The sequence below is a fragment of the Canis aureus genome, chromosome 4 (genome assembly GCF_053574225.1).
Source record: "Canis aureus isolate CA01 chromosome 4, VMU_Caureus_v.1.0, whole genome shotgun sequence".
Taxonomy (NCBI): Eukaryota; Metazoa; Chordata; class Mammalia; order Carnivora; family Canidae; genus Canis; species Canis aureus.
In genome coordinates this window covers 38,601,524-38,729,894 of record NC_135614.1, presented here as the reverse complement: position 1 = coordinate 38,729,894, position 128,371 = coordinate 38,601,524, and the positions used below count along the sequence as shown (strand labels likewise).

The window sequence follows — 128,371 nt, the reverse complement described above, 5'->3', positions numbered from 1 at the left end:
CGTAGGTCCTAGGGCCCCCTGTGGCCCAGAAGCAGCAGCCAACAGCCCTCTTCTTCCCACCTGTGGCAGGGTTCAGTTGAGCGTGACACAGAGATAGAAGGTGGGCACCTAGCCCTCACCTCCCTGTTTCTGCCTGACCCAGGTCCAGCAGTCACCTTTGTCCTCTTCCATGAGACTGAGATCTTCACCCTCAGCCATGGAGATGGTGCCCTCACTGGATCCTTCAAAGTGGTAGATGGCCACACAGTGACCTATGGGCAATGCCGGTTCCTCCTCAAAATCCTCATCAAATTCCGTGTAGAGCTCTCTTCAGAGCTCTCCATGTTATCCTGTGACCCACTGTTGTTGCTGCTGCTGCTGTCTAGTGGGGCGCTGGCTGGGGGGTCTGGAGGCCTGGTGTGGCGGCCAAGGCTGTTCCCCCAGGTGCTCAGGACCCGGCTCTCAGCTTCTGCCAGCCAAGCCTCATACTTCTGCACTTCCAGTTTCAGCTGTTCAATGTTGTTCAGGGTTTCTGTGATCTGGGGCTCCAAGCTGGCAGGGTCTCCCATCTGGGGTGTCTTCTCATAGACATCCTTCATTTTCTTCAGGGCTTCTCTCTGGTCGACCTTCTTCTGCAGTTCACAATTCTGTTCTTCCAGCTGCTGCACAGATGTGATACTGAGGTCTCAGTGTGTCATATCAGGAAGCACATCATGGCAATTTGTCCAGTTACTGGTGATGTTAACATTGATCATTTGGTTAAGGTGGTATCTGTCAGGTGTCTCCACCACAAAATTACTATTTTCCCTTTTATAATTAACATCCTGTGGAGAGGTGCATTAAGACAGTGTACATTTTATGTCACTCCTAGAACTGTCACCAATTCATTCATTAGGGCACCTGTTGATTTTTGTGTGATTTGGGTGTTGTAATGATAGTTGCCAAATGGTATTTTTCTACTGTCATCATTCCTTATACATTTCTTGGTTGGCTTTCTACTATAAGGAAAACATTTTGTTTGTTCCAGTTTCCATAGTTTCACAAACTCTTCTTTTATCCCATGGGCTGTGATACTTTGCTATCATTATTTCTTTTAGTGTTCAAATTGTCCAAGATCGAGTCAGTGGGAGCCCCTTCAAGCTGGCTCCTGTGTTTTTATGTCCTTGTCATCTCTGAGCACTTTCTTACTTTCTGGCACAACAAAATGTTCCAGGCTTAAGGATAAGCCATTTCTACAAGGACACTTGGTACCTCTGAGTGAAAAATGAAGAAACCAAGATCTGCGTGCCAGGTGGGATCATTGCTATGGCTGCAGTTTCTCCTTCTCCTCCTCTGTCTTAATCTTTATCTGTGGTTCTTTCAACCACAGAACAATAACATCAAAACGCTTTCTCCCCGAAATTCCTCAGTGTCAGCTTTTGCTAGCCAGTATGCAAATTTCCCCAATTGTCCCTTAAATATCATTTTACTGTGAGTTTGCTCGCTTAGGATCCAAGCAAGGTCAACACAGTACAGATAGGTACAGTACTATACACAAATGTGGAGATGATAACAAAGTTAGTACAGTAATGAAATTTTAATTGCAATGACGTAATGTAATGAATGCCAGTGTGCCTGTCCTCCAGCCTCTATTGATAGTCATCGATATTTGGCCAAACTTGTTTCGTCCACACCCATTCTACTGCCCAGTGCTTTAATTCTTTAAAGCAAATCTCACATGGTCTATCAATTCCTGCGTAAGTACTTCTCTGAAAGAGAAGGACGTCTTTTTCTCTCCTGGAATCTAACTACAACATAATTATCACCAATCAAAAAATGTTAATGTTAACAATACCAGTACCAAATTGGATACAAATATCCAATCAGCATTCAAGTTTTCACAATTGTCATAAATTTTTTTGCAGTTGGCTTGTTAGACTCAGGATCTAAACAACGTTCCACAATGCATTTATTATGCTTCTTAGTTCTGTTGGAAAACTCAATTTTATGAAGTAAAATTTATAATCGATAAAGTGCACCCATGTTAATTGTACAATTCTCCGAGTTTTGACAGTGTTCCTATGTAACTACCAGCACACTCCAGATATGAAATATATCCATTACCCTAAAAAGTTCTGTTGTGCTTATTCTCGGTCCCCTCCTCCTGCTAAACACAACTCCTAGCCCCAGGCAACTACTACTTTCTGCTCCCACAGATTACTTTTGTTAGTTCATCCATGTTATTGTGTGTATCAACGTTTCACTGCTGTGTGGAATTCTGTAGTATGAATATAACATAAATTGTGTATCTTTTCACCTGTTGATGGACATTAGAATTGTTTCAAGAATTTGCTGTGGTGCCTAAAGCAATTATGAAAGTTCATGCACAATCTTTGTGTGGACATATTTTCAATTCTCTTGCATAGAAATTTAGGAATGGAATTGTTGGATTGTGTGAAAATGCATGTTTAACTTTATGAGGACCAGCCAAACTGTTTTCCAAAGTGGTTATACCGTTTTACGTTCTCGGATTGTTTTCTTATTGGTGAGTTATGAAGCTTGAACAGGTGGACATCATATAGAAAAAAAATGAACCTCAATCTTTATCTCACACCACACGCATAAATTACCTTGAAATGGATCATAGACCCAGACATAAAAGCTAAAACTGTTAGACTGTAGCTATATCTCACAAACTTTGATATATTGTATTTTAATTTTAATTTAGGAAAAATAAGTTTTAATTTCCATCATGAATTTTTCATTGATTTAGTCATTTATTTTTTTAAGAGAGAGAGACAGTGATAGCAACAGGGAGAGTGAGGTAGAGCACAAGCAGGGAGGAGAGTGAGAAGCAGGCTCCCCGCTGAGCAGGGGATGCTCAGGGGATGCACTGAAGGCAGACAGTTAACGAACTGAGCCACCCAGGTGCCCCAACTTAGTCCTTTAGAAGTGTGTTGTTTAATTTACAAAGATTTGGGAGTTTTACAGTGAATATTTTTTACATGATTTCAATAATTTGAAATTTTATGGGGCTTGTTTTATGACCCAGCACAGTCTATCATATGGTCATGAAAAAAATAGGTATTCTGCAGTTCTGGAGTACAGTAGTTTATATTACATAAGTTGAGGTAGTGGGTCATGTTGTTTGTCTTCTATGTACCTACTGGTTTGCCTTGTAGATGTTTTATCATTCACCGAGACAGAAGTATTCATGTTCTTTTGAAGTTTATTTATTTAAGTAATCTCTACATCCAACATGGGGCTCAAACTCATGACCCTGAGATAGAGTCGCATGTTCCTCTGACTGCTCAGTCAGGCACCCCTGAGAGAGAAGTATTCAAATCTCCAACTGTAATTGTGGATTTGTCCTTTCCTCCTTTCAGTTCTATCAGTTTTTGCCTCTTAGTATTTTGAGACTCTGCTATTAGGTACATGTACATTTTGGATTGTAAGATCTCTTGATGAATTTAATCTTTTACCATGATGGTAAGATTTTTTTATCCTCGGCAATACTCCTTATTCCAATATCTATTTGATCTGATATTAATATAGCCATTTCAGCCTTTTTATGATTAGTGTTTGCATGGTATCTTTCCCCATCCATTAAGTGTGTCATTATTTTTAAAGTGATTTTCCTTCTCGGGCATGGTGAAGCCTCTCCCAAGTGTGTTTTGGCACTCTGCTCTAGATCTGGTTCAGTTTTTCCAACTTTATCTTCATCTCTCCTGGAAAGCAGTGGCCACTGGCAATTGTCTGGGCAACCCAAAGAAGAAAGGAGGCAGGTCAAGAACTGTGAGTTGGTGCAAACTCTGAGTGTCTGCCAAGATGAGGCAGAGGTGGAAGGATTAGGTGAATGGAGATTTACTGGTTTAAATGGCTTAGCTACCTGGCAAAGGCACGCCTCGGAATCCACAATCTCACACGCATACAGTCGTGCCTAACAATAGGAAAGTAAGCTTGATCCTAAATCTGAAAACAAAGGCTGTGTCCAGTACTTGGACAGTCAGACAAATTGGATGGTGAGCTACAAAAGAGTAGTTTGCCTCTTGGAGTTAAACCCTTAGCAGAAAGATGGATTGATTCATCTGACTTGGATCTTGGAATTAAGTTCTTTTTTTTTTTTATTGTTTTTTTTTTTTTTTTTTTTTTGGAATTAAGTTCTGAGGGACACCTGGGTGGCTCAGCAGTTGAGCATCTGCCTTTGGCTCAGGGCGTGATCCCTGGGTCCCAGGATTGAGTCCCACATTGGGCTCCCCGCAGGGAGCCTGCTTCTCCCTCTGCCTGTGTCTCTGCCTCTTACTCTGTGTCTCTCATGAATAAATAAATAAATTTTTTTAAAAAAAATTTGAAATAGGGATCCCTGGGTGGTGCAGCGGTTTGGCGCCTGCCTTTGGCCCAGGGCGCGATCCTGGAGACCCGGGATCGAATCCCACGTCAGGCTCCCGGTGCATGGAGCCTGCTTCTCCCTCTGCCTGTGTCTCTGCCTCTCTCTCTCTGTAACTATCATAAATAAATAAATAAAAAATTTTTTAAAATTTTGAAATAGAGCACCATCATTCTTTTCTTTTCCAATTATATACTTAGTGCCCCCTGAATTAAGCCCAAGCTGACAGGCATCAAATCAGTGTGATGAAAAAACGTAAAGCTCTCAAACTATGGCAGGAACATGGGCAAATGTGAGTAATGTGTTGATGTGGGGGAGGGGGGTTCCCATTATTATTCTGTAAATTTAGACTTCCATATAGTACAAAGGAAACATTTATATAAAATGTCACTCAAGGGGCAGGTGGCTGGCTCTGTTGGTGGAGCATGGGACTCTTGATCTTGGGATTGTGAATTCAAGCCCAGGATCACTGAAAAATAAGATCTTTTTTTTTTTAAAGATTTTATTTATTTATTCATAGACACAGAGAGAGAGAGGCAGAGAGAGACACAGGCAGAGGGAGAAGCAGGCTCCACACAGGGAGCCCGATGCGGGACTCGATCCTGGGTCTCCAGGATCACACCCCAGGCTGCAGGTGGCGCCAAACCGCTGCGCCACCAGGGCTGCCCGAAAAATAAGATCTTTAAAAAAAAAAAAAAAAAAAAAATGTTAGTCAGGGCGCCTGGGTGGCTCAGTCAGTTGAGTCTCTGCCTTCAGCTTAGGTTGAGATCCTGGGGTCTTGGGATTGAGTCCCACATCGGGCTCCCTGCTCCATGTGGAGCCTGCTTCTCCCTCTCCCTCTGCCTCCCTTTGTCTCTCTCTGTCTCTCATGAATAAATAGATAAAATCTTTTTTTTTTTTTAATGTCAGTCAACATTAATAAGGCTCAAAAAAAATCCTTCCCCCCCCAAATAGAACCAAAATCATAAACTGGAAAATTTTTTTTAAATAAAATAAAGTGACTTTCTTCTTGAAAGCATGTAGTTGAGTCTGGCTTTATTTATCAAGTCTGATATTCTTTGCCTTTTAATTGAAATGTTTAAACATTTACATTTAATATGTTATCTATCTGACTAGGTTAAATCTACTCCTTAGCTATTGATTTTTCTCTCCTCCCTCCTGCTTTTTGTTCTTTGTTTCTTTCTTATTGCCTGAATATATTTTAGGATTCAATTTTACCTCCATTATTGGCTTATTAACTATGCTTCGTTGTGTATTCTTTTTAAAGATTTTATTTATTTATTTATTCATGAGAGACACACAGAGAGGCAGAGACATAGGCAGAGGGAGAAGTAGGCTCCCTGCAGGGAGCCCAATGTGGGACTCTATCCAGGGACTCTAGGATCACACCCTGTGCCAAAGGCAGATGCTTAACCACTGAGCCACCCAGGCGTCCCTCTTTGTGTATATTTTTATTGCTGTTGTTACTTGCTCATTTGTTTGTGATTGCTCTAGGTTTTATGATACACATCTTTAACCTACTGAATTTATTTTTTTTAAATGTAATATATTTCATTTATAAAAACTTGAAAACAGGGCAGCCCTGGTGACTCAGTGGTTTAGCGTTGCCTTCACCCCAGGGTGGGATCCTGGAGACCCAGGATTGAGTCCTGTGTCGGGCTCTTTGCATGGAGCCTGCTTCTCCCTCTGCCTGTGTCTCTGCCTCTCTCTCTCTCTGTCTCTCATGAATAAATAAATAAAATCTTAAAAAAAAAAAAGTTGACAACAAATGGAAGGATAATTTCATTTCTTCCCTTCCATTTTTTTGTGCAATTTGGTTTTTGTGCATATGGTTTATTTCTATTTTTTTTTAAAGTTTTATTTATTTATTCATGAGAGACAGAGAGAGAGAGAGGCAGAGACACAGGCAGAGGGAGAAGCAGGCTCCATGCAGGAAGCCCGATGTGGAACTCAATCCCGGGGCTCCAGGATCACGCCCTGGGCCGAAGGCAGGCACTAAGCCACTGAGCCACCCAGGGATCCCTCAACATATGGTTTAAACCATACACTGTATTATTGACATTTTTATTTAAATAGCTTATTATCTTTTTTTCTAATGTTTTATTGTGCTAAATACACATAACATGAAATTTACCATTGTAACCATTTTTAAGTGTGCAATTCAGGGCATTAAGCACACTCATATTGTTGTGCAACCATCACCACTGTTCATCTCCAGGATTCTTTTCATCTTATAAAATTGAAACTCTATATTCTTTAAACAATAATTCCCCATTCTCCCCTTCCTGCAAGTCTTGGCAACCCCCATTCTACTGCCTGTCTCTATGATTTTGAATACTGTATTTCGTGTAAGTGGAATCATAAAATATCTTTTTATGACTTCTTATTTCACTTAGCATAGTGCCCTAAAGGTCCATCCATATTGTATATATGTTGGAATTTCCTCCCTTTTTAAAGTTGAATAGTATTTCATTGTATGTATATACCATATTTTTCTTATCCATTTATCTTTTGATAGATACTTGGGTTGTTTCCACCTCTTGGCTATCATGAATAATGCTGCTATAAATATGGATATGCAAAATCTATTCAAGACTGTGCTTTCAAGTCTTTTAACTATACCAAGAAGTGGAATTGCTGTATCATCTATAGTTCCACAGCAGCTATACAATTTTACATTCCCATCGATAGTGTACAAGGGTTTCAATTTCCCCACATCCTTGGTAGTGCTATATTTTGTTTGTATAGCAGCCATCATACTGGATGTGAAGGGATATCTCGTTGTGTCTTGATCTGCATTTCTCTAATGTTAGTGTCATATGTGCTTATTAGCTATTTATATATTCTTTGGAGAAATGTCTATTCAAGTTCTTATCTCATTTTTTAGTTGGGTTTTTTTATTTTTGTTGTTGCATTTTAGGAGTTCTTTATAAATTCTGGATATTAATCCCTTATCAGATATATGATTTGCAAGTATTTTCTCCCATTCTGTGGGTTGCCTTTTTACTTTATTCACAGTGTCTTTTGATGCACAAATTTAAAAAATTTTCATGAAGTCCAATTTGTCTTCCTTTGGTGTTAAACCCAAGAAATCATTGCCAAATCTAATGAGAGGAAGGTTTTATGCTATATTTTCCTCTAAGAGTTTAATTTTTTTAGGTCTTACATTGGATCCTTTTTGAGTTAATTTTTGCATATGGTGTTAGGTAAGGGTCACACTTTATTCTTTTGCATGGGAAGGTCCAGTTTTTCCAGGACCATTTGTTGAAAAGACTGTTTTTCCCTATGGAATAGTCTTGGCACCCTTGTCAAAAATCATTTGAATATATATGTAGAAGGTTTATTTCTAGGTTGTCTATTCTATCCCATTTATCTATTTGTCTATGTTGGCACCAATCTATTTTGATTATTGTAGTTTTGTTGTAAGTTTTGAAATCAAGAGATACGAGTCCTCTAGTGTTTCAGATTGTTTTGGCTATAGGGTCCCTTGAGAATCCATATCAACTTTAGAATTTTTTGTTGTTGTTGCCATGGTTCTCTTCTATTTCTGCCAAAATACTATAGAGATTTTGATAAGGTTTGAATTTACATTGAATTTGTAGATCGCTTTGGGTAGTATTGACATCTTAACATTATTAAGTTTTCCAATCTATGAACATTGGATGTCTTTCCATTTAGGTAGAACTTTTTAAATTTTTTTCCAGCCGTGTTTTGCATTTTTCATTATACACATCTTTCACTTCCTTGGTTAAGTTAATTCCCAAGTATTTTATTCTCTCTCTCTCCCTCTTTCTCTCTCTTTATTTTTTGGGGAGAGTGAGTGGTGAGAGGCAGAGGGAGAGCGAGAATATTAAGCAGGCTCCATGTCCAGTGCAGAGCCCAATTCAAGGCTCATTCTTACAACCCTGAGATCATGACCTGAGCTGAAATCAAGAGTCAGATGCTTACCTGACTGAGCCACCCAGGTGCCCCTTTATTCTCTGTGATGCTATTATATATACATGGAACTGTCTTCTTAATTTCTTTTTCAGATTGTTCGTTATTAGTATAAAGAAATACGAATGAAACTAATGTGTTAACTTTGTATCCCTATGCCTTCTGAATTCATTTATCAGTTGTAATTGTGTGTGTGTGTGTGTGATCTTTAGATTTTCTACATATAAGATCACATCATTACAAGCAGATTATTTACCTAAAGATTCAAGGGCAACTTCTATGCATATTCCTGTGTACTTGATCTTCCTAGCTCCTTCTTTCCAGTACCCTGCCCTGTAAACCCTAGGTACTTCAACTTTTCCAAACTCTTTTCTCTGTCTCCTTGAGTCTTGAGACCACCGGGTTCTGTTTGATTTCCCCTTTCTTACCAGCAATTTAAAAATTCCTTCAGGGGAAACCTGGAAAATCACAGGGCTCATCTTGTTTGTTTCTTTTCTTGCAAAGATCACAGTTCTGTGCTGTCTCTTGTCAATATCTTTTTTTTTTTTTAAGATTTTATTTCTTTACTTAAGAGAGAGGGTGAGGCAGAAAGACATAGAGAAAGACAGAGAGAGAACGAGTTGGAGAAGAAGCAGAGGGAGAAGCAGACTGTTTTTGGGACAGGGAGCCCGAAACAGGACTCAATCCCAGGAACCTGGGATCATGACCTGAGCAGAAGGCAGATGGTAACCTCAGCTGCCCAGGTGCCCCCTCTCTTGTCAATATCTAAAAATTCTAGCACATAGTTTGTTGAGTTTTCTGGTTGTTTACAGTGGGAGGGTAATTTTGAACCCTGTTCTTCCTTCATGGTAAGTGTAGAAAAGTAGGTGATTTGTGTCGGGCAGCCCGGGTGGCTCAGGGGTTTAGCGCCGCCTTCAGCCCAGGGTGTGATCCTGGAGACCCGGAATCAAGTCCCGTGTCGGGCTCCCTGCATGGAGCCTGCTTCTCCCTCTGCCTGTGTCTCTGCCTCTCTCTCTCTGTGTCTCTTCATGAATAAATAAATAAAATCTTAAAAAAAGTTAAGAAAAAAGATTTGTGTCTGTAAAGGATTAAGGGATCATTGCTTATGAAAAGCAGAGTTAATTCTCATTAGAAGATGTGTGAGAGTTAGTGGAATTGCTGAAACTAGATAGAGACCATTTTTAGAACAAAATTTTCTTCTCCAAAGGAGTTGGAGGAGAACTTTCTGCTTGACAATGAAACACACATCCCCAAAGATGGAGACAACATTCTGGGACCCTGGCACTCTTTTTTTTATATTTGATTTATTCATTCATGACAGAGAGAGAGGCAGGGGAGAGAAGCAGACTCCATGCAGGGAACCCGATGTGGGACTCGATCATGGGAGTCTGCCAAAGGCAGACGCTAAACCGCTGAGCCACCCAGGGATCCCCCTGGTCCTGGCACTCTTGTTGCATCCTGGCTGGTGCTAGGTGGGGCACAGGATCCCAGAGGGGCAGAGTAGGAGGATTCCTCCACCGTAGTTGCTGATCTTGGAATTTCACAATTTTCCTGTGACATCCTTTTTTGTTTCTAAACTGCTTATTTCTGCTTTGAAAATTCAGGTCCTCACAGGCCACATGAAAGCTGTAGGGACATCCAACTAAAGGATCTGCCTGTGCTGGGACTCCCTCCTTATGCCTGAGCACTAAGTTGACATTTTCTTCTCTAAGATCTGCAACAGCCTTTCTTGTTCTCCCGACTTTTACTTCTTAACTGCCCCAAAATATAGTCCCACTTAAACCAAAGCACTTTCTCTTCCCGCCTCTCCCCACCTTCCAGAGTCCATATGGCAATATCTAGAGACTTTTCTTATTGTCACAACTTGGAGAGGTGTTACTAACATAGTGAGTAGAGGCCAGAGATGCTGCTAGGCAGCTTATAATGCATGAAACAGCCCCCCCCCCTCTCTCTCACACACACACACACACACACACACACAAAAGAATTATCCAACTTAAAATGTCAGTAATGCCCAAGTTGAAACCCTGATTTAGAAGCTTGATCAGATGCCACATGAATATTTTTTGCAAGAATATTTCATATATACTGTTGGGAAATCCAACTGCATCATGTTACGTCTAGTTGCCCCTCTGTAATACTAAGATTGATCAACAGATTTAGGTGTTGTCAGCCTGATCCATCAATAATAAAGTTCTCTAGATCAGCTTTTCACCTCAGGTTTTAGCAGCCCTTGTGAGCTTCATCTAAATCGATTACTTTATTTGAGGTTTAAAAATTGTGGTGATCCTATTTTTGTCAGTATCTCTGTATTAGCTGGAAATTTTTAAAATTCAGCTTTAAGTCCAGTGTGGTTCACATACAGAGTCATGTTAGTTTCAGGCATACAATATTGCAATTCCACAATGCCTTATATCACTTGGTGCTCATTGCAACAAGTGCCCTCCTTAATTCCTGTCACCTATTTCACCCATCCCCCTACCCACCCTCTTCTGGTAACCACCAATTTGTTCGTTTTAGTTAAGAGTCTATTTCTTGGTTTCTCTCTCTCTCTTCCTCTCTCTCTTTTTCCTTTGCCCATTTGTTTTGTTTCTTAATTTCCACATATGAGTGAGATCATATTGTATTTGTCTTTCTCAGACTTATTTTGCTTAGCATTATACACTTTAGCTCCAACCATGTCATTGCAAATGGCAGGGCTTCATTTTCTTTTTTTATGGCTGAGTAATATTCCATTTGTATATTCCATTGTGTGTGTGTGTGTGTATATACATATATAGATATATAGATTAGATAAGATATAGATATACCACATTTTCTGTATCCATTCATTTATCGATAGAAACTTGGGCTGCTCTCATAATTTGGCTATTGTAAATAGTGCTGCTATAAATATAGGGGTGCATGTATCTCTTTGAATTAGTGTTTTTGTATTTTATAAAGATTTATTTATTTATTTATTTATTTATTTATGAAAGAGAGAGAAAGTGCAGTGGGGAGGGGCAGAGGGAGAGGAAGAGAAACTCCAAGCCCACTCTGCGCTGAGTGCAGAGCCCCACATGGGGGCTCAATCTCAAGACTCTGGGATGACAGCCTGTTCTGAAACCAAGAGTCAATTGCCCAACTGACTGCACCACCTAGGTGCCCAGTATTTTTGTATTTTTTAGGTAGATACCCAGTAGTGTGATTACTAGATTGTAGGGTAGTTCTGTTTTTAACTTTTTATGGAAACTGCATACTGTTTCCGATAGTGGCTGCATCAGTGCATTTCCACCCATAGAGCAAAAGGGTTCTTTTTTCTCCACATCCTTATCTACTCTTGTTGTTTCTTGTGTTTTTCATTTTATTCATTCTGACAGGTGTGAGGTGATATATCATTGTCATTAATTGGAAATTTTTGAAGAACTTTCACTAATTATCAGTTTGGTTACCCAGAAGTAGCAGAGAATGAGTAAATTCTTGATTATTTCTCTTAATTTGCCAGCTTTCAGAAAAAAATGAATTAATATGCTGATAATCTTCAAAAGTGATTATTGAGCTATTTGTCTGTGGGTTGTTGTTTTTGGGTTGGGTTTTTTTTTTTAATGTTTTGATATCATAATGAACTCCTGTACATATCTGATGTGTTTCAATTTGTTGTCAGCCTTATACTTTTTTAAAGATTTTTTTGTATAGAATTTATACATTTAACCACTTACTTGTCTGTGAATAAATTTTCCTGACCTCAAGATAAATTTTAATTTCCCTACTAGTTTTTCTGATAGTCCTACCTTATATGCCTTATTGTTAAAAACTAATAAATGCTTTGTGTCAATAAAAAAAAATTTTATTTATTTATTTATTTATTCATTAGAGAGAGAGAGAGAGAAGCAGAGACACAGGCAGAGGGAGAAGCAGGTTCCATGCAGGGAGCCCGACGCGGGACTCGATTGCAGGTCTCCAGAATCACGCCCTGGGCTGAAGGCAGTGCTAAACTGCCAAGCCACGGGGGCTACCCAGCCTTATACTATTTAAGTACCTTTATTTAGGTATAATTGACATACAACAAACTTTACATATGTAAAGTTTCCAATTTGATAAGTTTTGACATATATGTACACTTAGGAAACCCTCAGCACAATAAAGATAATAAATATACCCAATACCTTGGACTTTTGATGCTTGAATTTTCCCATCTTTGGCCCCTTGTAACAATTTGATAGCTTCTTTGCTTTTCAGTAAAGCAAGGTGCTCCTGGCTCATCTTGTACATTTCCTGTCCCAGACTCAAATTAGTTATTTCTTCCAAGAATTCTACAATCTATTAGTGCGAAGTGATATTTGGAAACTATTGTCAGGGCCCCTCAGTAGGTAAGTACTTTTTTATAGGGCTCTTTAGTCAACAGAACTAGGAAATATATATTTTTTGAACTAGAAAAATGCATTGTATTCTTCTAATATTTCTTTTTTTTTTTAAGATTGTCATTTTAAGTAATTTCTATACTCAATGTGGAGCTGAAACCCACAACCCAGAGATCAATGGTTGCATGCTCTACTGACTGAGCCAGCCAGGTACCCCAACTAATATTTCTAATTCTTTTTTTATAAGATCATATTTATTTATTCATGAGAGACACACAGAGAGAGGCAGAGACACAGGCAGAAGGAGAGGGAGGCTCCCTCATGGAAGCCTGATGCGGGACTTGATCCAGGGAATCCAGGATCACACCCTGAGCCAAGGGCAGACGCTCAACCACTGAGCCACTCAGGGGTCCCTAATATTTCTTTTTTTTTTTTTTTTAAGATTTTATTTATTTACTCATGAGAGACACAGGGAGAGAAGCAGAGACATAGACAGAGAGAGAAGCAGGCTCCATACAGGGAGCCCGATGTGGGACTTGATCCTGAGACTGCGGGATCACACCCTGAGCTAAAGGCAGATGCTCAACCACCCGTCGTCCTGTCCCTAATATTTCTAATTCAAATTTAATATTACAATGTTTTCACTTAATCTCTTTGATTTGATTTTATTTATTTTATTAAAGATTTATTTATTTATTTATGATAGACAGAGAGAGAGGCAGAGACACAGGCAGGGAGAGGCAGGCTCCATGCTGGGAGCCCGACACGGGATTCGATCCCGGGACTCCCGGATGGTGCCCTGGGCCAAAGGCAGGCACCAAACCGCTGAGCCACCCAGGGATCCCCAATCTCTTTGATTTTAGATGTTTTTTTCCCTTTCACTGAAAAATTGGTTCTGATGCATAACATATTCTTTTTACATGTGTATATAGTTTTGAAATAACAATATCAATATTATTACTGACACTGCGATTACAGAGTATCATTTAAGATTTCGTCACTATTCTTTCTGTTCTTAGAATATAACCTATGGAGAATATATAGACAAATCATGTGTTTTAAATTAACCTGAAATTGTTATTTTTCTCTGTAGTTGAGCCACTAACTTCATATACAGTGTCACAGCTTGGGTTCCATAGAAAACATAGCCTGAATCAAACGCTTACTTGTTTGTTTGTTTGTTTTTTAAGATTTTATTTATTTATTCATGAGAGACACACAGAGAGAGGCAGAGACACAGGCAGAAGGAGAAGCAGGCTCTCCGCAGGGAGCCCGATATGGGACTCAATCCCAGATCCCAGGATCACGCCCTGAGCGAAGGCCGCCGCTCAACTGCTGAGCCACCCAGGTGTCCCAAAAGCATACTCGTTTATACTTTACAGGGAGTGCAATCCCAGGGAATCAGGCATGGCAGAACCAGGGAGTGGGGCAGGGAAAGACTGAGGGCAATTACAAGGGTCTGGCTACTGCTTCATAGCAAATGTGTTGCTCCATCCCATAAATCTCTCCTGGGAGAGACCATTTACATGATTGAATCTCAAGATAGCTCACCATAGGGCAGGAAATGGGTCTTTATTTGGCAGATCCCATTTCTTATTTGTCAGGGTTTTGCTCCACCGGGATATTCATTGCCTTGCACTTCTGAGTTATGCATGTGTGGGCACCATGTTGACCTGTGATGTATTGTGCTTCAGTAGCAATAGACAGGCCATAGGGTAGGAGGCAGGAGGCTTGTGGTACATGTATGAGGTGAGGTGCTGTTGGATTGTGTCTGGCTAAGTTGGTCACCAGGGTGGTGACCAGACAAAATTGATGTAGAGTTGGCCACCATAGTAGTGACTGTGGTGAAACAAGTGGCCAAGAGCCTTGGAGACAGATGAGAATGCAAAGATCTGAGGTAAAACCTAAGAGGTGTTTGATACAATAAGCTTTGTTGTACTGCTCAGTGCTGCTCCTTCCTCTCATTATGTCCAGTCCTGTACACAATATGGGTTCTCTGCCATTGTGGGGACAAAATGCCTTCACTTCTTCCGAGAGGGAAAGTGCATGTCCAATCACTTATAAAAATCCCTCTAATGGTTACCAGCCACAACCTCTGTAAAGACTTAAGACAAGTGAGTCAGAGAAATCCAATACAGCTCTCTGAACCTACATCTGGTCCCAAGGCTGTATGTGATAATCAAAGCATCTTTCCTCCATTACTTGTTCTAGATTCCTTCACTCTTGTCTTAATACTTCAGTTGGCCTGATTGCTTTCCAGTGTACTAACCCAGACTTTCATTTCTGAAGGGTCTGAGCCTTTAGTTGTCTTTCCTTTGTCAAGTTGTAGTTGTTACAATTGCTTACTTTCTGTTATTGCTGGGTATGGAAGTACCCAGAGATGTTCCAGTGAATCCCCCAGCCCCCAGACTTATTCCTCCTGACTCTACTGTGTATAACAGGAACACTGGCCCCTCATTGTCATCAGGGGCCTTGGCAGCCAGTATGGTAGCTCCACCATCTCCAGATCTACAACCTTAAAGGACACCCCAAGGTGTCCAGATGGTAATCAAAGCACCCATTTCAGTGGAACCCACAGTCTGTCCCCTGAGAACCATGCTCCTCCTCTCTGAATCAGAGAGAGCCTGAGATTGTGGGGACAATTTAAATGCATCTGGGTTATTTAAACCATCTGTAAATAGGTCTCCTGCTTTTCTTCCCTTCCCCAATTCTGCCAACTGAGGTGTTGTTTGAACTTGTTCTCAGTTCACAAATCATGTAATTTTTTATGGGCACGGGGTTTTAAAAAGAGCAATAAAATAACTGTTTTAAAGGTCATATGTTAGCAGCACTCTTTCCCCCATCACCCAAAAGTGATGTGGTCCTTCTTTTATCTTTTGATTTGAGATGCTCTAATTAAAGACCATCTCTCTATATCCCACAGACAGTCACTTAATTTTCCCATTTAGTTCCCATGGCTTTACTCCCATAATCATGCCTCCCACCCTATCCATAAGGCCCTGCTCTAGTGATCTAGCCTGGGCTATATATTTACAGACCTTGTACTCTGTGCCTGGTGTAGTTCTTAGCACTAAGGACTTAGTGGTGGCCCAAGCCGTCTTGGCCTCTGTTACCTTCATGGAATGCAGATCTGGGAAATAAAAAATAATTAGGTAAACAAGAAAATAGCATCTAGTGGTAAAAGTGCTTTGAAGAAAACATAATATGTTTAGGTCTTCATTAAGCATATAGCACACGTGTGCTGAGATCTGAACGTCAGAAGGGGCCAGCCATGTGAGGACTCAAGGCAGAGGGCACTGCAAATGCAAAATCCCCAAGGTATAAATGAGAACAATGAGGTGAGGTTTGAAAGCAATGAGTTCCCAGTAATGAGGTCAGAGAACCAGTAGGGGCCGGATCACTTAGGGCCTGGTAGGCCACATTAGGGAGCTTGATTCCATTCCAAGGACAATGGGAAGCCAAGAAAGAGTTTTGAGTCGGGGAATGATAGGATCTGATTTCCTTTAGCAAAAAGATTCTTGGGGCACTTGGGTGGCCCAGCTGGTTGAGCATCAACTCTTGATTTCAGCTCAGGTCTTGATCTCATCATCGTGAATTCAAGCCCTTCATTGGGCTTCATGCTCGGCCTGGGGCCTACTTTACAAAAGAAATGAAAAGAAAAAGATTCTCTGGCAGCTGTGACAAGACTGAAGTAGAGAGGGATTAAGAGTAAAATCAAGGAGACCAGTTAATAGGTAACTACAGTGATCCAGGTGAGAGATGATATAGGGAGCTAATAGGGCCTATGTTACTGATACAGTCTACTACCAACTACACACTTTTGGTTCTCTATCATTTCCTGCCTGGTATTCCTGCTATAGACTAGGAGATTCCTGATGCCAGGTCATCCTGAGAACTAAGTAATTATAAGACAGTAACAAATGCATATTGAATCAATCTACATTACTAATTTCTGCAAAGGACTTTAGCATTGACAAAGCCTTTTTTTTTTTTTTAATTGCATTTATCTGAGAGAGGGAGAGAGCATGAGCAGGGGGAGATAGAGTGGGGGGAAGCAGACTCACCGCTGAGTAGGGAGCCTGATGTGGGCCTCTATTCCAGGACCCTGGGAAAATGAGCTGAGCTGAAGGATTTTGATTCAATAGCACTGCTCCAAGAGGCAGAATAAAGGGGGAAAAATTATTCTTAAAGGAGAGGGCAAGCCACTAATTAATTACACTTTCCATACTTTTCACCTTGAATTTATCAAAAAATCATAGGTTTCTTCCAAGGCCAGCTTCTCCCATGACAAACAGAGGACATCAGGATTCTATTTAGGTCAGAGGAGCAGATTAGCAGCTCATAGGCTGGAATATGGCTCGCAATTATGGTTGACAGAGTGATTTTCTTTTTTTTCTTTTTAAATTTTATTTATTTATTCTCCTTTGTTTTTTTTTTAAATTTTTTATTTATTTATGATAGTCACACAGAGAGAGAGAGAGAGAGAGAGAGAGAGAAGCAGAGACATAGGCAGAGGGAGAAGCAGGCTCCATGCACCGGGAGCCTGATGTGGGATTCGATCCCGGGTCTCCAGGATCGTGCCCTGGGCCAAAGGCAGGCGCCAAACCGCTGCACCACCCAGGGATCCCAAATTTTATTTATTTATTCAAGAGAGTCAAACAGGCAGAGGGAGAAGCAGGTTCCCCACAGGGAGCCTGACATGGGATTCGATCTCGGGATCGTGACCTGAGCCAAAGGCAGACAGATGCTCAACCACTAGGCCACCCAGGAGCCCGACAGAGTGATTTTCTTAAGACTGAATTAAGAAAAAAAAAAAAAAGAAAGAAAAAAAAAGACTGAATTAAGTTATCACCATTTTAAAATGTGGAGATTTTATATGAAGCTCCAAACTTATAGATGCTCTTTCTAAATTTATTTTTAAAATTTTTTAGATTTATTTATTTATTATTTATTTATTTATTCATGAGAGACATAGAGAGAGAGGCAGAGACAAGGCAGAGGGAGAAGCAGGCTCCATGCAGGGACCCCGATGTGGGACTCAATCCAGGGATCCTGGGATCATGCCCTGAGCCAAAGGCAGACGTTCAACTGCTGAGCCACCCAGGTGTCCTGGTGCTCTTTTTTTAAATTTAAATTTTAGGTAGTTTACAGTGCAATATTAATTTATGGAGTAGTATTCAGTGATTCATCACTTACATACAACACCCAGTGCTTATAACAAGTGCCCTCCTTAAATACCCATCTAGCCCATCCCCCCATGCACCTCCCTCCACCAACCCTCAGTTGGTTCTCTATCATTAAGAGTCTTTATGGCTTGTTTCCCTCTCTCTTTTTCTTTTACCCCTTCCCATATGTTCCTCTGTTTTCTTTCTTAAATTCCACTTGAGTGAGATCATATGGTATTTGTCTTTCTCCGACATTTCACTTAGCATAATACCCTCTAGCTTCATTCACATTGTTTCAAATGTCAGGATTTCTTTTTTGATTGCTGAGCAATATTCCATTGTATATATATACCACCTCTTCTTTTTCCATTCCTCAGTTGATGGACATTTGTAGGTGCTCTTTTTTTTTTTTTTTTTAGATTTTATTTATTTATTCATGATAGTCACACAGAGAGAGAGACAGAGAGGCAGAGACACAGGCAGAAGGAGAAGCAGGCTCCATGCAGGGAGCCCGACATGGGATTTGATCCCGGGTCTCCAGGATCGCGCCCCGGGCCAAAGGCAGGCGCCAAACCGCTGCGCCACCCAGGGATCCCTGTAGGTGCTCTTTTAAAAATGGGAACTTTTGGGGGCACCTGGGTGGCATTGTCGATTAAATGTGTGATTCTTGGTAATGGCTTAAGTCGTGGTCTCGGGATCATGAGATGGAGTTACGCTCAGGTTGGAGTCTGCTTGGGGTTTCTCTCTCTCCCTCTTCCTCTCCCCCTCCATACCACATGTACTCTCTCTCTCAAATAAATATTTTAAAAAATTAATAAAACTAAAAATGAGAAGTTCTAGGGGCCTGGTTAGCTTTGTCAGTAGAGCATATGAATATTAATCTCAGGATCATGAGCTCAAGCCCCAAGTTGGGTGAAGAGTTTACTTAAAAAAATAAAATAAATGAATTAGCTATAAAAAGAAATGGGAAGTCCTAGCAATACTGATCTTACATGTAAGCCATCAGCTAGGGCTAAAAAGCAGAATCCACCTTTGCACAGAGAATGAACTCTCCAGTTTGCCACATTGTGTTCTCTACACTGAGGCAAATTCTTACTGGTAGATTAAAAAAATAAAATATTTTTGTAACAATGTCTTAATTCAAAGAAAACAGAAAAGTAGACCAAGAAAGGATGTATTTCTTTGAGGAAGTGAAAAACATTCCATGGTTTTTAGTAGAACTACAAAGTTTATCTGTTGAAGGAATATATCTTAAACCAGAATTATGCAATAACTCCAGAGGGTGTATGATTTTACAATCTCTCATCTAGTTTGGCTGCATCCAACATTATCGAAGATATTGAATAGTACTAGGTCTCCTTTGCGGTTTGAGTTGATGTAAAAGGCACATCTGTTTACTTCCAAATTGACCTTAAAGGTCTAAGAAAAATTCAAGGTATTGCTATTAGTTATGCCGCTTGTGCCGACCTGGTTAAGATCTACATGATACAGGCCTGTAAGAAGTGCCCTTCCATCCCTTAATGTAGTCCTCACATAACTAACTTCAGCTTTCAAAGCACCTCTTGTCCTATCTTGCCTCATCAGACCTTTAAAGTGGGTAGGGGTGGGATTCCACGGATGCTGAGCCAGAGTGACTTCCCAGGTACACATACAGGTAGTCTGGGAAAAGCAGACACCAGACCCAGACCCCTCTGCCTTGTCCAGGCCTTCTGGAGGGGGACAGAAGCAGATGGCAGAAGGAAAAAAAAAAAAAAAAAAGTGTAATTGAAAAAGAGATCTAAACAGAGGTGGCAGTTTGAAGGGTCAGGGAAAGTGCAAAGGAAGTCAGACAGTGAAGGGTAGAAATAAGGCAGTGGAAAGGGTGAGGGACTACCTCCAAGGAGATGAGCTGAGGCAGCATGTCTGTCAGTGGCCTTGGGGGAACCCCATTCCACCAATGGCAAAATGGCCCAGAGAGGAGGTGGTTTGTCCAAGGACGTCCAGCACTTTTCCAGGTGGGCACTGGACCCTGAACCCAAGTATCCCGATCCCAGTCCAGGATTTTCCGTCTGTCTATCAAGGGATGTCGGGCCAATGGGCCTGAGGCAGGTAGGGGTACAGTCACCACCTGAGTGGATGGAAAGCTCTGCCCAAGGCTGGTAGCGCCATTAACCGTCAAAGTCTCAGGTGGCCAAGTCCAAACAATCCTAACAAGCGACTCTGAAGCCCCGATTTTCACGTGGCTGAAGCCTTTCACAACTTACAGCTCCAGACGGCATCAGAAATACCTAACCACACTATTCAGGGTCTTTCGGAATCTCCTGAGAGATGGTCAGGCGCTCTTGAAAACGTCATGGAAGGAATCAAACATCAGACGCCCGATATTTTGGAACGGCCACAATCTCCTAAGAAATACTCTGGAATATGGGAGACTGTGGGAAAGTGGTTTAGGAAACAGACGAAAACTGCCAATTGGCATTCGGGAATTTCCGGAGCTTCTCGAGGAGCCCTCGGGACCTCTCGGCAATTTGCGATCTTATTCAGGAGCCTTGGGTCTGAGCAGATCCATTCGTCGCCCACAGCGTTCAGAGCGACAGCCTCTCGGCCATTTACGGAAGTGTTCGGGATTGCTCGAGAGTGGCGCCCTCTGACGGCGGGAACTGTCACCACGAGCACCCCGGTGACAGAACGCGCAAAACGCGCAGACGCAGCTGCGCGCCCGCGGCCGTTCAGACCGGACGTGGTTGCTGCTGAGGTCATTTCCGGCGGGTGACGGTGCGGACGGGTCAGAAGCGTAGAGGCGGCGGCAAAATGGCGGCGCCTGAGGAGCGGGATCTAACCCAGGAGCAGACAGAGAAGCTGCTGCAGTTTCAGGTAGCAGCGAGTACTCGGTGCAGGAAATGCCGTCACGGGCTGGGGAGTGGGCCCCTGGTGGAGCCCAGAACCTCCCTCAGATTGGGCCCGAGATTCTCCTCAGATCAGCGGCGGCCCCCTCCCCCCCAGACGCCAACTGCCCTGCTGCTCCCGGCCCCCGAGCCTCTGTGGGTCCTCAGCCTTCCAGCCAGGACTGCGGCCCTCTCATCACCCCTCCGCGGGTCAGCTTCTCTGGTTTCCCTTAGCAACACCCGTTCTCTACCATTCTTCCCAGCCCAGTTACCCGTCGGACCCTCTCCGCCCTTCGACTCTAGTACTACCCAGATGCTTAATCCCCACCGCGGAGCTGGCCTCGTTTCGGGTCTCTGGAAAACCTACCAGGATCCCATGCTATTTCTGCAGATATATATTGAAGGCCTCTTGGGTGCCTGGTCCTGTGTTGGGCGCTCTGGTGGGGGAGGTGGCAGACCTGGCCCCCGCCCTAAAGGTGTGGGAGGACACCACCTAAGGAAACCAGGCAACAATTTTAAGTATCAGTGGCTTCTGACGGGATTTACTACCCTGGGCTTATTCCTGGACTCACGTTCTTGACAGTGCTTGACGTGGGTGGTAACTTGCAGAAATCTGCCTCCTTTTAGTGGTAGTCGTGTTAAGAACTTTTGGCACTAAGCACTTACTTCTGAGTTGGAGAAAACGATTGGAGGAGACCAATAGGGTGGGTAACCTTGGCCCTTTATCACCCTAATGGATACCAGTTTCCTTATTTCTAAAGTACTTCTCGTAAAAATGTCTACCCCCTAAGGATATCGTGAGCTTAAAATGAGTTTATGGATCTATGAAGGGCTTTGTAAACTGTGAAATGTTCCCAAGCGGTATTGCTACTATTCATCATTATTTAACTTAGGATAGAGTAAGTTAGTGGTACACTTTCTTCCGAATATAAAATGTGCTGAATATTCATTAATTTGGCATTATTTACCAAGAACCTTAGTGCTCAGGCACTGCTAGTTCAAATACCATTTATGGAGTACTTACCATGCTGTAAATACTTTGCTAAACACATAACATACTAGATCGTATTTAATACTACAAACCTTGAGATTCATGCTGTTACAAGGCCTATTTTACAGATGAGGAATATGAGGCTTAAGGAAGTAACATACTTAGGTTTCATAGCCAGTAAGTGGTAGTATCAGATTTAAAGCCAGATCCATCTTTCCAGAACCTTTCCTGAGCTCTTGACTTGAGAAACTGAGGACACAGCAAATTAGGATCAGAATGAATTAAACAATAGACAACCGGCTTCCTCTTCTTGGTGGACCACTTATTTCAAAGTTTTGTTTAATTTGGCAGGACATTTTACCCCTTACAGCTCTTTAAGGATAAGGTTCCAGATTAAGTATTCTGAGGTGATATGAATTATGTCATGATATACTTGGGCTGATGCTCCGAAGACATGAAAACGTAGTATTTCTGAGGTAAAGTACATGGATACCTCTGTTTTGTCTTCATTGGACGCTTATATTGGTAAGAGGTGAGTAGTAGGTTAAAGTTGTATTAAGATTGCTTTGTGAGGAGTACCTTGATTGGCTTAGTCAGTAGAGCATGCAACTCCTGATCTTAGGGTTGTGAGTTCAAGCCTCACATTGGAGGTAGAACTTACTTTAAAAATAAAACCAAAAAAGTAGATTGCTTTGTGAAATTGGATTTACCAAGGCAAATGCATTTTGCATTTTTGTGTTCTTTAAGCAGTTGCTGGATCAGGTTCATCATTCAATTGCCATTGAACGTTCTTTGAAACTTACTAGATGTCAAGCATTATACCAGATATTTAATGTATTTTAACTCTTAAACCTCTTAATAACACTAAGGAATTAAGCCTCATTCGTTTTGTTAATGAAGAAACGGATTCTGAGAGATTAAATAACTCACAAAAGTATTAAGTGGCAGAGATTTAGAGATCCATACCCATAATCCTCTAACGTATAACCTACTGTAGAAGCAAGCTAACATACATACGTGAATAATGAGTATCTTGTGGTATATTCGTGCTTATAGTATGCTATGATATAAACAAAGTGCTATGGGAATTTATGGAAGGATAGGAATATTCCTGGAGGTAGGAGGAGGAGAGAAGAGAGGATGACCTAGTAGTTAACCATTTATTTATTAAGTATCTACTGTGCCTTAGGCATGGTGCTTGATAGTTTATAACTATTACACTTAATTCTCAAAATAGCATTATAAAGTGCCATAGATGATAGAGCTGCTCCTAAGTGAGGAAACCGATCTATTGAAGTATTTGCCTAAGTTCATTGAGCTATTAAATAGGATGGAATTAGAATTAGAACTGTAGTGGGTCTGAATCGGACTTTAAGGCTGGGTTCTTTCCACTGTACTTTGCTAATTTTGAAGGAGGAATAGAATTTCAACAGGTAGTAGGCAGAGGGATGCTCAAAGCTGAGGAAATGGCTCAAGCAATGTATGAAGATGGAATAGTGTGGAATGTTTGTTGTGATGGATTGAGAGAATTGGAAGTGGAAAATATGATTGGAAAGGTAAATTAGAGTCAGATTTTGGAGGCCTTTCAAAGCTTTGCAAAATGATTTAAATTTTACTCTGTATACATAGGGAGCCATCAAAGGTTTTTTTCAGCTAGAGAATAGCATAACACTTAAGTTTCAGGTTTCCTTCACTAACGCTTTGGAGTGTGTGCTTGGAATATCCATAGGAGTCAGGACAGAACCGGGTGGTACTGCTAGGCACGAATTCTCAATAATATTGCTTCATTTGATGTATTGAAATTAGCAAAAGTAAAATATTTTAGAAATCTTAGGTTTCCTCTGTTTCATTTTTTTTTTTTTTTATGACATGTGATTTGACTGGAACTTCCCAGAGTATATTTATCATGTTTCTCAGACCATTTGATTTTTTCTAAGATTTTTTTTTTTTTTTTAAGATTTTATTATCTATTCATGACACACAGAGAGGCAGGGGGAGGAGAAACAGGCTCCATGCCTGGAGCCCGATGTGGGACTCAATCCTGGGACTCCGGGATCACGCCCTGAGCCAAAGGCTCAACCACTGAGCCATCCAGGCGTCCCTCTAAAATTTTTTTCTAATTATCCTTTTCTTCTGTTTATTTTGGAACCAATTGAATATGAATGCACACGTTTGTTTTAAGCTGTTTCAAATGGAAGAGAATAGGTCTTAAGAGTTAATGCAGATATGGGTAGGGTTACTTTATTGAACCCCATTTTCCCAAATATCCAAATATAACAGACTCCTCTAGTGCCTTGGTTTACTGCTTTTAGGTTGCTGTTTGAACACCCGGAGAAAAATGACATGGACAGAGAGAAGGGACTAAAGGAGCTATATGCAAGGCCAGGAGGAAGAAATGATTCCTTTCTGCTTTTGTATGGGAGTAAGAAATTTCCTTCCCTTCCCTTCCCTTCCCTTCCCTTCCCTTCCCTTCCCTTCCCTTCCCTTCCCTTCCCTTCCCTTCCCTTCCCTTCCCTTCCCTTCCCTCTCTTTTCTTTTCTTTTCTTTTCTTTTCTTTTCTTTTCTTTTCTTTTCTTTTCGATTTTATTTGAGAGAGAAGAGAGTGTGAGCAAGGGGGAGAGGCAGAGAGAGAAGCAGACACTGCCTAGCAGGAAGCCCTATTGTGGGGGCTTGATCTCAGGACTCTGAGATCATAACTTGAGCCAAAGGCAGATGCTTAACCTATTGAGCTATTCAGGTGCCCCAGGAGTAAGACACTTCTTTCCTTTTAAATGAATATTAAGGTGTGATCTTTGTTCTTTTAAATTATAGAAAGTTAAGCCTGAACTCTGGCCTTAGAGTCAAGCTTCTCATTCACTTTAAAAATCTCTCTTTTTGGCTTCATCTCTTTATTACCTAAAGGAGAAAGAATAATACAATGCTCTTTGTTCATGTATTTAAAAAAAAATCAGAGAGATCAGTTTGAATTTTTTGCCCAGGAATTTGGTATTGTAGAAAAGCCATGAGCTTTGAAACTTGGGGCAAATCGGAATTAGCCTTTCAACTTAGCTTCTGATGAGTTCTGTGACTTTGGCCTTGTTCCCACTTTTTTGAATCTTTTCTTATCTATAAAATGGGGATACTATTACCTAATTCACAGAGGTTTTGTTTTTTACTTAAAAAGAAATTTTACTTAATGCATACTTTATGCAAGTCAGCAATGTAAAATTATAAAAGGGTAATGAAATTTCATCTTATTTCCCTCTCCTCTTTCTCGGTTTGTTGTGTGTCTTTATATACTTTTTTCTTTGTGTATATAGATACACATGCTTAATGTCTAAGTTCTCTTACTCTTCATTTGACTTATTAGTTGGAGCAGATGGCTTCTTTTTCCTAAGATCTGCTCTGTAATATGTCTAAGTATTTTTGTTTTTACCAGATGAGTTGTATTCTTGACAAGAGTCAGTTGTATTGCTCCCAAACCATTGTGTGCTGGTTATATTTGTCATAAAAATATAATACATAAGCCCGTAAAATATCACTGCAAGAGTTTTTATATGAAAACTAAATTAAATTCTTTGGAAAAGATGTATAGGATCAAGTTGCTAAAAAAATTGCTCTTAAGTTAGGTGTGGGCAGGATGGGTGTAAAGATAACTTTGAGAAAAATCGAGAATCAGTATTGTGCACTTAGTGCTTATTAGCAAGTGCTTGGAGTTCTTGCACTCCAAGAAATTAAGTCAGTGATTTATGGATATGGTTTATGCTAGAAAGGCTCCAAAGAATGCCAGTGGACGCATTCCCTAAAGAAAAGGGTAGGCTTTCATCAAAAGATTGCTGCATAAATGTGTGTTTTATGTTTTAAATGAAATATTTAAGTAATGTATGAAATGTTTTTATTCCTCACTTTATGTCACTTTTTAATTGACTAGTAAGTCTTATTCTCATTGAGTAAGAGCTTTTGCTGTCTTTGTCTTAATAGAGGTAGGATCATGTTAAAATTATGAAGGTCAAAAAATTATGAAGGTCAGCACAGCACAGTAAGTTGTTATGAAGACCGGCTATGAAGTAAGACACCTGGATTTGAATCTTAGCTTCTCCAGTTATTAACTTTGTGACCTTGGGCAAGTTACTTAACCTTTCTGCTTTAGTCTCTTCATCTGTGGACTTCCTACTTCATGGGATTGTTTGAGTAATTAAATGTTAATATATGGAAAGCACTGGCAAATATTAAGTGAATGCTAAACATTAGTCATTTTTGGTTTGTAAAAAATTATGGAACAATAAGGTTGTTTTTTTGGTTTTATACAACTAATGTTAGGGATTATCCTTGTACCCAAACATTTATCCCATTCTCAATCAACTTTTTTTCAGTATCTAATATGTGCTAGTATAGTTCTGGGCACAAGATCCAATGGAATATTGAATATAATTCCTACCCTTGTGGGGCTCACATTCTAGTGGAGGAGAGAGAGAAGAGTCAAAATAAACAAATGAAATATATGCTACGTTAGATGGTGATAAATGCTGTAGAGAGAAATAGGGAATTTTGAGGAGGGAGGTGTTTGATTTTATTTTTTAAAAAGATTTATTTATTTTAGAAAGGTAGGGGGAGAGAGATATGTTGCTGAGTGGAGGAGGGGCAGAGGGAGAGGGAGAGAGAAAGTAGACTCCCCAGCATGGTGGGGCTACATCCCAGGACCCTGAGCTTATGACCCGAGCGGAAATCAAGAGCCAACCACTTAATTGACTAGCCCCCCAGGCGCCTGGGGAATGTGTGGGGGTGGGGTGGGTTGGGGTGGGGGGGTGTTTCATTTTAAATAGGATTATCAAGGGAAGGCCTTGCTGAGAGTCTGTCAATTGTGTGAAAACGTACTAAACAAATCATGTGGTACCTAGGGGAAGAGGATTGCAGATACAGGGAATAAGGCATACAAGAGTCCTAAGGCATGGCCTCAAGTGACTGTCCAGAAATGACAAGCAGGCCAGTGTGGCTAGAACTGAGGGAGGGTAGAAAGTAGTAGGAGCTAGGGTCAGAGTTGAAGGCAGGGCTAGTTTACAAATGGCCTTGTATTGTGAGGATTTTGGCATTAATTCTGAAGCAAGGCAGATTTTGAGTGATGACAAGATTTATGATTTCTTAGGGTCACTCTGGCTATTTTCTTGAGGATAGTATAAAGGAAAGTAAAGGAGGCATAGGGAGACCAGTAAGGAGATTTTTGCAATAATGCAAGACTGCTTGAACTAGTAGGAAGTAGTTATGAGGAATAGTTGGATTCTGAATATATTTTGAAGGTAAAATGGATGGGATTTTTCTAAGGAATTGTGTGTGAAGTGAGGGAGAAAGTGAGGATATCTCAGATTTTTGACCTAAGTAACTGGAAGTGGAAGAGTCATTAACTGGGATAAGGAAGGCCATGGGAGGAGCATATTTGGGTTGGGGAGTGAGATGAAGTAGCTCAGTTTTGGTCATGTCAAGTTTGAGGTTTCTATTAGACATTGAAGTGAAGATGTCTAAGGGGATATGCTAGTATTGAGTGCAGGAGAATGATCTAGGCTAGCAATACAAATTTGGAAATTATCTGCATGTAGATAATAATTAAAGCCCTCCAACTGTTTGAGATCATCTGTGGAACAAGAACACAAAAAGAAATTTTGAGATTTGAAGGTGATTTTGTTATTGATGTCAGTTAAACATTTATTGAGTGTTTACAGTTGACCCTTGAACAACATGAGTTTGAACTGCACACATCCACTTATAAGCCAATATTTTTCAATAATTACAGTACTGTAAATGTATTTTTCTTACCATTTTCTTAATAACATGTGCTTTCCACTAGCGTACTTTAAGAATACGGTATATAATATATACATATAAAATATCTGTTAATCAGCTGTTTATCAGTAAGGCTTCTGTTCAACAGTAGGCTGTTAGTAGATAAGTTTGGGGGAGTCCAAAGCTATACTTAATTTTCAACTGCATGGCACTTAGTACTTCTGACTTCTATGTTCCTCAAGTGTCTGCCATATTCTATTCAAAGTGCCATAGATTCATTGTGTCTTTGATTCCTCTCAAAAAATAAATGGTGTAGTTTCTGGTACTGGTGAGTAAACTAGGATCAGTACATAATTTACCTAAGGTTAGTAGTGACAAGCTTAGATCTGATCCAGAAATCTGGATTCTTTCTTCCTCTTTCCTAGCCACTGCCTCTCCAGCCCTCAGTGTTGATTTGTTTTCAACTATAGGTAAGTGAATAGGACCAATAACAGTAGCTATGTGTTAAGTTTTTTTTTGTTTGTTTGTTTTTAAGATTTCTTTGAGGGAGAGCATGTGCACACGGGGGGGGGGGGGGGGGGGGGAAGGGCAGAGGGAGATGGAGAAAGAAGCTCAAGCAGACTCTGCACTGAGCACAGTGCAGACGTGGGGCCCAATCCCATGACTCCAGATCATGACCTGAGCTGATATCAGGAGTCAACCTTTTTTTTTTTTTTTTAATTTTATTTATTTACTCATGATAGAGAAAGAGAGAGGGGCAGAGACACAGGCAGAGGGAGAAGCAGGCTCCATGCTGGGAGCCCGACACGGGACTCGATCCCGGGACTCCAGGATCACGCCCAGATCAAAGGCAGGCGCTAAACCGCTGAGCCACCCAGGGATCCCCAGGAGTCAACCTCTTAACTGGTGGAGCCACCCAGGAGCCCTGCTGTGTGGTTGTTTTAAGAAAACAAACTGCAAAGAAAGTCAAAAGTATGGTTCTAATTCTGGACATCATCACTCATAATTCTCTTAACCTCTTCTACATAAAAGTGGACATTTTAAGTAGAAAGAAGAATTCTCAAAGATGGGAAAGAATAGAGGACAGTTCTCTCATTTCCATACCCTGGAAATACAAGTGAGAAAATGGTAGAATGCTTCAGAGGAAGAATTATATTCAGAAAAAAAGCCAAGTTTCAGTTAGAATATAAAAGTGAAGATGTCCAGAGATGTAGTTATGGATATGGGGGATGTTACTGATATAGCAGACCTTTTGTATCTGTAGAACAGAATCCTAAAAATATGTTACTGGCTCAAAACATGTACTTTGTATGTTTTAATAGCTCCTGGTAGTCTATTTTCCAGGGAGTTTTGGTAGCTCACACTCCAGCCAATAGGATGTGAGAGGACCTGTTTCCCCATATCCTTGCCAGCATTGGACGATAGCTTTTTGAATTTCTGTCAGTATGATTAAAATTTTTTAAGTTTTTGTTTTATTTATTTATTTATTTATTTATGATTTTATTTATTCGTTCATTCATGAAAGACACAGGGAGAGGCAGGCTCCATGCAGGAAGCCCCACGCAGGACTGATCCCAGGACTCCAGGATCATGCCCCGGGCCAAAGGCAGACACTCAAACACTGAGCCACTCAGGCGTCCTGAAAGTTTTTGTTTTAATTTGCATTCCTAGTGGTAGTGGTGGTTGTAGTTTTTAGTTTCGGTTTCAGTCAAGTTTGAATAACTAGTGCAAGCACTTGTTTTAAGCTATTTCTAATAGGAAAGAATAAGGAACTTTAGAGACCGTGATTTGCTTTGCAGCCTCTTTTTTTATGTTAGTGTTCCTGGGTGTATGGGAGGTTTGCTTTCTGGCCAAGCTGATTGCAGAATAATCTTATTTTAAGATTGAATCCCATTGTTCCATAAACTTCTGATTACTGACAGATTGAGCTTCTTCTGGCTATTTACAGTTATTGTGTAAATTGCCTGCCTATCCTTTGTTCTTTTGCTGTTGGATTATTTGACATTTTATTATCAATTTGTAGTTCTTTATATTGGTCATGTATAGCAAATATTTTTCATGATATCCTTCATCTTTGATTTTGTTATCTTTCATTTACATTTGTTTAAATTGTTATCAAATTGGCATTTTTTTTCTTTCGGCTTTTGGGTTTTCAGGTTTGTTTTTTTTAAAGATTTTGTTTACTTATTCATGAGAGACAGAGAGAAGCAGAGACATAGACAGAGGGAATAGCAGGCTTCTGGACGGGGAGCCTGATGTGTCCGGGACCACACCCTGAGTTGAAGGTAGATGCTCATCCGCTGAGCCACCTAGGCGTGCCTGGGTTTTCAGTTTTTTTAGGAATGCTTCTACTTAAAAAAAAATAAGCTTCTACTTAAGTTATACAAATGTTCTCATTTGCTTTCTTTGAAATGTTTTATAGTTTTCTTTTTAAAATCAGACCTTTAATCCATGAAGAACTTTATTTTTTGTATGTATAAGAACCTAATTTAACTTTCTTCCACTGGAGATTATAGGTTATTTGAATAATCCATCCCTTCCCCCACTGTGAGTAGTCCTCTTTATCATACTATATTGTTTCATTAATTTGTCCGCTGGTACCGTTACTGAATTAATAACAATAAGCTTTACACTGAGTTTTAATATCTGATAGGATAGGACTCCTTCCCTATTTATGTATTTTTTGAAAAATTATTGGTAATTCTTACAAGCTTTTTACTATGCATGGAGTGGGGCAGAGGGAGAAGGAGACAGAGACTTAAGCAGATTCCATGCTAAGTGCAGAGCCTGACATGGGGCTCGATTGCACCGCCCTGAGCTCACAACCTGAGCCAAAACCAAGAGTTGGACACTTAACTGACTGTGCCGTCCAGGTGCTCTTTATATACATTTAAGAATCATTTTGTGCTGTTGTAGCATTATTGGAATTGCATTAAATATGTGTATTAATTGGGAACTGGTTGATATTCAGGAATATGTGCATCTTTTTAAAGATATTTATTTATTTATTCATGAGAGACAGAGAGAGAGAGAGGCAGAGACACAGGCAGAGGGAGAGGCAGGCTACATGCAGGGGGCCTGCTTCTCCCTCTGCCTGTGTCTCTGCCTCTCTCTCTCTGTCTCTCATGACTAAATAAATAAAATCTTAAAAAAATATATACAATTTAATGGTTTTTGGTATAAAAAGTTGTGGAGCCATTACCACTATTTACTTCTAGAACATTTTCATCATCCCCAAAAGAAAACTGTGCCCATTAGTCACCAGGTTCATCCATGTTGTAGCTTATATCAGTACTACATTCATTTTTATGGCCAAATAATATTCCATTGTGTGAGTAAACCACATTTTGTTTATCTGTTTATTGGGCTTTTGGATTGCTTCCACTTTTCAGCTATTATTATTAATGCTTCTATGAATATTTATATACAAATTTTTGTGTGGACATGTTTTCATTTCTCTTAGTAGTAGAGTATCTGAGTGACTTGGTAACTCTAACTTTTTGAGAAATTGCCAACTTGTTTTTCCTAAGTACATCATTTTCCTGACCAGTAGTGTGTGAGGATTCCAATTTTTCCTCATCCTCACTAACATTTGTTTTAGTATGTGTGCTGCCAAAGCGAGCAGGTTAACTAACGTATGTTAATCGTCCATCTTTGTAGCCATCCTGGTAATGAGGAAGTAGTATGTTGTTCTGATTTGCATTTCCCTAATGACTAAAATGATGTTGAGCATTTTTCATATGCTTATTAGCATTTGTCAGTCTTCTTTGGAGAAATACCCAAATTCTTTGCTCATTTTTTTTAAAAGATTTATTTATTTATTTATTCATGATAGACACAGAAATTGAGAGAGAGGCAGAGACACAGGCAGAGGGAGAAGCAGGCTCCATGCTGCGAGCCCAACGTGGGAATCGATCCCGGGACTCCAGGATCGCGCCCTGAGCCAAAGGCAGGCGCTAAACCACTGAGCCACTCAGGGATCCCCTCTTTGCTCATTTTTTTTTTTTTAATTTTTATTTATTTATGATAGTCTCACAGAGAGAGAGAGAGAGAGGCAGAGACACAGGCAGAGAGAGAGGCAGGCTCCATGCACCGGGAGCCCGACGTGGGATTCGATCCCGGGTCTCCAGGATCGCGCCCTGGGCCAAAGGCAGGCGCCAAACCCCTACGCCACCCAGGGATCCCATCTTTGCTCATTTTTTAATTAGGTTACATGTCCTAATAAGTTGTAAGAGTTCTTTATGTAGTCTGATACAAGTCCTTTATCAGATATATGATTAGCAAAAATACTCTCCCATTCTGTGGGTTGCCTTCATTTTCTTGATGGAATCTATTGAAGTTTTACATTTTAATAAAACCTAATTTATTTGTTTTATCTTTTGTTACTTGTGCCTTTGGTGTCATATCTGTATCTTTTGGTGTCTTACATATAAGGTCTGATCTATTTTGAGTTAATAGTTGTGAGGTAAGGGTTTGACTTCATTCTGTTGCATGTGAGTATTCAGTTTTCCCAGCACCGTTTATTTAAAAGATGACTCTTGCCCTGTTGAATGACCTTGGAACCTCAGTTGAAAATCAGTCGACTGTAACTGTGGATTTATTTCTGGACTCTCTCATTTCTATTCCATTGATTTGTATCCTTATGCTAGTACTACACTGTTGACTATTGGCAGTTGTACAACAAATATGAAGTCATAAAGTATGAGTCCTCCAACTTTATTCTTTTTCAGAGTTATTTTGGCTATTCTGGGTCTCTTTCATTTCCAAGTGAATTTTAGAATCATGTCAATTTCTACATAAGAGGCAGCTAGGATTTTGATACAATTGCTGTTTAATCTGTAGATCAATATGGAGATTATTGCCATCTTAACAAATTAAGTCTTCCAATCTATGAACATGGGAAGGGTTCCTTTCATTAGTTTCTCTCAGTAATGTTTTATAGTCTTTTGTGTACAAGTCTTGCACTTCTTTGGTTAAATTTATTCATAAATATTTTATTTTTTTTGATGGTACCGTGAAAGGAAATGTTTTAATTTTATTTTTAGATTGTTCATTGCTAGTGTATAGAGTTTTATATGCTGATCTTACATCCTGCAACCTTATTGAACTCGTTATTAGTTCTATCAGTTTTTTTTGTAGGTTTCTTATACCTGAGATCATGTCATCTGTGAATAAAATTTCATTTTTTTTCGATCTGGATGCCCTTTTTTCTTGTTTAATTGCTCTTTTACAATATTGAATATAAGTGGCAAGAGCAGACATCCTTGTCTTGTTCTAGATCTTAGGGAGGAAGCATTGTCTTTCACATTATTGAGTTAGCTGTGTGCTTTATCTTTTTTTTTAAGATTTTATTTATTCATGAGAGACAGACACAGAGAGAGAGGCAGAGACATAGGCAGAGGGAGAAGCAAGTCCCTGTGGGGACCCTGATGCAGGACTCGATCCTGGGACTCTAGGATCATGCCCTGAGCCAAAGGCAAACGCTCAACCACTGAGCCACCCAGGCGTCCCTTGATATGCGCTTTATCAGGGTGAGGAAGCTCCCTTCTATTCCTAGTTTAAGTTCTCATCATGAAAGGGTGTTTTGAGTTCTTAAAAAGATTAAATGAGATAATGCATGTAAAGCCCCTGATGCATAGGCACTGCCCAGGCCTCTCAGTGGGCAGGTCTTTACCTTGGGCAGGTCTCTTTTAGTTAGAAGCTGGGAAAGTGGTCCCCATCTAAGACTCAAGATCTGTGCTAGCCAGCTACTTTAGTCTTACTGTGGCTAGCACATCCTCAACACCCAGAGGAGGGAGAGCATCTTTCTAGTGCCCCTAACTCTACCCAGCTGTCCAGACCTCTCCCAACCCAAATGGGCTGTGATCCTGTTTTGTCCTATCTTAAGACATTGGGTGGGTGGTCCTGGAGAATGTTCAGTTGTATACATGGTCTTATATTTCTGTTTATTTTTTGTGGGAGTATTTAATAAAGGGTGGAATTGAGAATTTGCGAAATTGTTGTCTTTTTTATTTTTTATTTTCTTTTAAAGATTTACTTATTTATTTTAGAGAGTAAGCATGCATGCATGTGAAGCTGAAGGAGGGGCAGAGGAAGAGGGAGAGGATCTCAAGCAGACTCCCTGCTGAGCAGGGAGCATGATGCGGGGCTTGATCTCATCTCACAACCCTGAGATCACGACCTGGTCCAAAACCAAGAGTCAGATGCTCAACCAGCTGAGCACCCCCTGCCGCCCCAGGCACCCTTGTCCTTTTGAAAAATTGGAATTTAATATATAAGATAAATAACCAAAAATATGCTTGAAGGAGTACAAGTCCTTTCAAAAATGATACAGAAAAGATTTTACATGCAGAAGGTTTATTCAAATGTACACAATTAAACCTGTGATTTAGGAATTAAAAGTGTTGACAAACTTTGTAGAATTTCTTCACTTAATTCAAATTTAGCTTACAGTGTTAGTATCCTTAAGCACATTTCCATAAGCTTAATATCAGTACATTGTATTTCATTAGCTTTTACCTAGTCTTTTCACATACAAAATGAGGACATTCCAGTTCTCTCATTTCTTCTTTATTAAATAGGGATTCCTGTATAAAGATTTAATTTCCTCATCTATTTAGTTACACTGAGTTATAGTATGTATAGTAAAGGCAGGATAAAGATTTGATTCTTTCAGTTTTTTACTAGTTGTTAAATAATGAGTTGAATTCCTAGAAGTACTTCATCTAAAAGTAACCAGTGATGTTTTTAAAAAATTATTGATATGAACTCAGGAATTTAAACACATTTAATGTAACTTATTGCCATTGTGCTTTTTGAGGCTCAGATTGTTCCATCTTTGACAGTTGTGAGTTTCTTAGTTTCGCTTCTGATGACTTTTTTTTTAATCCTCATGTTTACATAGTTTATTTTTTTCAGAGACACAAAAAAGATTTTCCTTTTGAGTTTGTAAAAACCTTATATTATTGCTCCTAAGTAATTTTGTCATATTGTCATGGCCCCAGTATTCTTTGATAGTTTTTTCTGATGTAAGATGTTTCAGAGTTATTTTCAGTAGATCTAGAATTTCTTTTTTTAAAAAAATTTTATTTATTTGAGACACACACACACACACAGATAGTGATAGAGAGCTCAAGAAGGGAGGAGAGGGAGAAGCAGGCTCCTCGCCGAACCCTGGACCCTGGGATCATAACCTGAGTCGAAGGCAGATGTTTAAGCGACTGAACCACCCAGGTGCCCCTCTTTAAAAAAAAAAAAAAAAGAGAGAGAGAGAAAGAAAGGATAAAAAAGATTTTATTTATTTATTTGAGACAGAGCCTAAGCAAGGCGGGAAGAAAGAGGGACAAGCAGACACGACGCTGAGCATGGAGCCTGACCTGGGGATCGATCCCATGACTCCAAGATCATGACCTGAGTGGAAATTTAGTCAGCCACTTAACTGACTGAGCTACCCAGGCACCCCAAGATTTATTTGTTTTTGAGAGAGTAAGAACCAAGAGTGCGTGTGCGTGGGGAGAAGAGGCAGAGGGAAAAGAAGAGAGAATCTCAAGCAAATACCACTCTGAGCGCAGAGCCCAGAGTGACATGGGGAGCCCAATTTCACAACCCTGAGATCATGACCTGAGCCAGAACCAAGAGATGGTCACTTAACACTGATTGTGGGCCCCCCACCACCTCTTAAAAAAGATAAACAGTGATATGTATCACACCCATTTCTCTATCTTATTTATTTATTCATTCATAAGAGACAGAGGCAGACACAGGCAGAGGGAGAAGCAGGCTCCTCGAAGGGTGCCCGATGCAAGACTTGATCCCGGGCCCTGGGATCATGCCCTGAGCCGAAGTCAGATGCTCAACTGGTGAGCCACCCAGGTGTCCCTCCATCTTCTTTTTATATCTAATGTCTCCTGGTAGTACTTGCATAGGGTAATAGGGAATTATTTCGCTTTCATATTCCCAGCTGTGTGATACTTTGTTATGTGGGTATATGTAATCTAGCCCCCTGTTGGTGGGCACTTGGGTTATTTCTCATCTTTAGCTATTACAAATGGTAGGGCAAATAAGTAGCTTTATGCATGACTTTGTTTTTTGCTGGTGTATCTTTGGGATAGATTCCTGAAAGATTTCTGAATGCTTATGTATATGCATCTGAGTATGTAACTCTTACTGCCAAATTTTCCTCCCTGAGGATTGTACCATTTTGTGTTCCCACTAACAATGTATGAAGGCCCCTAATAGTCTCACCAACAGAGTGTGTTGTCAAACTCTATAGTTTTTTCTGTCAGTTTGTTGTCGTTTTTCTTCTCTATTTTTAAAAGCTAAATACTAGGGATAAATTGTAAATATTATTTTAGGTCTTTTACTTTGTATATGGTGTTTTATTGCCACATACAAGGTTTTGGGTGTGGTGGGGGCTTATACTTTTAATATTTCTGTAAACTTAGAATTGTTCTAAGAAATAATATCTGGGTTTTTTTTGTTGTTTTAAATTTTTATTTATTTGAGAGAGGGGGGAAGCACAAGTAGGGGGAGTGGCAGGCAGAGGGAGAGAGAGTAGGCTCCCCATTGAGCAGAGAGCTCCAAAGTGGGGCTTGATCCCAGGCCCTGGGATAATGCCCTGAGCTGAAGGCAGACACTTAACTGACTGAGCCACCCAGGCGCCCTTTTTGTATATCTTCATGTGACAAATACAGGTATATATGAACAAGTTGGTTCAGGTGTTCGAGTTTGGGGTTATTTCTTCAGAATGGGCTAGGCATCAGTGTTTTTGTACTCCTCTATGTGTTTTAAAGAATATTGTGTTATTGGCAGAGTAGTATAAATTCAAATTATTCTGAAGGGAGGGTTACCTGTACTGCAGATATTCTTTTGGAAGGAAATCTTTGCAGTGGATATTGATAAAGATTAATTTTGTCAATTTTCCTTTGGCTATTTGAGGGTCATTTCACATATTCAAACTCTGATTGCCATTTCTACAATATTTTTGCTTAAAATGGATAGCGAATATATAGTAAAGTAATAGAATTGAAGGTTTGATGTTAACTGCTTCTAGTTGTTTTTTTTTTTTAATTATTATTATTTTTTTTAATTTCTATTTATTTATGATAGTTACAGAGAGAGAGAGAGAGAGAGGCAGAGACGCAGGCAGAGTGAGAAGCAGGCTCCATGCACCGGGAGCCCGACGTGGGATTCGATCCCGGATCTCCAGGATCGCGCCCTGGGCCAAAGGCAGGCGCTAAACCGCTGCGCCACCCAGGGAACCCACTGCTTCTAGTTGTATATGTGTTTTTAAACCACCATTTTAAGAGTGCCAGAAGTGATAAATAGTAGAAATCACTGTGACCACTGCAGTGCATGTTGGCTTTGGATTTTTCCACCAAGGAAATTTTGAAAATTTCTTGTTGTTCCTAAATATGTTTAGAAGAGAAAAATCTCTTCATATCTTCATATCTGGGTTTTTTTTTTTTTAAGATTTTATTTATTCATGAGAGATACAGAGAGAGACAGAGGCTGAGCCACCCAGGGATCCCATCTGGGGATTTTTTTTTTTTTTAAGTATATGTTTTAGTGTGTGTAAGTTCTATTGGAATTAAAGAAATATCACAGGAATCAAAGCTACAGCATAGGGAATATAGTCATTAGAATTGTAACAGCATTGTATGGTAATATGGTGATGGATGGTAGCTACACTTTTGGTGTGCAAAGGATAATGTATAGACTTGTTGAAACTAATGTAACCGTGTGTCAGCTGTGCTTCAGAAAAAATAAAAGTACTAAAGTTGAAGAGAAGTCAAAATCCACTACCCTCAATTAACCCTTCAATCTCTCTGCATTGTCTCTACTGTTATTTTTCCTTTAGACTACTTCAGTAACCTTTTACTGATGCTCTTAATTTCAAGTCTCTCCTCTTTAACTTCAACTTTCCTACTTTTTCCAGAATATTTTTCCTAACATTTCATATCACTAAGATTGATTATTTGCTCTGCATTGATTAGAAAGACATAAATCTTTACATCTCATAATCTGATTCATACTTCAGTGTCTAACCTCAAAATTCTATCCTTCCCCACCCTTTTTAAATTTTTTTTTTTAAGATTTTATTTATTTATTCACGAGAGAGAGAGAGAGAGAGAGAGAGAGAGGCAGAGGCACAGACAGAGGGAGAAGCAGGCTCCACGCAGGGAGCCCGACGTGGGATTCGATCCCGGGTCTCCAGGATCAGGCCCCGGGCTAAAGGCGGCACTAAACCTCTGAGCCACCCGGGCTGCTAGATTTTTGTTTTTTAAAGATTTTATTTATTTATTTATTCCTGAGAGAGAGAGAGAGAGAGAGAGAGGCAGGCAGAGACACACACAAGCAGAGGGAGAAGCAGGCTCCATGCAGGGATCCCGATGCCGGCCTTGACCTCGGGTCTCCTAAGATCAGGCCCTGGGCTGAAGGCAGAGCTAAACCGCTGAGCCACCCGGGCTGCCCTAAAAGATTTTATTTTTAAGTAATCTCTACACCCAACATGGGGCTCAAACCCACAATCCCAAGATTAAGAGTTGCATATTCTATGGACTGAGCCAGACTGAGCCAGCCAAGTGCCCCACACCCTTTCCCTGTCTATTCCAACCATACTTTCGTGACTTTCTAGTTCCTCTAATGTAACATTCTTTTTCATGCCTCTGTGCCTTCACACATAATCCTCCCTTGCTCTGAAACACTTCCTTTTGCTGATTTTCAGCTTATTTTGTGTCTCCTTTACATTTTCCCTCCCCTGAAAGACTTGATTTGTTAACCACTGGTGTATGGTCATCATCACAACAATACAATTATGTATATGTTATTTTACTCCACAGGGTTATTGAGGATTAGTACTGTGATTTATTTGATGCACTTATTGGTCTATAGATGCTGAATTAGTATTTGTTGGTTACATTGAGTAATTTACCAGAAGTCTCACTTAACCAGAGAGTTTTTGTTGTAGTTGTCCTTGAGTTTTTTTCTTTGTTTATTAAAGTATTTCCAACAGCATTAAGTACCCCATTTTTAGGAGAAAGGGGAAAACAAAAATCCAGTTAACTACATTCTCATCTTTGCAGCATGGTATAGGGAAAGAACTCCATATTAGGAGCTTGGCCATTTGAGATCTGTATGCTAGTTAATCCTAGGCCTCAGTTTCCTTATCTGCAAAGTGACTCTAATATTTCTAACTTTACAAGGTGGTAGGAATCAGTAAGAAATCACATATTGGGACACCTGGGTGGCTCAGCAGTTGAGTGCCTCCCTTCAGCTCAGGGAGTCCTGGATTGAGTCCCACATCAGGCTACCTGTATGGAGCCTGCTTCTCCCTCTGCCTGTGTCTCTGCCTCTCTCTGTGTGTGTCTCATGAATAAATAAATAAAATTTTTTAAAAAATCACATATTATAGTTTTTGGCTCATAGGTGCTTAAGAGTTGAATCTAAATCCTAGAACATTCTGTTTTGAAACTGAAAAGTAATAAGTTCTAAGATATTAACATTTTGTGATTTGATATAGATTATGCTTATATACACACACATATCTTATGCATGGCAAGTTCTAAAATGTGATTTCAAGTTATTTTGAAACATACATGGGGAGGAAACCGGGAAGGCCAGACTCTCAGATGACTTTTGGAAGATTGGTAAAGTTTGATGTCTTATAATATTAATTGTGAAGAGGAAAATAATATTTTCATGTCTCCCTAACCAGCTTTTCTGCTTGATCCTGAGTAGTGCAGTCACATTAGGAAAGGTTAGATAAGGCCAAAGTGTTTTTGTTCGTTTTTTAGTGGCATTGTGTTAAATTAATAGATACAGGGGTAAGAATTTAGTGAAAGGTTACTAATTTATTAATTTTTTTTCTTTTATTTATTATTTTATGATGGGGGGGGGGGCAGAGACACAGGCAGAGGGAGAAGCAGGCTTCATGCACCGGGAGTCTGATGTGGGACTCGATCCCGGGTCTCCAGGATTGCGCCCTAGGCCAAAGGCAGGCGCCAAACCGCTGCGCCACCCAGGGATTCCACTTATTTATTAATTTGTTTTAAAATATTTTCTTTACTTATTCATGAGAGACACACAGAGAGAGGCAGAGACATAGGCAGAGGGAGAAGGAGGCTCCCTCTAGGGAGCCTAATGCTGGACTTGATCTCAGGACCCTGGGATCGCAACCTGAGCTGAAGGCAGATGCTTAACCACTGAGCCACCCAGGCGCCCCGAAAAGTAATTTATAAAAGTAATCAGAACCTTTTGAGCAAGTTCAAGCTCATCTCACAACACTTCACAAATGTCTTTTTATCCCTTTTTTTTAATGTGGCAAAATACATATAAAATTTACCATCTTAAACATTTTAAAATGTACAGTTTAGTCATAAATACATTCATAATATTGTACATCCATTGTCATTATGCATTTCCATGTCTTTTCATCTTGTAGAGCTAAACCATTTGGTAGCCCCCCCTTATCCATGGGAAATACCTTCCAAGACCCCCAGTAGATGCCTGAAACTGCAGGTGGTAACAAATCCTATATATACTGTGTTTTTTCTTACATATACATACCTGTGGTAAAGTTTAATTTATAAATTAGGCACATAACAGATTAACAACAATAATAAACTAGAACAATTACAGCTATGTTATGAAAGTTTTGTGAGTATGGTCTCTCTCAAAATACCTTATGGTACTGTACTTTTTTTGTGATGATGTGAGATGATAAAGTGTGTATGTGATGAGATAAAAGTGAGGTGAATAATGTAGGCACTGTGATGTTGCATTAGGCTATTAATAAGCTTCTGATGACACATCAGAAGGAGGATCATCTGCTTCCAAATGGCAGCTGACTGCATGTAACTGAAAACCACAGATGAGGGGAGATTACTGTACCTATTAAACAATAACTCCCCTTTTTTCCCTAGTGGCAACCATTATTCTGTCTGTATGAGTTTGCTTTAGATACCTCATATAAGTAGAACCATAGAGTATTTGTCTTTTTTTTTTTAAGATTTATTTATTTATTTAGAGCGTGAGTATGTGCACACACGAGTGGGAGGGGCAGAAGCAGAGAGAGAATCTCAAGCAGATTAGATGCTGAGTGCAGAGCCTGGTGTGGGGCTTGATCTCAGTATCCTGATACCATGACCTGCGCTGAAACCAAGAGTCAGACACATAACTGACTGTGTCACCCCTATATTTGTTTTCTTGTGACTGGCTTATTTCCCTTAGTGTACTGTATTCATAGTTCATCCATGTTGTAGCATATTGTAGGATTTCCTTCCTTTTAAAGGCTTAATATTCCATTGTATGTAGGCACCACATTTAATCTTCTCATCTGTTGATGGACACTTCAGTTGTTCCCACATTTTAGCTACTGTGAATAATGCTGCTGTGAATATGAGTGTACACTGGCAATGTGCTTTCCTTTATTTTGTGTATATACTCAGAAATGGAATTGCTGTGTCATACGGTAATTCTTCTTTAAATTTTTTGAGGAATGCATGCTGTTTTCCATGGTGGTTTTACTATTTTACATTACCACCAACAGTATACAAGGGTTCTAGTTTCTCTACATGGTCACCACTACTTTTTATTTCCTGTTTTTTTTAATAGTCACCATCCTGTTAGGTGTGAAGTGGTAGCCCATAGTTTGATTTGCATTTCCCTCATGATGTTAAACATCTTTTTGTGGATGTATTGGTCATTTTTATTTCTTTGGAGAAGTGTCTATTCAAATCCTTTGCCCATTTTTGAATCAGGTTGGTTTTTTGTTGTTGAGTTTTAAGAATTCTCTATATGGGGGCACCTGGGTGGTTCAGTGGTTGAGCGTCTGTCTTTGGCTCAGGTCATAATCTTAGGTTCCTGGGATTGAGTCCTGCAGCAGGCTCCCCACAGGCAGCCTGCTTCTCCTCTGCCTATGTCTCTTCATCTCTCATGAATAAATAAAACCTTTAGAAAAAAAAAATCTCTTATAATCTGGATATTAATCCCATATCAAATGCATGATTTGCAAAAACCTTTTCCCATTGTATGTGTTGTCTTTTTACTCTGTCCATAGTATCTTTTGACACACAAATTTTTAAAATTTTCATGAAGTCCAGTTTGTCTTTTGTAGCTTCTACTTTTGGTATAATATCCAAGAAATCATTACCAAATCCAGTGTTGGGAAGCTTTTGTCCTGTTCTAAGAATTTAATTTTAGGTCTTATTTTAGGTCATGGATCTATTTTGGGTTAATTTTTATGTATGTGTTAGGTAAATGAGTGGGAAGAACACATTCCTGTGTTTCTTCTTTATTCTCATACTGTTAACCACATTCACCATACTTCTGACAGCAGATGTATGAGGTTTCCACACATCAAGCAATTCTAGATTCAGTTCAATTCAATTCTGATGCTGTCTACCTGAAATTAGCGTCAGATCCCACTAATGACTCAGTCTTACAAAACTACCCCTTTTAAGATTCTAATCACAAGTCTTCCAGACTGTCACCTGTACTGACCAGCTATAATTGAGGTTTCCATGACCTCCTCTTTGGGGATGATAATTTGTTATAATGGTACATAGAACTCAAGGGAAACACTTTTGTTTACTGGATTCTTACAAAGGATATAATAAAGGGTACAGAAGAATGGCCAAGTGAAGAGATACATAGGGCAAAGTCCAGAGGGGTCCTAAATTTATGAGCTGCTGTCCCTATGGAGTTGGAATGTATTGCCCTCCCGACATGTTAATGTGTTCATTAACTCAGAAGCTCTCTGAACCTTATTCTCTTTGGGTTTTTATGGAGGCTTTATCTTGTGGGTATGATTGATTGTTCGTGCTATTTCTCCCTTCCTTCTCTTGGAGAATGGGGGTTAGGGTTGAAAATTTCAAGCTTTTAATCAGGATGTAGTCTGGCGAGCAGTCTGTATCCAGGAGCCCACTGAGATCACCTCATTAAAACAAAAGATGCTGCTACTATACAGGAAACTCCAACGGATTTAGGATCCCTCTGCCAGGAACCAGGGTCAAAAACAAAATATTAGAACAAAAGATGTTCCTAGTGCTCTTATCACTTAGGAAATGACAGGGGTTTTAGGAGTTCTGTGTCATGAACTAGGGGCAGATAATATATATATATAATATATATATATATTATATATATATTATATATATATATAATCACAGTAAGGGTCCAACTTCGTTCTTTTCCATGTGGATATCCAGTGTTCTAGCACTATTTGTTGAAAAGACTGTTCTTCCTCACTGGATGATCTTGGCACCCTTGTCAATCAAGAATCATTTGGTCTTATTTACATTGTTTTACTTCTGGGCTATTTTCCAGTTGGTCTCTATGTCTTTGTACCAATACCACACTGTTTTGACTACTGTAGCTTTATAGTAAGTTTTGAAATCAGGAGATGTGAATCCTCTAGTTTTGTTCTTCTTTTACAAGATTGTTTTGGCTATTTGGGGTCCCTTGAGAGTCCATATAAATTTTAGGGCTAGTTTTTCTATTTCTACAAAAAAGTCATTGGAATTTTGAAAGGTATTGCTTTGAATCTCTAGATTGCTTGGAGTAGTATTGACATTTTAACACTATTGTCTTCCAGTCCATGAAAACTGAATTCTTTTCATTTATGAAGATCTTTTAAAATTTCTTTAATCAATGTTTTGCAGTTTTCTTTCACCTCTTTGGTTAATTTTATTCTTTTTGATATTTTTATGTTAAGTGGAATTGTTTAATTTCCTTTTTATATTATTTATATATTTAAGAGCAAGAGATAGAAAGGGGGGTGGGGGGGAGGAGGGTGGACAGAGGAAAAGGGAGAGAGAGTCTTTTTTTTTTTTTTTTTAAGACTTTATTTATTTATTTATTCATGAGAGACCCAGAGAGGCAGAGACACAGGCAGAGAGAGAAGCAGGCTCCATGCCAGGAGCCGGACGTGGGACTCGATCTCAAGACTCCAGGATCACGCCTTGAGTTGAAGGCAGACACTTAACCGCTGAGCCACTCAGGCGTCCCAGGGAGGAGAGAGAGTCTTAAGCAGGCTTCATGCTCAGCATTGGAGCCTAACATGGGGCTGGATCTCACAGTCCTGACTAAGATCATGACCTGAGTCAAAACCAAGAATCAGTCACTTAACCTACTGAGCCATCTGGGCACCCCTTAATTTCCATTTTATTTTTATTTTATTATTATTTTTTAAGATTTTATTTATTTATTCACAAGAGACACAGAGAGAGAGACAGAGAGAGAGGCAGAGACACAGGCAGAAGCAGGCTCCATCCATGTAGGGAGCGGGACCTGGGACACGATCCCAGGATTCCAGGATCATGCCCTGGGCCAAAGGCAGGCTCTAACCGCTGAGCCACCCAGGGATCCCCTAATTTCCATTTTAGATTGTTCATTGTTAGGGTAAAGAAATGCAACTATTATTTGTGTTGACTTTGTATCTTGCTACTTTGTTGAATCCATTTAATAGTTCTAACAGGATTTTTTTGTTTGGGACTTTTTTGGTGAGATCTTTAGGGTTTTCTACACATAAAAAATTATGTCCCAGTAGATTTTAAAGATAGATCTTTAGTCTCAGCTATACCACTTGTTATTCCTAGGTAAGTGTATTCTTAGACAACTTACCTAACCTCTTTAATCCTTGACTTTCTCAGTGGTGAAAATAAGGGCTTTATTACAGTGCCTATTACATAGTAATAGGTGCTTGGTAAATGGAAGCTGCTGGTATTTAATTTGGGAGAGTTTAGTAATTAAATACGAATAATAAAGATCTGAGTGTAAGAGTTTTAGTTATAGATCAGAGACTGAGTGTGATTGCTTCTTGAAGGGACTTTAGATTCCATTTCTCCTGCCACTACCAGAGAGGGCATATTGCTTACTGCATAAAGCAAAGGTATCTATGTAGTAGGAGGGAGGTAACAAAGATCACTGGTTATTGCCACGTTTCTCTCTAGGAGTAACTGAAAAGTTAAAATATCCATCCCCAACAACCTAGAGCCAACAATCCAATCAGAAGTTAGAGAGTACTTAAATTTCAACTGAGATTTCACATCAACTTCCTACAGTGTCTATTAGTATATAAACAGATGAGAGAGGTGGGAAGAGAAACACTTCTTAGTAAAGCACTCAAGTGACTACACTCGGGTAATCTAGAGTGTTACCGAAGCCCTATCCAAATCGTTGAATGAGACATCTAGTTAAAATACTATGCCATTTATTGTCTGTGATACCTTCTTTGAATCATACTTAAGTGATAGGTCAAGGATTACAGTATTATGGAAGTGGGTTGCCAAGTGGTGTTGCCATCCTCTTGTCTTCTAACTTTGGAGAGGAGATAGTTAGACCAAGGGTGAAATAGGAGAAGGATATAGAATAGTCCACACACTTTCTTCCAATTTCCCCTATGATCTTAGTAGTTAGAGATTGGTTGAGGTTCAGGGTATTTTTTTTTTTTTTTGCCCTAAAGATACATATTACCTTCTTATTAATGCTATAAGTCAATTACAGTTTTGCCTAAATTGTGGTAACTAAATGCAGTATTATCCTAAATCCTTAGGAGAGCAATTAATGGAAAGGGAGTTAGCTCTGAGAGGAGGAGGAGGAGGAAGGAAGGAAAGATAATCTTGGAGCAAGGGATATTTCTCAGTTAAGATGGACCTGGATGGACCTGCCCAATAAAGGATTTGTAGTAGCAGTTGACATTAGACATTGGCCCTGGGAGATTAGAGGGAGAAAGAGGTCCCAAAATTAATATCCAGGCAGTAAAATTAACCTTTATATCCATGGCACCTATTTTATCTGGTGGCATCCCAAGTCATCTCAGATGTTAGTAAATCTGGATGTAAACCAGAGTTCTGAAAAGCAAGCCAGTTAGGGGATAAAGGTCAGATTTAGCTAACCCTTATTGAGCGCTTGTGCTACCTGACTTGGTGTCTGGGGTACTTCTACGTAATTTCTTTTTAGAGTTTCAGCATTCTCAACTGATGATGGGTATGATGGCAATATCTATCTCAGAGGATTGTTGAGGAAAATGTAGTAAAAGATGGCTAGCATTCTGACACAAAGTAGGAGTAAATGGTGTAATGAGAAGAACAATATTTAAAGACAAGAGAGGTGGGGTGCCTTGCTGGCTTAGTGGAACGTGCAACTCTTGATCTGGCAATTGTGAATTCAAGCACCTCATTGTATAGAGATTGCTTGAAAATAAATAAAATCTTTAGGGGTGCCTGCGTGGCTCAGTTGGTTGAGCAACCTACTCTTGGTTTCAGCTTGGGTCGTGATCTCAAACCTTGAGTTGGGCTCCATACTCAGTGAAGAGTCTGAACTTCTCCCTCTGCCCCTCCTCCCAGTCTGTCTCCTTTCTCTTTCTATCTCTCTAAATGGGATAAATCTTTTTTTTTTTTAAATGGGATAAATCTTTAAAAAAAAAAAAAACAGAAAAACTATAGAGATAAAAGTCGATTATGGCATAAGAACGGGATTCATTCAAACATTTTCTATTTGCTGAAGCACTTCACTGCATCTTGGGGATACAGAAATAAATGGGTTCTCTCCACAAAAGAAACTTTTCTTTTAAAAATTTTATGTTATTCTTATTTTTTAAAAGATTTTATTTCGGGATCCCTGGGTGGCGCAGCGGTTTAGCGCCTGCCTTTGGCCCAGGGCGCGATCCTGGAGACCCGCGATCGAATCCCATGTCGGGCTCCCGGTGCATGGAGCCTGCTTCTCCCTCTGCCTGTGTTTCTGCCCCCCTCTCTCTCTCTCACTGTGTGCCTATCATAAATAAATAAAATAAAAACTAAAAACTAAAAGATTTTATTTATTTATTCATGAGACACACACACATACACACACAGGGGCAGAGGGAGAAGCAGGCTCCATGCAGAAGCCCGATGTGGGACTCCATCCCAGGACTCCAGGATCACTCCCTGGGCTAAAGGCAGGTGCTCAGTTGCTGAGCCACGCACACGGCCCTCTTTAAAAAATTTTAAATTCCAGTATAGTTAACATATGGTGTTAAATTAAAAAGCAAATTCCTTTGAGTGCAGGGGGAAAAAGGGATACTTGGCTAGCTCAGTTGATAGAGCATGCAAATCTTGATCTTAAGGTTGTGAATTCAAGCTCCACTGGGCATAGAGCATAATTTTTTTTTTTTGAAGGTTTTATTTATTCATGAGAGGCAGAGAAAGAGGCAGAGAGACAGGCAGAGGGAGAAGCAGGCTCCCTGCTGGAAGACCATTGCGGGACTCGATCCCAGGACCCCGGAATCACACCCTGAGCCAAAGGCAGACGCCCAACCACTGAGCCACCCAGGCATCCGGGGCATAGAGCATACTTGAAAAAAAATAAAGCTCCTTTAAAAGTGAGTTACAGGCTTTTGAATTCTAAAGAAATTAATTTGGGAGAGGCTGGAAACCAGTGACTATGGTTATTAAACCAGCATTTCCTCAGCTTCTCTGTTTCACTGTCTTCTATAAGTGCCAGTAGCAAAGCTAATACAGCGTCTCTAGTCAAAACTAGTATTCTTTGTTCGAACAAGGTTAGCATTGCAGAACTCACTTTGGCATTGAAATGAGAATGAATACTGGCTTGAGACATATTTAGTTTTTTGACTCACATTGAAACCAAGCCCTATTTAGTGTAAATTGAAATAGTCCTTTCAAAGTGCATCTTGGCAATATCTATTAAGAACTTTAAAAATTATGTATATTCCTTGGCTCATTATTTTAATTGATTCCTAAAGGGCGAAATTCTAAATACAGAGAAACTTTTTAAGGAAAAATGTTCATTAAAGTGCTATTTTAATAGTGGAAAATCAGAAGCAGTTGTAACATCTGTATGTAAATTGTTTTGGACAATTGGAATATTACAGAGTTATTAAAGTGGTTACGAAGACTAATGTATAAGAGTAATTGATATAATAACTAAGAGTGCTCAAAATTGTATGCATCTAGGAAAGAGGAGTCTCACAGGGAAGAAAATATAGAGAGCTCCTCACCTGGTGACTGTAAACAGTGATATGGGAGATGGGGCTGATTAACGGAAAAGGAGTAGTGGAGGGATTGGTTCCAAGCCAGGAAAGAAAACACCAAAAGTGTCCTACAAAGATCAAAAAGCAAAAGTGGGGGAGGCCCGGGTGGATCAGCTGTTTAGCGCTGACTTCAGCCCAGGGCATGATCCTGGAGACTGGGATCAAGTCCCACGTCGGGCTCCCTGCATGGAGCCTGCTTCTCCCTCTGCCTGTGTCTCTGCCCTCCTCTCTTTCTGTGTCTGTCATGAATAAATAAATAAAATCTTAAAAAAAAAAAAACAAAAGTGGATGAATTCTTATCAAGATGCATATAGTCTAGCAAAGAGAAGCAAGCCCATTAACCAGTTCCCTCTATAATTAAAAAAAAAAGTTTGGAATGGAGGTTGAACCAAAACCTGAAATCAGGGGCGCCTGGGTGGCTCAGTTGGCTTAAGTGGCGGACTCTTGATTTCGCCTCAGGTCATGATCTTAGGGTCGTGAGATGGAGCCCTGTGTCCGGCTCTAATCAGGGAGGAGTCCGCTTACTCACTCTCTCCCTCCATCCCTCTGCCCCTCCCCCTGCTCTTGCGCACTCTCTCTCTCTCTGTAAATAGATAAATAAACTCTTTTAAAAATCCCAGTCCTGGGATCCCTGGGTGGCGCAGCGGTTTGGCGCCTGCCTTTGGCCCGGGGCGGGATCCTGGAGACCCGGGATCGAATCCCACGTCGGGCTCCCGGTGCATGGAGCCTGCTTCTCCCTCTGCCTGTGTCTCTGCCTCTCTCTCTCTCTCTGTGACTATCATAAAAAAAAAAAAAAAAAAAAAGCCCAGTCCTTTTCTTGAGGTGCAGTGAACTGGAAGGAAATACTAAAATGTAAACCAGCTGTATTAATAGCTATTGGAACCACAGGGAAATGTCCCTCTTCCCCATCTTTCTCTAGTTTAATTTAAACTTTCTTTACCTGATTTGCACTAGGTTTGGAAAAAATACAAAACTGAGAAAAGGTAGTCAACTCTATCGGGGCTATGAGTGCAACTGTTTTCAGAGAGTGGGGTGGCAAATGAGTTCAACCATATTTTGCATATGACCTTTTGAATAGATCTCTATCCATCCTACTGGCCAGCATTGAAATCAGGGAGTCCATTAACATATGGTGCATTTAGCATAGAGTGCATTCATCTTTGGCAATCTGTTTGCTTTACCAGGAGTGTCTGAGTGGCTCTGTCAGTTAAGTGGCAGTCTTGATTTCAGAGTAGTAAGACCTGTGCCCAGCTCTACACTCAGCTGGGAGTGTTTCTCTTCTCTTCTCTCTCTCTCACCCTCTGCCCTCCCCCCACTTGCACTCTCTCTCTAAAATTAACAAATCTTTAAAAAGCCACTTTGCTTTACCAGCAGTAAGTTTTTCTCACAAAGAGATGCAAAATTATTTCAACAGTTTTCCTCATTGTTAGCAAATGACACAATCATTTAAACTTGAGTACATCTTAGTACTTCTCTTCCACCCTGCATCTTTATCATCCAGTCCTTTTGGCTCTAGCTTTACAATATACCCCAAATCTGTCCTCTTCTTTCCCTCTTCACTGCTACCATCCTATTCTAAATTGCCATTCTCTTGTCCTTGGACTTCTGTATAGTCTCTTAGCTAGTGTTTTTGCTCTTCTTCATGCCCTCTGCAATTAATTCTTCATACGGGCCGGAATGACTTTTTAAAAAATCTACGTATGATCATGACACTTCTACTGGACTTAGAATTAAAGCTCTTGGTTCCTGATTCTCAGCCCTGTACATTAGAATCACCTGGAAATTCCTACTCCCCTCGGAAAAAATTTGTGCCACGGCTATGTACTCAGTGAGTCTGATTAAATTGCTTGTGGAAAAAAAATTAAAAAATAAAATAAATAAATAAATAAATAAAAATAAAATAAAATAAAATAAAATAAAATAAAATAAAATAAAATAAAATAAAATAAAATAAATTGCTTGTGGTAGAGGTCTAGACTTCTGTAGATTCCCCTCAGGTACTTCAGGTATGCAAGTCAAACTGAGAAATGCCACTCTAGATGAGTGTTCTCCCCTGCCTTCTGAGACCTTATTTGCCAGCTTGCCAAGTTTGTTCTGCATTAGAAGTGTTCTCCCACTTTTGTTTTTTCTTGCTCAAGTAAACTTTCTACTTCAGAATTAGATTTATAGAAAAGTTGGGAAAATAGTACATAACTCCCCATGTCCCCTGCACTCAGTGTTTCTTTTTTTTTTTTTTAATTTTTTTTTTTTATGATAGTCACACAGAGAGAGAGAGAGGCAGAGACACAGGCAGAGGGAGAGGCAGAGACAGGCTCCATGCAGGGAGCCCGACGTGGGATTCGATCCCGGGTCTCCAGGATCGCGCCCTGGGCCAAAGGCAGGCGCTAAACCGCTGCGCCACCCAGGGATCCCTTCACTCATTGTTTCTTATTAACATGTTACATCATTAATTTGGTTACTCTTGTTACAACCAATATTGATACATTAACTCAAGTCCCTACTTTAATCAGATTTCCTTCTTTTTACCTAATTTTTTTTTTTTCCTGTTCTAGGACCCCATCTCAGATACCATATTACCCTTAGTACCCAACTTTCCTTGGGCTCCTCTTGGCTGTCACAGTTTCTCAGACGTTCCTTGTGTTTTTTTTTTTTTAAAGATTTTATTCATGAGAGAGAGAGAGAGAGAGAGAGAGGGGCAGAGACACAGGCAGAGGGAGAAGCAGGCTCTATGCAGGGAGCCCGATGTGGGACTCAAACCTGGGTCTCCAGGATCACACCCTGGGCTGAAGGTGGCGCTAAACCGCTGAGCCACCGGGGCTGCCCCACGTTCCTTGTTTTTGATGATTTTGGCAGTTTTCAGGAGTACTAGTCAGGTATTTTGTGGAATATTCCTTAGTTGGAATCTGTCTGATGTTTTTCTCATGATTGGGTGACAGTTATGGATTTTTGGGAAGGAATACCACAGAGGTAAAGTGCTTTTTTATTATATCTTATCAAGGGTACATAATGTCAACACGATTTATCACCATTGACATTGACTTGATCACCTGGTTGTAGTAGTGTTGGTAGTGTGTTGTAGGGTTTCTCAACTATAAAGTTAATCTTTTCCCCTCCTTTCCCGTATTGTACTCTTCTGGAAGAAAGTCACTGCACATAGCTCACACTTAAGGAGTAGAGAGTTATGTTCTGCTTCCTTGAAGGCATAGTATCTACACAGTCTTTTGGATTTGTTTTGCACAGGATGTTTGTTCTCCCGTATTTATTCAGTTATGTATTTATGTGGACTTCAGGATGTTTATTTTGTATTTATGATTATAATCTATGACTGTTTTGTATTTTGGTACTCAGATTTGGCCTCTGGCAGCTCTTTGAGTTGACTCTTCTTGATATACCTCCATCATTATGGGGTTCTTTGGGGCACTTCCTTACTTTTTGGCACTAGGAGATTCTCTAGGCTCACTTGTGTATTTCCTGCCCTAGTCCTAGGATCACCCATTTCTCCAAGGAACTTGGTTCCTTTTTTTGGAGAATGGTTTAGCAACTGAAATTTGGGCATTCTGTGTGCTTGTTACTGGTGTGTGTGTTGTGCTTCTAGGATCTCTGAGCTGATGGAGCAAGTACATATATACACTAAGTTAACTACTTCTGTCTATAACCATTCTGTATTAAACTAAACATGAGTTGATTCAGATGTCTCCAACTCTAATCCATTACCACATAGGTCATTCTAGACTTCTTCTGCCCTTGGTTATCTGTAATTTCCCACTTCAACTCTGAGAAAACTGGCTCCCTGCCATCTGTTAACTTAATTGTTCAGTTCCTGTATATGGTATATGTGGGTTTTTTTTTTTTTTTAGATTAATTTATTTATTCACAAGAGATAGAAAGTAAAGACATAGGCTGAGGGAGAAGCCAGCTTCCTGCAGGGAGCAGAATGCAGGACTCCATCCCGGGGCCTGCAGGGAGCGGAATGCAGGACTCCATCCTGGGGCCCCAGGATCACGCCCTGAGGCAGACGCGCAGACGCTCAGGCGCAGACGCTCAGACGCTCAGCTGCTGAGCCACCCAGGTGTCCCCCTGTATGTTTATAGATATAGTGGCTTTAAAATTAACACCCAGTGGCAAACAGCTGTATCCACTGGAGAACAGCTCTTATGTGGAGTTTCCTTTGCCTGTAGTCTTACAGACTCCATTCATTTCCACAGGTATTTACATTAGTTCCTTTACGCTTCACCCCCTTCATTGAAGTTGTTTCCATGTATTTATAACATAATTAAATTATTTTGTCGTACGTAATCTGTGTTCCATCTTAGGATCCTCTGACCTTTTAAATGATTTTTTAAAATTTAGTTGCATTAAGATTCACTCTGCTATAAAGTTCTGTGAGCTTTGACAAATACATAGTGTCATATATCCATTTGCACTTGTTGGTTTTGCACTTGTTGTCCTGCCCAGACTACTCTTTCTGCATATTTTTCCATGAATGGACCCTTACCTTTCACCAGCTTTCTGCTGAAATGTGTCATAGTGTCATATATCCATTTGCACTTGTTTTTGCACTTGTTGTCCTGCCCAGACTACTCTTTCTGCATATTTTTCCATGAATGGACCCTTACCTTTCACCAGCTTAGTGCTGAAATGTTAGCTCCTTTTAGAGGCTTTTCCTCAATCCAAAGGAATCCCCTACCCTAAAAGAGTGTTTATTTATTTGCTCTATGCGTGTGATTTGTTTTGGTCAGTCTGCCTCTGGTAGGATATAAACTTAATGAGTGCAGGAACTGAATTTGTATCCTGAGTATCTAGAATACTGGGTCAGTGAACATTTGTTGATAGATAAATAAATAGTCCTGTCCTAGGTGTGGCCATCATTGCATTATTCCTAGTGCATGGTTTTAGTTCTCACCAGTAGTGATCAAAAGCAGGCTTGTTCAGTTGGACTTCCAGTTTACCCTGATGCACTACTTACAAGAGTTTTGCATGCAAATTAGGGTATTTCAGTATATTGAAGATATATTGAGCAATTACTGATTGTTCTCTCCTATAATGTTTCTCTTTTTCTAAAAAAAAAAAAAAAAAAAAGTAAGTGACATATAGTATAATCTCTTGTCCTGGGTAGAACTATATATTACCATGAATTTCCTAGCCTGGCTATACATTAGGATTCATTGAGGAGCTTAAAGAAAAAAAAAAAAAAAAAAGATTCCTGGGCTTCATCTGTGACTTACTGATCTTCAGGAAGATTCTGCAAATTTGTGTTTTAACAGCCAGCTTAACATCTATTCAAAACATTTGGAATTTTAAGCGCCAAGGTATTAGTATGTAATGAGACTTGATGAGAATGTCTAGAGGATTTCAGTTTATAATGACAATTAGGGATCCCTGGGTGGCGCAGGGATCCCTGGGTGGCGCAGCGGTTTGGCGCCTGCCTTTGGCCCAGGGCGCGATCCTGGAGACCCAGGATCGAATCCCACATCAGGCTCCCGGTGCATGGAGCCTGCTTCTCCCTCTTCCTGTGTCTCTGCCTCTCTCTCTCTCTCTCTCTGTGACTATCATAAATAAATAAAAATTAAAAAAAAAATTTTATAATGACAATTACCAAAGCTTACATAAAGGTCTTTTTAATTTGGACTTTTTCTATAACTTTTTAAGTTACTCTGTGCTATAGATATATCCCAGATCTTGCTCTCAAGGAGCTTGTATCCTCTGATAAGGTAATAGAATGAGTATAAATAATCATGGTAGGGGCGCCTGGGTGGCTCAGTGGGTGAAGTGTCTGCCTTCAGCTCAGGTCCTGGGATTGAGCCCCACATCGGGGCTCCCTGCTCAGCAGGGAGTCTACAACCCCCTCCCTTCTGCCACTCTCCCTGGTTGTTCTCTCCCCCTCTTTCTCATAGAAAAATAAAATTCTTTTTAGAAAAATAATAATCATGGTAGAAGGTAGAAGATAATAGTTACATAAGAGAGATAGAAAACCATTTAAAGCAGAATGGCCATTCACCCTGAGAAGGTAAAAGTAGTCTAAACCTTTTATTTTATTTTTTTTAGATTTTATTTATTTATTTGAGAGAGAGCATGAGCAGAGGGGAGGAGGGAGAGGGAGAAGCAGACTCCCTGCTGAGCGGGTAGCCTGATGTGAGGCTTGATCCCAGGACCCTGGGATCATGACCTGAGCCAAGGCAGACACTTAAGTGACTGACCCACCCAGGCACCTGAGTAGAGTCTAATTCTTTTTTTTTTTTTTTTAAGATGATATTTATTTATTCATGAGAGACACAGAGAGAGAGAGGCAGAGACACAGGCAGAGGGAGAAGCAGGCTCCATGCAGGGAGCCCAATGCAGGATTTGATTCCCCGGACCTCAGGATTGCGCCCTGGGCTGAAGGTGGCGCCAAACCGCTGAGCACCCAGGCTGCCCAGTAGAGTCTAATTCTTAAAGAGAATGTATATGAGGAGGGGAAACCCTGGATGTCCCAGTCTTCTGCAAAAAGCTGTGAGAAAACTGGAAGTTAAGAGAAAAGTCGGCAGTAGCCAAATTGAGAAGAGGCCTGGAATGGTCAAAACTAAAGTCCAGACTGTTAGAACTGTGAAAGCCAGTGGTTCTTTTTTTTTTTTTTTTTTTTTTTAATTTTTTTTTTTTTTTTTTTTTTTATTTATGATAGTCACACAGAGAGTGAGAGAGAGAGAGGCAGAGACACAGGCAGAGGGAGAAGCAGGCTCCATGCACCGGGAGCCCGACGTGGGATTCGATCCCGGGTCTCCAGGATCGCGCCCTGGGCCAAAGGCAGGCGCCAAACCGCTGCGCCACCCAGGGATCCCTTTTTTTTTTTTTTTGTAAGAGGGCTGGGGAAAGACAGGGATAGAGAATTCTTTGTCTCTACACTTAGCACAGAGCCTGATGTGGGGCTCGATCTCATGACCTAAGTTGGACACTTAACCAACTGAGCCACTCAGCTGCCCCAAAGCCAATGGGTCTAATTAATAGAGCTCTAGAGTAATTAAAAGAGCTTTCCAATTTCAGTTTTGAATTTTGTACAGCCCCCGTGGTGCAGCGGTTTAGGGCCGCCTGCAGCCCAGGGCGTGATCCTGGAGACCCCGGATCGAGTCCCGCATCGGGCTTCCTGCATGGAGCCCGCTTCTCCCTCTGCCTGTGTCTCTGCCTATGTCTCTCTCTCTGAATGAATAAATAAACAAATCTTAAAAAAAAAAAAAAGAAATTTGTTTTTTTTTTAAGATTTTATTTATTTATTCATGAGAGACACAGAGACATAGGCAGAGGGAGAAGCAGGCTCCATGCAGGGAGCCTGATGCGGGACTTGAGGCTCTGGCTGGGCTGAAGGCGGCGCTAAACCGCTGAGCCACCTAGGCTGCCCCAAAAAAGAAATTTGTACAGTATTTTAAACATAAAAACACTTTTTCCTATCAAAATTTACATATTAGTTGGGTTTTTAAAAAATAAACAATTGCATACCTAAATAATACAAACTTCAGGTTTTTTGTTTTTTTAAGGTCTGGAAAGGACAATCAGTCCAAAAACTAAGTCCCTTATGGTGCACATAAAGGAAGCTAAATCTTTTATTATTTATTCTATTTAAATATTTTATTTATTTATTCATGAGAGACACAGAGAGAGAGGTAGAGACACAGGCAGAGGGAGAAGCAGGATCCCTGCAGGAAGCCCGACACGGGACTGGATCCTAATCCGGGATCATATCCTGAACAGAAGGCAGACACTCAACCGCTGAGCCACCCAGGCTTCCCTATTATCATCATTATTATTATTTTTAAAGACTTTACTTATTCATAAGAGACAGGCAGGGACATAGGTAGAGGGAGAAGCAGGTTCTCTATGGAGAGCCCGATGCAGGACTTAATTCCAGGACCCTAGGATCAAGACCTGAGCCAAAGGCAGATGCTTAACTACTGAACCACCCAGGTGTCCTACTAAAATATTTTAGAATTAAATCCTAAGGGGTTAAAGCGTGTCCATGGTTATAGGGTACAGAAATAAGGCGGAACCTCAGGCTCCTGATTCAGAAGTGCATGTTACCACAATATTGTGAGGTTGAGATCAGTCTCTTTCTCCTGCTGCTTGCTGGTTGTTAAGAGGAATTTCTTTAGAACAGAGACTTTATCCTATTCATTTCTGTATGTATCTTTTGGGCATAGTAAGCAGTATATAGAATAGACAATAACAATAGACATTTGTTATATGAAAGGATAGATGGATGGATTTGGCTTTTGTATTAGACCTCAAAAGAAGTCTAGGATTTAGCTTTGTGCAAATTTCTGGTTATTATAAACTTCAGAAGAGATGGCAGGCCCAGGGATTAAATTAAGAGTCATCTGAGTAGAAAGGGCAGTTAAAGACTAAGAATTAAATGAGATTGTGGGTGTGGAGGTTGAGGCACCTGAGTGGCTTAGTTGGTTTAGTGTCTGACTCTTGGTTTTGGTTCAGGTCATGATTTCAGGGTCATGAGATTGAGCCTCATGTCGGGCTCCACGCTTAGTACAGAGTCTGCTTCAGATTCCCTGCTCCCTTCTCAGTACATACATATATACATACAAACAATCTTTAAATAAGATTTCCAGAGAGGGGGAGGTATAGAGAGATGAAAGGACATTCCATGTAGAGGGGTGGAAGACGAGGAGCCAGAGAAGGAACAAAGTGAAATCTGAGAACAGTCCAAGGAGAAGGGAAAAGGGAAAAATACCATAGGGAAATCTAAGTGGGACACCTGGGTGACTCAGCGGTTGGGTGTCTGCCTTCGGCTCAGGGCGTGATCCCAGAGTGTGGGATCGGGTCCCTCATCGGGCTCCCTGTGAGGGGCCTGCTTCTCCCTCTGCCTGTGTCTCTGCCTCTCTCTTTGTGTGTTTCTCATGAATAAATTATAAATAAATAAATCTTTAAAAAAAATAGGGAAGTCTATGAATAACAGACTCAGTTTTACACAGTTCATGTTATAAGGTAGGTTATATGCTAGTAGGCAAAATGATGTAAGTTATTGAAAGGCATTACCTTTTCTCAGGAAACTTGTATTTTTATATTATTATGTATTATAAACAAGTGTTGAATTAAAGAATATTTTGCTGGACCCAGTGGTTGAAGAAATATTTAATTTTTTTAAACTTAAATTTGAGAGGAGAAATTGATTTTAATCACTAGTTATCTTAATTGAAAGCCTTGAAGTTTTAAATGGTAAGAAACTCATTCTTTTGTTCTATAGGAGTAATACCTGCTATAACTGACTAGATAAATTCTGAATAGTGACATTTTTGCCATCTTTGAAGACCTATCTTCAATACTTTTCAATGTAGTTTCCCAGCAGCATTCATAAGTATTAGGGAAATATCTACCTATATACTGTTGGTTTCTCCCTAAGTAACTTTTTGGTTTTTCCTTCTTTTCAGGATCTGACTGGCATAGAATCTATGGATCAATGTCGCCATACCTTGGAACAGCATAACTGGAACATAGAGGTATACTGGAATTCATTCTGAGCTTATTTCTTTTTTCCTGGTTTGATGAACCAAAGACCACTTTTCCACAGCAAGAATTCTCTCTTCATAGTTTCTTTTTCCTTCAAATTTACAACTCTTTAGTCTTTAAATGTGTAGGAAAGATAAAAATTATGATCACAGTGGACACCTGGGTGGCTGGGTGGTTGAGTGTCTGCCTTTGGCTCAGGGTGTGGTCCTGGGATTAAGTCCCCCATCAGGCTCCCTATGGGGAGTCTGCTTCTCCCTTTGCCTATGTCTGCCTCTCTCTCTGTCTTTCATGAATAAATGAATAAAATCTTTTTAAAAAAATTATGATCAAAGTTTATTATAAAATTAAGGGGCACCTGAGTGGCGTAGTGAGTTAAGTATCTGTCGTTGGTTCCAGTCATGATTCCAGGGTCCTGGGATTGATCCCTATATGGAGCTTCCCCCTCGGTGGGAATCTGCTTCTCTCTTTAAACCCCCCCCCCATTCTCTCTCTCTCTCTCTCTCTCTCTAAGTAAATAAAATCTTTAGAAGAGGGCAGCCCCAATGGCCCAGTGGTTTAGTGCCGCCTTCAGCCCAGGTTGTGATCCTGGAGACCTGGGATCAAGTCCCGCCTCAGGCTCCCTGCATGGAGCCTGCTTCTCCCTCTGCCTGTGCCTCTGCCTCTCTCTATCTTTGTCTGTCATGAATTTTTTTTTTTTTTTTTTTTAAAGATTTTATTTATTTATTCATGATAGTCACACAGAGAGAGACAGAGAGGCAGAGACACAGGCAGAGGGAGAAGCAGGCTCCATGCACCGGGAGCCCGACGCGGGACTCGATCCCGGGTCTCCAGGATCGTGCCCCGGGCCAAAGGCAGGCGCCAAACCGCTGTGCCACCCAGGGATCCCTGTCTGTCATGAATTTAAAAAAAAAAATCTTTAGAAGAAAAGTGTATTATAAAATTTTATAAAAGATGATGACCGAGGATACCCCGTGGCTCAGCAGTTGAGCATCTGTCTTTTGCTCGGGGTATGATCCCGGAGTTCCAGGATCGAGTCCCACATCGGGCTCCTTGCATGGAGCCTGCTTCTCCCTCTGCCTGTGTCTCTGCCTCTCTCTGTGTCTCTCATGAATAAAATAAAATCTTAAAAAAATAAAAGGTATGATGACTGGGAAACCTGGGTTGCTCGGCAGTTTAGCGCCGTCTTCGGCCCAGGGTGTGATCCTGGAGACCTGGGATCGAGTCCCACGTCAGGCTCCCTCCTGGAATCTGCTTCTCCCTCTGCCTGTGTCTCTGCCTCTCTCTCTCTGTGTCTCTCATGAATAAATAAATAAAATCTTTTAAAAAATAAAAAAAATTAAAAAGGATAATGACCAGATCCCTCTGTGTAATGATCTCCCTCTTTATTTTTTTCTCAGTGGCTCTTTGGAAAAACTTGATTTTTATGTATTTGGTTTGTAACTAAATACCTTAATGTGAACGAACCTCTTATTGCATATTTTATAGTTTATTCTTTTATATTTTCTTGGTAGCTAGCTGTGTCATCTGCAACTCTTGATTTTTTCCCCCATATATAGATCTTTTATTTCTTTTACTTGATCATTGAATTTCTAGAACAACAGTGTCACTTAGTAATAATAGCAAACATTGGCCTCTAATGTTTTATTATCGAGTGTGATGTTGTTTTGAGATACATCACTAGAGATTAGTAAGCTCCATGAGAGCAGAGATTTTTTTTTTAAGATTATTTATTTATTTATTCATAGAGACACAGAGAGAGAGAGAGAGAGAGAGGCGCAGAGACACAGGCAGAGGGAGAAGCAGGCACCATGCAGGGAGCCTGACGTGGGACTCGATCCAGGGTCTCCAGGATCATGCCCTAGGCTGCAGGTGGCGCTAAACTGCTGCGCCACCGAGGCTGCCCCTATTTTTTGGTTTTGTTAATAACTGCTGTCTTCCTAGCATCTGAAACATTCCAGCACATCATTAGGCATTCAATAAATATCTGCCAACTATTTTCCAATTTTAGTATATTCATACGATCTCTGTTGAGATTACTGTTTTAATTATAGTATGTTAATTGAAGAGGGTGCTAGATTTCATAAAATATTCCTGAGTTATATTTAGTTATTCAACACACTTTTGAGCAACTAAATTCTAGGTCTGGCACTATACCAGAGAACAAGATTAATATCCTACTCCCGTGGAGCTTAATTCTAGATAATTTCAATTTGTAATAAATGCTGTGAATAAGATGAGTGTAGAAAATGTCACAGGATCTGAGAGTTATTCTAAATAGGGTGGTAAAGTAAGGCATTTCTGAGGAGGTTATATTTGAGCTGACACCTGAATGATGAATATGAGCATTTGGGGCAGGGAATGTGTTTTAGACAGAGGGAATGAATGATGTTGCTCTGTATGATAATTTTGTGCTATCTCCTTGTTAGATTTTTATTTCAAGCATGTGCTGGCTTTATAAGATGACTGACTTGATAAAATGAATTGAAAAGGGTACATAGCGTAGATTTGAAAGAAAGCACATGAAAATTTATTTCTGCCAATTTTCTTTTAACTTTTTCAAGTTTCCCCCCATCATTCATAATTTGCTATATCTTTCTCTTTTAATATTTTATTTATTTATTTATTTGAGAGAGAGACAGAGGACAAGCAGGGGAGGGGCAGAGGGAGAGGGAGAAACAGACTCCCCATTGAGCAGGGAGCCTGACATGGGGCTCAATCCCAGGACCCTGGGATCATGACCTGAACCGAAGGCAGATGTTAAACCAACTGAGCCATCCAGGTGCCCCTTTACTACATCTTTCTTGATAAGCTTTCTTAGAAGATGCTTTTTTCTCAGAGATTTTCTCTCTCTCTCTCTTTTTTTTTTACATAGGCTATACAAAGGAACATATCTTCTGCTCTTTTCTGTATCTATTGTTGCCCCTTCTCTTTTTTTTTATTTTTATTTTTTTTAAGATTTTATTCATTTGAGAGAGAGAGCTTGTGTACAGGTGGGGAGAGAAGCAGAGGAAGAGGGAGAAGCAGACTCCCCCTTGAGCCCATGATGGGCTTCATCCCAGAACCCTGAACTTATGACCCGAACTGAAGGCAGAGACACTTAACCAACTGTTTCACCCAGGCACCACTTCTTTTTTCCCTTCTTAATAAGTGAGACTTGATGGAGACTGGTTTATTTTATTGTTTATGTGTTTGGTTTATGAAAAGCTCTTGTATTTATCAGCTCCTTTTTTCTGTGCTTTTTTTTTTTTAATTTAAGAAAAATCTAAAAAAAACCCCCAAAAAATTTTTAAAAAAAATATTTTCACACTTCTTTTAGATCTGTACTCTTTTTTTAGCATATTGATTTTTATAGCTTGGTTAATTTATTTGTGTTCTTTCTTGCATTTAAGGTTATGAATTTCTTCTGAAAATATATTTTTAAAGTTTAGATTTTCTTTGACCCAAAAGTTATTTAGGAACATACATGGAATTCCTCATATCTTGTTTTTTTGTTTATTATTTTCATATTAATTTTTCATTTTATTTCATATAGATATGTATTGAGGTTTTTGTGTCTTAATAATGTTCCATTAACGTTATGAAATATATATGTGTGTGTGTGTGTGTGTGTATATATATATATATATAATTTTTTTTGTTTGTTTGTTTAATTCATGAGAGACACATAGAGACAGAAACACAGGCAGAGGGAGAAGCAAGCTCCATGCAGGGAGCCTGGTGTGGGACTTGATCCTGGGACTAGAATCATGTCCTGAGCCGAAGGCAGATGCTCAACTTGACACTGAGCCACCCAGGCGTCCCATGAAATAAATTTTTTTAATTCATATTTTAAAAGAGAAAAATATAAAGTGAAAAACCATGTACCTACCATCCAGCTCCTGAAAGCCAGACATTTTGCAATACTTATTTCAAATTTCTTTTAAACAAATAAGGGGATGCCTGGGTGGCTCAGCGGTTGGGCACTTGCCTTCTGCTCAGGTCATGATGCGGGATCCAGGATTGAGTCTCGAATCCGGCTTCTTCCGGGGAGCCTGCTTCTCCCTCGGCATATGTCTCTGCCCCTCTCTCTCAGTCTGTCTCTCTCATGAATAAATATAAATGTTAAAAAATATATATATATGGATAAAATAATCAACAAAACTAAAAAGAATGGGAGAAGATATTTGCAAACAACATCTCTGATAAAGGGTTTAGTATGCAAAATCTATAAAGAACTTATCAGACTCAACACCCAGAAACCAAATAATCCTGTTAAGAAATGGGCAGAAGACATGAATAGACATTTTTCCAAAAAAGACATCTCAGTGTCTAACAGACACATAAAAAGATGCTCAACATCATTCATCATAGGGGGAATACAAATCAAAACCACAATGAGATACCACCTCACAGCTGTCAGAATGGCTAAAGTGAACAGCACAAGAAACAACAGATGTTGGCAAGGATTTGGTGAACCCTCTTGCACTGTTGGTAGGAATGTAAACTGGTGCAGCTGCTCTAGAAAACACTGGAGATTCTTCAAAAAGTTAAGAGTAGAACTACCCTACAATCCACCAATTGCACTATTAGGTATTTACCCAAAGGATACAAAACTACAGATTGAAAGGGCTACATGCCCTCCAGTGTTTATAGCAGCATTATCAATAGCCCAAATGTCCATTGATGAATGGATAAAGAAGATGGGGTGTATGTATACACACACACACACACACACACACACACAATGGGATATTAGCCATGAAAAAGAATGAAATTTTGTGATTTACAATGATGTGGGTGGAACAAGAGTGTATTATGTTAAGCAAAATAAGTCAGAGAATGACAAATGCCATATGGTTTTACTCATATGTAGAATTTTTTTAATTTATTTTTTATTGGTGTACAATTTACCAACATACAGAATAACCCCCAGTGCCCGTCACCCATTCACTCCCACCCCCCGCCCTCCTCCCCTTCTAGCACCCCTAGTTCGTTTCCCAGAGTTAGGAGTCTTTATGTTCTGTCTCCCTGTCTGATATTTCCCACACATTTCTTCTCCCTTCCCTTATATTCCCTTTCACTATTATTTATATTCCCCAAATGAATGAGACCATATAATGTTTGTCCTTCTCCGATTGACTTATTTCACTCAGCATAATACCCTCCAGTTCCACCCACGTTGAAGCACATGGTGGGTATTTGTCGTTTCTAATGGCTGAGTAATATTCCATTGTATACATAAACCACATCTTCTTTATCCATTCATCTTTCGATGGACACCGAGGCTCCTTCCACAGTTCGGCTATTGTGGCCATTGCTGCTATAAACATCGGGGTGCAGGTTGTCCCGGCGTTTCATTGCATCTGTATCTTTGAGGTAAATCCCCAACAGTGCAATTGCTGGGTTGTAGGGCAGATCTAGTTTTAACTCTTTGAGGAACCTCCACACAGTTTTCCAGAGTGGCTGCACCAGTTCACATTCCCACCAACAGTGTAAGGGGGTTCCCTTTTCTCCGCATCCTCTCCAACATTTGTGGTTTCCTGCCTTGTTAATTTTCCCCATTCTCACCAGTGTGAGGTGGTGTATCTCATTGTGGTTTTGATTTGTATTTCCCTGATGGCAAGTGATGCAGAGCATTTTCTCATGTGCATGTTGGCCATGTCTGTGTCTTCCTCAGTGAGATTTCTGTTCATGTCTTTTGCCCATTTCATGATTGGATTGTTTGTTTCTTTGGTGTTGAGTTTAATAAGTTCTTTATAGATCTTGGAAACTAGCTCTTTATCTGATATGTCATTTGCAAATATCTTCTCCCATTCTGTAGGTCGCCTTTTAGTTTTGTTGACTGTATCCTTTGCTGTGCAAAAGCTTCTTATCTTGATGAAGCCCCAATAGTTCATTTTTGCTTTTGTTTCTTTTGCCTTCGTGGATGTATCTTTCAAGCAGTTACTGTAACCAAGTTCATAAAAGGGTGTTGCCTGTGTTCTCCTCTAGGATTTTTTTTTTTTTAATTTTTATTTATTTATGATAGTCACACAGAGAGAAAGAGAGAGAGGCAGAGACACAGGCAGAGGGAGAAGCAGGCTCCACGCACCAGGAGCCCGATGTGGGATTCGATCCCGGGTCTCCAGGATCGCGCCCTGGGCCAAAGGCAGGCGCCAAACCACTGCGCCACCCAGGGATCCCTCTCCTCTAGGATTTTGATGGAATCTTGTCTCACATTTAGATCTTTCATCCATTTTGAGTTTCTCTTTGTGTATGGTGTAAGACAATGGTCTAGTTTCATTCTTCTGCATGTGGCTGTCCAATTTTCCCAGCACCATTTATTGAACAGACTTTCTTCCGATGGATAGTCTTTCCTCCTTTATCGAATATTAGTTGACCATAAAGTTGAGGGTCCACTTCTGGATTCTCTATTCTTTTTTTTTTTTTTTTTTTTATAAATTTTTATTTATTTATGATAGTCTCACAGAGAGAGAGAAAGAGAGAGGCAGAGACACAGGCAGAGGGAGAAGCAGGCTCCATGCAGGGAGCCTGACGTGGGATTCGATCCCGGGTCTCCAGGATCGCGCCCTGGGCCAAAGGCAGGCGCCAAACCGCTGCGCCACCCAGGGATCCCTGGATTCTCTATTCTGTTCCATTGATCTATGTGTCTCTTTTTGTGCCAGTACCACACTGTCTTGATGACCACAGCTTTGTAGTACAACCTGAAATCTGGCATTGTGATGCCCCCAGATAGGGTTTTCTTTTTTAAAATTCCCCTGGCTATTCAGGGTCTTTTCTGATTCCACACAAATCTTAAAATAATTTGTTCTAACTCTCTGAAGAAAGTCCATGGTATTTTGATAGGGATTGCATTAAACGTGTATATTGCCCTGGGTAACATCGACATTTTCACAATATTAATTCTGCCATTCCATGAGCATGGAATATTTTTCCATCTCTTTGTGTCTTCCTCAATTTCTTTCAGAAGTGTTCTATAGTTTTTAGGATATAGGTCCTTTACCTCTTTGGTTAGGTTTATTGCTAGGTATCTTATGCTTTTGGGTGCAATTGTAAGTGGGATTGACTCCTTAATTTCTCTTTCTTCGGTCTCATTGTTAGTGTATAGAAATGCCACTGATTTCTGGGCATTGATTTTGTATCCTGCCACGCTACCAAATTGCTGTATGAGTTCTAGCAATCTTGGGGTGGAGACTTTTGGGTTTACTATGTAGAGTATCATGTCATCGGTGAAGAGGGAGAGTTTGACTTCTTTGCCAATTTGAATGCCTTTAATGTCTTTTTGTTGTCTGATTGCTGAGGCTAGGACTTCCAGTACTATGTTAAATAGCAGTGGTGAGAGTGGACATCCCTGTTTTGTTCCTGATCTTAAGGGAAAGGCTCCCAGTGCTTCCCCATTGAGAATCATATTTGCTGTGGGCTTTTTGTAGATGGCTTTTAAGATGTTGAGGAATGTTCCCTCTATCCCTACACTCTGAAGAGTTTTGATCAGAAATGGATGCTGTATTTTGTCAAATGCTTTCTCTGCATCTAATGAGAGGATCATATGGTTCTTGGTTTTTCTCTTGCTGATATGATGAATCACATTGATTGTTTTATGGGTGTTGAACCAGCCTTGTGTCCCGGGGATAAATCCTACTTGGTCATGGTGAATAATTTTCTTAATGTACTGTTGGATCCTATTGGCTAGTATCTTGTTGAGAATTTTTGCATCCATGTTCATCAGGGATATCGGTCTGTAATTCTCCTTTTTGGTGGGTTCTTTGTCTGGTTTTGGAATTAAGGTGATGCTGGCCTCATAGAACGAATTTGGAAGTACTCCATCTCTTTCTAGCTTTCCAAACAGCTTTAGGAGAATAGGTATGGTTTCTTCTTTAAACGTTTCATAGAATTCCCCTGGGAAGCCATCTGGCCCTGGACCTTTGTGTCTTGGGAGGTTCTTGATGACTGCTTCAATTTCCTCCCTGGTTATTGGCCTGTTCAGGTTTTCTATTTCTTCCTGTTCCAGTTTTGGTAGTTTGTGGCTTTCCAGGAATGCGTCCATTTCTTCTAGATTGCCTAATTTATTGGTGTATAGCTGTTCATAATATGTTTTTAAAATTGTATTTCCTTGGTGTTGGTAGTGAACTCTCCTTTCTCATTCATGATTTTATTAATTTGAGTCTTCTCTCTCTTCTTTTTAATAAGGCTGGCTAATAGTTTATCTATCTTATTCTTTCAAAGAACCAACTCCTGGTTCTGTTGATCTGTTCCACAGTTCTTCTGGTCTCGATTTCGTTGAGTTCTGCTCGAATCTTTATTAACTCTCTTCTTCTGCTGGGTGTAGGATCTATTTGATGTTTTTTCTCTAGCTCCTTTATGTGTAAGGTTAGCTTTTGTATTTGAGTTCTTTCCAGTTTTTGAATGGATGCTTGTATTGCGATGTATTTCCCCCTCAGGACAGCTTTTGCTGCATCCCAAAGATTTTGAACGGTTGTATCTTCATTCTCATTAGTTTCCATGAATCTTTTTAATTCTTCCTTAATTTCCTGGTTGACCCTTTCATCTTTTAGCAGGATGGTCCTTAACCTCCACGTGTTTGAGGTCCTTCCAAACTTCTTGTTGTCATTTAGTTCTAATTTCAAGGCATTATGGTCTGAGAATATGCAGGGGACGATCCCAATCTTTTGGTATCGGTTCAGACCCGATTTGTGACCCAGTATGTGGTCTCTTCTGGAGAAAGTTCCATGTGCACTTGAGAAGAATGTGTATTCAGTTGAGTTTGGATGTAAAGTTCTGTAGATATCTGTGAAATCCATCTGGTCCAGTGTATCATTTAAAGCTCTCGTTTCTTTGGAGATGTTGTGCTTAGAAGACCTATCGAGTATAGAAAGAGCTAGATTGAAGTCACCAAGTATAAGTGTATTATTATCTAAGTATTTCTTCACTTTGGTTATTAATTGATTGATATACTTGGCAGCTCCCACATTCGGGGCATATATATTGAGGATTGTTAAGTCCTCTTGTTGGATAGATCCTTTAAGTATGATATAGTGTCCCTCTTCATCTCTCACTACAGTCTTCGGGGTAAATTTTAGTTTATCTGATATAAGGATGGCTACCCCTGCTTTCTTTTGAGGACCATTTGAATGGTAAATGGTTCTCCAACCTTTTATTTTCAGGCTGTAGGTGTCCTTCTTTCTAAAATGAGTCTCTTGTAGACAGCAAATAGATGGGTCCTGCTTTTTTATCCAGTCTGAAACCCTGCACCTTTTGATGGGGTCATTGCCTTCACGTTCAGAGTTACTATTGAGAGATATGAGTTTAGTGTCACCATGATATCTATTCAGTCCTTGTTTTTGTGGATTGTTGCACTGAACTTCTTCTTAAAGGGGAATTTTAAGAGTCCCCCTTAAAATTTCTTGCAGAGCTGGTTTGTAGGTCACATATTCTTTCAGTTCCTGCCTGTCTTGGAAGCTCTTTATCACTCCTTCCATTTTGAATGAGAGCGTTGCTGGATAAAGTATTCTTGGTTGCATGTTCTTCTCATTTAGGACCCTGAATATATCTTGCCAGCCCTTTCTGGCCTGCCAGGTCTCTGTGGAGAGGTCTGCTGTTACCCTAATACTCCTCCCCATAAAAGTCAGGGATTTCTTGTCTCTTGCTGCTTTAAGGATCTTCTCTTTATCTTTGGAATTTGCAAGCTTAACTATTAAATGTCGAGGTGTTGAACAGTTTTTATTGATTTTAGGGGGGGATCTCTCTATTTCCTGGATCTGAATGCCTGTTTCCCTTCCCAGATTAGGAAAGTTTTCAGCTAGGATTTTTTCAAATACATATTCTGGCCCTCTGTCCCTTTTGGCGCCCTCGGGAACCCCAATTAAACGTAGGTTTTTCTTCCTCAGGCTGTCGTTTATTTCCCTTAATCTATCTTCATGGTCTTTTAATTGTTTGTCTCTTTTTTCCTCAGTTTCCCTCTTTGCCATCAACTTGTCTTTTTTTTTTTTTTTTTTTTATCAACTTGTCTTCTATGTCACTCACTCGTTCTTCCACCTCGTTAACCCTTGTCGTTAGGACTTCTAGTTTCGATTGCATCTCATTCAATTGATTTTTAATTTCTGCCTGATTAGCTCTAAATTCTGCAGTCATGAAGTCTCTTGAGGCCTTTATGCTTTTTTCTAGAGCCACCAGTAGCTGTATAATAGTGCTTCTGAATTGGCTTTCTGACTTTGAATTGTAATTCAGATTTTGTAACTCTGTGGGAGAGAGGACTGTTTCTGATTCTTTCTTTTGAGGTGAGGTTTCTTTCTAGTCATTTTGCTCAGTGCAGAGTGGCCAAAAGCAAGTTGTATTGGGAAAAGGAGAAAAAGAGAGAAAAAAAAAGAAAAAAGAGAAAAGAAAAAAGGAAGAAAAAAAGAAGAGAAAAAGAAAGGGAAAAAAGGGTGGGGGAAGGAAATCAAAAAGCAAAACAAAACAAAACAAAACAAAAAAAACTAACAAAAAAACAAAACGAAAACAACAACAAAACCACGGGGCAGTATCTTCTGTTTCTGTATACTTTAAGTCCCTTGACTTCCCCTGGAACTTGTCCGTCTAGCTGGTCTTCTGGGGGAGGGGCCTGTTGTGCTGATTTTCAGGTGTTAGCACTTGGGGGGGCTGCTCAGCCCCCTGCCTGGTGCAGGGCTTAGTGGGGGTTGTTTACCCCGTGAGGCCCCGGGAGGAACAACCCCAGTGGCAGCGGCCAGCTCTGGAGCCCTGGATTTAGCCCCTGCAGTAACTACAGAGCTCTACGTCTGCAGGGCCTGGAGGCTCCGGGGCGGGGCCGCTGATCTGCTCAGATTGGGGCAGGAGCGTCCTTGTGGTCCTGGGCCCTCCCGGCCTCTGCCTGTCCCCGGGGGTAGGCCGGATCCTGGGCTGTGTCCCGGCGCCCTGTGCTCCAGGGCCTGCGCTTGTTGGATTCGCGCTCCCGGCCGCGCAGCCCCCTCCGCGGAGCCGCGGCCCAAGCCCCTCCAGGCTGCTCCCGGGTCCAGCCGTGCGTGCTGCAGCCCTAGGAAGCTCGGCGCACTCTCCCGGGGCGCAGTTCCTCTGTTACTTGTCCCAGGGAGCCCGAGGGCACCCCCGCCCTCCTGGGGTCCTGCTCCAACTCCCTGTGAGCCCCTTTCCACCTGGGAAGATTGGTGCAGCTCCTGCTTCTCCAGGACGGGGCTCTCCTGTCCTGGAGACACTCGGCCCCGGCCTCAGCCTGGCTCCTCGTGGGGCCCCTCCCCCTTGGAGGCCTTTTGTTTCTTTATTTCTTTTTCCCCAGTCTTCCTACCTTGATAGAAGCACGAACTCTTCTCACTGTAGCATTCCAGCTGTTCTCTCTTTAAATCTCAGGCCGAATTCGTAGATTTTCAGGATGATTTGAAGGTTTTCTAGGTAATTTGGTGGGGACACATGATTTGGAGACCCTACTCTCCGGCCATCTTGCCCCTCCTCTCATATGTAGAATTTAAGAAAGAAAACAACTTTTCATTGTCTTTTACATTGAAATCGATTGATCTATCTTGCAATTTTTGTTGTTGTTGTTTAGTTTCTTATGAATGGTCTTTTTTTGAAAGATTATTTATTGGGGCACCTGGGTGGCTCTGTGGTTGAGCAGTCTGCCTTCACCTTGGGTCTTGAGATTGAGTCCTACATGAGGCTCCCTGCAGGGAGCCTGCTTCTCCCTCTGCTTATGTCTCTGCCTCTTTCTCTCTGTGTCTCTCATGAATAAATAAATACAGTCTTTAAAATAAAGAAATAAAAAATACTATTTATTTTAAAGAGAGAGCACACATGTTGCCAGCAGTGGGGAGAAGCAGAGAGAGAGACAAGCAGACTCCATGCTGAGTGAGGGGCCTCTCTTGGAGCTCACACCCACAACCCTGATGAGATCATGACCCCAGCTGGAAATCAAGAGTTGGACGTTCAGCTGACCCCTGGGCGCCCCATGAATGGTCTTTTTAATGTAATTAGTAGATAGTTTCACACACAGTTTTTTGAGAGCCGTCACTTTTCTTCAATTATTTTTTTGAGGTATAGCCTTAATTTTTATTTGTTTTAATTAAAAATGGTTTTTGTTGAAGTGTAATTGGTATTTAACATTATATTAGTTTTAGGTATAATGATTTCAGTATTTATATTGCAAAATGATCACCACAATAAGTCTGGTTAGTGGTATCTGTCAACATACATACAGTTGTTTTTTTTTTAATTTTTATTTATTTATGATAGTCACAGAGAGAGAGAGAGAGGCAGAGACACAGGCAGAGGGAGAAGCAGGCTCCATGCACCGGGAGCCCGACGTGGGATTCGATCCCGGGTCTCCAGGATCCTGCCCTGGGCCAAAGGCAGGCGCCAAACCGCTGTGCCACCCAGGGATCCCCATACATACAGTTTTTTTTGTTTTTTTTTTTTCTCGTAATGAAAACTTCTAAGATCTACTTTTATCAGTTCATTAGCTCCCATCATCCTTGAAGCCCACTGGCCACTCACCTCTTGCTTTTGTGCCCTGACTCTGCCTATGGAGAAAATATTTGGACATGAGTGGCATTAGGACTCTCGATCCAGTCATCTCTTTCTTAAGTTATACCTCTAGTTCTTTCCTGTGTTGAATGTCCCCCATACTTGTTTCCCAAGAATAAATGGTTCCTTAAAGGCTATCATGAGTCAAAAGTGGAATTGGCAGCAGCAGATTAATATCTGGGTGTCTGCCACCTGCTTCTCCTCCCCACCACCACCCCCATTACTTATGTAGGTATGGTTGTCTTGTAAAAAGCCAAACTGTTGAGTACCAGTTTAAAGAGGAAATCTAAGCACATCTAGCAAGGTAGTAGTGTTAGTTGGCAGTAGGTACTCAGTTCCCTGCCATGTGAAATGCTCTATAGGACTGCTTGAGTATCCTTCCAGCGTGGCAATTGACTTAGTGTTTAACTTGATTCTGTCTGTGTTGAAGACTACATCTGATCTCTCTTTCACCATCCTGGGCTTTGTGCTTTGTGCTGTCTTTGTTTTTTTTTTGTTTGTTTTTTTTTTTTTTTTTTTTTTTTGTGCTGTCTTTGTCACTTTTCTTTGTCACTCCCCTTGTCACTTGCCTCCCTAAGGTCCCACTGTAAAGTAATTGATGTATGTTGTACTTTGTAAGGATCTTTGACCATTGCATGATTTTGTAACTTCAAGCATTGATTATTTGGAAAATAGGGTTCCTTGAATTAATACAGATTTCCTAAATGTTACATTTTACTGTATAATTTAATGTCTTAATAACACCACCAAACTCATCAGAAAAGCTTTTAAAAAGTATTAGAAATTGGGATCCCTGGGTGGCGCAGCGGTTTGGCACCTGCCTTTGGCCCAGGGCGCGATCCTGGAGACCCGGGATCGAGTCCCACGTCGGGCTCCCGGTGCATGGAGCCTGCTTCTCCCTCTGCCTGTGTCTCTGCCTCTCTCTCTCTCACTGTGTGCCTATCATAAATTAAAAAAAAAAAAAAAAAAAAATTTAAAAAGTATTAGAAATTGCCAGGTTTACAATGGCAAACAGAAGTTTTCCAAAATTCTACTTTTTGCCTGGAAGATCTAATTTATATAATTGAGCACTATTGCTGTCAGTTGTGGGTTTTAAATAACAGCTTTATTATTGATATGTATTTCACATACCAAAGAGTTCACCTATTTAAAATGTGAAATTCAGTAGTTTTTAGTATATTCGTTACCACCATCAGCCATTACCACCATCAGTTTTAAAACATTTTCCCCAAAATATTTTAGAATATTGACATTACCCCCCCCCCTGGAAAAACCCGTACCCTTTAAACTATTACCCACCAACTTCTATCCCTCCATGCCCCTAAGCAACTACTTATCTACTTTCTGTTTATGGATTTCCCTTTTCTGGACTTGCATGTGAATGGAATCATAGTTACATGGTCTTTGGTGACTGGCTTCTTTCACTTAATATTTTCGATGTTTATCCATATTTGTAGCATATATCAGTATTGCATCCTTTTTTTGTGTTTACCATTTTAACCATTTTGGGGTTTACAGTTTTGTTGCATTAAGTACATTTATATTGTGCCACCTGACCACTGTCCATTTGCAGAACTTTTTCTTCATCCCAAACTGAAACTCTGTACCTATTAAATGATTATTTCCTATTATCCTCTTCCCCTGCCCTCTGGTAACCACAATTCCGCTTTTTGTCTCTATAGAATTTGGTTATTCTAGATACTTCATATAAATGACATCAGAGGGTATTTGTCTATTTGTGTCTGGTTTATTTCACTTAGCATGTTTTCAAGATGTATGCATGTTGTAGTATGTATCATTTTATTCCTTTTTATTGTCAAATCGCATTCCCTTTTATGAATATACCACAGTTGATAAACACTTGGTTGTTTCCACTTCTGTCCTTATCAGTAATGTTGTAGGGAACATTACTGTACAAGTTTTTGTGGAGATGTAACTTTTCATTTCTCTTGGATGTATTTGCTGAAACCTATGGCAACTCTGTGTTTAACCTTTTGAAGAACTGCCAGACTGTTTCCAAAGAGGCTACACTATTTTACATACCCAGCAGCAGTGTATGAGAATTCCAATTTCTCCACATCCTCCCCAACGTTAGTTAATGTTTTATATTACAGCCTTCTTGTGGGTGTGAAGGTACTGTCTTGTGATTTTGATTTGCATTTTTTCTGATGGCTAATTATATAGAGCATGTTTTTATGTGCTTGTTGGTTATTTGTGCATCATCTTTGGAGAAATGTCTGTTCAAGTCCTTTGGCCATTTTTAAATTGTGTTATTTTTCATGATGAATTGTAAGGGTTTTTAATATATTCTAGATACCATACTCTGGTCAAATACACAGTTTGCAAATCTTCTATTCTGTGGGTTGCCTTTTGAATCTCTTGATAGTGTCCTTTGATACACAAAAGTTTTCAGTTTTTTTTTTTTTTTAAGATTTTATTTATTTATTCATGAGAGACAGAGAGAGGCAGAGGCACAGGCAGAGGGAGAAGCAGGCTCCGTGCAGGGAGCCTGACATGGGATTCGATCCTGGGTCTCCAAGATCACACCCACCTTTAGGCGGTGCTAAACTGCTGAGCCACCTGGGCTGTCCCAGTTTTCAGTTTTGATGAAAGTCCAGTTTATCTAATTTATTTCTTTTGTTGTTTGTGCTTTTAGTGTCATATCTAAGAACAGTTAACTAATCCGAGGTCATGGAGATCTTCATCTGTGTCTTCTTTTAAGCGTTTTATAATTTCAGCCCTTATATTTAGGTCTGATGTATTTTGAGTTAATTTTTGTATATAATGAGATTTAGGAGTTCAGGCTCATTCTTTTGCATGTCAGTATCCAGTTGTCCCAGCATTATTTGTTGAAAGACTGTTCTTGCCACGTCAAATTGTGCCTTAATACTCAAAAATATGAAAACTTAGAGAACTACCTGGCATTAGCCACACTGCAAAGTTTAAAATCAACTATCTTGGTTAGAGAGCATATAGGTGGGCACCCCGGGTGGCTCAGCAGTTTGGCACCACCTTCGGCCCAGGGCGTGATCCTGGAGACCCGGGATCGAGTCCCACATCGGGCTCCCTGCATGGAGCCTGCTTCTCCCTCTGCCTGTGTCTCTGCCTCTCTCTCTCTGTCTCTCATGAATAAATAAATAAAATCTTAAAAAAAAAAAAAAAAAGCATACAGGTTCTTAAAAAGACCACCTTCACTTATGACAGTAACTGCAGGTTCAGGAATTTCCCAAAACCATCCTCAGGTTTGATAATTCACTAGAAGAGTTCTCTAAGAGCTATACTTGTGATTACAGTTTATTCCAGAGAAAGGATCTAGATTAAAATCAGCTAAAGGAAGAGACATATAGGGCAGAATTTTGAGTTATAAATATAAAGCTTCTGTATTTCTCTTTCATAGAATCAAAGATTTGTAACATTATGCATGAAGTGTTGCCAACCAGGGAAGCTCACCTTAGCTTCAGAGTCCAGAGTTTTCATTGGGATTTCATTACATGGTCATAAATAAATTTGATTGATCGCCTACAATTGAGTTCAGTGTCCAAGTCAATTGATACTACATTACCCAAAGTCCCCACTCTAAACTGTATAACTAGTCTTTCTGGGATGGCCATAAGATCTGGTAACAAAAACACTTCTGTCAGGTATAAATTATCTCCCAGAATCCAAAGCCAAAACCAGATCTCATTTTGGGCAGGACCAAATTTTTTACTACACTGGGACAAATACCCATTTCCTAGGGCAAAGTTAAGAAAAGAGTAAGGTTTTGGGGGACATCTGGGTGGCTCAGTTGGTTAAGTGTCTGACTCTTGATTTTGGTTCAGGTCATGATCTCTCATGGTGAGATCAAGTCCTGTGTGAGACTCCATGCCCAGCGAGGAGTCTGCTTAAGATTCTCTGCACCTCCCCCCACTCACAAGCATTTGCTTACTCTCTCTGTCTTTCTCAAATAAATAAATCTTTATTAAAAATAATAATAATAAGGTTTTCCTGAATGTTTTCTGTCAGGAATTATATTGGAATCTTTACAAATGGACATTTCATCAAATTTTCAAATTAACCCTGAGAAGTACTATTCCTTCAGTTTGCACATGAGGAAACTGAGGCTCATAAGCCAGCTGACTATTCTGAGTGGTAGAGCAAAGATTCAGACCTAAGTTACTGTTTCAAAGCCAAGCCCTCCATCAAAGACTGCTTGTGGTGACTGCTCCATTGCACAGCTCCAAGGGCACTTTCTACATTGTATTCTCTTTGGGTGGCTTTCCTTCCTACACTGAAGCACCTTAGATCCCAGCCACCCTAAATAACACATACCATCTGAATAAAAGCAGTTTTGTTTGCTGCATAAATGGGTCTTCCAGACAAGTTTCTTGGACTCCTCTACTGTGAATTCTGGAGTCGTCACCACATTGCCTCCCAGCATAGTAAATTAAAAGTTTATAAAGATATACTCAGGCAGCCCGGGTGGCTCAGCAGTTTAGTGCCGCCTTCAGCCCAGGGCCTGATCCTGGAGACTCAGGATCGAGTCCCACGTCAGGCTCCCTACATGGAGCCTGCTTCTCCCTCCGCCTGTGTCTCTGCCTCTCTCTGTTTCTCTCATAATATAATATAATATAATATAATATAATATAATATAATATAATATTAATATAAAATAAAAAATAATAATCTGCCCTCATTTAAAAAAGAAAGATATACTCATCAGGTGATCTGTTTTGAAACCCCAAGCAATAGTTGCCTCATCTTTTCTTTTGGGTGGATTTAAGTATCACTGAAACTCTTACTACTGTTTTTTCCTTCTCAGGCTGCTGTACAGGACCGATTGAATGAACAAGAGGGTGTACCAAGTGTTTTCAACCCACCTCCATCCCGACCCTTGCAAGTTAATACAGCTGACCACAGGATCTACAGTTATGTTGTTTCAAGACCACAGCCAAGGGCAAGTTATTTTGTAACTGGAGTTTCCCCCTTGTTTATTTTATAAGTCCATTCACGAGGTTGTATTGATCTCTATATGATAGGAGCAAAGGAAATACTCAGAATGTGAATCTGTTAGTTAGACCTGGCACCTTGGCAGATTTATTGGGTTTATCATTTTCTCTTGATTCCTCAATGAATTGTTAGAGTAACTATCCTTTTTTGTTTTATTTTTGTCTTTGCTAGTTATTTGAAGAGTTCTGTACACCTTGTTTTGAGTACACAGTTTTATTTACATATCTAAAAATGTTTGTTACATGTTTAATAGATCTTTCACTATTTCTTTTTCAAGATTTTATTTTTTTAAGTAATCTGTACGCCCGACATAGAGTTCAAACTCATAGCCATGAGATCAGTAGTCACATGCTCTACCAGCTGAGCCAGACATCCCTAGATGTTTCATTTTCACTTTTAAGTAAGAGTGTTTACTGGGTTTTTTTGTTGCTTCATTTCACTTAATTTTAAGCTACTTCTGGGAAAGTTATTTGGAATCTTTGTGGAGACCTTGGCCATATCTTTGAAATTCATCTTGAAGGGGTAGTAACTGGGAGGTGATGGTGGTTCCTTTAAATTCAACAGGTTAAGAGTGCTCCATTGTATCTGCTATTTTGCTGTTGGTGATCCAGATAGGAATAAAGAGCCAGTCCTCCCTCTTCAAACTGCACTTATAGTCTAATTAGAAAAGTCAGATATGTATATACTGATATGAACTCCAGAGAACTTTTTGGAGTTTCTCTTTCTTATTCTTGAGTTATCCCCAATCTCTTATACTTGGATTTAGAATTCCAAAAAGGAGTCTCTTTAACCTTGCAGCAGTTAGAATTTACTCAATTATTGTAACTTTTTTGTAGAGTACTTGACAACATTTTAAAAATGGGAGTTTCTAACTAGTTGTTTTAGGGTATGCTGAAGTAGAAGAAGACAGATTCCTAGAGCAATTATATGACTCCAGAAATTCTGTATATGCCTAATGCTTTGTCAGTTTGTTTGGGCTTGACTCAGTGTTTAGGATCCCAAGGTTAGCCATGAGGCTTCAGAACCCCCTGGCCATAGACACAGGGAAGGTCTCAGTTTAACACAATATGACATATAAGGAAGGCTTTGTAAACTGTAAAGCCTCTGTATATGTTCTAGTTAATGATAACATCAGCAGGGCAGCCCGGGTGGCTCAGCAGTTTAGCGCCACCTTCAGCCCAGGGCCTGATCCTGGAGACCCGGGATCGAGTCCCATGTCAGGCTCCCTGCATGGAGCCCACTTCTCCCTCTGCCTGTGTCTTTGCCTCTCTCTCTGTCTGTGTCTCTCATGAATAAATAAATAAAATCTTTAAAAAAAATCAGTAATAAATATTGCTAAAATAATAATTAGTATTATTACTAAGATTAGCAGCTATATGGGGATTTATAATTGTGGTTAATATAATTATTTCTCTTTTATATACAGATATCCAGGGTAGTAGTATCTTATCTTACCCTGGATAAGATAGTGGTTATCTTTATTGTTATTTCTGTATATCATATTTTATTTATTTTTTTTAAGATTTTATTTATTTATTCATGATAGAGAGAGAGAGAGATGCAAAGACACAGGCAGAGGGAGAGAGAAAGAAGCAGACTCCACGCAGGAAGCCTGACGTGGGACTCGATCCCTGGTCTCCGGGATCATACCCCGGGCCGAAGGCGGCGCCAAACCGCTGAGCCACTAGGGCTGCCCTGTATACCATATTTTAATGTGTAAATCTGAAAAGGAAATAATTGAATATTTATGATTTAGGGAAGCATACTTGTAATTGGATTTGATAACTCATAAAGGTACAGAAAGTGTTAAAGCAGGTTTAATACAAAAATTTATGTGATAAGAGAAAAATATGTTATTAAATGAAAGAAATGAAAGGCAGTTGGTCTTTAAGAAGGTTGATGTGGCCAGGATGAGGGATCTGTATTGTAGAGGGAGGAATCATGTGAAAGAACAAAAAGAGTAGAAACCTGAAGTAGTCATTTTGCAGGGTGATAGGGTTTGAGAGAATTGTGTCTAACTTTGTTTTTGGAATTTCAGGGGCTGCTTGGATGGGGTTATTACTTGATAATGCTTCCATTCCGGTTTACCTATTACACAATACTTGATATATTTAGGTATGTACATTTGTATTTATGTGTTAGTAGCAATAGGGTAGACTTTGGAGCTGAAACATAGACCAGAATAATAAGGTTTGTGCTCTGTCAGTTTTGAATTGCCAATTTGTCATCACATTGAATACTCTTCCTGAACAATCTTTTAATATAATATGACAGTATTTTAAATTGGTCAAACATAACAGATGTTATGAAATGGAACTGTCTTAAATTAAGCCTGTTAAGTAGTCCTGCCTATTATTCTCAAGGTCAGCCTACCTACATTTATCGTTATCTGCCCTCCTCCCACCATCTTTGTCACCTCTACATTCCTTAATCTTCACACCCTTTTCTTTCTAACCACCATTATCAGTAGCTTCACACTCCTTGTAACTTTTACCCTAAACCATCTAACTTCATCTGACTACTCATAATCTCAACAAACTTTCTTGCTTTGAGATTATCCATTTTTTTCCTCTCCCACAACAGTTTTACCTCTCAGACACTCATACATTCTCTGTCCTGGCAATGCATACGTTGCTGACACTGGCACCCTTCTGTATGTATACTCCCTTGATTCACACTTTCACTTTTCTTCTCACTTCCTCCATGTACCATTCAGACAGCTCAGCACCAGGGTCAGGACTAGAAAATATCAAAGGGGCCCAAGTTTCTGTCATATTAGTCTTGGGGCATCTGATCTAGAGCTGAGTAGTAAATGAACCTATACCTAGATTTTATGGAGGAACTAAAATGTTTTATGGGCATCCAGGCCAACAGATGGAGCCAGCATATGTGGTCTGGACCTTGCATACAGGGCAGCGGATTTTCCCCCATATATGGAATAGCTTTGCCTTGTTCTAGAGAGCAGGGGCTGTGGAGGTCAGGACCCAGCAGGTTAGTTGTGAAGGATCAGGTAATATCTTTTACCTTGACTACTTGGTGTTTTAGGAGTCTGCCTGCTTAATGACTTCCTTGCTTTAGCAGTTCATCAATTGGTACTTTTCCCATCCTATTTTATGCAAGAATGGGCACATATAAAATGTCAAAACTAATAAAGACTGAATTGAGATCTCTATTTTTCTTTAAGAGCTGATTGTCCTGAATTGTGTAGGCCATGGAAAGATATTGTAATTAGAAAGAAAGAAGCTACAGCCTTTATCCATTCATTCATTAAAATTTGATAACTTAAAAAGACTAGAAGATAACTGTAAATACTTAATTTCAAAGAAAGTTATCAAAATATCAGTCTTGTAAAGGATTTCTAACTACTCCCCCACATACACAACTTCTTATATATGTTTTTAATTTCCTATGGAATGTTTGTGTCAGTGAATTTGATTTGATTACTCAGGAGAATTTCTAAATGAAATTGTATGCACATGGGTAATTTGAGGGGCTAAGAAATTGGCTCAAGATTTGTTAAGGAAAGTGTCATAGTTTAGTCACTTTTCTGTGCTGAAATGCCTCATGTATGTGAATATTGGCTTTCCTTGGAAAAAATATGCATGGCATGTGTGACTAATTTTAATGCAACTGTATCATCCAAGCAACTTTAATGTTATGTAGCACATTGACTTACCAAAACTGCCCATTGCCTTCTCTGGAAACCCAAAAGATAAATAAATGATACTATACAAATATGATAAGATAGGCTCTTTAGAAAGAGATATGTGGTATCATCCCTTATCTTGACAATAGCTGCCAGGTCTCTAAATCAGCCAGTGTACTCTAGATCAGTTTTATAACTTCCTTCATGGATGCCATTAACCATAAATCAGTAAGCAGAATTTTATTGCCCCCTTGAAAAGCAGGTAAATCATGACCACAAGTTCGGGTTTGAAGCCTGTCCATAATTTGAATAGCGTGGGAGTATGCACTAAAAATTCAAAATCCCAGGACAACAGAAAGGAGAGGGAGAGGCAAGTAGGACAACCAGAAAGAGACAGAGCTCTATTCTAGAGCAGTGCTATCCAGTAGAATTTTCTGTGGTAATGAAAACATTCTGTATCTGCACTGTCCAGTGTGGAAGCCACTAACCACATGTGACTATTGAGTACTTAATTGTGGCAAGAGTGACTAAAGATCTGAATTTTATTTTGCATTTTATTTCACTAATTTAAATTTAAATAGCACAAGTGGCTAGTGGCTACCTTATTAGACAGTGCCATTCTAGAGACTCTGGGGGGCACAGCCTGACCTGTGATCTTTTTGGACTGTGTCTTCCTTTCCCTTTTTTTTCTAGTCCTGAATTTTTCTGCAAAAAGCACTCTGGATTTGCTCAGGCCAGTGTTGGAATTTATAAATCCTAGTAGGTTACATTTGTCTTGAACAGGCAATGGAACAACACTTGCTGCTTTGCAGCTTTTTTTGAATAAAGCTTTGCAGACTTTATTCTCAGGTTTGATGGTCCATTCACAGACCATACACCTCCTTTTGCTGCCATGCCTCTGGCTCTGTTGTAGGAATCTTTACAAACTGGCCCACTACAGTAAGCCAATTCATGTGATATTTATTCCTTCCTCCCCAGGTTTGCTCTTCGTTTTATACGGCCTGACCCTCGCAGCCGGGTCACTGACCCCGTTGGGGACATTGTTTCATTTATGCACTCTTTTGAAGAGAAATATGGGAGGGCACACCCTGTCTTCTACCAGGGAACGTACAGCCAGGTCAGTGCCACAAACCATATAGATGCCAATTTATTGATATGGTTCTATCCATAAAGGAAAGCATAGCCCAGCACTGATCATGTCATTCTTTTACTCAAGAACCTTAACTACCTCTTGACTGCTTCCAGAAAAAGAAAAACCAGCCCTACTTGATCTAATCCCAACCTCCTTTTGAGGTCTTTGCTGTATAACTTGTTTCTCCATACCATAGGTTCCAGATAAACCATTTCCTGAACATATTTTATATATTTTTTCACTTCTGTGCCTTTGCTTTTGCTTTTCCCTCCACCTGGAATGCCTTCCTCACGTTTTTTGCTAAATGGAAGCTTTCCCATCCTTCAACTAGGTCATATCACTCCCTTCTTATAAACCCTTTCTGATTGACGTGTCCTACCTGGCCTACCTTGCAGTCTAACTAAAATAGTAGTCTTTTCTTTTGTGCTTTCATAGTTTTTTTGAAAACTTAAAGCAGTTTCACATTCTTCCTTATATCATGGTTGATTATGTTTATTTTTTATCTCCTATACCAGACAGTAATCCCCTTAAAGGCAAAGTCTAAGTCGTCTTTGATCCCTCACAGAATTGAGTAAGGTCATAGGCCATAGACTGAAGGCAGCACATCTCAGTCAACCCAAGCCACATAAACCTTTGATACCTCTTAAGGGGTGAAAATTAAGAGTTCTGTGGGTGTTAGGCATATCTCGAGTTTGCCAAAGAAAAATGTAGAAGTAACACTGTGTCTATAGTCCAAAGGATGGTTCTGTTCTGCAGCCTCCAGTATTCCTGAATCTATCTGGTAAAAAAAAAAAAAAAAAACCACACACACAAAAAAACTTACTCTTGCTTTCTGCTTTGATTCTCCCATATCGGCTTTTTCTCTTAGTTGGTCTCCTCAGAGGCTCTGCTGCCACCCTATTCAACAAGCATTAAGCACCAACGCTAAAGATGCAGTTGTGAATGAAATTGGTACCTCTGCACCCTCTTTGCTATGATCCTGAGGGTAGACCACCATTGGTCATTCCAGAGATACTAATTGAATTGTATTGTGCTGAGGATTATGCAAAATGCAGAAGCATACAAAGGAATCTTGGACACTTGCGTTGTCTTTGAAGATCTTTTAAACTTTGTGCTCTTTAGAATGTATTTGGGTCCCTCAGTCTTGCATCCCTGCTTGGTATGTGGCCTGGGATCAGGCTCATCTTTGCAGTATTTTTTTATGTATAAAGATGTTGTAGCTGTAAAGTGGCAAAATTCTCACCTCCCCTTTCATGTGGTCAGATTCTCGTTTTTATCTTCCTTTAGACTGTGGGAACAGCTGACTTTTCTGTGATTTGTTGGGGACCTTTCTTTGTTAGCCTGTCTACTCTCATGTGCCTAATACAGTTTAAATCCTAACACCGAACCTTTTCATTAAAGCTTGTTAGCTTGGACGTTTTGTAGGGAGAAAAATGCCAGGGGTATGAAGGTAGGAGCCCAGAATCTGATTTCTTGTTCACATTTTTTCCTCATTTCTCCTTTTGTTCTCTTAGCCTAAGGAAAAGCTCAAGGCATAGTCGTCATAATAATTAGTGATCTTCTGTTTCTCACAGGCACTTAACGATGCCAAGCGGGAGCTTCGCTTTCTTTTGGTTTATCTTCATGGAGATGATCACCAGGACTCTGATGAGTTCTGTCGGTAAGTGGATTGATTGATTATTTAAATTTTTTTGTCTGCTGATGTTTTGTAGTAAGCAAGTTCTTCTCATATCCTTTTCATCCCTCTCCACAGCAACACACTCTGTGCCCCTGAAGTTATTTCCCTAATAAATACTAGGATGCTTTTCTGGGCATGCTCCACAAATAAACCTGAGGGATATAGGGGTAAGTTGTGTTTCTTTTTCCTCATTGAGATTGTTGAGATATCTTTGAGATAGTCTGGGAAAACACGCCGTTTATTGCATGACTATTCTGTGTTAGACATGTGCTCATTACATTTTATATATTATCATATGTAATCCTCTCAGTAGTCCTGAAAGGAGGGTTGTATTATTTTCCCTTTATGGTTTAGGAAACAGGCTCAGAGAGTTTAAGTGAGATTGTACAGTTAGCAATCTCAGGTCTGTTAGACTCTAGTGCATTCTTTACAGGTAACCATTGCCAGGTTTTATTTTTAAAACATCCAGTCCTATCCAGCAGGACTAATCTAATCGCTTTTAATCTAAATGGCTTTTTACTGAGGAGTTGACTCTCATCATGAGTGATTTTATTTTATTTATTTTAAAGATTTTTATTTATTTATTTGAGAGAGAGAGATAGAGGGAGAAGCAGGCTCTCTGCTGAGCAGGGAGCCCGATGTGGGGCTTGATTCCAGGACTCTGGGATAATGACCTGAGCCAAAGGCAGACGTTTAACCACCTGAGCCACCCAGGCGCCCCCCATCAGCAATTTTAACAGCTTCTTGCACATTGAATTAGTTGGGTACTCGAGTGCTGATAGGGATTCAGAAAGTTCAGATCTTTGCTGACAGTAACTCTTCACTAGAGATAAGTATATTTAGAAGTCAATATAAAGCATACATTAAGAAAAATGTAGTTACTTTGTAGTTACTTGTGTTCAGCAACTTTTGAGTATATACTAGCATAGATACTAAGAATCAAAGATGTTTTGCCTACCTCTTAAAATCTGAATCTTTACTCCTAATTGGTTTTTAAACATCTGATAAATTCATACAGCATGCGTTTTGCTACTCTAATATGGCTTTGGGGATATGGAAGGTAGTTGATAGAAAGAGATATATTTTTTATAGAAGCTTATAAAATATCTTCTTTAAAACCATAAGAAAAACATAAATAAAACTCCTTTATGGTAAAATCCTGCTTATTTGGAAAACTAACTTTCTAAAACCTCTTTGGAACAAAAAAAACTAGCTCTTTTGGTTGGGGGTAGGTGAGGGAGACATGAGGAAAGGACTAAGGAAGGGATTGAGTAAGAGGAAGAAAAGGCAGAAGACAGTGGTGGATCTCATCACCAGTAATAAAAGGCTGAGATTTACAGCCTTATTTTCTTTAGTCCTGATACCCAGTATAGGGGAAAATTATGCTTAGCAGTAGCCAAATTCTTTATAGGTCCTTTTTTACCAAAATGGCTTTGTCCTTGACTTCTGCAGTCTTCCCAAGCATCATTATGACAACCACTCCTGCCAGAATAGTTTATCCTATTCTAATCAAATTACCTGGGAATAGGGACACAAAAATAAAATAAAACCACAGCAAAGATTAAAAAACTAGGAGGAAAAAAGGTATGTAGAGAATAAGTGAGACCTCCTTTCATTCCCAAGTAGGGGAGTAAAACCTTCCTGTCTTGCTCCTTGTGGAAAGTCTAAGAGTTGATCTGGTTCATCCGTAGGGCTGCCCTTAACCTGTTGACTCTTCTTTCTCAGTCTCGCAGGCTTTACGAGAGAACACCTATCCATTCCTGGCCATGATTATGCTGAAGGATCGGAGAATGACTGTAGTGGGACGGCTAGAAGGCCTCATTCAACCCGATGATCTTATTAACCAGCTGACATTTATCATGGATGCAAACCAGACTTACCTGGTGTCAGAACGCCTTGAAAGGTACAGGGGAAGTTCCTCTGAAAAGAGAGAGACCAGCTGTAAATTTGGATGGCTGACCCAGGGCTCCACAAATCCTGACTTACTCTTAGAGGCAACTTTGAAAACCTTACCCATTTAGTGTTAAAATATTTATGTATGTTGACCAAAATAATTCTATCAGATCATCTGTTCTTGGAGATGTGATTCAAAATAAAGACAAGGCTGTATGCTCAAGAATGTATATATCATGTCATTTAGGTGAACCATAATCTAAGGAGCTTAAACGTAAAAAATGTGGAATTATTAAAACTCTTCCTCCCATTATGTAAGTAGTGCACATTAATTGTAGAAAATGTTGAAACCCAGAAAAGCACACAAAAAATTTAAAATCCCCCCGTAATCCTACCACAACTTTTTATATTCTGGTGTATTTTCTTTCATTTTTTTAGATCCATTCTCTCACTCACGCCTATGTAGATATATAGTTTGGGGAGAAAATAGGGAGTATACCAGAATGTTACAGTATTTTCTCTTTGGTTAGTAGAATTCTGAACAAGATTTTCTCCATTTTCCAAATATTCTAAGATGCATTTATGTGGTTTTTGGTTTTATGAAAGCAATATATGCAAAAATTCAATAATCCTCCAAAGGGGTATTTAACTGTAAAATACGATCTTGATGATCACTTTTTGGCAATAATACTGTTACTTTTGCTAGAATTGGGAAGAGAGGATAGTTTTACTTGTAAAGTTAAAAGGGAAAGGAAAAGTTTGCCATTTCTTTTTCTGCCATATTAAATTGGTAAATGAGATGGCTCATTCAGATTTTGCCATGCTGTGCTTTGGAATCCTTTATGGTAGTGTGAAATGCTCACCTGTCAAGATTGTTGACCTTTTTACCTCCCCACAAATTTTGGTATAAGAAAACAGAGATTGCTCTTTGCCTTCTCTGCTTTTTGGTCTGGCCACAGGGAAGAACGAAATCAGACCCAGGTCCTGAGACAACAGCAAGACGAGGCCTATCTGGCCTCTCTCAGGGCAGACCAGGAGAAAGAAAGGAAGAAACGGGAGGAGCGGGAGCGGAAGCGGCGGAAGGAGGAGGAGGTGCAACAGCAAAAGTTGGCAGAGGAGAGACGTCGGCGGGTAATGAACCTGTCTTTACTCCTCAAGATTCCCAAACTGATCTTAAGTGTGAAAGGAAAAAAACTTGAAGATGGTGGGATTTGTGGGTGTTTTAATTCCTTGCTGTATTTTTTTTTATTTTTTATTTTTTATTTTTATGTATTTTTTTTTTAAAGAAGTTTTCTGTCCAGTGTGGGGCATGAACTTGCAGTTAAGAGTTGCATGCCCTACTGACTGAGCCAGCCAGCTGCCCCCTCCTTGCCATTTTTATATTTATTACATTTCCACAAATATTTTTTAAATTTATTAAAACACAACAGTGAACAAAAATCAGGCAGAAAACTCTATTCCATGAAAAGTAAGTACAAATGCACAACAACACAACAAGCAGTTCAAAATCCACAGCAGTAGTTTTTATATCTTAGCAACATTGTTAACTAATTTGGCATTTCATTCATGCTCTTTCATTGTATATTACCACTTGATTACAGCCAGTGTCTTTTAGCCATTCCCTTTTTTTCCAGACAGGTAAATACCCTAACATAGTTAATAAATAATACATGCGATGCAGTAGCACTTTGAATTAGGGTCTTTCTGTTTCTGACTCTTGCCAGGAGGTTTTTCTTATTAGTTACTTATTTTTCTTCTGGCTGCGCGGTAAACCTACATGGTGATAGTATTCCTGTTTCCCTGTTAGAGCCATAGCCTTAACTTTGCTTTGTGTCTGTACAGAATTTACAAGAGGAAAAGGAAAGGAAGTTGGAGTGCCTGCCCCCGGAGCCTTCCCCTGATGACCCTGAAAGTGTCAAGATCATTTTCAAATTACCCAATGATTCTCGAGTAGAGAGACGATTCCACTTTTCACAGTCTCTAACAGTAAGGACCACCTAAGTTGTGTGAAGTGTATGTAAGGTCTGGGCTGTAGATTTGGAAGCTTTTAAGGGCTCTTGAGAGTGTTGTTGGTATATCTGCTGCTCTCATGAACAAGGCAGGAAAGGGTGGGGCAGAGAGAGAAGAGTGCAGTGAACTATTAGATTCTTTCAGTTCTAGCTGCCAACTTAAAGGAAAACATATTAAGGTTTTCTTTCATCATATTTGAGTTCTGCTAAGAAACAAGTGTAACTTACCAAGAAGTTCCACAAAAGACTTGCACATTAAGTCGATGGGAGGCTCTTCCATGCCAGTTAGCTCACATTGCCCTCAGAATCCCACCAGAACTCCTCACTTCTATCTACGCAGAAAGCTCTGTCTCCACTGACCTAAAAGCACCAGAATTACACATCTGAATATAAATGCATGCAGTTATCACTCTCCCTTTCTATCCATTTAGCCCATAAGAAGCCCCACTTTGTGGAGCTACCTTGTATATCTGATATCTAGAGGTAAGTAGTGTTTGTCATTCCATAGGAAAATAGTTAAAAGCAGAGACTCTTAGAATTCTATCACAGAATGATGGGGCACTTGGGTGGCTCAGTTGGTTAAGCTTCTGTCTTCAGCTCAGGTCATGATCCGGGGACCTGGCATCAGAGCTCTGTGTCAGGCTTATTGCTCAGTGGGGAGTCTACTGCTGCTTCTCCCTCAGTTCTTCCTCCCCACTCATGCATGTACACACACGCTCTCTCAAATAAATAAAATCATCTGAAAAATTATCAAATTTTCATTCTTCTAAGATCAGTAGGTGTGTTTTCTTGGTCAGTATACTTCATTGACTGTGTTTCTTCATCTGTCAAATGGGTATGATAATAGGTACTCTAATGAGATTATTTTTATTATTAAATTTGTATGTAAAGGGCTCAACATTGTGCCTGGCTCATAGTGAGCACTTAAATGGTTACTGTTGTTTTGTTGTTTATAACCAAAAGGAAGTGTCTATTTATATTGATAGTTGGTATGTTGTCTTTCCAAATTTACCAACTATATAGTAGATTCTGCCATTTCCCTGATCACTCGAGATAATCAAGAGTAAACTGCATAATAGAAATAAGGATGCACTGCAGTTAAGGGAGGCTGGCTAGCACGTTTTTACTTCTCCTATTTAAATAAAGAGCATCGGACAAGTTGCAGAATTTTTTACAGGGCCTCAGATACCTCACCAGTTAAATGGAAATATAATCTACCCTTTGATAACTTTAAATTGAAGGTATCTTAGGCACTGTTCTAGGCACTCCAGGGGTTTTGCAGATGAGTGAGACTCCTGGAGCTTATGGCCAGTGGGGAATGTGAGACTCAGAGCTAACACAAAGTAAAAAGTTGGGAGGTACCCTGATGAGAGAAAAATGAGTAGCATTCTCATTTTATTTATCTCATTTATGCATTTATTTCTTTTGAGGGAAGGTGTTCATATCCCTAGCTTTGGATTTTTAAATTGGGATGATATGAATGAGCCTCACACAATACATACCATGTAGGTGGTTATTAAATGTTTGTTCCTTTCCCTGGTGTGTTTCCTAACGGTTTGCATTTGGATTTTAGCTTGCAACCATGTTCATTAACAGTTTCACATCATAGTATAACTGACTTTTTTTTTTTTTAAGATTTTATTTATTCATGAGAGACACACAGAGAGAGAGGCAGAGACACGGGCAGAGGGAGAAGCAGGCTCCATGCAGGGTGCCCAATGTGGGACTCGATCCTGGGACTCCAGGCCCAACGTCCCGGGCCAAAGGCAGATGGTCAACCACTGAGCCACCCAGGGATACCGTATAACTGACTCTTAAGGAGCTTCTACTCCCCAAATTCTAATTGTGTGTGTGAAAAACCTAACAAAAATGAACTCTCTTAAGAGTTTCAGAAGAAAATCTACTAGAATTGTGAAACAGTATAGGCTTCTGGCCTAAAGGGAACCAACCCATTTATTAACTAATCCTTAAAGACTCTTATTTTATTTCAGTTTATTTTTTTAGATTTTATTTACTCATTTGAAAGAAAGAGCATCCACAACTATGGGGGGAGGGACAGAGAGAGAGGAAGAAGCAGACTCCCCACTGAGCAGGGAGCCCTATGTGGGGCTTGATCCCAGGACCCTCAGATCATGACCTGAGCCAAAGGCAGCTGCTTAACCAACTGAGCCATCTGGGCCCCCCAGTCCTTCAAGACACTTAAATAGGTTCTCAGCTTTGAAAAACAAATCTCAGACTGAGAGAAATAGTTGATCATAAGTGGGGACAAGGCTCAGAGATGGGAAATAAGTGTAAAGGAGAAGTCTTTAGTGATGGTATAGGCTTTTAATTTAACATTCGTGGGATTTTTAATATAACTGAGTAAAGATTTACAGTTCTTTTATGTTCTTGCAGACTTTGTGTCATGTACAGTGAAATACTCAATTTGCAGGAAGCTCAGTTCTTGATAGTAGTAAAATGCTAAGATAAAAAAGGAAAAACTGGAAAAATCTCTAGATCTCATGAGTGGGGAGAAAAGTAGCAAGCTGACTTTCTGTTAAAATGAATGCATATTAGAGAGAATCCAAATTATACTTAGCCCAGGACTCATTTTTCTATCCATTAGAAACCAAAAGCAACCTCTGGAGGTGATGTCCATTGTCAGTGGTCAACAGAAAATGCCAATTTTATAACAGGGCTGACTATTATCAAGCAAGATTGAAATGGAAACAAAATATTGTTTCACACTATATAAAGCCCCTGTTGGGCTCATACCAGTAAACTTCGTTCAAGTCTATTGATGCATCTTAATATAAGAAAAGAAGGTAAAAAAAAAAAAAAAGAAAGAAAGAAAAGGTAAATGTTAATGGAAATTGCACAGAGAGACAGAGACTCTAAATGAGGTTGATAGATTAAAATATGTTAATTTATAAAATCAAAATATGTGAGTTTATAAAATCATGAATGGATTTAGAGAAGAGGAGCATGGATTTACTCCTTAAGTTTTGGAGTGATATGTTGCCTCTTAAAAGCTCTAAAGAGGTAAGTTTAAGACCAATAAAGGACTGCTTCGCACAAAGGGGACTAAATTTATGTGAGGTACAACAAAAAGAAAATAGGTTCCCTCAAAATAGTAAGGGTAATTTGAGTGTTGTGGGATTGACCTGAAGGAGGTTAGCATGCTATGCCCTTCATAACATATCCTTCAGACTCTCTGGTAGAAGTAGCATGCTAGATAAAGAGGCCCATAGAGTAGATCCAGTGTGCCCGTTCTTAATATATGGCATCAAGAAACAGGGAGCAATAAAGGTGGCCCATTCCATAGGTACCTCACATTTTAAGTTTTAGCAATATGAGTTTTCTTGATGTCACCTTAACTTCTTATTAAGAATTTACCTTTATCAGCCTGAGTAGGGTGAGGAGGGCAGTCTCACAGAGGACAAGTGCCCATGAAGGATGTTAGATCATTGACCAAATTTAGGACAGTGTCCACACAGTCCGAGCATGAGCGCAGCCCATGGTGGGGTGTGGGGTGTTAAAGCCAGGACTGGATTAAGGGGGAAACAAACTCATGGTTTTTTGCGTTATATACGAGAAATATAGACATTGATGTGTGTATGTGTATACACATAGTCTCTAGTTTTTTCCACAGAGAGTGATTGGGAGCAGCAACCCCCCAGTAGCAATGAATGTACATAGCACCTGGATTGTGGCTTTTAAATACCTGCCCCCCCTCCCCCAATATATATATGTACCACTGTCCATTAAGAAGAACCATGGTTCCTTGGAGAAATGGCTTATTCCAGAGCTGGGGCAAGAAAACACAAGATCAGCCTAAAATACCTTGTGCTAGAAAGCAAGGAATTATTCAAAAAATGATGGAGACTTGTCACCTTGGATGGGCTCTTCTGACTCCATCTGAAACATTTGAACATTAAAATAAATACTATAACATTATAACCTTCTGAATAAAATAGGAAATCGTGAATCTATGTTAATATAAATAAATAAGTTGAAAGTTTGAGGAACAGAAATCTCTGTAGTCTCAAAGTACCTCCCCACAAGATCTCTTTAATTATAAAAGTAGAGGGACACCTGGGTGACTCAGTGGTTGAGCGTCTGCCTTTTGCTCAGGTCATGCTCCCGGGGTCCTGCAATCAAGTCCTGCATCAGGCTCCCTCGAGGAGCCTGCTTCTCTCTGCCTATGTCTCTGCCTCTCTTTCATGAATAAATAAATAAAATTTTTTAAAATAATAATTACAAGGAGAAAGGAATGGCTGCGACTGGAGAGGCCTAGCAGTCACCACCTTAATGAAGAGATCAAAATGCACATCATAGGTACTGGGGCAAATCAGAATTGTGCTCCAGCTGGATAGGATACTCTTAGTAGAATGCAACATCGTTCTAGAACATTCCTGCGAAAGAACCTATCTGGAACCTAATTGTGAGTACACATTAGGGAAATGAAAGACATTCTGCAAAAATAACTGACCAATAATCTTTAGAGGTGTCAAGGTCATGAATAATAAAGGAAAGGCTAAGGATTTATTCTAGACTGAAGGAGGAGACTTAGAAGATGTGACAGTGAAATGGAACACATAATCCTAAACTGGTTGCTTGTGCTGTAAAAGGCAGCTAGCAAAACCTGAAAACTTTAATAATAGTTTAATATATATTGCTCTGTCATAGCAATAATGTGCCAGTTAAATTTCCTTTTTTTTGAGAGCTGTATTATGGTTATGTAGGAGATTGTCCTGTTTAGAAAACCTACACAAGTATTTTGGGGGTGATGGGACATCGGGTTGGCAGCTCATTCTTAACTGGTTTAAAGAAAATTCTGAAAAATAAAAAATAAAGAAAATTCTGTGTTCTATACTCTCCACTGTTCAGTAACTCTCTAATTATTTCTAAGTAAAAAAAATTTAGCTTTATATCAGGCAAGTTGTCAAGAAAAAAAGACCAAACAGATGAATCATTCCAGAAGTAGGACTAGCATTGGGCTGTGTAATCACTTAAAAGAGCTGCCCTACGTATTTCCTCTGAAAGGGAAGGACCTCACAGTAGAATTCCAGTGTCATGCAATAATTTCATATCTCAGAGTCATCCTGGAGAGAGCTGGTGGAGATACCTGATTTCATAGTTGTGTTGAGTGCTCCTTTGTCTTTCTCTCACCTCCCTTTTCCTATATGATCTGCAGGTAATCCACGACTTCTTATTCTCCTTGAAAGAAAGCCCTGAAAAGTTTCAGATTGAAGCCAACTTTCCCCGGCGGGTGCTGCCTTGCATCCCTTCAGAGGAGTGGCCCAACCCCCCCACACTTCAGGAGGCCGGACTCAGCCACACAGAAGTTCTCTTTGTTCAGGACCTGACAGATGAATGACATTATTTTTTCCCTCTCCCCTCCTACCCTAATCCCTAAAAGAAACGGAAAAACAAAACAAGAGAGAGAAATTCATATTATTATTATTATAATACAATATTTTTTTTAAAAGACTGCTGCATCCTAAGGAAGGATCAGAAACCATGCTGCCTAAAAGAGTCACCACCTGTGTGTGTGCATGAAGGTCAGCAGTGAACGTTCCCACTGGCAAGCCCACCCTTCCCTACTGCCTCTGCACCACGCACCTTCCAACGAAAGGAGACTCTTCAATCCAGTTATTGTCCCAACTGGGGAAGGGGAAATTCCCACTAGTTCTCATTCATTCTTGCTTTTATGGAAAATAAAAGTGGAAAAAACATCGACCAGCTACTACTGCAGCATCTCCTGAGGACTTGCTTCTCCCACCACCAGAGAAGAGGGAAGAGAAGGCACAGAACAGAGATGTTCCTTGAACTTCCCACAATTTATGAATAACTTCTAAACATTTTTTGTTGCTTTGTAATGACCAAAGGAATGAGGCTGACATAGGTGTTCTTAACTTTTATTTGATAAAAAGCCAATTCTTAAGCCCATGAGTTCATGCCCTGGGCTCCTTAGCCCATAAGAGTGTAATAAAGGTGACCTGGGCTGGTTTGTGCTTATTTTTGCCATTGTCCCTCTCACATTCCTAGAGAGGTTGTTCTTTTTGGTCCAACTCTTGCTGTCCTTTCTTAGCATCTCTTGTGCCTCGCTTGGAGTATTGGGAGGAAATCTGGGTTCATTGCCCCACAAAGTCTCTGTACAGATATCCCCATATATGCAGTGTGAACTCTGTGTATACTCATTATACACATAACTGTAGTTGTCCCTTGGAATCTGTACTAGATGGTTATTATGCAATTTGAACCAAAGGATAGCAGCTCTTCATTCCTCTTCTGATGTGTACGTGCTCTTCCTGCCCATCCCTGAGTGTTCCTGAGTTGCCAATCTTGGTGCCTTCCCAAAGGACTAGCAGGGTCAATGGTAGAACCAGCAGAACCCCATGATGGTGCCCTGCCTGTCTCAGTGGGAGGGTGGTGGTGGTGTTGGTTCAAGGATAGAACTAGAAACCTTGAAGGGAGCCAAGACAGAACTCCAGGTGTGTGTAAACTGTTGGAAGGTACAGTTAGTTTCTGATATAGCCACCTGCTGGAAGCAGTTTTTAATCCTCTCCCTCTGTTGCTGTGTTGAGGTAATAGGGGTTTTTAAACTTCAGGATGGATGTCTCTTCTTTGGTTGAGTTTATGGTAATGGGTACATGGGTCATGCCATGTATTATTAACAGATGTCAGCGTGAGCTGGCAAATATTCCAAAGTGTTCTATAGCTAGACTGGTGCAGACTTGTAACACAGCAACCTACTGAAGTAACTAGAGCCTAGCATGCTTTGAGGCCAGGGGCCATATCAAGATAAAACATAACTTGGTAGATTTGCAGTCTCCAAAGGCTTTCTCTCTTGCTTACCTAAAAATCTAAGGGCAACTCTTTTAGGTAGCACTGATGTATGTGACTTCTCCTCTGCATCCCACAGTGGTTGGGGTAAACATGGGTAAGGGATGGGATAAGGAACCTCACAAGGCACCACCTAGGGAGCCTGGGAATTACCCAGTGGTCTTGGCACAGATGTCTAAAACACCATCTCTAGGAAAATTTAATTTAGTTCTGCTCCTGGCTGCCTATTATTCCATTTTGTTTACTGCTGCCTCAAGGCCAGATGAGTGGGAAGTCACTGTTGGCATGAAAGGTATCTGGAATGAATACCAGGATAAAGCATATTCTCTATTCAGCCTTATGTGAAGTCTGCTTCCTGCTTACAACCATGCAAAGAGGAATTTTTCCACATAACTCTGAGTCTCCCTCCCTGTCAAACTCATAGCTGTTTCCCTAGCAGTACACAGAAGGGCAGGATATTAAGGGCCTTCTCTAGGTTGGGTATTGTTTTGGGTGTTTTGCCCACACCTCTTTGGGAAGTTGTAAAACTTTTTCCTTAATTCAGTCTGCATCTTATTCTACAACATGCACTTTATGTCTCTTGGCCTTTCGATACTTGTTCAGTGAAGGAGGTCAGATGCCAGACTATTAAGAAAAAGTGTATGTCGGTAGAGTTCTTGGGATGGCTTACCTATTTACTTTAGGTTTCAGGAAGTTTTATCTGAAGCACATGTTCCTTCCTAGTCTATGTTGAAACAAGCGTGCTTTGTTCAGACTCCATTCCTGTCTCCTTACCGTAGGGCTGCTGCATAGGTGTCATCTCCCTTCCTCCTCCATGAAGGATGAACATTTTGTCACTTAAAGCCAGTACAATCTGTTACTCCCAAGGACCTCGGAACTCAATGGGACCTGCAAGGGAGAAAATACTGAGAAGCTGATCTGCAAGGATTCACTCATTTCCACATCACCTCTGGGTTACTTCAGCTGTTTATCAAACAGCAAGCCATCAACCTAACAAAAACACTTGTTTCAAGTTGTGTTCTGCAGTCCCAAAACTGATGTTGTAGATTCAACTGAATAACATGGGAAATGACCAAACAAAGACACCCAGTTGGAGTCCGTTGAATTTCTGCAGTTAGTGGGGGCATTTCTGGTCTTTTCTTCCACTTCTGCAGAATTTCCTGCAGCAAATACTTTTTTGTGCTTGTTTGCCTCCACTATGATGTTTGGATAAAAAATGAGAATATCTCTTAAAAAATAATAAAATAAGGAACCTAGAATCTTCAACTGAGCAGTCATTATGAAAATTGCTAATGGTGCCAAGGCCAAGGAAAGAGTTTCAGAAAATGACTGTGGGAAAGAGTGATAACCCCCAGAATGCAAAATCGGGAGTATTACCTGGTGCTTGAACAAGGAGCTCCACTTTGCAACTGGTTTTTTTTTAGGACTTGTGAGGAACGCAGCAACAGGAAATCCATCCACAAAGGATGCAGTGTCCCAACTTGTACTGCGCCTGAATAGTTACATGATAATTTACTGAAGAAATCTAGTGTACTTAAAATTTTTTTCATAAAAGTTTACATTGTATTGTAGGTTAACATTAAATGTTTTATAACAAAAGTCTCCTAAGAAGTTGTGGGTCTTTCTGTTGAGGAGAGATGTGGTAGGTATTTTCCTGTGTGTGAAGGAAAGTTTGGGATACATGAGGATAGGAACAGGGTATTGCATCGCTGAGAAGCAAGGAAGAATCAAAGATGAGCAAGGAGTTAAAATTGTGTATTTCAGTGAAAAGAGGCAACATAGCAGACAGACCCAGGTTCAAGTTTGGGCTTATCTGTCCTCAGGCAAGTTCTTTAGTTTCTCCAACTGTAAAGTGTACACCATCTGTCTCAGGATTGGTTTATAGGTTAAATCAAATGTATATGAAGAGCCCAAAACAAGTGTCATTGTTTCCTTTCTCCTTGGTAGTGTGTTTGAAGGAATATTTTCTTGGAGTTGTAACTGTCCGTTTGATAAGGGATGCCATGACTCCTGCTAGAACAGACCTATGTCCTTGTGAATGAGTACCTAAAGAAGAATCACCTTTGATCTAATGAAGTCTGGACTATTGGAGCTCCCCTCCTAAGGTATTTTTACTTGTTTATTGTTTTTGGTTTTTTAAATATTTATTCATGAGAGACAGTGGCAGTGACACAGGCAGAGAGAGAAGCAGGCTCCATGCAGGGAGTCCGACATGGGACTCAATCCCGGGACTCCAGGATCATGCCCTGGGCCAAAGGCAGGTGCCAAGCCACTGAGCCACCCAGGCGTCCTTGTTTTTTGTTTCTAAGAGGAAATGTGGGCAGCCCCGGTGGTGCAGCGGTTTAGCACCACCTGCAGCCCAGGGTGTGATCCTGGAGACCTGGGATCGAGTTCCACGTCGGGCTCCTTGCATGGAGCCCGCTTCTCCTTCTGCCTGTGTCTCTGCCTTTCTCTCTCTCTGTATGTCTCTCATGAATAAATAAAATCTTAAAAAAAAAAAAAAAACTATTTAAAAAAAAATAAGAGGAAATGTCTTAGTTCTTTGCCTTTCTCTTCCCCACTGTCTGACCTTATGCAAAGAACTCATTTCTGTGAGCTACGAATTCCTGTCACCATCAGAGTCTACCCTGTTGCTTATCTGAAGATGTGGGCTTCCATTTTTGTTTTGTTTTTTTTAAATGTAGATCATATGTGTAAACTAGAATGTCTTTTGCTCAGTCTAATAAGTCTGCAAGAAGAGTTTGTTCACCGTAGGTCAGAATCCATTTTTAAAAATGACCACTTCACAATTGATTGTGAGGGTTATGTATAAAATTTTTGCCATCAATTAACAGAGTAAAGGATGATTCAAACTCTGATGCCAGACAAACCTGGTTTCAAATCCTGGCTGTGACTTCAACTCTGTAGGCTTCACTTTCATCATCTGTAAAATGGGTTGTAGCCTTGCAGTCCAGATGAAGTGAATTGCTGCTGCAGTTATTTAGCATGCAATAGATGTTCAGTAAGTTATAGCTCCTATTACTGTTTTCAACAGTCTGTAGCTTGCCCCCTGCTAATAGTTCATCCTAGATACAGATAAAGGAAGGAGAGAAAGGGGAGGGATTAAGTTGAGGCTTTTCTCAATGAGGCAGATAATGCCTGACCTTTTTTTTTTTTTTTTTTTTTTTTGCCATGCCTCTGGTGGTGTACTCCATATACTTTTCCCCTGATGGAGCCACCAGCCCCTCAAATCTCTCCCTCATGACTATGAGCTCAGCCAACAGAATGCTGAGACTCTCCTGCCTCTGGAGGCTTTACCCCTTTCCTCTTCTGTCTGCCCTTCTTGGTAACTCTCAGAATGATGCCTCAAACTCCCAGATTTCTAACCCTGGTAAACTGAAACCTGATATTCTCTTGAAGATACCACTTCAGGAAACCCTTAAGCAGGTAACTTCATTTTCCCTTGAGTCTTGGAACCAGGGAATGCATCTGTGTTTCTCTTTTGCCACTCTGATGCCCTGTCTTCTAAGACAATGCCCCTGAAGCATATGCCATCTCCTTGGAGTACTTTATCCTCTTCTAGTTGCTACCAGACAGTATTTCCCCAGATGTAGGCAATTGATACTTTCCCCTCCACCAGCTACCTAGGTAACTCTCAATGTCTACATATGTGGATTTCTTAAAATTCTGGTTCTGGTGCTCCTGATTTGACTTGTGTAGCTGCTGAATGTAGTGGAAAGAGGCCTTGAGTCAAATCTGAATTTGAAACTGCCCCTTGGTGAGTGATCTAGGGTGTTTCCTCATCTATAAACATAATGGCAGTGCATCCTTGCAAAGTTCAGGTGCTCTTTCAGTGGGCTGCTCTCTCTGAAGTGCCTGGTGGTGGGTAGATGGATGCTTAGTGAATATTTGCTTTCTTTGCTCCTCTCCCTCCCAGCAGTGCCGTGCTTTGAGTATAGCCTTCACTATGAACTGCTTCACCCTCCAGACCTTAGAACCAAACCCTTGCTGACCACAGCCTTTAGTGCTCCAGTTCCACACTCCCCTCAAGGCCTTTCTGTCCTCACTACTCCTCCCAGTTCTCTTTACTAAAATTCTGTTGGTTTCATGCTCCTCTCCACTACAACCCAGAGCTGTCACAATTCCCAGAGTTAAAGTGAACCATTTGATTTCTCTCTTGTTCTTTATGTTGCAGAATCCTGGCATATATTGCAGCAAACTAAGGAGCCCAGATGTCAGTGCCCACTTTTGTGACCCAGTTCTAGGGAGCCCCTGTGCATTTCTACATAGGCACTGCTCTGTTGTGTCCCCTTTCTCAAATCCAAGCCCACCTGCATCCTCCTCACTCTCAACACATTACAGCCTACTTCCTGAGGAATTTGAGATCTTGTCACAGAACTTCATCCTCTTCCTTTTTCACTTCAAAATTGTTCAGTGACGTTACCTGCTTCTTCTTTCCCTTCTGTCTTGTGGGTGTCTTTTCTTTTAAAGGAGATATAAAAATAAATAAATAAATAAAGGAGATATAATTGACACACGGTAAAATGCTCGAATCTTAGAGTTTTGTAACGCTTAACCTTATGTATACTTACACCAAAGACCAGATGCTCAGTATGTTTAATTATCCCAGAAAGTTACCTTGTATGTCTTCCCAGACTAAAGCTCCTCAGAGAAAACCAGTATTCTGGCTGCTTTTACCGTAGAAGTTTTGCTTGTTCTTAAACTTCGTATGAATGGACTCACTGTGTGTGTGTGTGTGTGTGTGTGTGTGTGTGTGTGTGTGTGTGAGAGAGAGAGAGAGAGTGTGTGTGTGTGTGTGTGAGAGAGTGTGTGATTTTATAAATTGTTTTTGTTTTTTAGAGAGAGTGCATGAGTTGGGGTGGTGAGAGGAAGGAAGGGAAGATCGAAAGGGAGAGAAAAAAATTATAAGCTGGCCTCCATGCCCAGCTAATCTTGAGATCATGACCTGAGCTGAAATGAAGAATCAGATGCTTAACCCACTGAGGCACCCAGGCACTCCTGTTTTTGTTTTCTTTTGTTTTTAATTAACCTATATACCCCACATAGGGCTCAAACAACCCCGAGATCAAGAGTCACCTGCTCCTTTGACTAAGCCAGCCAGCCATAGATTGTTTTCTTTATTCAGGTATTCCTATTCATGATAGGAAACTTTAGGAAGTGCAAAGAATAAAAAAAAACTAAAAACACATTGTCCAGAGGTATCTCTTGTTAATATTCCATTGTATGTCCTTCCTAGACTTTGCACATAAAAACTTTGTTTTCTACAAAAATAGGATGGCATTGTAAATGTTGTATTGTCTCAGTTTTACATATTCTATATTTGTTTAAATGACTACCCAGCATTTCACTGAATGGATGTACCATAAACTGACCAAAATCCTCTTTTGACATTTTAGGTTATTCCATTTTTTTTTCCTTCAAAGTACAAATTGACAAACATCCCTGTAGTGCTAAAAGTACACATCCATGCTTGTTTTCTCAGGGGGAAAAGAAATCCCTTCTAGAAGTAAAGTTACTGAGTCACAAAAGGATGGAAATTTTACTTTTTTAAATGATTATGTGATTTTCAAATTATATTCCAGAAAAGTGACTACAATTTATATTCCTTCTAGCAGTGTGTGCTCAGTCTCCCATTTGTGTCATTGCCAGAACCTTTCCTAACAACTATCCCCTTTTCAATTGCTTGATTCTCTTCACGTTTTAATCGCTTGAATCTTAAAAAGTCAAGCAAAACCTTTAACCTTAACCTTACCCACAAGTTACCATTCTATCTGCTTTCCTGCCAAGATGGCTTGCACCAGCCTCCACTTCTTTCTTAACCTCCTGTTGATTGAACTTCCATCCACTAACCATCTCTTATGGTGAACTGTCATCTAATTACCGTGTTCATTGGTCTATTACAAGATCTTTGTAAATGTACAGAGCTAAGTGTCCCCTTGTTTCTGGCCCACAGATTGGGGGTCAGATTATGTGAATTTTATTCCGAGGGCCATTGAGGGGCTTTAAGCAAGGGTGATACATTAGATTTGGGTTTTAGACAGCTAATTCTGTCACTGCAGGGAGACTGAAGGGGAAGGGGGCAGGGGTAAGAAGTGATAAGATAGAATCTTGGATGAGGAATGGTTTGGGGATGGTGGGGCATTAATGATGGAAATGAGAACTATTTAGAAGGCACAATGATCAGGGAGGACCTGGAGGCTGATAAGACTTGGAGGGTGATGGACTGAGAAATTGAGGATTTCCAGGTTTCTGACAGCTGCATTTAGGAATGGTCACTGGTGCTATTTTAGTGGAGTACAGACAGTATCAGAAGGCTGAAGTAATGAGTGGGAGATAAAGTGGAAAGATTGAATGTAGGCAGCTCTCAGAAAATTTTTCAGTGGAAGGTATTGGAGAAAATAGAACAATCCAGAAAGGTATGAATGAGGAAAGGTTATTTGTTTTAAGTTGGGAGGGACTCCATTATGTGTAAATGTTAAAAGCTATGAGAGAAAAAGGTTGAAGATACATAGAGAAAGATATACCTAGGGTGGTGGAAGGGGTTGGCCTCAGGAAGAAGGAGGGAGCAGAAGTCGGTGTACTTGTAAATTTGAAGGCAGAAGTTGAGTGTCCGCATGTGATGGTATGTTCTGTCAAGTTGGGGATGATGGGGTCAGAGGTCTAAGACTGACATAGATTTGAATTAGCCATTTAAGAGAGCAGGCCAGGGGATCCCTGGGTGGCTCAGCGGTTTAGCGCCTGCCTTTGGCCCAGGGCACGATCCTGGAGTCCCAGGATTGAGTCCCACGTCGGGCTCCAGCCACGGAGCCTGTTTCTCTCTGCCTGTGTTTCTGCCTCTCTCTATGTCTATCATGAATAAATAAATAAAATCTTTAAAAAAAAAAAAGAGCAGACCAGAGTATAGAAAGACCTAAGTAGCTTTCTGGAAAAACTGAAAGCCCAGGTAAGATTGAAACCAGAATACATGGTGAGAGTAGACCTGAAAAGCCAGGCACTGTCACCAGTCTATTTTCTTCCTGCTGCCAATTTTCTTTATGAAAACAGAGATCACATGTGGGTATTCAGAAGCTCTCAGCACCCCCTTCACCCCAGGAGAAAGTCCAGCTCTCAGCTTGGAAGTTGGGGACTTCAACAGAGCCCTTTCTGAACTTTATAGCTTTTTGTTGTTGTTGTTGTTGTTGTTCTTCCACATAGTCACACTAACTAACCATACAGATCTCTTGATTGTTCCCTAAACACACCATGCACTTCCTGCCTATAAACTAACACAATTGACAAGAGAAATGATTTAAAAGATATGCAATCAGTTTCTCAAACTCCTCTCTGATTGCCAGGAAAGCAATGCCTAGACCACGTGATTCTGGTTTTCTGGAATCCTATTTGTAAGACTGGCTTATAACACAGGTACTGGCAAGGACAGTAGATATAAATCATAATTGCATGGTATACCAATTTAGAAACACAGTAACTGCACACACGTGGATCTTCTCAGATAGCTCTTACCTTTTGGTGTCTATATTAAAGATCTTTAGTTTCAAGTAACAAATAGGAAACCCACTGTAGGTAATTTAAGTGTTGAAAGACCATGGGGTAGGTCCCAGAATGGAAAGCCAAATCTCAGAAAGGAAGAGGTCTAGGTCTTAGAAAGGGTAGGTCAGTGGGAGGGTGTTGTCAGAGGTAGAGGACACCCTTGGGATGTCAGGACTTCTACCTTTGGGAAGGAGGAACATAATTGGTCAATAGATAGGGCTATCTGTGTTTAGTTGCACCCCATATATGGCAGGGCCTTTTCTTTTTAAAAAGTTGCAGGAAAAGTATAAAGAAGAAAATAACCCTTATTTATATTCCTACTACCCCAAATTATTAGTATTTTAGCATATTTGCCTCGAGCTTTTTTCCCTTCGATATACTTTGGTTAAAATCACATAAAATGTTTGTACATTTGCTAATATAAAGTCATTCATGTTCAACAGATGTGACTAATTTCTGGCTGAGCAACCTACCATTGTGTTGAGCACTGAGTGGCAGTGAGCCCTCTGTTGTTCAGAGGGCTTTCCCAGTGCCCACTTCTCTGTCAAGAAATTTGATCTGAGGCTGAAATAACAGCAGAGGCCAATGGATTTGCCCCAGCGTATCAGACTATGGAGGCCGGGCAGGGGATGGTTTAAGGAATTCTCATTGTACAGAAAGATCACTGGGAATGGGACAGGTAACAGTTAATTCACTATGCTGGGACACTGGAAAGAAAGAGAAAGGGCCTGTGCAAACTCACCTGGGCCTTGAGACTGGGGTCAACTTCCCACATGCTTTCCCTCCCAGCAGCTCATTTGTTCACTTATTCAATCACCTGTTGAGAAAACCCTCACTGATGCCTACTGTGTCCTTGCCATTTTGCTAGGATCTGGGAACATGGTGACTGTGATGGCCTTTGGTCTAGTAAAGCAGAGAATGGGCAGCCAGCTGGATTGATCATAACAGGTGAGATGCGTGGGGGAAAGCCATCTGCATGGTGTGCTAAGGAAGCACAGTAGAAGTGTGGCCCCCTGTGGTTTGAGAAGTGCACTTGAGGAGGGGACATTCAAACTGGACTTTGGAAAAGAAGCATGATTACCAGGAGATGTTAAAACATTTGAGGCAACATAGTGTGGTTCAAGGGCAAAGGCTACAGAGAGGGTAGATGGACCTGGGCTTGATCCCAACTCTGCCGTGTATTGACTCTGGGATCTTTGGCAAGTCCTCTCCTATCTCTGAGCCTCCACTTCCTTAGCAGGAATTATGAGGGAAGTAGTAACATTTTTACAGTAAAGAAAACCAAAGGGTCCTGTGAGGGATAATTCAGCAGCATGATGGGTGCTCACAAAATGTGAATGATCTTCCAAGCAGGGCGAACAGCACGCATAGCACAGGGGTAAAAATAGGGCATGCTGGGGAAACCGTGAGAATCTGGAGGTGGCTTAAAGGAAGAAGGGAGAGGCAGGGGCTGACAAGAGTGAGACAAGATTGGGATAACAGTTCTTCTACAGCCTCCATCCCTTCCCAAAGGGAAGCCAGAGAAGGCAGGGTAGAGGAAGGAGAGACACATGGAACCCCATTTCTTTGACATCACCCATCTTCTGGTGAAATGACAAGGGGGGTTTATCTTCAGGGCTGCAACCAGTCTAACTTTAGCTTACCTGTTCATAATAAAGAGAAGGAACCAAGACCTCCTCTGTGGCTGTCATTCCCAGGAAACCCATAAAGGACAAAGGACTTCCCTTTCCTATTGTATCCCAAGAAGTGTATGTAAGGTGGCTGTGGAGCATGGAGGAGGTGAGGGGGGAACAGACTACGGGAGATCTCCGTTAGGGTTTTTCAAATGTGGGTTCTCTGGCTTGGAGAATATAGGAGTGGAATCACATTATTCTGATTCTCCCATTTCTTGCCTGGGCCTAGGGCTAGCCTGGAGCCTCTCTGAGCCAATCCTCAACTCTGGTAGCTGAAGAGTAAAAGAAACACTGGGTTATAAGGGCCTCTGGGACCTGGCCCCTCCCTTCCCCTTCAACTTCATCTCTCCAGCTTCACCCTGTGCTCTTGCCCAAACTCATTCTTGCCTCTGGGCCTCTGCACATTCTGTTCCCTCCTGGAATGCTTTTCTCCTGCCTAGCTCCTTTTCACCATTCAGGTCTCCCTGATCTCAGTGTAGCCTCCTCTGGAAGACCACCTCTATTATCAAGACCCTTGTGATACTTGAAAGTTCTTCTTATATATTGTCTGTCTCTCCTGAATGCCAGCTTCCTAGAGGCAGGAACTTTGTCTCATTCACTGGTGTTCCCCTACTGCCTAGAACAGTGCATGGCTTTGGGCACAAACCCTCAGCCAGCTTTGTTGAATGACTTTATTTAGCACAAACAACATGCAAAACACCCTACAAGGTGTTGGAGACTCTGTAGCAGTGAAATTGCCCTTATAGAGTATGTAGCCTTTTATACCTTCTGTGCCCAGAGAAGAACTCAGAGTCTTGTCCATGAGTATACAGGCTGAGTTCAGAGGGTTTTGAGGTACCAGGGCCAAAGGGGTAAGAGAACATCTGGTCCTGGAGCTCCATCTTCTGTCCAAGGACTTGTGGTGTGCACCCCTTGGAGAGATGTTGCCAATTCTATGGTTATTAAACTGTTACCAACTGTTATTACTGCCAATTCATTCATTCTTCAAGAAATAGCTGCCTTAGGCCAGGCATGGTTGTTGCTGGCAGGCAGAGCTTCTGATAGAACAGCAGTAACCAGAATGACCTTCTACGACCCCAACCTCCCACCTACTGCCACACCGGCAAGTAACAGACTATAGCCCAAAGATGGGCTATAACCTAAATAAATATTTTACAAATTTATTTTTCGAGTAAGCTCTGTGCCCAAAGTGAAGCTTGAACTCATGACCCTGAAATCCAAAGTCACATGTTCTACCAACTGAGCCATCCAGGCATCCCAAGATGATAGGATTAAAAAATTGTTTTAAGATTTTATTTATTTATTCATGAGAGGCCCAGAGAGAGAGGCAGAGACATAGGCAGAGGGAGAAGCAGGGTCCATGCAGGGAGCCCGATGTGGGACTGGATCCTGGGACTCTAGGACCACGCCCTGAGCCTAAGGCAGACACAACCACTGAGTGACCAGGCGTCCCTAAAATTTATTTTTTACTTGAGTATGGTTGACATGCAACATAGTATTAGTTTCTAAGTGTACAACTTAGTGATTTAATACGTTTATACATTATGCTATGTTCAATACAAGTGTAGCTGCCATTTGTTGCCACACAATGCTATATCACTGACTAGATTCCCTGTGCTGTGCCTTTTATTTCTGTATCTCCTTCTCCCCTTCACCCATTTTGCTCATCTTCCCACCACTCACTTCCCCTATGGCAACCATCAGTTTGTTCTCTGTATTTATAGGTCTGATTCTGCTTTTTATTTAATAATTTCCTTTTTTAAAAAAAGATTTTATTTTTATTTTTTTTAATTTTTTATTTATTTATGATAGTCACAGAGAGAGAGAGAGAGAGAGACAGACTCCATGCACCGGGAGCCCGACGTGGGATTCGATCCCGGGTCTCCAGGATCGCGCCCTGGGCCAAAGGCAGGCGCTAAACCGCTGCGCCACCCAGGGATCCCTAAAAAAAGATTTTATTTATTCATGAGAGACACACAGAGAGGCAGAGAGATACAGGCAGAGGGAGAAGCAGGCTCCATGCAGGGAGCCCGATGTGGGACTTGATCCAGGGACTCCAGGATCACACCCTGAGTCAAAGGCAGATGCTCAACCGCTGAGCCACCCAGGCATCCCAATAATTTTCTTTTTTAGATTCTACTTATCAGTGGAACACTATTGTATTTGTCTTTCTCAGTCTGATTTATTTCACTTAGCATAGTACCTTCTAGGTCCCTCTAGGTTTCCCACAGTGGCTGTACATTACATTACATTCCCAACAACAATTGCTTTTTCTCCACATCTTTCCCAAGACTTGTTTCTTGTCATTTTGATTCTAGTCATTCTGACAGATATAAAGTGATTGTAGTTTTGATTTGCATTTCCTTGGTGATTAGCGATGTTGAGCATATGTCAGGTACTTGTTGGCTCTCTGTGTAACCTCTTTGGAAAAATGTCTCTTCAGGTCCTCTGCCCATTTTTAAATCAGATTGGGCTTTTTTGATGATGAGTTGTAAAAGTTCTTTTAATATATTTTTTTAAGATTTTATTTATTTATTAATGAGAGACACAGAGAGAAAGATTGGCAGAGACACAGGCAGAGGGAGAAGCAGGCTCCATGCAGGGAGCCTGACATGGGACTCGATCCTGGGACTCCAGGATCAGGCCCTGGGCCAAAGGCGGTGCTAAACCACTAAGCCACCCAGGCTGCCCAGAAGTTCTTCATATATTCTGGGTATTAATCCCTTAGCAGATATATCATTTGCAAATATCTTATTTTTGTTTTCTTGATTTCTTCTGCCATGCAAAAAGCTTTTTATTTTGATGTAGTCTCAATAGTTTACTTTTGCTTTTGTTTCCCTTGCTTCAGGAGGCATATCTAGAAAAGTGTTGCTACAGCCAATGTCAGAAATTACTGCTTGTGCTCTCTTCTAGGATTTTTATGGTTTTAGGTCTTATATTTAGGTCTTGAATCCATTTCTTTTTAATTTTATGATTTTTTAAAAGATTTTATTTATTTAGGGCAATAAAATAAAATCTATTTTATTTATTCATGACAGACACGGGGGAGGGGGGGCAGAGACACAGGCAGAGGGAGAAGCAGGCTCCATGCAGGGAGAGAGAAAAGCAGGTTCCTTATGGGGAGCCCAACACGGGACTCGATCCCAGGACCCTGGGATCATGACCTGAGCCTAAGGCAGACATTCAACCACTGAGCCACCCAGGTGCCCCTTGAATCCATTTCAAGTTTATTTTTGTGCATGGTGTTAGAAAGTAGTCTAGTTTCGGGCAGCCTGGTTGGTTCAGTGGTTTAGTGCTGCCTTCAGCCCAGGGCATGACCCTGGAGACCCGGAATCGAGTCCCATGTTGGGCTCCCTGCATGGAGCCTGCTTCTCCCTCTGCCTGTGTCTCTGCCCACCCCCTTCTCTGATGAAAAAATAAATACAGTTAAAAAAAAAAAAAAAGATTCATTCTTTTACATGTAGCTGTCCAGTTTTCCCAGCATCATTTATTAAAGAGGTTGTCTTTTCCCTATTGTATATTCTTGCCTCCTTTGTTATAGATTGACCATATAATTTTGGGATGATTTCTGGGGTCTCTATTCTGTCCCATTGATCAATGTGTCTATTTTTGTGCCAGTGTTTTCATTACTACAGCTTTGTAGTATGTCTTCAAGTCTGGTATTGTGATAGCACCAGCTTTGTTCTTTCTTCTAACGATGACTTTGGCTATTCAGGGTCTTCTGTGGTTCCATACAGATTTTAGTATTATTTGTTCTACTTTTTTGAAAAATGCTGTTGGTATTTTGATAGAGACTGCACTGAATCTAGATTGCTTTGGGCAATATGGAAATTTTAACAATATTAATTCCTCCAATCCATGAGTATGGAGTATCTTTCCATTTGTTTGTATCATCTTCAAGTTCTTTCATTAGTGTTTTATAGTTTTCAGAGTATGTAGTTCTTTTACCTCTTTGGTTAAATTTATTCCTAGGCATTTTATTCTTTTTGGTGCAATTGTAAATAGAATTCTTTTTTTAATTTCTTTTTCTGCTATTTCATTACTAGTGTATAGAAAGGCTATCAATTTCTGGGTATAATTTTGTATCCTGCCACTTTACTTAATTCTTTTATTACTTTTAGTAGTTTTTGGTGGAGTCTTTAGGATTTTCTATGTGTAGTCAAAAATGATAGGATTTTATTTTTTTTAAAGATTTTATTACACACACACACACACAGCGCAAGCAGGGGGAGCAGCAGAGGCAGAGGGAGAAGCAGGCTCCCTGCTTAGCAGGGAGCCTGACATGGAGTTCCATCCCAGGATCCTGGGACCATGACCTGAGCCAAAGGCAGTTGCCTTAACCAACTAAGCCACCCAGGCACCCCAGAAAATGAAAGGATTTTAATCTGATTCATAATGTCAGCCTTTATCTAATTTCCCACAGGCTTTTTTTTTTTTTTTTTTTTTTTACTTTTTATTTAGAACTAAATATAGATTTATAGGAAGTTGTAAAAATATTACAGAAAGGCCTGGTGTAACCCTTAGTTTCCCTTAATGACATTTTATATAAAACCAGAAAATTGACATTGATATAATCCAGATTTCACCAGTTTTACATCCACCCATTTGTGTTTGTAGTTGTTAAGTTTCATTATTTTGTATAAATTCATGTAATCACACCATAATCAAGACACAGAACCATTGCATTATCACAAAGACCTTACCCCTTGCTACCCTTATAGTCAGACACACATACCCTTGTTCCACCATCCCTAACCCCGGCAACCACTAATCTATTCTCCATCTCTCCCGATGTTGATAATGTTATAAAAATGGATATATATATATATATATATATATATATATATCACCTTTGTGATTGTTTTTTTTTTCACTCAGCATAATTCCTTTAAGATCCATCCAAGTTGTTGCATGGATCAATAGTTCCTTTTTTTTTTTTTTTTTTTTAAGTGAGCTCTATACTAAATGTGGGGTTTGAACCCATGGCCTCAAGATCAAGAGTTTCACGCTCCGGCAGCTGAGCCAGCCAGGGGCCTCAAGTTTGTTCCTTTTATTGTTTAGTATTTCATGATCTGGATGGATGACAATTTAACCATTTGCTCACTGAAGGACATGTAGGTTGTTCCTCATTTGGGGTGATTATGGATAAATCAGCTATGAAAATTTGCATACATGTTCTTGTGTGGACATGTTTTCATTTTTCTGGGATAAATGCCCAGGAGTGCTAGGTCATTTAGTAAGTATATGTTTAGTTTTAGAGGAAACTGCCAGGCTGTCGCCAGACTGAAGCTAGCAAAGAGGCTGCAGCAGTCCTTAAAGGGTAGCCAATTTGCCACCCACTGGAGCCGATTCCTCTCATGATTTACCTGGGATTTAAGAGGGTTGCAGATCTAGGAATACCTGAAGCAACCATTTTAAGCTTACTTAGGGGATAAAGAACTATTTGGTCATCTGGATTGATTGGGATGCAATTAATGGACATGGAAGGTGGCTGGGATAAAAGATAGTACATCATTTAGACACTCATCAGTTGAATGGTACAGGGCTCTTCAGAGATGCATCTATGGCAGAGTGAAACCTCTACTGACTTACGATAGATTGTATCAAAATAATTATTTTTTTAAAGATTTTTATTTATTTATTCATGAGAGACACAGAAAGAGAGAGAGAGAGAGAGAGGCAGAGACAGGCAGAGGGAGAAGCAGGCTCCACACAGGGAGCCCGACATGGGACTGGATCCCAGGTTTCCAGGATCACTCCCTGGGCCGAAGGCGGCGCTAAACCGCTGAGCCACCCGGGCTGCCCTATCAAAATAATTATTTAAAAAATACTTGCCAGACTATAGTCCAGAGTGGCTGTATTATTTAATAGTCCCATCAGCAATATACAACAAATGCCTTTCTGTGCATCCTCATCAGAACTTGATATTGTCACTATTTATTATTTTTGTTATTTTTACAGGTATGTAATAATCTTACTGTGGTTGAATTTGCATTTCCCTAATAGCTTATGGTGGTGAACAAATGCAGTATCCTCTTTGCTTTTTTTTTTTTTTTTAAGATTTTATTTATTTATTCATGAGACAGAGAGGGAGGCAGAGACATAGGCAGAGGGAGAAGCAGGCTCCAAACAGGGAGCCTGACGTGGGACTCGATCCCAGGACCATGACCTGAGCTGAAGGCAGGCACTCAACTGCTGAGCCACCCAGACATCCCTTTTGTTGAGTTTTGAAGAGTTCTTTATTGATCTGACATGAGTCATTTCTCACACATATGACTTGTAAATTAATCATATAATTTCTGATGAAGTCCAATTTATCACTATTTTTCTTTTATGGATTGCTTTTGGTGCCATGTCTAAGCTCTTTCCACCTAGCTCTAGGTCTTGGTGAAGATTTTCACTTGTTTTCTTCTATAAGTTTTCCAGTTTGTTTTACCTTTAAATCTATGATCTATTTTGAGTTCATTTTTGTATGAATGTCCAACTATTCCAGTATTATTTGTTGAAGAGACTATCCTTCGTTGAATGCTCAATAATTAGCTGGCCATACTTGTGCAGGGCTGTTTCTGGGATCCTTCTTCTGTTCCATTGATCCCTCTGCCATATTGTCTTTTATTTTTTTTTTAAGATTTTATTTATTTGGGGATCCCTGGGTGGCGCAGCGGTTTAGTGCCTGCCGTTGGCCCAGGGCGCGATCCTGGAGACCTGGGATCGAATCCCACATCGGGCTCCCGGTGCATGGAGCCTGCTTCTCCCTCTGCCTGTGTCTCTGCCTCTCTCTCTCTCTCTGTGACTATCATAAATAAACAAAAATTAAAAAAAAAAAGATTATTTATTTATTTATTTATTTATTCATTCATTCATAAGAGACCCAGAGAGACAGAGAGGCATAGACACAGGCAGAGGGAGAAAGCAGGCTCCATGCAGGGAGCCTGACATGGGTCTTGATCTGGGGTCTCCAAGATCACACCCTAGGCTGAAGGCAGCGCTAAACTGCTGAGCCACTTGGGCTGCCCTGCCATATTGTCTTAAAGCTATACAATAACTCTTAAAATCAGGTTGGGTGATTCTTTTCATTTTATTGTTATTTCAAAGTTAGCTACTTGTTTGCCTTTTCATATAAATTTTGAAGAATGTCATCTCACAATTTTAAAAACATTTTTGATAGGATTGCATTAAACCCATAGACCAATATGGGAAGAAATCACATCTTTACCTATTGCTGAGTCTTCTAGCCTGAGAACAGGTTTCTCTATTTATATAGGTCTATGATTTCTTTCATCCAGTGTTTTGTCAAATTTTTCAACACGTGAATCTCATGTCTTGTTAGATATATTTCATCTCTTTTGAGTGGTTATATAGCATGTTTTAGATTTTGGTTTTCATATATTTATTGCTACTATACAGAATACAATTAATTTTTGTATATTCATCTTGTAACCTATGACCTAATGAATTCATTTAGTTCTAGTTTTTCTTGGTAGATTCCTTGGGATTTTCAAATTCTCCATGGAATTTTGATAATTTATAGGTTATCAAAGCTACAAATAGGGAAAATTTTCAATCTGCTATGTTTAATTTTATTTCATTTTTCTTGCCTTTTCTTTTGTGCTAAGACTTCCAATATGTTGTTGAATAGGAGTGGTGAGAGTCGGGACACCTGGGTGGCTCAGTGGTAGAGCCTCTGCCTTCAGCTCAGGTCGTGATCCCTGGGTCCTGGGATCAAGTCCCATGTTGGGCTTCCCTGCCATGGGGATCCTGCTTCTCCCTCTGCCTGTCTCTGCCTGTCTCTCATGAATGAATAAAATCTTTTTTTTTTTTAACATTTTATTTATTTATTCATGAGAGACACACACAGAGAGAGAGAGGCACAGACACAGGCAGAGGGAGAAGCAGGCTCCATGCAGGGAGCCTGATGTGGGACTCAATCCGGGGTCTCCAGGATCACAGCCTGGGCTGAAGGCGGTGCTAAACTGCTGAGCCACCCGGGCTGCCCATATGAATAAAATCTTTAAAAAAAAAAAAAAAAAAAGGAGTGATGAGAGTAGATAGCCATCCTTGCCTTGTTCTAATCTCAAGGGCAAAGCACCTAGTCTTTCACACCATTACATGTTAGTTTGGGCTTTTTGTAGATGTTAGTTTATCAAGTTGAGGAAGTTACCCTCTTATTTCTGGATTGCTGAGAGTTTTTATCATAAATGAATGTTGAATTGGGCAAGGGTTGTTTTTTTGTTTTGTTTTGTTTTGTTTTTTGCATCAATAAGCTTATGTCTTCTTTTCCATAGTGTTTTTTTTTTTTTTTTTTAAAGACTTCATTTATTTACTTGAGAGAGTGAGAGAGAGGGCATGAGCAGGGTAAGGGGCAGAGGGAGAGGGAGAAGCAGACTGCTTGCTGAGCAGAGAGACCTGGGGCTCGATCCCAGGACCCCAGAGATCATGACCTGAACCAAAGGCAGACACTCAACCAACTGAGCCATCCAGGCACCCCTCCATAGGTTTTTTTTAAATACTGAAAAAAAAACCTTAAAGACTTCCCTAGTCTTCAGACTAGGGCCCTGGGAACTCTGTTGCTATCACTGGTCTAATCAGCACTTTTCAGTGTGCCCCAGAAAATGCAACTTGAGTATTACACGTAGCCAAACAATCAAATGTAGGAAGTGCTGCTCACAGTATCCATTCCTAGAGGGTTATAACATACATCAGCATAACCAGGGCTCAGAGAAGCCCTGCAATACAGGCTTTGTTACCTTTAGTGTGGAATTTCCCAAACTAACTTAACCCCAGAGCCCTTCTTGACTCCCTTTATGCTCCCATAGCACTTCCTCTGAAACACAATTAGGAAGCCACTCAACTAATTATCCCTTATTTTGCAGTTGATCCAAAGACTGAAAGAGAAGGGACTTGACCAAGGCTACAGATAGTGGCATCACACAGACACCAGGTCCTGGGTCTCCGGACCCCAGCCCACTGCTCCTGCTCCAGACCATATTGCTTTGACATGCTAACAAGTCAGCTGGTATCTCTGCAGTACCATATACACTCATGGGTAAGAGAAATGCAACTGCATCACCAACTTAGTCCCTTGGGTGGTTTTCAGGCCCCTAGCTCCCACTGAGCCTGGTGGTGAGGGACTCCAGTCCATGTAGTCTTAGTATGGCCTGTGGGTAGCAGGGTATGTAATGCAAGTCAAGCCAATCCTGCTGGTGTAGCTCCTTGATCTGCTAGTAAATGGCCTGGGGATGCACCCACAATCCAAATTGGGTCTAACAAGACTCCATCCCAAAAATCCCATTAGAATTCCAGGGAAAAAATGGTTTTCCCATGGAAAGATGCTAAACTACAAGAAACTAAACTAGAGCTACCAAGAAAAATACCACACTGAGGCAGCTCCTTCAAAACAAAGTTGTAAAATGAAGGACATCTTGGTTCTTTATAACATCCCCATGCCCAATCCAGTCATGCTTGAGGCAGAACCTACATCCAGAACTTAAGTGACAGACCAAAATAAGTGACACTTTCCTAAAACCAGTTTGATGGAATCCTGCCACTTGCCAACAGAATCCTACTTTGAGTGTGAAGCACATGGCCCAGAATGTCATGACTAACCTGGCTTGGCAGACCCTCTTGATCAGGAGGTACCCTCAAGGTATCATAGCAGAGAACAATCTTTTCTGCCCACCTCATCCCTAGCCCCTACCCACTCTCAGACTGACATTTACCCCCACTTCCCACCAAAAGAACAGGTAGCCAAAGGCAGCTTGGGCAATATTTGATATACATCATACATTTATTAGTGAATATCCCTCTGAAATCAGCAACAATATTAAAAAAAATAATGATTGCACTACTTGGTCAAGCAGAACTAGCAACTTTCATTTTAAAAAAAGTACAAATCTGTTAAAAATTTCAATCAGTATACACATATATATAATACAACATACTAGTTATGTTAAATGCTACAAACCAATGTGAATCCAATGGAATGGAAAAAAAACCACACATTTAAGCTTTAAGAACCATTTTTTTTCTCTATATATTAGCATTTTCTCAAATACATACATGGGAAAAATGAGGTAACTGTAAAATGTGCAAGGAACAGGGCCCCCCAAATTACATATATTTTAATATATATATATGTAAATATATATATATATATATATATATATATATATATATATATATAACCTTTCTAACACAGAACACAGGTGCTGGGCCCAGCCAAGGCTGGGGGATGGTGCCCACTGTCATGCCTAGGCCAGAAGTTGGTAAATAAAAAGAGTAAACAATGACAAGCCCCCACCACAGGAAATCATTGGTAACATGGCATCTATAGCAAGGTCGGCAAATCACAAACATCCTAAATAATTGTTTTATAAATCTTTTTTTTAATGATTTTTTTTTAAATGTCGTGTTTTCCCCCCCAATAGCTGCTCGTTGGAATCATTGCTGCAGCCGACACACAATCCGTGAGCCTGTTTCCGCCTGCCCCAGGAACCTTAAGGATTCTGAAAACCTTTTGTTGGGGTGGGAAGGGGAGGGGTTTGGAGAGGGTGGTTTTCTGTGTAAAACACGTGGGATTTCAACACTGCTATAAATATAGAAACGTCACCTGGAGTTATATACAGTAAGACTTTGGGTTCTCCACGGGGGTGGGGCCAGGGTGATGGGGCCCCATGGCAGGCTGAGGGGGTGCAGGGAGCCAGGGCCGCTGCAGGGAGAACGAGGGTGGTTGGAGCATCCCTGAGGCAGCAGGCGCCAGGGGCTGCCTGCTAGGATGTGCCGGCCCCACACGCAGTTCGTTCAGGGCAGCAACCCCAGCTGGGAGTAGGACAGGAAAGGAATGGGACCAGGAAAGGAAAGGGTGGGAGCTCAGCCAGACTGTATGGGGGCCTCCTCCAGACCTTGGAGGGCAGGGCTCAGGCTGGGAGGGGGCCCCTAGATGTGGGGTCCACGCCCTCCCTGGTCCCTGTCCTCCTGGGACTTCCTTGGAGGAGACTCACCCAGTCAGGTGGGAGATGGGCCCTGGCTGGAGGGAGAAATGCCCTGAAAAGCGTACGGTCCCGGTAGGCTCTGGGGACGTGTGCAGTACAGTGCATGGCAGTTATCAGCTGAGCACAGACCACCCCCCAACCCCACCCATGACTGCCAACCGCCCAGCCCAGCCCCAGCCGCACACATGCATGTAGACCAGGCGGCACCACCAGACCTGGGCACTTGGTCCTGGTTGGTCCCTATATCCCCCATTAAACCAAAAGGAAACAAATTATTTAAAAATCCACACTCCCAAATCCTACACGCGATTTTCGGCCAATTGAATAAACAAAAACTGCTGCTCTTCACGTTCATGCAAAACAACAGAGAGGGGAGACAGGGTGTGTGTCTGGCCCCCTTTCACTGCCAGGGAGGGGTGGCCACCAGGAACAAAGGAGGTCACTCTCCCCTGCATGGCCTGGGCCCCCTCAGGATACATGCCACCCCAGCTCAGGGCCAGTTCCCCATATACTGAGGAGGCTGGCTCTGATATCCTCCAGCCTGGGGGTGGGGCTGGAATGTTGTGACTGGGGTGAGGGTCCTTGAGGGGACCAACCCTCACAGAAGCCTGGGTAAGGCTGGCTATCTGAGTCTGTCTGAGATCAAGGCTCCTGGACTCAGGTCTGGGGCTCAGGAAATGGCCTCATGCCACTCTCTGTCTGCACACCTGTCAGTGCCATCCAGTCAGACGGCATACCATTTCAGTGCAAGAGACCAGGCAACCCAGGATGGAGTCCCCTTTGCCCATCCTGGGGCTGAGGATCTCCCCCAGCTGCACTGGGGGGTGGCGGTAGGGGGGGACGGACGGACCCCTGGCTCCCAGGGCTGGCAGGAAAAGGAGATGAACTCAAGGGCAAACAGGAGGGAGACTGAGTTAGGGACAGTCAGGCAGCTCCGTGGCGGGCAGACTGGCAGGCAGATCGGGGCAGGAGTCTTTGGAGCTTGGCAAATGCAGGGGCTTATTGCAGGGGCTTCTCTCGGGGCTGACCCTGGCACCAGCTCTGGAGATGCAGGCGGGAATGACGGGGCAGGCCTGGGCCACTCCCTCCCCGTCCTCCCCAGGTCCCCCCAACCCGAGCTTCCAGAGCTTCGGGCAGGGTTATCCTGGGCGGCTGTGGGCCTCATTCAGCCTCCCTGGGCACCTCGGAGGCGTCGGCCCGGCAAATGGGACACGTCCGGTTGGCCTGGGGGAGCAGCCACACATCAGGCTTCACTCTTGTCTGTCCTCCACCCCAGCTGGGTCTATTCTGCTTCTGGGACTTGACCCATGAACAGAGCCTGGACTTCTAGCTGACAAGAAGGGAAACCCTCCAAGGTCTACCACCCCCCACCCCCACATAATGGAATCATGCGTTACCTTTAACCACTTGTCGACACACTTGGTGTGGAACTCGTGGTTGCAGGGGAGGACTCGCAGCAGCTGCCGTGCCTCAAAGTCACTGAAGCAGACAACACACCTGAGAGAGAGTATAGAGTGTCACCTCCACAATGATGGCAGGGGAGGGGGGAGGCTCATCGCACAGCACAAAACCCCTGGAGGAAGGGGGCCCCTGCAGCCGCCTGTGCTGACAGAGGGGCAGATGAGGGAATAGTACTCACAGTGTCTGCTCTGACTGATGGCTGTCTGGGTTAAAGCGGTATGATGGGAGCTGCTCAATGTCCGCTTTGGTGAGGCCTCGAGGCTTGGCATCTCCTAGTCGCTCTGCCAGGTTCAGGAGGGCCTGGATACGGGCAGGAGGGGGAGGGTCATTGAATGCTCAGGGCCTGAGGTCCCCCAAGCTCCCACCTCCCAGGACAGTGCTCCACGGGACCTCATAGTTCTCCATCTCCACGTCATCCACATCGAGATCCAGGCTGATGGTGGGCCCCATTGCTGTTGGTGACATTGGCAGCATCGAGCTAGGGGAGGGGAGACAGGTGTGGGGGGCCCAGGGTCAAGGTCAGTAGGTGTAGGGGGTGCAGAGCTGTTCCCGTCTCCCTCCATGAAACAAAGCCCAGAGCTCTGCACCGTTCACACCAGGGACTCCAGTGTTTGTCCCAAGGCATTGTAGGAAGGTGAGAAACCCAGCTCATGAGTGTTGAGTACATGTGGTTTGGTAGGGATGCCAGATGGCTTTAGAGGCCCCAGGCACCGTGTGGGGCTCTGTTGGAGTCCAAATGGAAGTCCCAGGAAACCAGAGCACGTGGCTCTGGGGCAGATGTGCTGGTACTTACAGAAAGTAGGGCAGGAAGCTGGGGTAATACGGTGGCGGGGGTGGCGGTGGGGGTGGCGGGGGCAGTGGCTGTTGCAGGCGGTATCTCTGGGTGCTCAGTCTCCGTGGCATCATGTGGGAATATGGCTACGAGAGGGGTACCAGGTGCAGGTCAGCCCAGTGGGCCTGTCTCCTGATCACCCTAGGGTCTGGGTGGGGTCCGTACTTACCACACCAAAGGATAGCTCCTGGTGCAGTGGATCATGGGGCAGGTAGTGCAGGGGCACAGATGGGGACAGGGCTGGGCCTGGGGCAGAGGTGGAGTAGGTGAAGCTCCCCAGGGGGTGCTGGTCCCCCCGCAGGTCCACATCGTTGTCAAGCCGCTGCAGGGGCTGGAAGAAGCAGGGGTGGGCCAGCCAAAATCAGTAATGAGGGAAACCCTGCCCCCCCCACCATGCCATCCCCTATACCATCAAACCCATTGCCCAGACTCACCATACGTGGGTGCTGGGCCTGCAGCGATACAAACTGCCCAAGAGGTGCCATGTGGGCAGGCTGGGGGTGTGGGGCTGGTGGTGGGGGGTGCAGGATGTAGTGGTCACTGGAGATGAGGTGGGGGTAGGCCTGATAGGGCACGGGGAGCTGCTGCATGGTACACGCCTGGATCAGCTGCCAAGAGAGGGAGGGGGTGGGGGCTGTATAGTGTTCTAGGCTCTGCCTATGCTTGTACTAAGGGCCAGGGGCCATTCCATGCCCTCTGGACCCTCCTATTCTTGCCAGAGGCCACCCAGTCAGGACACTACAGTCCTAAGGCCCACAGTTACAATTCCAAACCATAGGCAGGCACTGGGGTGCAGGAAGGTCCATGAACCGAGGTGCCCTCTCACTATCTGTTAATACACACATGCGTTTCTGGGCAGGGTTGAGGCGTGGAGCTGGGTAAGTGCTCTCACTCTCACAGCCTGGATGGGTGTCATAAGCTCAGCTTGCTTCTGCTGCTGGCCTGTGTCTGGGGTTTTCAAGTGGAGATAGGGCAGGAGGTGAAGGCACACACTCACCGGGGGTGGGAGGCAGCAGAGGGGGTAGTGCTGCCCACTGAACATCACGGAGCATGCTGGGAGCTGCTGGGCACTGCAGCCAGGGATGTGTTGGCCTGTAGGCAAGGGGAAGCCTTGGGTTGTCACCGTGGTGACTGTGTAGGACAGAGGGACGGGTCCCTGGTGCACCTGTGGGTGGAAAGAAACCCAAGAAGTGTAGGGAGGAAAAATGGGCCATGCTGCTGTCCCCAAATGAGAAAGTCCTGCTGGGTCACCTCCCTTCCCTTCCCTAGCTGGGGCCTACCTAGGTACAGACCTGGCTGTACCCCTGCCCCAAGCCCTAGAGGGCAGAAAGAACCCTCTGGGAACTTGGGAGGGGCTTCCAGCTCTACCACTCATCCACTGTATAGTTAGTTCCAAGGAATGCCCTTCCCTTCTCTGCGCCTCAATTTGCCAACCCGTAAAACAGGGCTAAAATGCCTTGATGAACATGCAATGAGTTAATAAGCAAGATGAAGTCAGGATTCTGCTACCTCAGGCTTGCCAGAGGCTGGTGGGGAGGGGCCAACAGGGTGGGAAACAAAGGTGATGGGTGCTCTGCCTACCTGCTCGTGGAGATCAACCATGAACGGGCTTTGTTGGGAGGCTGGGTGCAGCATTCGGGGGCTCCTGCCGGCAGGAGCCGAGGCTCGGTGCTCCTCTACAGGGAGGTGTGGCCGGGGTAGTGGCTGCTGGGAGGGTAAGCGCTCATCCTGGGCAGGCAGGCTGGCCAGGGGGCCCTCGCGGCTGGGGCTGCACCACAGAGAGGAGGCCCCAGTAGGACTGAGGGGAGCCACTCATTCAGAGAGCATGGAGAGAAACCAAGGTCACTACCCACTAGGGAAGGAAGACAGCTCAGGGTCCTGTGCCCTGCCACCCCTGGCCCCTAGGCCACAACCCAGGCCATCAGCCCAGCACCAGGCTCTAAGCTATGTAGGACTAGGAGGTTCCTTCCTACCTTCCCCGGAGCTGGCCCGGGGTACTGCCAGGTCCTACAGAGAATCGCCGCTGACCCACAGGGGCAGAGGGTGGCCACCTAGTCACTGCCAGAGCCCATGGTCGCATCAGGGGTGGCAGTGGGGTGGAGGGGCTGGGCCAGGGCTCACAACCCTAGGAGGCAAACAGATAGACAAACTGAGGCACACAGAAGTCCAATCACTTGCCCCATCAGGGACTACGGAGACAGAATCAAACCTCAGGGGTCTAATTCCAGGAGCTACTGATGTCCACCACACCCCTGTGCTCCAGGTACAGCGTGCACTCTGGGTCTGGCCTTCTTGGCACTGATAATCAGGGACAGGGAGTTCAGGCCTCAGTTTCCTACTCTATGAAATGGGGTCAAGTTCCTCTTCAGGGTTGTGGTGAGTCAGGAGGCTGGCTGGCATGCTTTCCAGGCCAGGTGGCTCCAGTAAGTTCCCTCAGGGTGGGGTCCCCAAAGCTGTAACTTCAACCTCAACCTCCAGGAAGCTGGTAGTTCCTGGAAGGGCACTCCAGTTTCCTCCCTTCCATTGGGTCAGCTCAGGGGGGATTCTTTTTTTTTTTTTTTTTTTTTAAGATTTTACTTATTTATGAGACAGAGAGGGGGGGGGGGGGCAGGCAGAGACACAGGCCAAGGGAGAAGCAGGCTCCATGTAGGGAGCCTGACGTGGGACTTGATCCTGAGTCTCCAGGATCAGGCCCTGGGCTGAAAGCGGCACTAAACCGCTGAGCTACCCGGGCTGCCCCCCGGGGAGGGGGGGGGATTCTAATTAAGCCTTCTCTTTGCACTATTGCCAGGTAAGAGGTTCCAAGCCGGTTCCTGTCCTCGGTGGCTCCCAATTCAAGTCAGTTTGCTTTCTTTTCATAACAAGCTCCCATAAGTACCTATCCACACGTGACTTGATCTACTCTTCAAGGAAGGCAATGTTAGCTCCCTTTCACAGAAGAGAAAACTGAGGCTCAAAGAGATTGAAAGGACTTGCCCAAGTGTCAAAGCGGGAGGTGAGCTGGCCACAGCCTCTTACTGCACTCTGCTGCCAGCAGGAAGGGTTCCAGAATAAGAGCTTCACAGGAGGGGATGAAGGTAGCGGCCACTGGTGGATGGGTAGGTCTGGCATACAGCCAGGCCTTGCTCTGGGGGCCTAACACAGCCCCGAAGTGGGGCTTGCTGAGAAAAAAGGGGAAGCAAGAACCTCAAGGAGGAAGCTGAGAGGGACAGGGGTGGGGTGGGTCTCTTCCCTCAGGTAGGAGCTGGGGGTCCAGGTGGGATAAGTTGTTGGGGGGGGGGGGACCATTTACTAACTCCAGAGGTTGGGATGAGGTCCTGGCAGAGAAAACTCTGGAACCTGTCAGGTCCTGCAAAGCTGAAAGGTGTATCAAATAGGACCAGCCCTTTGCTGTTTCTGCCACAGGGAGGCCTCCTCTGTCCACCCCTTCTGCAACTATGACACCCAGCTTTGAGTACTACCTGCCCACTAACACAGCTAGGGACCCAGTGTACCGTACCCTCAACACCTTGTTCCTTCCTGCCAACAGTGGCAAGAAGACTTCCTCTGTGCTCAGCTTTACAAGCCTGGGCCCTAACTCTCATAAACCAGCCTGCAGGGGAAGCTCTTCACTTAATAGGGCAGTGCCTGGCTGGCCACAGCCAGAAGTGTAAGAGTGGAATTCACACTTCTAACTTGGCCTCTGGCACTTGGCAGAAGAGTAGGCAGGGCCCAGTGACCAGCTTGTGTCCAGCACCTATGTGATAAATGTACACTTGAGAGCCAATCACACACAGTTTGGCAGCAGTGAAGTTGGTGCCCATGATTAAAAACTGGGAGATTACATAAAAATCTGGCCTTTTGTTGAGAGGAAAGAAAAGCAGAAAATGTGGTCCCACTAGATCCTCATTTCTGCTTGGTTCCCCTCATTGGAGCATGAGCTTTCCCTCCAGGCCACCCCAGGCCCATTCACTACCTGCCCATCGTAGGTGACTAGGTTTGTAACCCCTGGTACACATCCTTATGCACATGTGTACACCCACAGCCTTCCTATTCTTGCTGACAATCCAGCCTAGCAAACAAAGGCCAAGAAAGATTCAGAGTAAACCCCTAAATATCTCCAACAACAGACTCCTAGGCCACTCCAGACCTGGGTCACAGTCTTTGAAGGGCTGGAGAACAGGGGCATCTAGATATTTTACCAAATCCCCAGCAGTTTCTACTGCCAAATTTGGGCCCCACTGCTCTAACCTCAGAGATCCTGAGAGACCATAGTCCTGCTTATGAAGAATTTGAATAGTAATAACTATGATACCTCTCAGTGCCACCTTGGGTCCTCACAGCAACCCTCAGAAGTAAGGACACTGAGGGTCAGAATTTGAATAGTAATAACTATGATACCTCTCAGTGCCACCTTGGGTCCTCACAGCAACCCTCAGAAGTAAGGACACTGAGGTCTAAGGCCTGTCAGCTAGAGCTGTGAGTGCACTGGGACACAACCCAGGCAGTGGCTTCAGTGGCTCCTCCTGTGCCAGGCTGCCTTGCTGAAGTCTGGGGGGTGAGGATGCCACAGAGGCCCAGGCACAAGGGATTCTGCTCTGGCCAGCCCCTTCAAAAACACCCATTCCTCAGGAAAGGGATGTGGCAAGGAGCTGAGAAACCAAACCAGCAGACCAAAGGGCTTCTAGCCATAGATGATGGTGCCAAAGTTGAAAAGTGTCAACCCTTGCATTCTTAACACATGATACCCCAATTCTGGCCAGAGTCTCTAGACTTAGGACTGGGCACATCACTCCCCCTCTCTGAGCCTCAGCCTCTTCACCTGTAAAATGGGAATAGCCAAGTAACCACCTCCCAGTGGACTGGAAAGACTGCTCAAAGGCAGAGGTGATTTACAAAACGTGGGTGTGAGTGATCACCATTAGACATTAAGCACTGCCCGTGATTAACCCCTGCAGAGCCAGCTGGATCACAGCCCCCAGTCCCAGGGGAGGGAGACAGGAATTCCAAGGATGCGGAACCCCCACTCTAGCCCCCACAAACACAAGTCAGGTACCACTTCAAGCTCTGCAAGAGAAAGTTGGGAAATATGCCCCCATAGGGGAAAACCCGAGCTGGCAACCGAGGGATCCCTGGTTCTCGGAAGTCGTACTAAGAACAGAGGTTGCACAGAAGGGACACACCCACTTCACAGTTGAGGAAACTGAGACCCAGAGAAAGGAAGTAACTTGCTCTAGCCCACAAAGCCAGAACTTGTCCTGCCTGGCTGCCACCTAGGCCCAGATTCCCCTAATCCCTGACTCTCATTAGCATCAGCAACCCCAATGACCACCTAATCCCAACTAATTCCAGTCCCCAAAGGGGATCGAGAGTTTTCTGTTTCAGGCACTTATGACTAACCCTATTGTGGAAAAGCTAACGAGGCCCAGACTTGGAGCAAGCAACTTGCTCAAGGTCAAACTGCAAAGGTGACCACCCCCAATTTCTCTGCCTTTCCATAGTCCTCTGTACTGTGCTTCCAAGGAGGTCTGGGTAAATGGGTCTTCAGGGTCCCATCCTTAAATCCAATCTTGCCTGGAAGCAGGCACCACACTTTGCATCCACCCCTTTCTCCAGGAGGCAGCCAACTCCCTACTTCCAGTGCCCCATGCCACTATCTCAGTCTTAGTCTAGGGAACCCCTGCCCAGTCATTTGCCCCAAGGGTATGTTTGCCTGAGAGCCTGAGTAGATTCAGGCAGGATGAGAAGCCCCGACCCCCACAAAGGGCAGACTAGGCCACCACTGCCGGGTAGGCCAGCGTGCTACCTGGAGGTAGTTGAGGGCAGGACCATCAGCCCCGGAACTAGTAGTTCCTGGTCAGCCCAGGCTCCCTAGGTGACCTTGGTCAAGGAAATCTCTCCGTTTCTGTGAGCCTCAGTTTTCACAGCTGTGAAATGGGAGTGGAAACCTCTCCTTCCTAGAAGGCCCAAATAAAGCCAGAAGAAACAAACGCAAGAAACCAGGTGGTCACCTTAGCAGGGGTTGGAAACCAGTGTTCCTGAGGGACCAGTCCCTCCTCAACGCGGGCCAGGCTCAGGTTGCGGGGCTCTGGGGAGCTTCGTCGGCCACCCCTCCCCGGGAAGGGGGCCGAGGTGCAGACACCCCCACGTCCCCCTCTCACTCCTTTGTACCGCACTCGGAAGAACAAGCGGGGGGGGGGGGGGGGCGGGAGTCCAGACTGCGGCGTTGGGGCCAGAGCGCTGTGACTTTAAGAGCCGAGGATCCCGGACCATGTGCTCGGCGTGAGACAAAAGCAACAACAAAGGAAGTGGCGGCGGCAGGGGGAGGGGGCGGCTCCTTCCTCTCCAACCGCAGCACTGAGCCTCCGGAGAAGGGAGACTCAACCTGGGCTTGGGGGGTTGGGGGGAACCTCCTTGATCTCCCTGATTCTAGAGGTCTCGCCGTCCCCACGCTAGACCGCCCGTGATTAACCCCTGCGGAGCCAGCTGGATCACAGCCCCCAGTCCCAGGGGAGGGAGACAGGAGTTCCAAGGATGCGGAAATAGGGAGTTGGAGCTCTGGCCCCTACTCACCTTCGGCCGCCAGGCCACACGTTGGCTCCTTTGTTCCCGATCTAGGACGGCCAAGCTGGGCAGTGGGGAGGGGGGCTGCCTGGACCCTTTAAGAGCCCCCGCCCTGCGGAACAATGTGCTCCCCTCCCCACCCCCCGGTCCGGGGGCAGTCCAGCTCCTTCCGGAGCCCTCTCTTTGTTGTCGGTCCGCCGGCGTCTGCCTCGCGAGGCCCACGCGCGGTCTGCCTCTCTCAGCCCAGGCCCTCCGGGAGCGGGAGGCGGCGCAGGACGCAGCCGGGTTTTGCGCAGCTGCAGGCGGCTGGCCCTTTAAGAACTGTCCGCGGCGGCAGCGGAATGTAACAAATCCCACATTTGATTCACAACATTCGAAGCGGCGGGGTCGCGCGTCGGGCGGGAGGGGGACTCGCGGGGACGCGCCGGGAGGTTCCGGCAAACAGTAGCGGGCCACTGCCCGCGGCAGCCCTGCCAAGAGCTCCGCCCCGCGAGGGCTGTGGGAGCCAATCACTCCCCGCGACTCGGCACGTGACTAATGGGAAGCCATCTTGGAAGGCAGATTTTCTTTTAAAACCTTCTTGCCCCCACCTTCGCACTTAAAGTGACCGCAGTCATCACAAGCAAGGGGCGGGGCCACATGGCCTGAGCTAAAGATGGGAGACCCCGGGGTGGCCAAGGCCAACCGGCTGCAACTCGAACTCGCTATGCAAACTCGCGAACCACTCGCGCCTCTGAGGCTCAGTTTCCCTGCCGGAGAAATGGGCTCCCCTAGGAGAGCCGCAACCCGGACTTACTGTGTCATGGTCGTCTCTTCGGGGACGGGGCGCCGCCAGGGACACTGAAGTGCAATGGGACTGGCCTTCGACGGGGCAGGAGCGGCCTCTTAAGCCAGCCCAACTGGGTTAGAAAGGCTCTAACAGCCTTGGGTCGGCAACCTCCCCGGAGATGACGTCAGCCCCAAGAGCTACCGCGCCGCGATGACATCATGGCCTGGCCGCTGTGCATCTCCTTGTTTATACTACGCGGCAGCTTTAAAAAGCTGGGAGGGCCTGGGTTGCCCAACGAACCAATAGCGGGCAGCCCATGCAAAGCAGCTAACGCCTGCCAGGCAGGGGGATTGGTCTTGCGTGCGCTGACGTCACAGAGACACTTAACCGCCCCGCCCCCAGCGTGGCCCGGGAAAGGGGCGGGGAACAGTTTTAAGCCCGAGCTGCAGTTGTCCGCCGCTCTAATAGCTCTCGGCGCGTGGCCAGGAAAGCTTGGCCTCCCTTGTGGAGGGTAACCTGTTTAAGGGTATTGGCGAACTAAGCTTAATGAAGTCTTCGGTTACCTACTCCTGTACTCCTCCCAGCAGCGATGAGATGGAGGGATTACTGCAGCATTTTACAGATGGGTAAAGAGGATCAAAGGGGTCACTCACCCTAGGTCACACAGCTAGAAAGTGTGGCTGAACAGCTGAGCTTCGTTCTCCTTGGCCTTAACACTGGGCCAGCATCATACAAAGTGGAGTATTACCTCCGCATCGATTATTTAAGGAAAAAAGTCAGTAATACTCTAAATATCCAAGAGCTGGGCACGGCCGAAAAGAATGTGTGCATATACTCAATAAACTGGACTCCTCTGCATGGGGCTGCACTGACATAGGGTTACTTCCTTAAACAAGATGCCAGCGCAAAATGTTACATAACATTTGTTAAACCTGTGTATAGGGCTACAGGGTGTGTGTGTGTGTGTGTGTGTGTGGTGTCATTTTCTGTGCTGCTTTGGTGTACTTCATAACCCCAAATTTAAGAATAAAAAAAGCAATTTGCTGAACAGAGTGTAATATGTATCTATTTTTCTGAAAACTGGGTATATACAGTATCTGCACAGAATATTTCTGGAAGGATATACAGGAAACTAACAATTGTCCTTAGGGAGAACTGGACTGGATGGATAGACTTTTTATTGTATATGCTTGTGTACATTTGCTCTTTTTAAAAAATCCTATACCGGAGTGCCTGGATGGCACAGTTAAGCCTCCAACTCTTGGTTTCAACTCAGGTCTTGATCTCAAGAGTTGTGAGATTGAGCCCTGCGTCAGGGTCCATGCTCAGTATGGAGTCTGCTTAAGACACTCTCATCTGCCCTCCCCTCCAAGCTCTAAGATAAAATAAATCTTAAAACAAAACAAAACCAACCAACCCATACCCTGTACAATCTGGGTGGAGGCATGGGTGAAGTAAGGGATAGGGGTTAAAGAGTACACCTATCAAGGTTAAAAAAAAAAAGAGAGAGAGAGAAAAAAAAAAACAAAAAACCATACCATATAACCTATAGAAAATTCTAAAGAAATTTACTGTTAAAAAGTATGAGCATTTTAAATCTAAGGCATAAAAACTTCTGTTCCCTTAAAGTCAGAAGTTCCCCTTCAGGAAAAGTATCCAATGGAAACAATCCAGAAGTCTAGGGAGCAGAGATATTCATCCAAGTGTTGTTTAGACCAGCAACAATCTGTTACTGCATGGTGAGTGTGCAGCCAGCAATGCAATGACTGCAGATGGTACCCAAGGGCAGTTTGCAGATATCTAAGCACAGGAGATCAAGTTCAGGATGCAGTACTGCAGGTGTTACCTGCCTACCTCTATCCATGGGTTAAACACTATGTGTGCATGAGAACGAATGGGGAAGTACAGGGTAATGCCTTTCTCTAGCCAACCCCCTTTCACTGGCTCTCACTTCTGACCTTTTATTTTTCCCACCTTGTAAAAGAAGTTAGAAAATCTTCTCTTCGTTGGAAGGTGCTATGTTGTTAAGACCACCCCCTGCTTGCCTGTGTAGGGACAGAACCTGCAGCGGCTCCCTACTGCCTGCCTCTGGAGCTGTGCTTAACAAGCTCCCCCCAGCCTTCCAGGCTCACCTCTCCCCAGTCCTTCTCCCACAACCATGATGGTGCACCCACTGGCCTTCCCTGCCTGACACCTTCCTGCCTGTGCTTAGCTGGATGGCCTGCCTGAGATGCACTCTCTCTTCCTTTCTACCAACCTATTTCTCTTCTCTGTCCTCTGAGGCTCTGTTCCCTCTTACCTCTTTTTTTTTTTTTTTTTTTTTTTTTATGATAGTCACAGAGAGAGAGAGAGAGGCAGAGACATAGGCAGAGGCAGAAGCAGGCTCCATGCACCGGGAGCCCGACGTGGGACTCAATCCCGGGTCTCCAGGATCGCGCCCTGGGCCAAAGGCAGGCGCCGAACCGCTGCACCACCCAGGGATCCCTGTTCCCTCTTACCTCTTAAAGGAAGCTCGGAGATCTCTAGCTTGTACTGAACTTCCCCATCTCTTAACTCAGTCCTAGACGTACCCCAACCTTCACTTCATACCATCTCATTTGTACAGAGCCCTGCCACAGTCATTTCACTTTATGTCTTACTCCATTACTCCTGTCTAGTCTAAGGGGATTCAGATTTTTTTTTTTTATTCAGAATTTTTAAGTGCACTGTCATCTAGCCTTCACTGGAATAATGCCTCATTTTATGTGTGACATCTGAGGCTTAAAGAATCAAGTACTTGCCCAAGGCCACAGTGAGAATACCTTACCACTCACACACCCTCAGAATGCAAGTCTTCAGCCACAATCAAGTCATGTACTTCGAAGCCACCAAAGTTCTGACTGTACAACTCTAATTAAAACATCCTTACCACCCATTACCCCTGGCAAAACTCTGCTCAGCCTTTGGGGTTCAGCTCTAAGACTGCTTCCCCAAAGCCTCCCTGACCTGTCTTCTGGCAGTCAGCTGCTCTGAGTTCCTTAATGCACAGCAGGACTATTACCACACTGCATTGGGACAGCAGAAACCATCTCCAAGGGACTGTTCTCCCCCTCTCCTCCCAGCAGGCTCTGGCTCACACTGGATGGCAGATGCCTAAGGAAGAGGCTCTGAGTTTGACTCTCACCTCTGATTCTACAGGGCCAGGAAATCCCTGACCTGTCCTCCCGCATGCATGACCTTCTGGCTTACTCCCCTGGGAGACCTTGAGCAAATACTCACAGCCCCTCAGGGTTCCCCCAGGGCCAGAGGCCAGTAACATATCTCCTGATCTGAAAAACCTTCCTGGGCACATGCAGAATCACTCTGAAACAAGTGGGAAGGAGGCCCAATTTCCCCAGGTTTTCAAGATAAGCCAGAAGTCTGGGCTTTCCTGTGAATCCCCTCAGGTTTACCAGTAGGTCTTTTTTGCTTTGGAATCCCAATGTGGTGATGTGGCCTGCACACCTGCTGTGTGCCTCATTCTCATCACTCCACCCTACTTCTCCCCTGCCACTTGAAGACAGCTTCTGTTTTCATCTCACAGATGAGGAAAGTGGTTCAGGAAGTGCCTCTCCTTGCCTAAGATCCCAGAAGTGTGACCCAGTGGGCTCCGGAAGCCACAGTTGGGGGTGGCTCACTCTTATCCACACATCTGCAGTGAGGTTCTGTGGAGAAATTAGGGCTCTAGGGTCTCCTGCAGAGTGTAAGCAGGCCCACTCCTGATCGTCTCACTGGTCCTCCCAATGACCTAAGAGTTAGGTGCCAGTATTTTAAAGATGAGGAAATGTATGAGGGGGTATGACTCAATAATCAATGGGCAAACCAGGTATCACATTCTAATCTAACATTAAGTTTGGTTCATGCGTCACAAATGTCAAAACAGAGTCCCCAAGGGTTGCTCAATAATCAAAAGGACAGATATTCCAAGGCAAGAGTAGACCACGGAGGCTCAAGGACTGGTGGATGAGCAGCAGAGGATTCAAACCCTGGTCTCTCCAAGTGCAAAGCACTGGATGTTGCATTCCAGCTTCCATCCCCAAATCTCCTCTTCAGGTGGGAGGGATTCCACTTTGGCAGGATAGGGATTAGGATCATGGATTCCTGCTGGGGCCCTGCCCCCTCCCTGCTCTACCCAAGAACTTGGGACTGCTGGCTGCCTCCATTCCTCCCTCAGGGTCAGGAAGCACCCTACTCCTTTCTTCTAGGACCCCTCAAACTGTCCTCCAGACACAAGGCTAAGTAGCCTTCCCAGGTGGAGCTTGCGGAATACAGACTGAGGGATCACCCAGAGACACAGCACAGCCTGGCAGAGCCAGTTCAGGACTCAGACCTCCTAGCTACCACAGAGCATTGCAGACCTGAGCCCAGAGCCTCACATCCCAGTGTGGGGGTTGATGGGCTCCCTGCCAAGTCCTTTCTCAGGGCATGCCTGAAAGAACTGTGTTTATGCATAAGGGGGTAGGGTGGGGCATCTATAAAGGTGTTCAAGGGCCTGGGGCTCAGGTCAGTGGTACTTTAGTTCTGACTTGGGTCAGTTATTTGGCTTCCCTCCACTTTAGTCTTACCTGTAAAATTAGGGCAATAACACTAGTGACACATGATATTTACTGAGCACTTAGTTTGCACCACTGTTACCTCCTATAGGCTAGTGAGGACAAGCACACAATGATGGTTAGAGAGCCTAACCTGTCTGGGCCTGAAACCCAGCTCTACCTCTTACTGGCTCTGTGATTTTGAGGAAGTCACCACCTTTCTGAGGCTCAGTTTGGCCAGGTGTAAAACGGAGGTGACAACGTCTACCTCAGTGAGTCAACTGTAGCTCTTACTATGTGTGCATCTCTTGCGGTACCTGCCCAACTTTCTGGGTCTGGGTCTGCTCTTGAATGTGCGAGTGAGCTTTGCGGGTACGGTGTTGGAAGGGCTCCCCTTTCCGACTCCCTTCCCCCTGCAACTCTGGCCACTGTAACTCCCAGGGTCTGCAACGGTGGGAGCAGGTACTATCACATCACCGAGAGATGAAAAGCAGGGTCTGCATAAGAGCGGGCGCCTGGCAGACCCAGGGAGAGGAGTCCAACCGAATTCCCCATTTTCCCTCCATCTTGTTTCTGTCCTCCTGAGGGCCGGCTTCTTGCCTCCATCCTGCCCACACCACCGCCCTGACCCCCCGGCAGCAGCCCGATTCGAGCGTACAGATCCTTAGGCAACGGAATCTGTGTGACCTCGGGTAAGACACAGACCGTCTCTGGACTCCCCGGCATTCCGGCATCCTAAAAGTTGTATCGACGGCGCTGGGGTGCAGTGGTGTTCCCCGGACCTGCAGCCGCTCCAAAGCAGGGCTCGGAGAGCTGTGGCTCCCCAGCGGCTGGCACAAGGGGCGCCGGTGCAATGTCTGGGACCGACGTCACGAGCCAAGGGACCGCGGCGCCTCTTCAGCTCTCAGTCCCTGAACGCAGGGCCCCAGCTGAAGCCGGAACCCGTCGGAGGGCAGGGGTGGGGGGTCGATCGGGTCACGTGCGGGGCGCAAGACACTCTGGGACTTGTAGTTCCCAGGGTGGGGAGCGGGTCCCCGAACTGGGGCACTTGGACCTAGCGGAACGACTGAAGAGCGCAGCACCTCTGGCTCCGCGTCCCGGGGCAGCGAGCTCGGCACTGCAGACGCAGGCGGAGGCCTCGCTGGAAGTTCCTGAGCTACTCTGTCGGCCCGCGGCCGCCCCCTATCGTTCCGTCCTCGCTGGCCTCGCGCCTGGGGCGCACGGCGCAGGGTCCGGGCCAGGCGTTACCTGGAGCCGCGGCTGGGCTCCACCCCAACCGGGCGGCCGGCGAGTCGCTCCCGCTGCAGCCCGGGGTCCCGGTCCCGCTGCGGCCCGAGCGCCGCCCGCCGCGGCCCCCCCTCTGGCCCCGCGCAGTGGAACCGTCCGCGGACCTCGCCACCCGCGCCTACGCCGGCTGCGGAGCTTCACCCCCGCTCCCGTGCGTCTGCGGAACTACCAGGACTGCACCAAGCGCGAGGGCGGGGGGGGCGGATTCAAGGATTCGAATCCTCTGCGGCGCCTCCACCGTCCGCGGGCCACGCCCCTCGGCTTCCGGCGGCAGAGGGCGCGCAAGGGCAAAGCGCCCGGCGTCTGGCGTCCCAGCGGCGCGCTGCTGCCTGCGTGACCTTGGGCGAGTGACCGACTCTGTCTCCTCTGTGGCACCAGGAGCACAAGGCGACTGACATGTGCGTTCAAAGACCCTTCGCTTCCCAGAGAGTCCGTCCCCCTCCCCCGGCTTCGCACCGAGGAGGCAGGGCCGGTGGACAAACTAAAGACTGGGCTCAGCGGAGCGTGGTTCCCGGCTTTGGCCCCTTCTCTGAGCCTGTCTCCTGGTCGTCGAACTGGGAGCGTTGACACCTCTTTCGAGGGGTTAGGAGACTCCAGAGGCAACAGGACGCGTTGGCCCATCGCTAGAGGCAGCCTGGAGCAGAGCTCGTTCGCTCTCTGCTCGTGCTGGGCATTCCCCACTCCCAGAGGGGATCCTGGTTGCGGATCCTCTTCGCTCGGCGTCCGTGGGCGTCTCGGATTGGCGGGAACTACAACTCCCAGCTTGCCCCGCGCCGCCGGGTCACGTCGTAGTCCCTGCAGACCTCCCCTCGCAGGGGCTGCCCCCGCGAGGCAGCCTTTTCTCAACCCAGGGACTGGCTCCTCTGCCAGTTGTCTGGAGGCCGACTTATTTTTTAAAGCTTCCGTTTGGGGGGCACTTAGGTGGCTCAGTGGTTGAGCTTCTGCCTTCGGCTCAGGTCCTGATCCTAGGTCCCGGGATCAAGTCCCGCATAGGGTTCCCCGCAGAGAGCATGCTTCTCCCTCTACCTGTGTCTCCGCCTCTGTGTGTCTCATGAATAAATAAAATCTTTAAAAAAATAAAATAGGGACATCTGGGCGGCTCAGCAGTTGACCGTTTGCCTTTTGCCCAGGGGTGATCCCAGGTTA

The 128,371-nt window shown here is 42.4% G+C and overlaps 2 protein-coding genes and 1 pseudogene across 14 annotated transcripts; 2 read left to right on the top strand and 1 right to left on the bottom strand.

Annotated features, from left to right (window-relative positions):
• The first annotated feature begins 20,483 nt into the window (after positions 1 to 20,483).
• FAF2 (Fas associated factor family member 2) lies at positions 20,484 to 93,188 on the top strand. 3 transcript variants are annotated; one of them, XM_077895460.1, is made up of 12 exons: positions 20,509 to 20,639; positions 23,954 to 24,063; positions 56,832 to 56,900; positions 74,216 to 74,350; positions 76,442 to 76,518; positions 79,028 to 79,166; positions 80,756 to 80,841; positions 80,935 to 81,026; positions 82,585 to 82,762; positions 83,712 to 83,883; positions 84,595 to 84,738; positions 89,938 to 93,188. In XM_077895460.1, the coding sequence occupies exons 2-12, from the start codon at positions 24,016 to 24,018 to the stop codon at positions 90,118 to 90,120; spliced, it is 1,323 nt and encodes a 440-aa protein (XP_077751586.1). In that variant the 5' UTR covers positions 20,509 to 20,639; positions 23,954 to 24,015; the 3' UTR covers positions 90,121 to 93,188. The 3 variants fall into 3 exon arrangements, with proteins under 3 accessions (XP_077751584.1, XP_077751586.1, XP_077751587.1); XM_077895461.1 differs by lacking the exon at positions 23,954 to 24,063 and adding an exon at positions 27,821 to 27,865 and having other exon boundaries at positions 20,534 to 20,639; XM_077895458.1 differs by lacking the exon at positions 23,954 to 24,063 and having other exon boundaries at positions 20,484 to 20,639.
• On the bottom strand, positions 91,984 to 127,967 carry RNF44 (ring finger protein 44). 11 transcript variants are annotated; one of them, XR_013378071.1, is made up of 14 exons: positions 127,187 to 127,967; positions 116,050 to 116,201; positions 115,658 to 115,874; positions 115,074 to 115,241; positions 114,511 to 114,684; positions 114,246 to 114,407; positions 114,038 to 114,162; positions 113,635 to 113,722; positions 113,423 to 113,544; positions 113,181 to 113,280; positions 101,558 to 101,703; positions 95,900 to 96,050; positions 94,460 to 94,654; positions 91,984 to 93,081 (listed from the first exon to the last, which is right to left on the bottom strand). XR_013378071.1 is itself a non-coding variant. In XM_077895456.1 (10 exons), exons 1-10 carry the CDS (start codon positions 116,154 to 116,156, stop codon positions 112,945 to 112,947), a joined length of 1,326 nt encoding a protein of 441 aa, XP_077751582.1. In that variant the 5' UTR covers positions 116,157 to 116,201; the 3' UTR covers positions 110,561 to 112,944. The 11 variants fall into 11 exon arrangements, 2 of the variants coding, with proteins under 2 accessions (XP_077751582.1, XP_077751583.1); XR_013378067.1 differs by lacking the exon at positions 127,187 to 127,967 and adding an exon at positions 126,644 to 127,075; XR_013378068.1 differs by lacking the exon at positions 127,187 to 127,967 and adding an exon at positions 126,644 to 127,071 and having other exon boundaries at positions 115,658 to 115,844.
• Positions 105,661 to 106,227, top strand: LOC144311852 (mitochondrial import receptor subunit TOM7 homolog pseudogene; annotated as a pseudogene).
• Positions 127,968 to 128,371: the final 404 nt, after the last annotated feature.

Coding starts and splice junctions, on each gene's coding strand:
- RNF44 (XM_077895456.1), bottom strand. CDS start 116,156: ATGCGACCATGGGCTCTGGCAGTGACTAGGTGGCCACCCTCTGCCCCT. Junction 115,242..115,657: donor TGGTTGATCTCCACGAGCAG/GTAGGCAGAGCA, acceptor TTCCACCCACAG/GTGCACCAGGGACCCGTCCC. Junction 113,723..114,037: donor AGCTTCCTGCCCTACTTTCT/GTAAGTACCAGC, acceptor CCCCTCCCCTAG/CTCGATGCTGCCAATGTCAC.
- FAF2 (XM_077895458.1), top strand. CDS start 20,577: ATGGCGGCGCCTGAGGAGCGGGATCTAACCCAGGAGCAGACAGAGAAG. Junction 76,519..79,027: donor ACAATACTTGATATATTTAG/GTATGTACATTT, acceptor CTTCCTCCCCAG/GTTTGCTCTTCGTTTTATAC. Junction 83,884..84,594: donor CAGAGGAGAGACGTCGGCGG/GTAATGAACCTG, acceptor GTGTCTGTACAG/AATTTACAAGAGGAAAAGGA.